Source organism: Neophocaena asiaeorientalis, unplaced genomic scaffold (genome assembly GCF_003031525.2).
Source record: "Neophocaena asiaeorientalis asiaeorientalis breed wild unplaced genomic scaffold, Neophocaena_asiaeorientalis_V1.1 scaffold51, whole genome shotgun sequence".
NCBI lineage: Eukaryota > Metazoa > Chordata > Mammalia > Artiodactyla > Phocoenidae > Neophocaena > Neophocaena asiaeorientalis.
Window position 1 is genome coordinate 2,563,115 of NW_020173335.1, and position 109,496 is coordinate 2,672,610.

Sequence of the window (109,496 nt, forward strand, 5' to 3'; positions counted from 1 at the left end):
AGATTTTGAGAAACATTGCTCTAGTCCTCCACCGTCCGATATGTGGCCACTAGCAGCTTATAGCTATTTAAATTTTGGGATTAAAAATTCAGTAGTTCACTTGTACTTTTCAAGTGCTCAGCAATCACTTGCAGATGATAGAACATCTCTATCCTGCAGAAAGGTCCATCCTAGACTGTCAGCCCTGGGGGTGCAGCTGTGACTTATGCAGAGTCCACCCTCATGAAGAATCCAGAATAGCGAGGGACACAGATATGAACACGTAGGTTCAGAAAGAGGAAGTGCTGTGTTCTGTCCTAAGAGCTCAAGGAAGGCCTCTCTGAGGAAGTGACATTGCACACGGAGTCATTTCAGTGGTTGGTAATGGTTGTGGAGTTACCACGAGAAAACATAAGGAAAATCCGAAGGCAGAGGAAATCCTGGAAGGAAGTCCTGCTTTAAATATTATTCACATTCATAAGCTATAGTGTATTTAAGCAGGTGGGAAGGTAAAGTGTCATGTCATTTAAAGAATTAAAGAAGCTAAGGCTTTTCACTCAAGGGAGAGGCTTAATTTAGCAGTTCAGAAAAATTGTAAAGATATAACTTCCTCTTTCACATATCCATACCCACAGACCCACAGATACACACATACACAAACTCTTTCTTCCAAAAATATGGAGCCTAAATACGGCCTAGCACTGCTTCATTTTGTGATTGCAAGAGACCTCGGTGAATGGTCATGTGGTTCTAGTTCTTGCTCCAGATTCATACTGAGAAACTGAGACTCCCACTGTTGTGAATTCCCTAAAATCTAAATGGGAGCTGGGGTCTGAGTCAGGCTTGAGGACATTTATTATGGAATATCCCAGGGCAGGGCTTTTTATATCAGGCCACAGAGCCAACTGAAATGTGGACGATCCTCTTTCACATGGAAGTTTTCCTTTTACACTGTTTCAGGTGCATTAATGATTGAACATACATGTCTGTGTTGGAGGAGTCTTGGCAGGGTCTAGAAAATGTGGGTTAGTTTCATCTACTGGCCCTTTGTCTTTGGGAAAGTTATTTAATCTCCTTCAGCCTCAGTTTTCTTGTAGGTTAAATGCCAGTAATAAGATCTGTGGGGCTTCCCTGGTGGCGCAGTGGTTGAGAGTCCGCCTGCCGATGCAGGGGACGCGGGTTCGTGCCCCGGTCCGGGAAGATCCCACATGCCGCGGAGCGGCTGGGCCCGTGAGCCATGGCCGCTGAGCCTGCGCGTCTGGAGCCTGTGCTCCGCAACCTTGTGAAATAAAAATTTGTATTTACTGGCAAGGCAAGAAAAATTTAAACATAAAGAAGCCTTCTCTGACCTTTGGCCCCCTCTCTCCCGGCACTATGCATCGTGTATCCGCATTATGCACCAGCCACACCTCCCCCATTTGTAGGAATACCTGCTCAACCACAACAAGCAACATTCTCCCAGCATTAACAAGACAGCTCCTTAAAAGACAACATGCCTTCCTGATCTTGTAGGGGATCACATGTCCCACCACGATGCCGATTAGATCTGGATCATCTAAACTGCCAGTAATATGTCACTTGACGTACAGCCCTCTGTCTGAAAACGCTTACAGAACTGTGCCTTGACTTCTAATGGGCACAATAGTTCTTAGAGCTTCCTGAGATGCTCTTCCTGAGTTATAATCCTCAAGACTGGCTTGAATAAAATTTTCCATTTCTTTCTTAGATCGACTAATTTTTCATTGGCACCCTTTCATGTCATCAAAAGATATAATGGATATAAAATATTATTATTAGGACTTCAGGTTTCCACTCTGATGCATGAAGATCTTGGAAACTGTCACTGCTGCCATCACAACAAGAAAAAAGCTGAACCAACTGAAAATCAACAATTCTTACATCTACCAGAGAATTCAGGACAAATCACCTCCCTGAAAACTGAAGAAATAGGTGAACGAAGACAATCCCAGCTGACTAGGAACAAGAGCCAGTAATGGGTGGAGACACTTAATCTGTGATCTGTGAATAGCTGGACACTGAGTGTGGACTTAATTGAGAATGGAAAACTCTGGGGGAGCAAGGACTCAGCCTTAGGGGAGCACCCACACTTTCCAGAGTTTTACCTTCAGTAGCCCCACAAGGCTGTCCTGTGAAGATCAGAGAAAAATTCTCTCTTGCCTCTGGCAAGGGGAGGGAGAAAGCAGTCATTCTGAAGTATACCCAAAGCTTCCTTTTCCTGAAACAAAGGCTAGCCCTCAAGGGAAACTTCAATATCAGAGCTCCATCTGACCTCCAGGGAGAACAATTAGATAACTTGTGCCTCTTCTACCCTGTCTCACATGAGGGAAAAAAAGAACTGCTGCTTCCCACTTGGACATTTGAAGGTCCTGGAAGTTTGTCATGCCTGTCATCACAACAAGAAAAAAGCCGAACAACTATTCTAAAGGTCATAGCCCGGGGATTCCTGCCGGATAAAAAGGGAGATTCAATCATAAGATTATAGAATGCCTCTCCTTCCCAATACCTTACGATCTATTAAAAGTTCTCCAGTACAATAACAGTGGATTACAACTGAGAGAGCTTCAGGACACAGACACCATTCAGAAAGGAGTTTCTAAGTAAACACAAGGACAGACAGCAGACAGAACAAAGGATGTTAAAGGAAAGTGGAACCTCTGATGCAGCAAACAGTAAACACAGCCCGACTCGTGGCCATGTTTACATAAAACCTCACACTAAAGACCTGCTTACCTCAGTTCCTATTATCTGATACATCATGTGTGGCTTGTAAATAATTAGAATGCTTGCTAAAAGGCAAGAAAAAAACACAGTCTGAAGAGATAAAACAAGCATCAGAACCAGACTCTGATATGGTAGAGGTTTTGGAATGATCAGACTGGGAATTTAAAGTACTTAAAATAATTAACATGATAAGATCTCTACTTGAGAAAGTTTACAACTTGCAACAACAGATGTGTAATATAAGCAGAGAGATGAAAACTCTAAGAATCAGAAGAAGCTGCTGGAAAACAAAAACAATACAAAATGAAGAATGCTTTTCACAGCTGAGAAATAACCTATGAGCTTGATGGTATGTCAATAGAAACATCTCAAATTTAAGTGTAAAGAGAAAAAAGATTTTTTTTGGAAAAAGGAACAATATTCGAGAACTATGAAAAAATTACAAAAAAGTGTAAAATATAAGTAATGGGAATACCAGACAGTAAAGAGAGGAAGGAGAAGATTTATTTGAAGTAATAGTGGCTGAGAATTTTCCAGAATAGATGGCAGACACCAAACCGAGACTCAAGAAGCTCAGAAAACACCAAACAGGATAAATACAAAAATATCTACATGTAGGTGTATCATATTCAAGTTGTAGAATATCAGACAAAAAAAATATTGAAAGAAGCTGGAAGAAAAAATATACCTTACCTATGGCAAGACAAGAATAGAATTACATCAGACTTCTGTCTTCAGAAACCATGCAAACAAGAAGAGTGGAATGAAGTATTTATAGTGCTGAAAGAAAAATCCACCAGTGTAGAATTCTGTATCCAGTGTAATTATCCTTTGAAAGTGAAGAGGAAATAGACTTTCTCAGACAACAAAAACAGGAAATTTTTCATGAGTAGACCTGCCTTGGAAGAAATGTTAAAGGAAGTTCTTCATAGAGAAGAAAAATGATATAGTTAGAAACTTGGATCTACATGAAGAAAGGAAGAATGTGAGAAAAGGAATAAATGAAAGTAAAAATAAGACCTTATTTTTTATTCTTAATTCATCTAATAGATCACTTCAAAATAATAATAGCAACAATAAGTTGGTTGATTATGGGTAAGTGAAATGAATGACAGAAATGTTATAAGGGACAGGAGGGAGGAACTGGGAATAGTTTATTATAAAGAACCTGCACTACCTGTGAAGAGGTATAGTGTTATATGAAAGCGGATTTAGAATAGTTATAAATGTTTACTGCATATTCTAGGGCAACCCTTAAAATCTTTTAAAAAGTATAATTAATATGCTAAGAGAGGAGAGAAAATAGAATCATATAAATCCCTGATTAAAACCAGAAAAAATGAGGGAAGACAAAAAAAGAAAACAAAGCAGAAGGGCAACAAATAGAAAAAAGTATATGGTACATATTAATCCACCACTATCAATAATCACTTTACATGTGAATTGTCTAAATACACCACTAAAAGATAAAGACTGACAGAGTGAGTAAAATATAGGACCCAATTACATGTTGTTTACAAGAAACCCACTTTAATTATAAAGACACAGATTAAAACCGGAGAAAGATACACAGTGCTAACACTAATTAGAAGAAAGCTGGAATGGCCAGTTTAATTTCAGACAAAGCAGACTTCAGAACAAGGAAATTTTCAGGGATACATAATGATAAAGGGTCAACTCACCAAGAAGGCACGACAATCCCGTGTCTGAACCTCACAAACGAGCATCAAAGTACATGAGGCAAAACCAGGTAAAACTGCAGGGAGAAAGAGACATAAATGCACTATTACACTTGCAGTGTCAGCACCCCTCTATTGGTAATGGACAGATCCAGCAGGCATGAAATCAGTGAGGATATAGTTGAATTGAATGGCGCCATTATCATCTGGATCTGAAAGACAGTTGTGTATTTCATCCAATCACAAGAGACAACACATAAAACACTAAGCTCACGTAGAAGCTCAGGAAGCTCAAACAACATGTTAACCAGAATAGGCTACATTCTAGGCTGTACAACACATCTTAACACATTTAAAAGAATATGTGTCACACAAAGTATGCTCTCAGACCACAATGAAATTAAACTAGAAATAAATAACAGAAAGATAGCTGGAAAATCCCCAAATATTGGAAATTACACAACACACCTCTAAATAACTAAGGCATCAAAGAAGAGTTTTCGAAATAAAATTTATATTGAGCTAAAATGAAAATGAAAATACTGCTTATCAAGCTTATGGGGTGCAGTGAAAGCAGTGCGCAGAAGGAAGTTTATAGTATTTAATACATATACTAGAAAAGAAAGATCTAAAACCAGTAATCTCTTTTCCCATAATAGGAGACTAGAAACAGAAGAGCAAATTAGACGCAAAGTAAGCAGAAGAAAGAAAAAGAGTAGAAATCGATGAAATTCAAAACAGCAGAACAATAGAGAAAATAAAGGAAACATCTGTTTATTTGAAAAGAGCAATAAAATGTCTAAATCTCTAGCTAGGCTAACTGAAGAAAAAAAGATACAAATTACTATTATTAGACATGAAAGGGAGGCCATCACTACTTATCCCACGGATGTTGAAAGGGTAATAAAGGAATATTGTGAACAGTGCTATGCTCACACACTTGATAACCTAGATGAACTGGACCAATACCTAAAAGGACACAATGTGACAAAACTCATCTAGAGAGGAGCACACGGTCTGCATAGGCTTATATTAAATAAATTGAATCAATAATTAATAAGCTTTCAAAACAGAAAGCACCAGGCCCAGAATAAGTTCACAGGTGAATTCTACCGACATTTAGGAAAGAAATGTATACCAATTATCGACACTCTTGCAGAAAAAAGAAACAAACAAAAAAAAACCACTTCTTAACTCATTCTATGAGGCTAGCACTATCCTAATAATATAACCAGATAAAGACATTACAAGAAAAGTGCAGACCAATATCTCTCACGAATATACATGCAAAAATCCACAACAAAATATTAGCAAATAAAGGCCAACAACATATAAAAAGAATTATACCTAATGACCAACTGAGATTTATCCCAGGTATGCAAGCCTCGTTCAACATTCAAAAGTCAATTAATATAATCCACCATATCAACAAGATAAAAAAGAAAAATCACATGATCATATCAATAGATATAGAAAACACATTTGACAAAACCCAATACCCACTTAGAATAAAAATGCTCAGTAAACTAGAAATTGAGGAAGGGGAACTTCCTCAGTTTGATAAAGAACATCTATTAAAAACCCACAGTTAGCATCGTACTTAATGGTGAGAGACTAAAAGCTTTCCCACTGAGATCAGGAATAAGATAAAGATAGCCCCTCTCACAGCTGCTTTTCAATACTCTACTAGAAGTCCTAGCTAAAACAATTAGACAAGGAAAAGAAGTAAAAGTTACAGAGATTGGGAAGGAAATAATAAAACTGTTTTTGTTCACAAATGATTTGACTGTATATATAGAAAATCCCAAAGGATTGCCAGAAAGAACTCCTGGAACTAGTAAGCAATTATAGCAAGGTTGCAAGGTACAAGGTTAATAGATATAAGTCAATTGTTTTCTATATACCAGCAAAGGACAGTAAAACTTGAAGTTAAAAACAAATTACTGTTTACATTAGCACTAAAAAAGTAAAACATTTAGTATAAATCTAACGAAATTTGTATAATATCCATGTGAGGAAAACTACAAAATTATTTTGAGCAAAATCAAAGAACTAAATAAATGGAGAAACATTCCAAGTTCATGGATAGAAGAAAGTATGGTTAAGATGTCACTTCTCCTCAACGTGATCTGTAGATTGAATGCAATCCCAATCAAAATCCTAGAAACTTACTTTGTGAATATTGATGAACTGATTCTAAAGTTTATACAGAAAGGCAAAAGACCCAGAATTACCAACACAATACTGAAGAACAATAAAGAGAAGCACTACCCAACTTGAAGGCTTACTGGAAAGTACAATAATCAAGACAATGTGGTATTGGTGAAAGAATACACACATAGATCCATGGAACAGAATGGAGAGCCCCAAATAGACCCACATGTATATAGTCAACTGCTTTTAGATAAAGAAACGAAGGCAGTTTAATGGAGAAAGGACAGCATTTTAACAAATAGTGCTGGAATAACTAGGCATCCATGTGCAAAACAAACTAAGCTAGATGCAGACCTTACACTTTTCACAAAATTTTAACACATATCATACACTTAAATGTAAAATACGAACCTTTAAAACTTGTAAAAGATAGGATAGGAGAAAATCTAAATGACTTTGGATCTGGTGATGAGCTTTAATATACAACACTAAGAGCACAATGAATGAAAGAAACAATTGATTAATTGAACTTACTAAAATTAAAAACTTCTCTGAGAAAGACATTAAAAGAATGAAAAGACAACCCTGATACAGGAGAAAACATTTGTAAAATACATATCAGATAAAGGACTCACATCCAAAAACATACAAAGGACTCTTAAAATTCAACAGTAAGAAAACCAACTACACAGCTTAAAAAGTGGACTCAAGATCTGAACAGGTAGCTCATAATAGTTTTAAAGATGGCCAATAATCATATGAAACGAGTCTCAGCATCATGTCACTAGGCAATTACAAGTTAAAACATTTGCAAATTAAATCACACTTCAAAACCTACTAGAATGGCTCCAGTTCAAAAATCTGACAATTCCAAATTATGGAAACACCTTGGAACAATAGGAACTCTCTTTCATTGCAGGTGGGATTGCAAAATTTTGTGGTTACTTTGGAAGACAGTTAGGTGGTTTCTTACAAAGATAAACGTAGTCTTACCATATAATCCAGCAATCATCCTTCCAGGTATTTACAAAAAATGAAGGGAAACTTATGTCTACACAAATGTTTCTAGCAGATTTATTCATAATTGCTAAAATCTGTAAGCAACCAAGATGTCCCTCAATAGGTGAGTAGATAAACAAACTGTAATATATCCATACAGTGGAATATTATTTATCAATAAAAGAAAGAATCAAACCACAAAAAGACATGAAGGAACTTTAAATGCATCTTTCTAAGTCAAAGAAGCCAATCTGAAAAGTCTCCATACTGTATGGTTACAACTACATGACATTCTGGACAAAACAAAACTATGAAGACGGTAAAAAGATAGGTAGTTGTGAGAAGTTCAAGTGGGGCAGGGGAGGAATGAAGGTGTGAAGCACAGGGGATTAAGGGCAGTGAAACTATCTGTATGATAATGTAATGGTGGGTACTTGACATTATACATTTGTCAGAACCCATAGAACGAACCTAAAGAGTGAACTCTAAACTACAGACTTTAGCTCATAAAAATGTTTCAGTATTGGTTTATCCATTGTATCAAAGATACCACACTAATGCAAGATATTATTAACAGGGGAACTGTGAGAGAGGAGAGACAGGGTATATGGGAACTCTGTCCTGTCTGCTTAATTTTTATGTAAATCTAGAGATGTTCTAAAAAATAAAGTTGGAGGGGAGAGGGATAAATTAGCAGCTTGGAATTAACAGATACACACTACTATATATAAAATAGATAAATGACAAGGACCTTCTGTAACACACAGGGAAATATATTAAGTATCTTGTAATACCCTATAATGGAAAAGAATCTGAAAAAGAATATATACAGATACGTGTGTGTATATATATATATATATATAACTGAATCACTGTTCTCTATACCTGAAACATTGTAAATCAACTATACTTCAATACATAAGTAAATTTTAAAAAATCTACAAAAATATTAAGTTTGTGATTATTTTATGGCAATTACACTATTTCCTCAGCCAGGTAAATATATCAATCACATAAATATCATAAGGTATATACCTATATATTTTTTTTTCATTTGATTGTATTTTTCAACCATTCACTAAATAAGAGAAGTACTTATAAAGTGAAACATATCCTGAGAAGTACTATTTTATTCTTTCCTTTAGAATCAAAACCAATTATTTCCCATTTTGATCATTGAACAGATGTTTATCATTTTATGACTCTTTGGGGGTAAGTATGGCTGTAAGGGCTTTCCAAAATCTAGGCTACTCTCCCTCCCTCCAGTAGTTGCTTAATGATCGTATAGGATCCTACTGGGTGTGCTCTCCTGCTTCCAAATTTGAGGATTCTATACATAATGAGAAATTATGAATTGTGTGAAGGCAGAAAAAACCTGTTTATTCACTAGACAGTGTAATCATTCACTGTAGTCTTTAAAATAATTCTCCCTGGGTTCTTTGGAAAAGAAGGAATCAGTTTATCACAAATAATTTTCAAGAAGAGTTTTATTATATCCAGAAAGCAAATGAAATTTTCCAAGATAACCTGACATTAGAAAAAATACACTGTGATACTGAGAATTGATGAGGCAAAATGTTAAAAATAAATGTTCCTGTCCTGATTCAAAGTTTATTTTTCATGTAAACTATTTCACAATGAAGTTTACCTCAATGAAAAATGAAACTATTACCTTTTGATGACTTTTAAAAATAGGGTTCACAAAAAATGAGATCTTTATTCCTTAAAAAGTTTACAATTCTCTCATGTACTGAACCAGTGATAGTTTTAATCACCTATTCTGAGTTTAGGAGAACACTAACATTATTTACTTACTTACTTTCATTTATTTATATTAATTTCATGAAGTCTTTGAAGCAGTGTAGAATGAGGACATAATAATAGGAATAAAAGTTAAAAAACTTAGAAGAAAATCAAGATGAAACAAAAGGTGCAGATTCTAAGGACCTGTATATTTGCTATATAAACTAGTGGTAAATTTTAGAGGCAGGTTTATAAAGTGGAGTCGTATCACAAAGGCCTATGTCAGGCATTTTTAAGGTACTATTAATTTTGCATCCTTGCATCCTTAACATTTATCCATTCATCCAAGACATCTTTATGGAGGATGTACAGTAAACTGGACAGTGTTATAGACACTGGGGACAGACAACAATCCCTATACCAGCTCAGCTCTCAGCTATGAGGGCAGCCAGATGATAAACAGTACATGTGGTCTATTAAATAGTAAGATGTATTAAGGAAAAAATAAAGGAGGGAGAAAGACAAATGTGTGTGGATGTGGGTGTGGGTGTATGTGGGGAGCTGTGTTTCTGGAAGGGTCATCAGGGAAGGCCTCCCAGAGAGGGAGACATTGAGGGATGGCTGGGGGGGGAGGGGAGAGGGAACAGTGAGGACAGAAGCCCTGAGGCCCATCTCAGTGCTCTGAGGAAGAGAAGGAGGTCACCGTGGGTGGACCTGGCGTGGTGAGAATGGGGTGAACAGGATGAGAGGGGCCTCGTAAGGCCTGCAGGGGACTCTGGATTTTCCTCTGGGAAAGATGGGGAGCAGCTCAAGTCCTGTGATCACAGGAGATGTATTAGTTATCTATTGCTGCATAACAAATTATCCCAAATGCAATGCCTTGGGGGACACTGGACATCTGTCCTCTCTCACAGTTTCTGTGGGTCAGGAATTTGGGAGCATCTTGGGTGAGGTTCTCACTCAGAGTCTCCCCCAAAACTGCATGGAGATGCTGGCCATGGTTCCAGGCATCTGAAGATGTGGACGGGCTGGAGGTGCCACCTCTGAGGAGGTTTGCTTATGGGCCAGGCATGTTGGCCCTCACTGCTTGGGGGAGACCTCAGTTTCCCGTCACAGGCCTCATCAGAGGACTGCATGAGTATCCCCATGTCATGGTGTGGCTTCCCCACAGTGAGAACTCCAAGAAGGCAGAGGTGCCATTGTCTTTTATGACCTGGCATCTGAAGTCACACACTGGGGCTTCTGCAGAATTCTGCTGGTTATACAGTCCATCCCTGACTCAGTGTGAGAGGGGACTGCATCACGGTGCAGGTACCAAGCATTGAGGATCATCCAGGGCTGTCTTGAAGGTGGACCACCAGGGAAAAGAAAGGAGAGATTTCCTGGAACAATGTCCTTGTGTTGGGTGCAAGCAGATGGGATCCTAGTGCAGAGCAGTGGGAGGCATCCTTGTTGGATGCACAGGAAGGTCATACACAGGAACGAGTATACATGTGCAGCTTCAGGAGGTTGGGAAGATGTGCTGGAGGCTTGTGTACATTCCCTTCTGATTTTTTCCTAATTCTCTGTGAAGTAGAAAATAAGGTCATATGTTAAGAATGAGGACCGGGAAAGAGGTTGTGGAAATTCTCCAGGATTCTAAGTTTTTCAGTATCTTTCAAGTGATGCTGGTTGTTGTCACTAAGCGTTGCTCAGTCATACAACTAAGGAGAAAAAGCACTTTACTGATCACTGTTGTATTATAAGAGGCACAGGCTGGGTTTTGGGAAAGCAAAAGAAAACCTAATATGTGTGCATTTCATTTTAAAAACACTGATTTTCTTCCTCTTTGATCTCAAGAACGTTCTATGTTTATACATGGAAGCGTTTAAGCTATAAACGTTTTTCTGTTTTGCAATTAGATTATTTCGTTACTTCTGCATATGGAAGAGGATATAATACAGATAATTAAGAGTAGACATTTAAAATATAAGAAATTAAAAAATAAATAAAATAAAATAAGATATAAGAAATTGTCTTTTCCTAGCTCAATCAGCCTAAGACCACCAGAGACAAACCTGTGTACCAACTAAGTCAGCTTTACTGACTCATTGCCATGTGGGAGACTGCACATCCAAGGAACTGTGGGGAGTTTCACCAAAGAAAGGAAAAAAAAAAGAGTTACTATGGGATTTTGCAAGAGTGGCCTTTAGGTGCATTGTAAATGAAGTGGTGTTTTGATGGGCTCCAAGCAAAGTCAGGCTGTGTGTAAAGGGGCCACCATCAATTCTGGCCTGTGAAGTGAACCCACAGTTACGTTTTTCTTGGAAACAAAGTTAACGTAGATGTCAAATGCTGTGTCCAAGACCTGCTTGCTGAAGCTCTGCACATGGACTGCAAATCAAGGCTGCTTCAGAGTATCACAATGATTAAACTCCTCCAGACCAGACTCTGGTGTTTTATCTTTATTGAAACAATGCCAGACAGAAATGTTTCTGATAGTCCATGATTTCAGAGAATAAGAATGCTCAGTATGAAATCCATGGTCACCCCAAGAATTGGGCTGTTACTGCCTTTTAGGGCTGCAGCTTGTATTTGGGAGAATTACTGTTTTCCAATAAATTCTCACCTGGCTTTACTTGCAGTTCTGATTCTGCATTGGCAAATGGTAAGGAAGATATTTACTCTCTAAATTCAAACCAATTTTTAGTTTTTTACTCTATATTATTATAACATACTATAGCTCAAAATCTTGATGCATACGTCCTTCTCCCTTCCTGGGTAATCTTGGTCAAGACACTTAAGGAGTTTGTACCTCATGTTTTTAATTCATAATATAAGGAGGTTGAAAGAAGTCCTCACCAGTCGGTTTATATAAAATTTGACCTCTTTTATTTTTAAAGCTGAAATTACAATGCCTCCTGCAGTATGTTTACAAGACCTCAGCATTCAAGTTCCCACAATTACGTCTGCCAGTCCCCAAAGGGGAAGCCTCCCAGGTGATCATGGGGCCCGTGTGACATTTTCCTCTTCTTCTTTTCCTGTCCTAGTTTCCCTAGGTTACCAGCTACCAGCATCACAGTCGTCAGAAGAAGACCTCTTGCTGCTGTGACTGATGGATGTGGCACCACCGCTGTGCTCACAACGCTGCAGCTCCTGAGGTGCAGGGCACCGTTAGTTCTAGAAGAAGCTCGGAGGAAGTCTCTCCTCACCATGATGTCCTCTGGGCCTTGAAGTGGTTCTGCTCCTGCTGGGTGTCTCAGCAGAGCAGCTTCTGCCTTCTGGGCTTCATCACCTGCACGTGATTCTCAATGCTTCAAACAAGCAAGCAAACAAAACAGAATCAAATAAACCAATCAACCAATAATAACAATAAACAAAGGATGTCAATATTCTCAGAGATGGAGCTCATTCTACCTTACACGGTGACTGATCAAACCACAACACCTGACTTCAGCCTACAGGTCACTGCAACTTTGTCACAGACAAAGGACTTGTCTTAAGTGTGTGTAGTCAAAGGGCTCATTTGCTGATTTTCTAAAAATGAGGTAATTTAAACTCTCCGTCTTTGGAGACCAAAAACTTCTCCTAGTATCACATTTAATTATACTTGCTTTTACTCATCAAAAATATAAAATCTCTTGAGTCCAGGGTTTAGCCGTGATACCTGTTGTGTACATAATCTTTACCGTGCCCGCCAGTGAACCTACATGGCCTCTCCACTTGCTTGTTGGTGTGAACGTGTGGTTTTTCTTCAACAGTGTTTCCAGTTGATGGATTCACGGGGTAAGAGGGAGGCAACGCAACACCTGTGGTGGAAGGACAGTGGGGCAAGGTCAGGGGGGTGCTGATGGGTACTCTGACGAGAGCCGGCAGGCGCTTGGGAGGGTAGAAACAAGTCAGGAGAGAAGGTCACTAGTAGGGCCCTAAAATGAAGACTTCTGGATGGAGGATAATGATACTAATGATAAATAATAACTATGGAGTGTTTACCATAGGCAGGGACTGCATGGAGACCCTTCTCTGCATTATTTTGTTCAGTTCTTAGACCAACTGTGTGCGTTACACGCTATTATTACCTCCATCTGATGGGTGACGAGGCTGAGCAAGGTTCAAGGGGTGATTTGCTCAGATCCACACGGCACATCAGTTCTTAAGTCAAAATGTCTCTGATTTCAGTGATTTGGTTATTCATTGTTAATATACTTTCTAAAGTATTATGAGATCCATGTCTCATTCTGACCTCTGTGAAGATACCTGAAATGTGCATTCAAGTACCTGAAGCAGGTAAAAAACTATAATGTATCTATACACTTTGACATGTATGTTCAAAAATTCTCTAGGCCTGCTTCATCCACTGCTGATCACCTACAACCTTACTTGTTTTGTTCCTAACCTCTGAGTCCTTCTAATTTGACTCTGTTCCCACTATCTTTATACTTTTCAGGTGGATTCCTATTTTCAAACTTAACTTATGAATTCTCCCTTTAGGATCTCACTTGGGGGTTACTCAGTTTGGGGGGTCAAAACCAACAGTAAGAGACAGCTTTACAGTTGCCACATAATCACAAGAAAAAGAGTAGGTATGTTTGAAAAGAATTGTCAACAATAAGCTATGGATCTAAAAATTCTGCTATCGAGAGATTAGCTCAAGATGGTGGAGTAAAAGGACGTGCACTCTTAGAGAACACCAAAATTACAACTGCTGAACAACAATAGACAAAAAAATGCTGGAACCTATCAAAAAAATACCTTACATCCAAAGACAAAGAGGAAGCCACAATGAGATGGGAGGAGGAGTGCAATCACAATAAAATAAAATCCCTTACCCACCGGGTGGGCAACCCACAAACTGGAAAAAAATTATACCACAGAAGTTCTCCCACTGGAGTGAAAGTTCTGAACCCCATGTCCAGCTTCCCAGCCTAGGATTCTGGCAACAGGAGGAGGAATGTTCAGAGAACCTGGCTTTGAAAGTCAGTGGGGTTTGATTGCAGGAATTACATAGGACTGGGGGAAACAGAACCACCACTCTTGGAGGACACGCACCAGGACCCAGGTGAAAAAAAACAATGACCCCATAAGAGACTGGGCCAGGCCTACCTGCTGGTATTAAAGAGTCTCCTGTGGAGGTGGGGGGTGGCTGTGGCTCACTGAGGGGACAAAGACACTGGCAGCAGCAGTTCTAAGAAGAGCTCATTGCAATGAGAACTCCTGGAGGCTGCTATTAGCCCCACCCAATGGCCTGTAGGTGCCAATGCTGGGCCTAACAATGAACCAAACAATGAACAGGGTGGGAATACAGTCCCACCCATCAGCAGATGAGTGGCTTAAAGTCTTATTGAGCATGGCCCTGCTCACCAGAGGGAAAAGACCAAGCTCCCCACACCAGTGGGCAGGAACCAGGCCCTCCCAACAGGAAGCAGGCACAAACCTCTTAGACAGCCTCATCCACCAGAGGGTAGACAGCAGAAGCAAGAAAAATTATAACCCTGTGGCCTGAGGAATGGAAACCACAATCACAGAAAGTTAGACAAGATGAGACAGCAGAGGAATATGTCCCAGATGAAGGAACAAGATAAAACCCCAGAATAACAACTAAGTGAAGTGGAGGTAGGCAAAATCCTGGAACAAGAATTCAGAATAATGATAGTGAAGGTGACCCAGGATCTAGGGAAAAGAATGAAGGCAAGTATCGAGAAGATGCAAGAAATGTTTAACAAAGACCTAGAAGAACTAAAGAACAAACAGAGATGAACAGTTCAATATCTGAAATGAAAAATACACTAGAAGGAATCAATGGCAGAATAACTGAGGTGGAAGAATGGATAAGTGACCTGGAAGACGGAATGATGGAAATCACTGCCATGGAACAGAATAAAGAAAAAAATGAAAAAAAATGAAGACAGTCTAAGAGACCTCTGGGACAACATTAAATGCACCAACATGTGCATTATAGGGGTCCCAGAAGGAGAATAGAGAGAGAAAGGACTTGAGAAAATATTTGAAGAGATAATAGCTGAAAACTTCCTTAACATGGGAAAGGAAACAGTCACCCAAGTCCAGAAGTCAGAATAAACAAAAGAAGGAACACACCAAGACACATAGTAATCAAATTGACAAAAATTAAAGACAAATAAAAAATATTAAAAGCAATAAGGGAAAAGCAACAAATAACATACAAAAGAACTCCCATAATGTTATCAGCAGATTTCTCAGCAGAAACTCTGCAGGCCAGAAGGGAGTGGCACGATATATTTAAAATGATGAAAGGGAAGAACCTACAACCAAGAATACTCTACCCAGCAAGGCTTTCATTCAGATTCGACAGAGAAATCAAAAGCTTTACAGAAAAACAAAAGCTAAGAGAATTCAGCACCACCAGACCAGCTTTTTGACAAATACTAAAGGAACTTCGGTAAGCGGAAATAAAGGCCACAACTAGAAACAAGAAAATTACGAATGGAAAAGCTCACCAATAAAGGCAAACACACAGTAAAGGTAGGAAATCATCCACACACAAATATGATATCAAAACCAGCAATTGTGAGAACACAAATGCTGGATATTGGTAATGCATTTGAAATTAAAAGACCAGCAACTTATGACAATCTTTTTTATATATAGACTGCTATATCAAATCCTCATGGTAACTGCAAAGTGAAAATCTACAGTACATACACACACACAAAAGAAAAAGGAATCAAAACACAACATTAAAGTTAGTTGTCAAATAACAAGAGAACAAAAGAGGAAGGGAAGAAAAAAGACCTACAAAAATAAATCCAAAACAATTAACAAAATAGCAACAAGAGGAAGACATATGGGATCATATGTATATGTATAGCTGATTCACTTTGTTATAAAGCAGAAGACTGAAAGTGAGGGGATTAGAAAAATTATTCCATGCAAATGGAAATGAAAAGAAAGCTGGAGTAGAAATACTCATATGAGACAAAAAGACTTTAAAATAAAGACTGTTATAAGAGACAAAGAAGGACACTACATAATGATCAAGGGATCAGTCCAAGAAGAACTATAACAATTGTAAATATATATGCACCCAACATAGGAGCACCTAATATATAAGGTAAATGCTAACAGCCATAAAAGGGGAAATTGACAGTAACACAATAATAGTGGAGGACTGTAACACCTCACTTTTATCAATAGACAGTTCATCCAGACAGAAAATCAATAAGGAAGTGTAAGCTTTAAGTGACACATTAGACCAGATGGACTTAACTGATATTTATAGAGCATTCCATCCAAAATCAGCAGAATACACATCCTTTGCAATGTGCACATAGAACATTCTCCAGGATTGACCACATGTTAGGCCACAAAGCATGCCTTAATAAATTTAAGAAAATTGAAATCATATCAAGTATCTTTTCTGATCACAACACCGTGAGATTAGAAATCAACTACAAGGAAAAAAACTCTAAAAAACACAAACATGTGGAGGCTAAACTATATGCTACTAAAGAACAAATGGATCACTGAAGATATCAAAGAGGAAATAAAAAATACCTAGAGACAAATGATAACAAGAGAACAATGATCCAAAACCTATGGGATGCAGCAAAAGCTGTTCTAAGAGGAAATTTTATAGCAATACAATCTTACCTCAGAAAACAAGAAAAATTACAAATAAACAACCTAACCTTACATCTAAAGCAACTAGAGAAAGAAGAAAAAACAAAACCGAAAGTTAGCAGAAGGAAAGAAATCATAAAGATCAGAACAGAAATAAATGAAATAGAGACAAAGAAGACAATAGAAATGATCAATGAAACTAAAAGCTGGTTCTTTGAAAAGATAAGCAAAATTGATAAACATTTAGCTAGACTCATCAAGAAAAAAAACGGAGAGAGCTCAAATCAATAAAATTAGAAATGAAAAAGAAGTTACAATGGACACCACAGAAATACAAAACATCATAACAGACTACTACAAGCAACTATATGTCAATAAAATGGACAACCTGGAATAAATGGACAAATTCTTACAAATGTACAATCTCCCAAGACTGAACCAGGAAGCAATAGAAAGTATGAACAGACCAATCACAAGGACTGAAATTGAAAGTGTGATTTAAAAATTCCCAACAAACAAAAATCCAGGATCAGATGGCTTCAAAGGCAAATTCTAACAATCATTTAGTGGACAGTTAATACCTATCCTTCTGAACTATTCCAAAAAATTGGAGAGGAAGGAATACTCCCAGATATATTCTATGAGGCCACCACCACCCTGATATTGAAAGATATCACACACACAAAAATTATAGGCCAATATCACTGAGGAACATAGACGTAAAAATCCTCAACAAAATACTAGCCATCCGAAATCAACTGCTTATTAAAAGTACCATACACTATGAACAAGCAGGATTTATCCGAGGGATGCAAGGCTTTTTCAATATCCAGAAATCAATTAGTGTGATACATCAACAAATTGTAGAATAAAATCCATATGATCATCGCAATAGATGCAGAAAAAAATTTGACATCATTCAACATCCATTTATGATTAAACACTCTCCAGAAAGTGGGCATACCTCAACATAATAAAGGCCATATACAACAAACCCACAACAAACATATTCTCAATGGTGAAAAATTGAAAGCTTTTCCTCTAAGATCAGGAACAAGACAAGGGTGTCCACTCTCACCACTTTTATTCAACAGAGTTTTGGAAGTCCTAGCCGTGGCAATCAGAGAAGAAAAAGAAATAAATGGAATCCAAATTGCAAAGGAAGAAGTAAAACTGTCACTGTTTGCAGATGACATGATACTATATAAAGAAAATCCTAAAGATGCTACCAGAAAGCTACTAGAGCTAATCAACGAATTTGGTAAAGTTGCAGGGTACAAAATTAATACACAGAAATCTGTTGCATTGCTATACAGTAACAATGAAAAATCAGAAGGAGAAATTAAGGAAACACTCCCACTTACCATTGCAACAAAAAAAATAAAATACCTAGGGATAAACCTACCTAAGGAGGCAAAAGACCTGTACTCTGAAAACTATAAGATGCTGATGAAAGGAATTGAAGACAACACAAACAGATGGAAATATATACCATGTTTTTGGATTGGCAGAATCAATATTGTGAAAATGACTATACTACCCAAAGCAATCTACAGATTCAATGCAATCCCCATCAAATTATCAATGGCATTTTTCACAGAACTAGAACAAAAAAATCTTAAAATTTGTATGGAGACACGTAAGACCCCAAATAGCCAAAGCAATCTTGAGAAAGAAAAATGGAGCTGGAGGAACCAGGCTCCCTGACTTCAGACTATACTACAAAGCTACAATCATCAAAAAAAATATGGTACTGGCACAAAAACAGACATATAGATCAGTGGAACAGGATAGAAAGCCCAGAAATGAACCCACACACCTATGGTCAGTTAATCTATGACAAAGGAGGCAAGATGATACAATGATGGAAAGACAGTCTCTTCAATACATGATGCTTGGAAAACTGTACAGGTACATGTAAATATATGAAATTTGAACACTCTTTAGCATCACACACAAAAATAAACTCAAAATGGATTAAAGACCTAAATGTAAGGCTGGATACTAAAAACTCTCAGAGAAAAACATAGGCAGAACATTCTCTGACATAAATCGCAGCAATATGTTTTTCAATCCGTTTCCCAGAGTAATGGAAATAGAAACAAAAATAAACAATTGGGACCTAATTAAACTCAAAAGCTTTTGCACAGTAAAGGAAACCATAAACATAATCAAAAGAACACACAGAATGGGAGAAAATTTTTGCAAATAATGTTACTGACAAAGGATTAGTAACCAAAATTTACAAACAGCTCATGCAGCTCAATACCATAAAAACAAGCAACCCAATCAAAATGTAGGCAGAAGACCTAAATAGACATCTCTCCAAAGAATACATACAGGTGGCCAAGAAGCACGTGAAAAGATGCTTGACATCACTAATTATTAGAGAAATGCAAATCAAAACAACATTGAGGTATCACCTCACACTGGTCAGAATGGCCATCAGAAAAAATCTACAAACAATAAATGCTGGAGAGGGTGTGGAGAAAAGGGAACCCTCCTGCGCTATTGTTGGGAATGTAAATTGGTGCAGCCACTATGGAGAACAGTATGGAGTTTCCTTAAAAAACTAACAGTAGAGCTACCATATGCTCCAGCAATCCGACTCCTGGTCATATACCCAGGGAACACCATAATTCAAAAAGATACATGCATCCCAGTGTTCACTGCAGCACTATTTACAATAGCCAGGACTTGGAAGCAACCTAAACGTCCATCAACAGATGAATGGATAAAGAAGATGTAGTACATATATATGTTGGAATATTACTCGGCCATTAAAAAGGATAAAATAATGACATTTGCAGCAACATGGATGGACCTAGAGATTGTCATGCTGAGTGAAGTAAGTCAGACAGAGAAAGAGAAATATCATACGATATCCCTTATATGTGGAATCTGAAAAAAAATGATACAAATTAATTTATTACAAAACAGAAACAGACTCACAGACTTAGAGAACGAACTTGTGGTTTCCAGGGGGGAAGGATGGGGGGAAGGGATAGTCAGGGAGTTTGGGCACAACATGTACACACTGTTACATTTTAAATGGATAACCAACAAGGACCTACTGTAGAGTACAGGGCACTCTGCTCAGTGTTATGTGGATGGGAGGGGAGTTGGGGAGACAATAGATACGTGTATATGGGTGGCTGAGTCCCTTTGCTGTGCACCTGAAACTACTACAATATTGTTAATCATCTATGCTCCAATATAAAATAAAAAGTTAAAAAAGAAAGAATGAAGTAAGGCCATTTGCAGCAACATGGATGGACCTGGAGATTATCATACCCAGTGAAGTAAGTTAAACAGAGAAAGACAAATATCATATATAACTTATATGTGGAATCTTTAAAAAATGGTACAAATGACCTTATGTACAAAACAGAAACAGAGTCACAGACTTAGAGAAAGAACTTATGGTTACCAGGGGGGAGGGTTGGAGGAGGGATAGACTGGGAATTTGGGATTGACATGTACACACTGCTATATTTAAAATGGATAACCAATAAGGACCTACTGTATAGAGGGAACTCTGCTCAATATTCTGTAATCACCTAAGTGGGAAAAGAATTTCAAAAAGAATAGATATATGTATATGTATAAAAATAAATAAATGAATAAAATTAACAAAATAAGCTATGGATCTGATATGGGAAGTTTATTAATGAAAATTCATAATGGATCTAGCAATCCAATTTCTAGTATATTTCCAAAGAAAATGAAATCAGTACCTCAAAGAGATACCTGACCTACCATGCTCATCGCGGCACAACCAAGATTCGGAGACAACCTAAGTGCCCATTGACTGATGAGTAGATAAAGAAAATGTGATATTTAATGAAATGTTACTATATATACATTATAATGGAATAGTATCATCCATAAAAAAGAAGGAAATCCTGAAATTCGAGACAACATGCATGAACCTGGAGGACATTATGCAAAGTTAGATAAGCCACAGTCGCAGCAAGAAATAAAGGCATGATCTCACTTATATGTGGAATCTAAGAGTCAAGCTCGTAGAAGCAGAGAGGAGAATGGTGTTTGCCCAGGGCTGGGGGTGGGTGGGGAGAGTGAGGGGATGCTGGTCAAAGGGCACAAACTTTCAGTTATGAGTAAGTTCTGGGCGTCTAATGTATAGCACTGTGACTATCCTTTATAATATTGTATATTTGAAATTTGCTGAAAGAGTAGATCTGATTCATTCTCACCACACACAAAGAGGTAACCATGGAAGGTGACGGATGTGTTAATTAGCTTGATTGTGGTGATAATTTCACAACGTATGTGTGTAATCAACTCATCACAATGCAAACTTTAAATATGCACAATTCTATTTATACCTCCATAAAGCTGAAAAAAATTATAATGAAACTTTAATCCAATTAGGGTCAAAAACTTATTAACACAGGTGACAAATCCAACACGAGGATAAATAACGTAGTTCTTTCAGTTTTTTTCTGGAGCTGCTTTGGTCCTTTTCCCCACCGGCTGGTAGGAAGGAAAAACATGAACTTTTATTTAAGGCTTAGTGTGATCTGCTCATTTAAGCAGACGTTTTATTTAACACTCAAATTCTCTTAATGAAATAGAAACAACACAAACATCGTTCAGTTATCAGGACCCTCCCAGCCCTGCTCATCTCCCTCAGGGGGTATCCCTGTGCGTGGGGGAGGAGTGTGGCTTACGAGGCGTTATGAACGTGGCTGAGTCAGAGCCCGAAGGTGCTGTGTTGTAGGAATCCTGGGTTTCCAGGACAGCGTCCCACTTAATCTCTGTCTACCCTGCTGGCGTTCATGCCTCCCGCGGAACTCTCGCCTTGCGCTCCCATCACTTCATGGAAACTGTCAAAATCACCGATGTCAGCCACATTGCTAAGTCCAATGGCTAATTCTTTGTCGTTATTTACGTGACCCTCCAGCGGCATCTGTCACAGTGATTTTCCCTTCTCTTTGATGTTTTTCACTGACATGGCTTCCAGAGCATCACATCCTTCTGGTTTTCCTCGCATACTCTGAAGGCTTCATCAATCTGCTTGGATGGCTCCTCATTTATTCCTGAACTCTCAATATCAGAGCCACTGGATAGCACAGAGAACTACACTCAATATTGTGCAACAACCTGTATGGGAAAAGAGTCTGAGGAGAATGGGGATAAATGTATATATAACCGAATCACTGTGCTGCACACCTGAAACTAACACAACGTTGTTAACCAACTACACGTCAAAAAAAAAAAAAAGACTAAAAGGGGGCATTCACCAAAATTTAAATAGAGTGTAGAAGTTGAAATCATGAAATCCACTCCCCAAAGTCAAATATGAAAAGCAGAGAAATCCCACAAAAAACCAATAATTCAATCAGAAATAGGAGACTGCCCAGATTGCTTTTCTGAAACCCAGTCCTATGTTTCTAATAGCTTCCTTGACCTCTCCACATAAACGTCTGAGAGAAAACTCAAACTTACCCAGCCCTGCCCTGCTCATAATCCTCCTCTCCTCTGTCAATGGCAACCCCATTTTTCTAATTGCTCAGACCAAAAACCTTGGAGTCTCGAGGGTCTGCTAGCTTGTGATCTTGTTTCCAAGAGGGGAGAAACACAGATCCGGATTTTTTGCTCATGAGGTCTTGCCTCTTTGTGACTCACACCCCTTTCTTCTCTCTTACTATACAATGTCCACTCTACTAAATCCCATAACCATTTGAGAGTGAGCAAAATTGTTTTGGAAACTAGAGTTCCAGGTAATCTTGGGGTAAAATTACACCCAGTTTACAGTTTAAATTTGAAGTTTAGTCTGAGACGACCTGTTTCATCAGAATCAATTACATGCATAAATTGTCTCCTACAGACATGAGTAATAACGTTGACCATCCATACTTTCTTGTCACCCTCCATGGGGCTTCAACGTATTTAAAACATTATCCTTTCGGTAAGGAACACCTACGGCTATGTTTGCCCTTCTTCCGGGAATTGTACTGCTGTTCTTCTTGGAATTATTCCTCTCCTTCCTTTAACTTTGTGGTTTCCACGAGCATGGCTGTTTTCTTACGTGAGTCTGCCCCACTGGCCTCATTTGATGGGTTCAGGGATATCATCCTGGCCCAACCTAAGCCAGCGATAGGATTGCAATATCCTTGTGGCGATTGCTTGATCTATGACATGACACGAGGCAAGTCAATCAGAATCCTCCCTTAAAAATTTTGAACTTGGAAGTAAAGAGAGTAGGCAGAGAGTAAAACTGCCTGCCTTTTACTCTCTGCAGGTTCAAGTTCAAATACAGAGATAGAACCAAGTTCAAAAATAGAGACAGAACCTATGAAGAATAAACCTAGGGAGATGTTTGGTGGCCACAGGGCCAATGATGTAAATGAAAGTAGTCTGTAGTGGGAGACAATGACACCAGCATCCAGAGAGAGGTGCCGATGAACGGTGGGCCAGATTCTGCAGACAGGTCAGTCCCCAAATAGAGTTTTTCCTGAGGCCCAGTTGTAGCTCTGGCCTTCCAGCAGGTATTCGTGGAGAACCTAATACTTTAGATTCCAGAGACCCTTTGCTAACTAGCCAAAGGGAGAAAAAGGAATTTATTTCCTCATATGATTGGGAAGGATATTGAAATAGCTAATATGATCAAAGAAATACTGCATTACCCCGGCCTCTACTTATGCCTGGAACTCACACTGTCCATCTTTCACCTCCTCTTCTCTCAGCTTTTGAGTTGGTCTCAACTGAACTTCACGCAGTTAGACTCTTTTCTAGGTTGCTGAGGAAGGGGGTTGCAGGCTGCTCCAATTATTCATCCTGCCTGAACATTACCCCAAAGACAACAGCTGCAGGAGAAAAGTCTCTGCGGGCTTTACTGGAGAAGCTTCATGAATTGAGACTGATTGGCAAGCTCAGGTCTTACGACCACCTCTGAGCTGGTCACTCTGGCCAAAAGTGTGGGGCACTCTGACCGGCCAGTCCTCGCTCATCCACTTCTCCTGTGTCTGTGAGTACATCAGATGTAGCTGTACTTGAAACCTGGAGACTGTGATTAGAAGGGATATGAAAATGCATTCTGAGAAGACAGCATAGTAGCTACCACAGTTCACGACATCGTTGCTGGTTCAAGCCTTTCTTTGATTCCATGCAACAAGAAAAGCCATTTTTTGTCTGAGCCAGTTGAGTTATTTTCTCTTATTTGCCACCGAGAGTCCTGATCTCATCTCTATTTTTCTTCTTAGGTGCTTATGTCCCTGCAGCATGCTGTTTCGCAGATCGCCCTAGCTGGAGGCATCGGGATCCTCTTCCATTTCTCCCTATTCCTCCTCTCCCTTTATCCAGAAATGTGAGAATTATCCTCCATTTCTCCCTATCCCCCCCTCTCCATATCCAATCAGATATCCTATGGCAGTTCTAACTCTGAAATGTCTCTAAAACCAACCTCACTCTTCCATTCCTATGGTCACAGCCATTGTTCACGCCTTCATCATCTTTTGTTTGATTTCCCCCTTGGTTAGTTTTCTTACTTCTAGTCTTGTTTCTTTGCACTCTGCCCACCATCCTTCTGTGAAAGTGAAATGATCATGTCACTTCCCTGAATACATTTTTCTCTTGGACCTATTGCCAAGAAGTTAAAAACTTCCTGGTGACGCGTTTGGGATCCTTGTGAACCCTTGCCGAGGGTGCCTCACATGGTCCTCGTGTCCAGGTCTCAGCATCAGCTCTTACCTACGTATCCTGCTACTTGGCTACTGTGTTATCTTGTTATCTGGGTCCTATTCCTTTCAGGCATTGCTGTCCTGGCCCTAAACTCTAATCTCATAATTAGGTGACTTTTATTGGCTCTTGGGATTCCTTGATATCCTGACTCCTTCTGTCTTTGGTACTTAACACGTTTCCAAGCCTGATATTATCTATAAATGACTTAGGAAGCTTTTACGAAGCACATAGTTCCTTGACTCAACCCAGATACACTGCATCAAAAATATTTTTTGAAATGAACTCCTGGAGATACAGAGGCAGACGGTTTGTAGAAGTGGTCATTTGGCAAACACCAAGCTTGAGTGTGTCTGCTGTTGCCTGCTCTCGGGGTCCTCTGATGCCTCTTCTCTATACTGACTGAGTTTCTTCCTTTACCTACTCCAGAGACTCCTGATTGGCCGACCTGCCTTCGAGTCCCCTCAGTTTACATCCTGGTCATCTCTGCTCTGGACCCTCATGCCATCAGCCAAGAATCAGTTATTTCAACCACTGAGCTCTCCTATAGTTATGTAGTCCCTTCATAATTCCACATCCTTGGATTTATTCTGTCTATTCTTGCTTTATCATCCATACTTCAACCTCTAGTTCAAGTCTAAATTACTTTTCCCATCTGCTTTGGCCATGTCTCCAACCATAAATTCTCCTCCTCATTTAGGGGCCCCAAATACTAGGTAGTTAGGTAGATAGATAGATAGATAGGTAGACAGATAGTCACTAGCACTTTAAAATTATCATAAAGGCTCCAGTTAGTGGTAAGGTGCAGCTGATGGGAGACTGTGTACATCTCTCTCAAACTCCATATTCAATAAAATTACATTGTTTGAAATTGAATTTGAATATTTACACAGAAATCAGCAAATACTCAGAAAATCCTACTCCCCCCTCCAAGGGACTGGGAAACATTTCCCATCATACCACTACTTCCAGAGTTAGACCAAGCTGTGGGAGCCCTGGTGCCAACCTGCAGTACCTAATACAACACTTGCAGGTAAGACATGTGTACCATGAAAGCACAGGCAGACTGAGCCTGGACAGGTGGGTGGTTAGTGTTCTCTAGATCTTGAAAAGTAGAAAAGCGAACTCCTTATATTGCTCCAATCTGTTCACCTCCTAGACGATCCCTCTCAGCTAATGGCAATTACATTCACATGTCATTTAAGCAATCTGTACATCAAGTTCCTCGTCCATAAATGGGGATGCTAATAACATTTATATCATAGGGTTGTTCCGACGATTACATGAGCTGTGATTGGCAAAGGGCTTAGAATAATGTCTGGAATAGTTGTGATTCCCTGAAATCGTATGTGAGTGTTTAAATAATTGCTCAGAGTAAAACCTGTGGAGTCAGGCTTGCTCCGTTCATTCTCTCATATCCTAGATTTGAAACTCCAGGAAATCCTTTTATTTTGCCTTTTAAAATGTACATCTGGATCTGACCTCATCTTACCACCTCTCCTGTGACTACCATGTATCAGGGCTCCATCGTCCCAATCAGAGCTATTTTGATTGTCTGCAGACCCCCCCCCCGCCACAATCTGTTCCTGAAACAACAATCAGAGCGATGATTTTCAGTCATTTTTAGACTGCATCCATTTCTCAACTGGAAACCCTCCAGGGCTCTCTACTTCCCTAGGGTAAAAGCCAGTGTCTTTACAATAGCCTTGGCTTTGCTCTGAGCTCTCCTGGGACACGATACCGTCTCAGTCTATCCAGTCTGGCCGTCCTAGCCATCCTAGAATGGAGGGGCAGTAGGGAGTACAGTAGGATTGTTAAAACAAGAACAGGGGAGAAGGAAGATGGACACAGTGAAGCAGTGGGGGCAGGCGTGAAGGGCGGGGTTTAAGTTGTACAGAGAAAACAAGTAAGAGATAGAGTAGGAGCAGGTCAGGAATTTTGTCCAAAGCAGATCAATTAAGAGCTTGATCTGTACCCAGTCCCTTGGAAATAGGCTTAGTATGAAGAAGGCAATATAGCAGCCACAACTAGTACCTGCAGAGAACCTGGCAACCCTGAATGCCCGTGAGTCCTGGGTAGACACGGGTCAAGTGTGGTCTGGCTTTGTTGTGCAGTATCGGAGCTGGGGACCCTGTGCAAGTCTGGACAAAAAAGATTTCCAAATCTGGTGGTATGTAGAATACACTCCGCTAAGAATATTGACCTCCTCCTCTCCTAGAAAAGTGATGGGAATTGAATGTTCCTTGGGAACACTGGGATGGGTTTAGGATGAGGGCAAAGGTTAACACAGCGAAGAACAAAACCGTGGCAACCAAGGCACTTGGGAGAATCAACCTTGATCCAGCTCATGGATAATCTTCCTTTTCCTTGAGACAGAGAAAACATAGACCAAGAACAAATATACTGTGTCATCTTTAAGGTCTCATCTTGATAAGGTCGGGATTATAAACCAAACAAGCAGATAATCAAAAAGAAAACAAATATAAAAACATTGCACTAAGGAAAAGATCCCGCAACAAAATCTACTGGGATTTCAGCACAGAATCAGGATGGGATCCTGTCTTTCTTACAGACCAGCCTCATCTTCTGCCTTTTCTCCTCTTCTGGTACCGATCTCTGTCTATTGATCCTGTTCTGGTCTGTACATGTACCTTTTAGGCTTTGTGTCTCATCCATGAGCTTGCTGTTAGCTGCCAGTATCTAAGAGTCAATACCCCTATGATGACTTGGCTGTGGCTTGTCCACTGGCTACTTGCTTTGCTTAGATCCCTATGCTTTAGGTCCCTGATGGTACAGTAGGCTCTAGTGTTGTAATCTCTCTGCTGCTGCCTCTTTGTCCCCTGCATCCACCCCGTCCTGGTTTTCTCCAGACCACATCCTTGGGTTAACCCAGGGTACCCTCAGAGATACACCCACGGAGGTAGACTCTGTGCAAACACCTCAGAACAGGATAGAAAATTCCATCAGAGCACAGCCAGGTACCAGATAAAAGATTCTGGAGTGCTGACAAGCTCAAGGCTTGGTCTTGGAAAATTTGTTCCAACTGAGGGTTTAGGACTTGGTGATCAATCATTTCTACTCAGCAGCTGAGGCTGCTGGCTCCCCACAGAGTTCCCGTAGCCAGCGTGCCCTCCCCCAGCGGCTCAGAGTAGAGGAGCTCAAGCTTAGAACTACTACAGCTTCCTCCAGAGAACTGCCCTCGCCTTTGGCGGAGAGGAGCTGCCCCTCCCAGAGAGGCTTGGGGCCTTACTCTCCCCTTCCCCATCAGCCCACCTAGATTAGATTTCAGATCTCACTTTTTGTGTAGGTGGAGCTGGGGGGAACGAGGTTTCCACCACATAATCACCAGGTAATGTGGTTATGAGTCTGTGACTTTGTGCTGATTGCGTGCTGTCAATTAAAATGATCCTGCTTCTGACCTAGAAATAAAATCTACCTTGTGACTTGGAGGTTTTTTTGTCAATTCAAGCATTAATAACTTTCTCTAACTCTGATTAGGGAATTATTTCCAGATGAGAGCTCTGATACATCTTCTTGGACAAGCTGTCAAACCCACACTTCATCAAAGGTGCCTCACCCCTGTGATGACTTGCATCTTTTGGAGGTAATAGATCTTTAGACTTATAAAAAAGAGGTAGGAGGTGGTGTGTGAGTTCCTCTCATCAAACTGCATTGATGTGAAGCTCTAGAGAGGGGTATTGGAATCTGTTTCCATGGCAACTGCTTCACTGCTCAAGGGGAAAAACAGGACAGCAATTGAAGTCTGTATTAATAGCAGCTCTAAATATAATCAGTAATGTGCTGAAATCAAGTGAAAAAACCACAAAAAAGCAATAGGTAAAACTTACAACCATGCAGCGTGGGGTTGAAAAATGAGGTGTTGTACAAATATTATTGCAACTACAATATGCTTTAAGAATTACAGGAATGGGGGCTTCCCTGGTGGCACAGTGGTTAAAGAATCCGCCTGCCGATGCAGGAGACACGGTTTTGAGCCCTGGTCTGGGACGATCCCACATGCCGCAGAGCAACTAAGCCTGTGCGCCACAACTACGGAGCCTGTGCTCTAGAGCCCACGAGCTGCAACTACTGAGCCCATGTGCCACAACTACTGAAACTACGTGCCACAACTACTGAAGCCCACATGCCTAGAGCCTGTGCTCCACAACAAGAGAAGCCACTGCAATGAGAAGCCCGCGCACGGCAAGGAAGAGTAGCCCCCACTCGCTGCAACTGGAGAAAGCACGCACGCAGCAACGAAGACCCAATGCAGCCAAAAATAAAATAAATTCAACAGACTAGACTTAAAAAAAAAAGAGAATTACAGGAATGGTGGGTGACAAATACAGTTTTGAGGAGAATCAACTATTATTTTATTTGCCCATTCATTCGGGTGAATGAATCTGAATCTGTAGAATCCTGATCGTATGTCAGCCACGAGTAGGATCTGAAGGCACAGAGGTATGTCAGGACTCTCTCTTTCTTACAGGCTCTCATGGTTTTATGCGGACAATAGAAAAAAACCTACTGTGATTATAACGATGCTTTATTCGTCTACCCAACACCATTCTAAGCATTTCCCACTGTGTAGCAGTCAGGAGGTTAGGGATTTGTATGGGATTAATATCACACGCAGCTCCAGGGATAATTCAAAGTCGTTTACTATAGTTATTGTTTCAGCAGTGAGCGGGTAACCAAGGTGTAAACCTATATGACATTCTTTCATCTACAGGGGTTGGCTTCTGCACGAAGCTCAGAAATCTTGTTTGGTGGCTGTGAGATGCTTCTAATTTGTTTTTCTCCTAGAGGTGAAAGAGGGGTCACGTAGAGTCTGTTGCTTCAGGAAGCCACCCACCTGGGGACCAGCCTGAGGAAGTCAGCCGTTGACAAGGGCACAGCCAAGAGAGTGACAGAGAATCATAGCCAGATGTGACCCAGCGACACTGAGGCCAGTTCTATCCCTGCCTGTTCCAGTGACACCAGCCAAGACCACTTTTTTTTGTGGATGCTTGAATTGGGTTTTTAGGTTTCCTGCTGTCTGGAAACAAAAAAAAGCATGGCACCAATGACAAATGACAATACCATGGAATAAGTAGAGTACTGGAAATAAGCAGAGGGGTTGACGTACAGAGGAAGAATAAATCAGGGAGAGAGGAGGGGACAACTGGCTCATCTGGCAGAAAGGAGTGCAGGAAAGATCAGAAAGGTCCTCTCCCGTGAGGGAGAGAATTCAGCGCTTCTGTCTGCGTAGCTCCCGACTATTGCTGGAGAAATGGGCCTCTCCCAACCCAGGCTCTATGCCTGGGGGGATGTGCCATGGACCCAGAGGGGCTTGAGCCCAAGTGCCCTTCACTTACACCGCCCTTTGCGGGGGCCGGGTGGATGTGCTAGCCCCAGCTGCACATCAGCACCTTGCCCCCGGATGGAGGTCACTCTCCAAAGCCTGGTGGTGTTTCTGGGCCGTGGGCAGGGGAGGGGTGCCAACAGCACTGCTTCTACTTTTCCTGACCTCCAGTTCACAGCCCCTGGTGGACCCCATGGAGCTACTGGCCCTTATCTTTGACCCCGACGATGGATGCTGCTTCCTGCCCTTCTTCAGGCCTGCTCTGCACACTCATGGCCCAAGGTTGCCCAGCCACGTGCCCAGCCATGTGAGGGAAAGGCGAATGCAGACTTGGGGTCACCGTCTGTGACGATCCTCTCTCCTCAAACCCAGCGCCTCTGGCTTCGCGGACCCCACATGTGTCTCGGCCCGTGATACCCCTGCCTTCTTCTTGGGCCCTTGTTGCCCTGGCCACAAGTTGGAAGATGCCCACGGGAGACTTCTGAGGTGACTCGAGTCCCCTGTGTGTATCCCTTTCTAGGGATTCCAGCTGCTGCAAACCATTTGTGCTGGCTCTCCAAGGCCTTCAAAGGATTGCTTATATGTGTTTACAACTTTTAAAGTTATTTTTGGTAGAAGATTTCATTCAGTATAAGCTACACCGTTGGGCCCAGGGCTCAAAATTGTATCCATTGAGTTTTAATTTCTATTATCGTTTCTAAATGTTACTTTAAAATTTCTTTTAAATATGTGCTCAATCATTTTTATTCCCTCTTATTGCATGCTCACTTTGTTGTCCCTTAAGCATTATTTATATAGTATATACTAAATTTATATTTGGTTTCTAATTCTAAAATTTCTCTTATTTTTGAATATTGGTGATTTCTGATAGTCATCTCATATAAACTGATATTCTTTTGTGGAAAATTTAAATTTGAGAATTGTTTCTTTTTAGAGAGCTTGCAGACAGTGGTTATATGTTTTTCCTTATTTGTCCTGAGTCTAGGTTTAAAGTACGAAGGTCTTTGAGAGTAATGGCCTCTGACACAATGCTGAAGCAGAAGTTACACACTTTATTCTTGAATTGTGTTCTCCGTGGAAAACTTAGAAAAGTGATAAAATGTTTAGTGATGAACTTAGATTCACTAAGCTTCTCACACAGTTAAAAGCTTCAGCTGTTGAAGTTCCATACTCATCTTTTAAATGTTTTAAAATTTATTTAAAAATTAATATATTTTACAGGGAAAGTTATTCACCTGTTAGCTAAAATTCGACTAATTTTAAAGGATTTTTTTTTTCTTAAAGAAAAGGACAATGTCTTGTTTTCCAAGGTCCAGTAAATGAATAAGTGAAAATAAGCTTTGGTTTGGTTTGAAACATACGACAGAGTGGTAGTTGAATTCTTCATCAAACTAAAATGAAAAATCTATAAAACTAATCAAGGCAGTCTAGTTCTGCCACTTGGCAGATGGCAAATTTGGCCTGATTAGAATTGTCATATTTGAGGCTGTGTGTAGGAGGGATCTGCTTAACTGTGCTGAGACCAGACAGGACGGGAAGAATTTGGGTCTGACACCAGACATTATATCTGGGAAGGTCCTAAGGTGGTGGCTGCGGAAGAGGGTGGAGAACAGACAGAGCTGAAAGCTCCTGGGGAGTCTGGCCTGGAAGATGGGATCCCAAATTCCCCTTGACGGCGAGATCCTAGAAGAAGGTCAACCCTCTTCTCCACAGCTACATCCAAAGGGACTCGACAGTGCCTGTCCCAAAGTACTTGCTGCAAGGATATTTTAAATGAAAAAAACAAAATGACTAATGTAGGAGTCTAAAGATATGGCAACAGACACCTCAGGCTCTGATAACCCCTTACAAGTGTCTGCATAGGAGGGAGAAACCTGCCTGGAGAAAGACCGTTTAAAACCATCCAACAACTTGGTGACCCCTCCGCTGAGTGTGAGCAAAAGGCAGTGGTCAACTCTGAATCTCTTTCTGGCCGTGATAAGTAAACATTTCTAAGGTCTATTTTTCCCCACCACAGTGTCCTGGTAATGACTGAGTTAACTTCTTTTTGGTATGCTAAGGGCTTTTATTTATTAATTGATATAATCCTCACACCAACCCTATGAGGTGTTATTATTAAGAAAACTAAAACTAAAATCAGTAATTATTGTTCTGGTAATATTGTTCTGGAGGTCTAACCAGCTGGAAGATGTCAAATCACCCGGGGGGAAGTCCTTCCCGGTGTGATCCACACGTAATACCTTGTATGACAAATGCCCCGTGATGTCAATTACATTGCTAAAGATCTCTTGACTGTAGCCTCCCAGCGGTTACCATAGACTAATTCTAAATAAAGGCAAAAATCACTGAAGGTTTGAATCCAAAGTAGCCAGGAAAATGTACCTGATTATCTTTTTTTTTTTTTTTTTTGCTGTACGCGGGCCTCTCACTGTTGTGGCCTCTCCCATTGCGGAGCACAGGCTCCGGACGCGCAGGCCCAGTGGCCATGGCTCACGGGCCCAGCCGCTCTGCGGCACGTGGGATCCCCCCGGACCAGGGCACGAACCCGCGTCCCCTGCATCGGCAGGCGGACTCTCAACCACTGCGCCACCAGGGAAGCCCACCTGATTATCTTTTAAGTCCTTTGCTAAGTATAGAAGGAAATAGTGAATCAAATTCTGGATAATTTGCTGGATTAGTAATTCAGTAAGATTGATGACTGTTTCTTGAACCTGAAACTAAGTGTTGATCACTGTTTTACCCACTGGTGTTTTCTTATGGTCTCCTTAGAGAATGCTCAGTCAGCCGCGTCATCCTTGCAAGAAAAAGAGAGCAGGTGAATAAGCCATGACTTCTGTGGATTGAGCACTGTGTAAGTGCTTTATGTACATATAACATAGAATTTAATTGTTAGAACAACACTTGAACTGGATACAATAACCCCAGTTTTTCAGATGAGGATATTGAGCAAAATGAACTTTCTTGGTCTCTTAGTCCAGGCTAATAAGTCTATGGTAATAAGAAATTACCATAGACTGGGTGGTTAAAACAACAAACATTTATTTCTCACGGTTCTGAAGGCTGGAAGGCTGAGATCGGGGTGCCAACGTGGCCAGGCTCTGGTCGAGAGCCCTCACCCTGGTTGGCAGGTGGCTGTCTTCTGGCTGTATCCTCACCCAGCCCAGAGCAGAGAGAGAAGAGGCATGCTCTTCTGTCTCTTCTTACAAGGGCACTAACTCCACCACAAGCGCATCACCTTCATGATCTCACAACCTCCCGAGGGCCTCATCTCAAAACACCATCGCATTGGCCACTAGAGTTTCAATATGTGAATTTTGAGGAGCAACAACATTCAGTCCACAGCACCCCCCGAAAGCACCTCGCTGAGGTAAGAGTATTTTGTTTACAAGTTCCTCAGCTCCACTGAATTTAAATGCAGATTTATTGTCATCAGCTCTATTGTCTGGTTGTTTCTATGTCCTAAGTAATTAGTGCAAAGGTAAAGCAAAGAGCATTGCCTTTGAGCTGGTGATGACCTCAATCAAGGTTGTCTTCATACCCCAGAGACCTGCAAAATAATGTGCCTTTTGAACCAAAGCATTGGTTATTTCCTGTAGGGAAATAATTGGGGTGTGTTTTATTTACAGAAGCAACATGTTCATTCTTATAAAAATAATTGATTTTCTTCTACGTGTACTTTGTATCTGTTCACCTTTTCAACTGCAGAACCCATTCCAAGCTTCTTACCAAAGTTCTTTGGCTTGTACTTTTTGGCTACGATACACATTACATGTGGGCATGGGAACCTGAGGACTGCCTTTCGGAAACCACTGTGATTTTACCGTAGAAGGTATCTTTATGGACGCAGAACTGGTGCTGGTCTGTGGAGGATCTGATTTCTTTCTGTGATTCTGTGATTCTCCTCCACACCCAGCCACGAGGGCTCCTGGTTTTCATTCCATGGATTGTGAATGGCAGAGTCTCTCTCAACTTTCTTCTTTTCCCAGTATTTACAGGTTATGACCTTGCTTTGAGCAAGGGCCTCGAATCATAGGGCTGGGTGGGGAAGGCGAGTGGCTGAGTATGTGATGTAACCTGTTCTCTGTGTGTTCTAAGCCAATGGATGCAATGTCTAGGAGGAAACAGAGCACTGTCCATGAAGGGAGAAAAGGTACAGAGCGGCCTCACATAATGTGGTTTTGAGTCTTCTGAACTTCTTACTTTATCCTTCCTCTTTTGGCATTTTCCTCTCTTCTTCCTGACCTGTCCCATTCTTTTTGGGGTTTGTCCACCAGGGCAATGGGTCTCAAGCATAGGCATGCATCAGATAACTGGAGGGCTCGTTACCATACAGATTACGTGGCTTCTCCAGATTTTCTAATTTAGCGGATCTGGAGTGAGGTTGAAGGCTTGCATTTCTGATAAATTCCCAGGTGGAGCTGATACTGCCGGTCCAAGGCCAGAGTTTGAAAACCACTGGTCTAGGGATTCTCAGCTGCCAACTGGCAAACTGCCAACGCCTGGAAGTGGGACAGGGAGGATGGGCTCTTCCCTGACCTTGCACCCCATTTCCTGCCTGGAAACCAGTGTGTACTGCTAGGGCCTCTGTGTCTCCGAATAAAACATGAAAATCCCTCCATCAGGGTTTGCCTGTAGTTCTTTCCTGGGGCTTGAATGCATAGGGTGGACGGGCCAGATACATGACACTAACACATTCTGTCTTTTCTAATCCAGTTTCTTTATCAGTTTATAACCGTGTGTGCGTGTGTCTCAGAGCCCAACAATTTATCAGATGTGCCACACATGTCTGAACCATCGTGGGGAACACAACTGAGTCTCAAAACAAGATACCAGTGTAAAAACGACCCCAGATTTCTCTCTGTCTTCTTTTCCTGTCCTTTTAAGATGTTTATTTATAGCTCCATTTCTAATGTGCCCAATTTAATCTAGGATTGCCAGGGGGCCTTCCTTCCTTTACTTGTACTTCACCAGCAGCTTATTTCTTTGACACCAACTTGCTTTCGGGGAGGAGAGGAGAGATCCTTCCTCTGCTCTGCACTAGTTTCCTGCAAGGAGCCTAAGGATTGAGAGTGCTTTATCCCATCTTCATCCCTCCACACAGGCTGAAAACCACTGCTGCTTGGGGCGTTCTGTCCTCAGACAAGAACGACCCAGGGCTAGTGTGTCTGTCCGTCCTGGCTTCCCTGGGAGTGTGGGTTGGAAACAGAGAATTGAGGCCTTCAGTATCCACGGCTGAAACAGAGAAGCTTAGCTGTCTAGACTGTCTGGGGCTTTTAGAAGGAACTTACCTCAGACTTAGCCCACTTTTTCTGTACTCCACAATGAGTCTGTGTGTTCTTGGGTTTTAGAATTATAAAACAGTTGCTTATTATTATCACATGCATAGATCATCTAATTATCTAGAAGCGAAATGACAACCTTACAAACATCTGTTGCTTCCAATATGTGTCAACTTGACTGTCATATATTTTACCTGTTTCCTATACTATGCTGTGTTTCTGGAAACATTGCTCAGTTTCTGGGCACGTGGTGGGACCATCCTAACACAAACACAACTTTAAATAAACGGAACCAACGTTCCTAGGGAGATGAGGCTAAAGGGATCATTGTGGGAGATTTCTACACCGGGAAAAGGCAAGGTTACTCTTCACCAGATATAACAGTAGACAGAGGGGAGGAGACCCAATGCAGTGAAAGGCCAGCCTGTGCATCCCCTGGAAATAGGCTTATTGGCGCTCTCTTGGTCGCACGTGAGAGATGGACCTAGGACACTCAGCATCGCTTCATAGATGGGTGAATCTAGCTTTTGTTTTTTTTTTTTTTTTTTTGCGGTACGCGGGCCTCTCACTGCTGTGGCCTCTCCCGTTGCGGAGCACAGGCTCTGGACGCACAGGCTCAGCGGCCATGGCTCACAGGCCCAGCTGCTCCGCGGCATGTGGGATCTTCCCGGACCGGGGCACGAACCCGCGTCCCCTGCATCGGCAGGCGGACTCTCAACCACTGCGCCACCAGGGAAGCCCGGGTAAGTCTAGCTTTGAGAAGACATGGGGTTTTCTTTGAAAGTACTTCTCCTATTGAGACTAGGTGTGGTGGCATGGGTCAATAGGAGAAATGTCCTTAGCAGTGTGTCATCAGTGTCAGATAAAAGTGCACGTATCTCTACAACACATAACACAAAACCTGTAACTTCTTTATGAGGTTTTAAAGACAGATCTAAGCATTAAACCCCTTTGTAACAAAATTTCAAAGCTTATCAGGCTAAGAGTGTTTCAGCAACAGGTCAGGCCAGCTTGGTCCCGCCCAGGCCTGCTGTTAGGATGGGTAGCAAGAGTACTAGCAAATTCCTCATGACAAGCAGGTCAGAGGTCAGACCCAAGAACTGAGGCTAAAGCCAGGATTATGATTCTAAGAGAGCTGTGGGTCCTACAGGTCAGGAGGGTGGTGGGCAAGTGTTAGGGACCCTGGGGGCGAGTCTGGACAGCACAGACCAGGGATAGAGTATCCATCTGTGGGTCTATAGCCTATGTAACAAGTCTGGGTCAACCACAGCAAGGAAAAGCTTAATACTTAGGTCTTCAGTGACTGGAGCCCTTACGTATCCCTCTGGTGGGTGAGCTTGTTCCCACGGTAGCAGCAAACAGCAAACAGTACACCTGACAGACGTGGGGAAAGGAGAGTCCTTCCTACTGTCGGCCCTGGTCCTGGACTTCTCCCAGGTTGAAGGAGAAACAGCCTTTCCACACGTGGATCTTTCCCTTGGAAGACCTGAAGGATTCAAAGATTATTTCCCTGACAGTAAAACCTAACGCGTATCACTTGACTGTGAAAAGCTGTTAATTTGCCTCTGAAACTAGCCATTTAACCTTTAGAAGAGTGAATTATACCCTGCACATTGGACATTTTTCAAACTATGGGTTTCTGGGCCCCTCCTCACAGCAATTCAAGGAGAATCTCTGGGGAGCTGGATGAGACCTAGGCGTCTATTTTTTAAATTTTCAGTGATTTCGTTGTTCTTCAAGTTTTTAATTTAATTCTTGAATGATGAAAGTATCAGGACCTCTTCATTGTAAATAAAAAAGATGTAAAACATTTTTACTCTCTTACTCCCTTTCTGTATGGGGGTATAATGGCTATATCCACAATATAAAGAATATAAATGAATATTTGTTTAACCACCACCTCTTTCAGTTTTATTAAAGGATAAGATATATACGGAAAAGTGCACAAATAGTAAATGGATGGCCAAGGAATTATTCCCAAATAAATATCATCTAGGTCAAGAAATAGAACATTAGGGAGTTCCCTGGTGGTCCAGTGGTTAAGACTCAGCTCTTTCACTGCAGGGGCCCAGGTTCAATCCCTGGTCAGGGAACTAAGATCCCGCAAGCTGCATGGCATGGCCAAAAAAAAAAAGAAATGGAACATTGCCACAAACCCATGTTACTTCTCCATAAGTATATAAAAAATGCCCGGGTTATTTTACTGGGCCACACCATTGTCTTATTGTCTACCTTTCCGCTTTGTTTTGCTCATAGATTTATTTTTTAATGGAGAGAGAATACTTTAGGTATGAGGTAATATTATCATATCAGTCTCTCTGAGCTAATAATATTCAGAGCAGTAACAAATATTTTGAGTGTTCTATGTGTCCTCACGTGGTGTATGTGAATGTTATATCGTGACAACAAATTTTCAAACCATGACTCACTCAAGGAATTCAGGCTTATTTTTCTAAAATTGAATGGAACTTCGCTCTGGAGCCCCATGACACCTGACGGGAGAAAATACCTTTCTGTTCAGTTTCAGCCGTGACCTTGAGCAACAGATGGGAATGGTTGCACATTCCAAAGTGTGGTGTGGGATCGCTGTGCCTGGGACGGCGGCTGCTGTCTTGGGGAGCCTGAGGTTGCTGAGGCAGAGGATGTGACTGTGTCTGTTGGACCATTTGTGGGAGATGCACACAGGCCTAAGTGAGAAAGCCAGCCTGCTGGTTATCTCAAATGCTTTCCAGGAGAAGGGCCTGAAGAAACAAGGTGATCTCCGCAGAATAGTGGGCTGCCAGATTCCAAGGGGCTGAGCAGACATCGACAGCCAGTCAGAGAGGCCACGATCTTCAAAGTGACTGCACCTTCCCCCCTAAAGCGGACACGCAGGCCCAGCGGCCATGGCTCACGGGCACAGCCGCTCCGCGGCACGTGGGATCCTCCCGGACCGGGGCACGAACCCGTGTCCCCTGCATCGGCAGGCGGACTCTCAACCACTGCGCCACCAGGGAAGCCCTTGGCCATACTTTTTTGAGGAACAGCAAGCTGCCCGAGAGGGGAAATGCTTAAACATAAAAGAAATGTGAACATCTCGACTACTACATAGAATCTAACTTTTGATTCGTTTATGTGTGTGTATGTGTGTGTCTGTGGCTCAAATGATGGAGAAATTTTTAAAAGTCGGACTACAGAAATTATGCCTGAATTTTTATCCAAAGGAGTTGAAAAGGGCTACTAGTGCCCAGAGTGGGTTTGAATAGGCAGTGGGAAGAATGATTCAAATTGTTTTCTGATTCTATCTGCTGAGCCCTGTTTATCCAGTGTATTTGTAATATCAGTATATTAGCGACACCCATGATTCCATGAGCTGCTTCCTAATTCTACCAGAGACCTTCCCCTTCGGCAGTGGTGACTCCCTGTCAGATGCCAGGGCTGGGAGAAGGGCCTCCAAGAAGTTCAATGAGGTGTCAGGGACAAACATTTTGGGGGCGAGAGGAGGAGTCTACCTAGTTTACTAAGTCAGACAACTCTTATCTACTTCCTAAGCATTTTGCTGCTAAAGAAACCTGCTTTGGAAACAGCTAGCAGAGTCTTCTGCTTAGTAGAACCCGGCCTCTGCCAAAGACTTACTTTTACTTTTTAAAGACTTCAGGTCAGTTATTCTTCTGAATACTGAAAATAACAAGATAGTTTTACAAACTGGCTTGGTTATAGTTTCCTTTCAAAAAGTTAATATTTACTATCTAGAAAATAATTCTGCACTCATGGAAGTATGCTTTAAGAGTATTGCTACCATATGATCCAGCAACCCCACTCCTGGGCGTATATCCGGAGGAAATCATGGTTTGAAAGGATACATGCACCCCAGTGTTCATTGCAGTGCTGTTTACAATAGCCAGGACATGGAAGCAACCTAAGTGTCCATCAACAGAGGAATGGATAAAGAAGATGTGGCACATATATACAATGGAATATTACTCAGGCATAAAAGAGAATGAAATGATGCCATTTGCAGCAACATGGATGGACCTAGAGATGATCACACTAAGTGAAGTAAGTCAGAAAGAGGAAGACAAATATCATATGATATCACTTATATGTGGAATCTAAAAAAAAAATGATACAAATGAACTTATTTGCAAAACGGACTCACAGACTTAGAGAATGAATTTATGGTTACCAGGGAGGAAGGTGGCAGGGAGGGATAGATTGGGAGTTTGGGATTAACATATACACACTACGATATATAAAGCAGACAACCGACAAGGACCTACTGCATAGCCCAGGGAACTCTCCTCAATATTCCGTAATAACCTAAATGGGAAAAGAATTTGAAAAAGAATAGATACATGCATATATATAACAATCACTTTGCTGTATACCTGAAACTAACACAACATTGTAAATCATCTATTCTCCAATATAAAATAAAATTAAAAAAAGAGTATTGGAGAACAAAGGAAATCAATTTGATGCTAAAGTTCTCATGCAGTTTAGCCAGAATCTATGGGTGCTTCTAAGAAGAATGGTCTGAGTTTGAGCGCTACAGGAACAGTTCTAGTATAATTTTTGGTATTTGATCACTTGGAAGTTTATCCTTTCCTTCTACACATATTCCAATGCCTTGATCTTTTCCGTATTGTTAAATATAGTCTTTTTACAATTACACACCATGTTCTAATTCCCACTCCTTGCCCCCACCCCCCATAACAACCTTCTTTTCCTGTGGGGAAAACATTCCCTGGCCCCTGCCTGCCTGCGTGCCTTCTAGACTCTATTTGCTGTAGAAGCAAAAACAATAAGTCTAAGTGAGACCCGGAGGTCATCAACCCCTGCCTTTGTGCCCGGACATGCAAGCCACCTAAAGCAATCACTAACCTGTTTTTAAAAGAAACCTCCGCTCAGGGAGAATCCACAACTTCTTTTTGTGAACTCTTGCATCGAGCAACGGCACACTATAAATGTCTCTTCCCACCGATGTGTACTCTCTCGGCCTGTTCTTTTTTCTCCCTCATTTGCATTAACCCTTTCTTGCCTTTTTACGAACTTCTGGGCCTTCTCTTCTCAGAAGCGGCGGGAGGCCAATGTTACTCTGGACACAGCCAGGATGGAAAGGTAAGTCCCTGGCAACGTTGCTGCTCTAATCCCCGGTGGCGGGGATGGACAGAGAGGAGAATGCATTCACCTCATGAGGTGTTTATTTCACTGCTGCTAAGCGAACACTCTCTAATGCTTTTTAGACTGACACTTCTGAGTCTGTTTCCATACAGGACACTAGAGGGCTCCCAGGAGTTAAAAATAAGTGGAAAAATACGGCATTTGCTTTTTTTTTTTTTTCCAGAATTTAAAATTAAAGTTTATTTTTTACAATATTAAAAAAAAAGAAACCCTTACACATCTTAAAAGTGGGTTGTCAGCAGCCAGTGAACAAGTACCCGTTTTGCTTTGCAATCAGGAGTTTTCAAGGGAGCTTTGAAAGCAGAGCTGAAATATTTGAAATGTGGAACACTCTTGACCATGAAATATGTTCTACTTACATGCCTCAGCCTTTAATAGTTCTTTGCATTAGAGTGAGGGATTGCATTCTTCCTGGGGCCAAGCACGGGGCCAGCTGTGTAAGTAAGGTTGCTTTTTACCAGTTCTTCTTTTTAATAATGTGAAAAAGTAGAGCTAGAGGGCTTTTGGTTCTCTTCTTTCAGCTGACTTTGGTGAAAAGAAGAGGAATAAAAAGCAGTTAGATGTCTGTTTTGTGTTTACGTGTGTGTGTGTTTCTGTGTGTGTGTGTGACTGAATACATGTAATCGCTTCCAAGATACATGGGCATGTATGCCTTTATATTACGATAACCCTTAAAGTAAGATAATGGAATATATTATGAAGAAAAGACTGTACCATACGATTAAGAGAATATGTTTCTGAATTTGAATGTTAATACTCGGTGCTTCTGTCCAATTAGTTAAAGCAGGACTTTTAAAAATAAATAGAAGACAGCTACAGATTTCTAAAACCTGTGGTTACTTTTCTTAAATTATTTCTGAATTTCAAAACGAAAAGCCTGGATTTGTCCAATTTTAATGCTTTTCCTTCGGGATCAAATTAAATGACTCTAGCTACAAGTTATAAAATAGTCTTGGATTTTGGTGGTTGGTTTTCACTAATTGAAACTGAATATCAAATCTATACATCTATCTTGTTTCTACTTTTTTTAAACCTCACTTAAAAAATCATTTCGTGGTGATAGTGATGAAAGGAAAAGGTTCCGCGTTTTTCTTTCCTCTTCTGGAGGAACTGACCGAGTTTGAGACTGTGACTCAGTTCGCTCTGTTTCCATTCATTCCCAGGAACTAGCCAGACTTCTCCTCGGGGAGGCTGTCGGGGTTTAGAAGGTTTGTTGTGGCCAGTGTCAGAAGCCTGCCCGGCTCCATCACCAGCCCTTAACTTCCTCCTCGACCCACTGGAGACCACGTAGACACCTGAGTGGAGGCGACAGCTGCGTTCAGCAAACCATGCATCATGCCAGAAGGAGCCAACAGCAGACTTTAAACTCTGTGCAGCATGCGGACGAAGCTCAGAAATGAGCTGTCCGGACAAGCCAGGGCAACTCATAAACTGGTTCCTCTCCTCCCTGTGCGTCCCGAGGGTGCGGAAACTCTGGAGCAGCCGGCGCCCCAGGACCAGGAGGAACCTCCTGCTGGGTACGGCCTGCGCCATCTACCTGGGCTTCCTGGTGAGCCAGGTGGGGCGCGCCTCTGCCCCGCACGGAGGGCGCGCGCGCAAGGGGCCGCACTGGAGCCGGGCCACCGCCGAGGCCCCCTTCCCTGAGATACCCCTGGACGGCACGCTGGCCCCTCCCGAGTCCCAGGGCAATGGGACCACGCTGCAGCCCAACGTGGTGTACATCACCTTGCGCTCCAAGCGCAGCAAGCCCGCCAGCATCCGTGGCACCGTGAAACCCAAGCGCAGGAAGAAGTATGCGGTGGCTTCTCAGGCCCCGGGACCCGGGGCTTTGGTCGGACCGTCCCTTCGGCCTCAGGAAGCTGCAAGGGCAGCTGATGCTGAAGTGCCCGGGCACGTCTGGGGAGGAAACCTGGCCAAGGCTGGGGAGCGACCCTGGGGGTGGATGCAGGGTGTGGGAGCGCAAGGTGGGGACGCAGATGTGCAGCTGCCCCGGGCCGAGGGAAGCAACATCAGGATCTACAGCGAGAGCGCCCCGTCGTGGCTGAGCGGAGAAGACATCGGCCGGATGCGCCTGCTGGCCGACGGCACGGTGGCGGGTCTCCAGCCGGCCTGGCCCAGGAGCAGAGCGCGCCTGCTGGTGTTGCAGGGGACCGGCCGGCCCGCGGGGCCCGCCTGCGGCCCCAGCCCCTGCGGGCTGCTCAAGCAGCCTCTGGACATGAGCGAGGTGTTTGCCTTCCACCTGGACAGGATCCTGGGACTCAACCGGACCCTGCCTTCTGTGAGCAGGAAATCCGAGTTCATCCAAGGTAACCGTTTCCCGGGCTTCTTGTTTGCAGCTGTTGGATTGGGCTTGATTTTCTCTTTTCCCTCAGCCTCTTTTTCTAAATGATTTTCTCCACCTGCCTTTCCCATTTGGACAGCAGCAGCGCGTCTTTCCATACGCTTGGCATCCTCGATTTTCTCAGCTTTGGGAGGACACGAGAGTGCCCGGGCGATGCCGCGCTGCACACGCGAGAGAAGCCCCCGCTGTGCAATCTGCGCTTTCCGTTTCCCTCGCCGCGCTTCCCGGAGGCTTATCACATCTGTTGAAAGCCAGTGGCAATTGTGTGATCAGGAGAGCGAGCCGGGGTGGGGGCAGAGGGCTTGCTGACAGTCAGGCATATTAGTAACTGGGTTTGTATGGAAGTACGTAGAATCCTGCGCACTGGAAGTTTTTAAAAATAAAGGCAAAGAGGGTTATCTTTCTTCGGCAGATGGAATCTTTTTAAGAGGCCCATGTTAGATTCGACCCCTTCATCTTTCACGATGGACATAACCGCTTTAGTTTAGAAAATGAGGCCAAAAGAGGTGATTTGTTCAGTGTACATACCGACCAGCCACGTGGTTTCTCCAAGTCCATGACTATGGTTTATTAAGCCTGAGTGCCGAGAGATGCCGTCAGGTGACAAACACTGTGGCAGGTTCTGGGGTGTGCAGCCTGCCGATTCAGCTGCAGGCATCAGGGCTGCTGTGTGACAGTGCTCACGCCACAGAAAGGATTTTCTCTGAATCCTAAGGCTATTCCAGCGTTCCAACACAAAGTTGGGTGGGTCCTTGGCTGTGTTTGAAAGCAGAGTGCTTCCAGAAGTTGCCACTCTGAACCCAGGCTGGTCCAAGAGGCTAAAATGGACCCCAAAGAGATTATAAGCTCAAAGCCTATTTCCTTACAAAATGTAGCATTTCAGCCCAGTTCCCATGGAGTCTGGACTGGAATGGATTAAAGCCTTGGGAGTGGCCAAAAGCCAAACTGCATTTCAGTGGCTTCAGGGGTATAATTTAGTCTTAGAATGGGTACTTCTTGAAGTACCACTGGTTTGTTTAGAAGGACTCGGCATTCCCTACTCATCCTGGTTCGTGGCTAAGTGCTGCAGAGTCACAGGTGTGTTTCGATGCCTCAGATTCACAAAGTCTTCCACCAGTATGATGCCGATGTGAGAAAGCCTCTCAGACATGCTATCAAATGGTGATACAAGTTCACTTCTAGAGGGTGCTCACTATTTGCTAAGCGCTTTGCTGCCTGAGACATAGAGTCTCTATACATCTTGACTCCTGTGTTTCTCACAGCAGTACTAGGAGGTGGGTGCGATTCTTCTCTCCACTTGGGAGATGAGAAAGCTGAGGCTTATTTAGGTAAAGTAACTGGCCTCATGTTAATGGTTAAGCTGGGTTTTGTGCCCAGGCCCAGCAAACTTCAAAATGTCAGCTCTTAGCCATTGGGCTTAGGTGACGCTACCACTTCTGTCCAGACAGGTGCACCCTGGAGAGAGGGAGTATGTGGGTGGGCATGGAGAAGCAGGCACACACGGAGCCTCTCCTGGACCAAGCAGGGCAGAGGGTCCCCCTGGAAGGCTCCCTTGCCGTTCATTCATGTCATAAAGGCCCTGAGAAGAGGTGATGTGTGCTTGAATGTATCTTGAGGCATGGTACTCTGATCTGTCCTTCCAGCTTCCCTGGGAGCTCCTGGACGGAAGTTGAGAGAGGAAAGTAGTGGTCAGGAGCCTGGGCTCTGGAGCTGGACCCCTGGGTTTGAATTTACCAACCTGTGACCCAGAAACACTCATGTTCTCAGCTCTAAGTGACAACAGTACCCACCTCATGAGTTTGTCGCTAGTTAATACAGGGAACACACGTAGACCTGGTGCTTGACACACAGTAAATCTTCAGTAAATACTGCTATTGGTGTTACTACACGAAGCACATGAGGTTCCATGTTCACTGAGTTACTCGTATAGCCTCCAAGCCTCACCTATCACTTCTTTTTTTTAATTGAAGTCTAGTTGATTTACAATGCTGTGCTGTTTCAGGTGTACAGCAAAGTGATTCAGTTATACATATATATATTCTTTTACAGATTCTTTTCCATTTTGGTTTATTACAAGATATTGAATATAGTTCCCTGTGCTACTCAGAAGGTCCTTGTTTTTTATCTATTTTATATATAGTAGTGTGTATCTGTTAATCCCAAATTCCTAATTCCTCCCCTTCCCCTTTGGTAACCAAGTTTGTTCTCTATGTCTGCGAGTCTGTTTCTGTTTTGTAAATAAGTTCATTTGTACCATTTTTTTAGATTCCACATATAAGTGACATCAAATGATATTTGTCTTTCTCTGTCTGACTTACTTCACTTAGTGTAATAATCTCTAGGTCCATCCATATTGCTGCAAATGGCATTATTTCATTCTTTTTTTGGCTGACTAATATTCCATTGTGTATATACCACATCTTCTTTATCCATTCATCTGTCAGTGGACATTCAGGTTGCTTCCATGTCTTGGCTATTGTAAATAATGCTGCAATTAACACTGGGGTGCATGTATCTTTTCGAATTAGAGTTTTCTCTGGATACATATCATTTCTTCATGTGACAGGGCTAGGACTAAAACCTAGCTCTCCTGCTGGCTTAAACGTTTTGGTGTCAGGGGACCTCTTAGGTATTTAATTCTGTTCTCTGAATATCCAGCATCTTTGGGAATGAAGAAGGCAGTTGCATTAAATTTGAAGGAGACATTTATAATTCCAATGTAGACTGGTGTTCCTCTCTCTTTGCAGAAGTAAGTGATGATAGAAAGAAACCAACAAGGTTGTATTGACATGACTCTCAATATGATGAGTTAAATACCTAAGACTGTATCTCAAGTAATACCAGAACTTTCTTTATTCTCTCTTTGATACTTTCTACTAGAATGTAGTTACTGAGAGTCATAAAATCAGACCAGTTTCCTCAGGAGGCTAGGACATGATTTATAGTTATGAGCACCCTACACAATAGAATTCTACTCATGGAGACATTGTACTGATGCAAAGTACATAAATAGATCAGTTCTGGTCACGGTAGGGGATTAACAGTCTTAGGTCCTCGGTATCTCTCTTCACTCACCTACCTCTAGTCTTTTCCTGACTTGTGTCTTTCTTCCCTTGATTTCCACAGATGTGTGGATCTTCCCTCTAGGGTCCTCCTAGTCTTCTCTTGGTCCAAGCTTAGCTTTATTTGAGCCTCCCTAGGTACCTAAGGGGGTGATAGATCTTATCTTGTTACCCAGCATCTGTTTCTGGCTCATTCTATATCATTGCTGTATAATTATAATTGCTTATTTAATCATCTCTTCTTTCCCACTACGCTCTAGATCTGTGAAGGCAGAGACGTTTCCTGTCGTGTTCATCATTGAATGTCCAGATCCCAGTGGAGAGTCTGGCACATAGTAGTTGCTCAATAAATATTTTTGAATGAATGCAAGAATGCATTTTTGGTCTGTTTCACTGACTCCAAACAGTAAATCTCTACTTGCTTCTGGCTTCAAAAACTCAGGACAAGTGCTACCATTTTAGTCCCAAATCCAGGCTGGGATTTCTCCTTGAGATTCTTATAAATAACTCATTGAAAAGGTAAAGAAAAATATCCTTGGCAGCCTCTGTATTATGCAAATAATAAGGTTTATGGAGCTTATTCTTGTGAGGACCATCAATATAATATGGTCTGTGGCTTCACTCTGTAATGTAATTTGATAATGAGTTTTCTATAGGAGGAAAAACGGAACTCAGCTTAGGTATGCATTTCTCTGATGATCTGGCTTGGTCTGGGAGGAGATCTTTTCATATCTGGGAGAGTGGGTAGTCAGCCAGTCCTGTAAATAATCTGCCTTAAGTGTTGTTTCTGTTCTCTGACTTTTGATGAATGTTTGTGAAAACAAATTCATGCGCAGTACCAAGAACATCGCTAGTCTCTTGTGAGTCGAATATAGATACTTGGCTTATCGCAGTTAATCTTTCAAAGAAACCTATGCAGGAGATACTTTCTTACCTCAATTTTGAGAAGAAAGAAAGATCAGAAGAAGGCAGCTCAAGGTCATACAATGAGTTAATTGTCCAGAAAGAATTCAAGCCCCCTTGTCTTGTAACTTCCAAGACTTTCCTCTTTATCAATCTGCTTTCCTCACCAAATCCTTTTGGGAGTCCTTAAGGCGTGTCTTCTTTCTCTATCACCGCGACCTATTTGTTACCTGATTATCTAACGCAACTAGACATTGATGACTTATGTACTGCTGCACAGATATGGGCTATGGGAACCTCTTATTTCTCAAGGAGACGACAACTGTAACCATAGCAAGAGTAATATTGAATGCTACCATGTACTGGCACTGTTTTAAGTACCATGCACCTATTATCTCAATAAATCTTCCTAAACTTTTATAAGGTGGGTACTCTACGAGAGGCCTTTTGTGGATGTGTAAGTAGAGGCCCAGTGTAATTAAATACCTTTGCTGAAAGTCATGTAAATTACCTGGCTGTAAAAAGGAGATATATGATGCCAAGGGAGATGTAAAAGAGTGTCAGAGGCTGTGACTGAATGATATGTCTGCCCCAGCCTCTCAGATGAACTTTCTGTTCATTCAGTCCAAAGACAAAAGGTCCCAATGATAAAGCTCATCTTCAGGTATTTATTTGTTTGTTTGTTTGTAAAACTGACACAGGTGATCCTATCGGCCCAGAGCCACTAGCTCAGGTTCCTCTGGGACAGGTTCTTGGTTGTATAACTTGAATTCTAGATGACTCCCCTTGAATCCAAAAAAATATATATGAAATTAGCAGGTTTACTGGCCCTGAACTGTATACTGGACCATTTTCTGACAGGTGTCACTCCAAAGATATCCCAGAAAATGGGAAGGTTGTACTTGGGGAAGGACAAGGCTGTAATTAGGTAGGGAGGGCCAGGAGGGTACCACCCTACAAAATCCAGCCATGACCACTAGACCAGAGTCTCATCCTATGCGTATCTGTGTGGGAAATACAAAAGTGAATTGAAATATAGCATCAAAGGCCCTGTAAAGAAATCCATGTTTGCAATAATGATGTATTTTTCAGTTGTAAACTTATAAAGAACCTAGTATTATGCCTCACAGCGTGTCTATGCTGCATTTGCTGTCATTTGACTATTGCATTACTTAACAATTCCACACAGCAGATAATATTGATACTTTATATATGGGACTTCTGGGGCTTGGTGAGGTGTGAAATTTGCTCAAGGGCGCATAGCTAGTGAGCAGTGAAGTGGAATCTGTACCCAGTTCTGTCTGATACTAAAGTATCCTCATGTTGCTTCTCTTAACCTACATTACCTCTCAAATATAACTTGACATAATCATGCGACAGTGAAAACAATGTGCAAATTTTATCATGGTGATTTCTGATTTACCATTATGCCGATCTTTCTATTTAACTTTTCTTTTTTCAACTCAACCACTTAACATTGTTAAAATTTTCACTCAAAGGAAGTGTGGCCATACTACCCTGAGCGCGGCTACAAGGGCTGTTGTTGTTGTTTAAATACAAGCCAACGCTTCCCAGATTTTCTTGTTTTACCGTAAACAATCGTGTATATGCAAATATGACTGAATGTATTAGTATGTTTTCTGCCAAACCGTCCTTGCAAAAATCGTCAATCATGATAGAGGTCACCAGATACTATGTGATACTGATACATTTAAATACTTTTTGAAACAAAATATTTAAAAATATGTATCTAAGACAAGACAAAGCAGACTCTGTCTATGTAGAGAGCAGAAGAACCCCAGCCCCCCTGTGATCTTCCACTGAGCACTTTGGCCAAGCTCCCCAGCAGTCTGCACAGAGATGCACATGAACCCCAAGGGCTACCATTTTGGTAGCACTTAAGCATCGGACTGTTTTTCATGCCCAGCGAGGGAGATGCATTATGTGTGCTTTATTTTTAGGATGCCACTTTACGGCCATAGAGCTGTCAAACTGCATCAGGTAGCCTCGTTCCAGGAACGCTGTGTGTCAGGGCTGCTTGGATGACAAACTGCAGGTCCCTCACCCACTTCCATTTAAATTCAGTGTAGATTCCAATGTGCTTACTGTTCTCTGACTTGTACTGCCTCGTCTCATCATAGAGCAGGAGAAATACAGTGGGTACTTTCCTCTCTCCTCTCGAGTCCATGCGAGCAGTGCTGTGAGCTGCACGCTGGTGGTATGGCTGCCAGAGCAGGGGAGTGGCAGCTGCACAATTCATGTTGTCCCAGGCTCTCAGGTAAGGAGTTACGAGAATAACCCAGATGCCCTCACAACTTGGAAACACACTGACTTCAAAATCCTAGAAGTCCTGGACATGGGTGCAAACTTTCTTAAAATATTGCCTCAGGAGTATAGGAGTCATGTCTTGTTTCTGAAAATTTGGATAAAGAGCACATTGTGTTCTTTATCAGAAAAGCCCCAAGGGTATTATTCTTTAGCGATCAAGTTGAGCTGGTCAACTAAATACATTCATAAGTGGACAAAAGTTTACTGAGCATGGGCTGCAAGCAGTGCTGGGCTTCACTGTTGTCTTGTTTGCTCACTACATACCTTCTTCGGTAAACTGGGGGAACTGGGGAACCTGCTCTGCTGTGTCTCTGGAAGGCGTCCCCAGATCTCACACGAGGCTGGGATAGAAGGGACAGTGGCTAGTAGTTGCCACGGTGCTCACAGCCTGAAAGATGCATGTTCCTCAGCTCCGTGCAATCTATTCCCTTCTACAGCATCATATTTACCTTTTCTTCTTTTAAGAAATAGTTGTTGAGCACCTGCTATGTGCCAGCCACTCTTCTAGTCATTAGGGGCTACATCAGTGGACAAAAGAGTCAAGAATCCCTGTCCCCCTTGGAGCTGGCACCATTGGACCGTGTGACAGCTCAGTGGCCTGGAGGGACTCTTCTTATAGCCACTGATTTCAAGATTCACTCAGCACCAGCCTGAGCCCAGGGTCATAACCTTTCCATTGGGACTGAATCTGTCGCCATCTCTGGGTGGGTTTAAGGACAACACAGGTGCTGACCTCAGTTAATGGGCAAATATTGACGTTTCGGTCGAATTTGGTTGTCACTGACAGCATTTAGTTTCTATGTGTGACTCTAAACATGGGGAAGGAGCTGTATAGTTTCTAATTCAAAGAGCTTTGCAGTTCAGATTGTGGACTGGCATATCTGCTTGCTAGGGCTACTATCACAAAATACCACAGATGGGCGGCTTAAACAGAAGACATTTATTTCTCACAGTTCTGGAGGCTGGAAGTCCAAGGTCAAGGTGTCGGCTGGTTTGGTTTCTTCCCAGGTCTCTCTCCTTGGCTTGACGATGGCCGTCTTCTCACTGTGTCCTCATAGGCTCCTTCCTCTGTGGCCCATCCCCCTCCTGTCTCTCAGTGTGTCCAAACTTCTTCTCATTAGGATACCAGTCAGATTGGATTAGGGCCACCATAACAGCCTCATTTTAACTTAGTTGCCTCTTCAAAGGCTCTTTCTCCAAATGCAGTCACGTTCTGAGGTGCTGGGCGTGGGGTTTCAACGTATAAATTTGGGGGAATATCGTTTAGCTTCACAATGACTGTCAGTCTAGACGCCCTGAATTAGAATCCTGGTTCTACTGTGTGACTTGGGTGAATTCACTTAATCTCTTTCTACCTTATTTCTTCGAGTATAACGGTATTGATAACAGTACTGACCTCATCGAGTTGTGAGAATGCAGTGAGCCGATACGGATAAAATATCTCTAACAGTGCCCCCCGCATAGGAACACGCAGTGATTGCTGTGTGTTATTTTCATTCAGTTTCTAAGCTGACTCAGCTCTTGGTGATCTATCACCTTAGATTTCCTTAGTTTGTTTCTCTAGATTGATGTTCACGTGAGCTAAATACACAGGCACCTCAAATTGTCATGTAAAGAAAGTGCCTGGAGTGGGTGGTGGAGGGTCCCAGTCTCTCCCGTTTGTGGAGGGCGAATCGCTCTACATTCAGCATCTCACCAAACCGCGCAACAGCCCCGCACATCAGCTGTTCTCGGACAGATTTCCTGTGGGGAAAGTGAGGCTCAGAGACTAGCATATGTCCAGGTCGTATGCAGTGGGGCTGGGATGCATACGTGGGTGGCAGGGCCCGCCAGGCTCCCCTCATCACTGTCTGCACCATCATCATTATTCTCTCACATCACCTGGACCCTCGGTGGATGTGGCGGCGTAATCATGCGTCCCCATGGAAACCCCCTGCCTCCGCAGCCTTTCAGTCTGATTCCCGAGTGCAGCCACGACGCCTTAAATGTCCGCCTTCTTATGACGGTGATTTGGCGTCAGGAGGAGTGAGGCAGTGGTGTCTCCACCACCCCTGTGTTCATCATTCCCGAGTCTCAGAGGATTATGGAGACATGGTGGTGGATGGTAGAAGGAGGGCCTGGAAACCCCCCCTGCCCCCACCTCTACCTCTCAAGTGTCTCAATCCTTCTTAACCCACTTAGAGTGAGGACAGTGGCATCACTGCTTATGAGGAGGTCACACCAACCAAACGTTTGTTCAGGGCCCATTGACCATTGCTTAGAACCTAAGGGCTGGAGGTGAAAACTGGGGGGTTCTGAAAAATTCACTCATTCATTCCTTAACATTGTTGAATGCTTGCTTTGATCGGGACTTATGGCAGGAGCTGGAGAACCAAAGATGATTGGGAACCAGTCCCTGCTCTCACAGGGCTCCCAGCTTAAGGGCAAGAGACAGCTAACCAAACCTGTCCTACAAGAAGGGTAGGATCTGAAAGAGAAATTAAGGACACACTCCCATTTACCATTGCAACAAAAAGAATAAAATACCTAGAATAAACGTACCTGAGGAGACAAAAGACCTGTATGCAGAAAACTATAAGACACGGATAAAAGAAATTAAAGATGATACAAACAGATGGAGAGATATACCATGTTCTTGGATTGCAAGAAGCAACCTTGTGAAAATGACTATACTACCCAAAGCAATCTACAGATTCAATGCAATCCCTATCAAACAATCAATGGCATTTTTCACAGAACTAGAACAAAAAATTTCACAATTTGTATGGAAACCCAAAAGACCCCGAATAGCCAAAGCAATCTTGAGAAAGAAAAACAGAGATGGAGGAATTAGGCTCCAGGACTTCAGACTATATTACAAAGCTACAGTAATCAAGACAGTATGGTACTGGCACAAAAATAGAAATATAGATCAATGGAACAGTATAGAAAGCCCAGACATAAACCCATGCACATATGGTCAGCTTATCTTTGGTAAAGGAGGCAAGAATATACAATGGAGAAAAGATAGGCTCTCCAATAAGTGGTGCTGGAAAAACTGGACAACTACATATAAAAGAATGAAATTAGAACACTCCCTAACACCACAGATGAAAATAAACTGAAAATGGTTTAAAGACCTAAATGTAAGGCCAGACACTATAAAACTCTTAGAGGAAAACGTAGGCAGAACACTCTTTGACATAAATCACAGTAAGATCTTTTTTGACCCATCTCCTAGGGTAATGAAAATAAAAACAAAAATAAACAAATGAGACCTAATTAAACTTAAAAGCTTTTGCACAGCAAAGGAAACCATAAATGAGACAAAAGCGCAGCCCTCAGAATGGGAGAAAATATTTGCAAATGAAGCAACTAACAAAGGATTAATCTCAAAAATATACAAAGAGCTCATGCAGCTCAGTATCAAATAGAACAAGCCACCCAATCAAAAAATGGGCAGAAGACCTAAATAGACATTTCTCCAAAGAAGACATACAGGTGGCCAAGAGTCACATGAAAAGATGCTTGACATCACTAATTATTTGAGAAATGCAAGTCAAAACTACAATGAGGTATCACCTCACACTGGTCAGAATGGCCATCAGAAAAATCTACAAACAGTAAATGCTGGAGAGGGTATGGAGAAAAGGGAACTCTGCTGCACTGTTGGTGGGAATGTAAACTGATACAGCCACTGTGGGGAACAGTATGGAGCTTCCTTAAAAAACTAAAAATAGAATTACCATATGACCCAGCAATCCCACTACTGGGCATATACCCTGAGAAAACTATAATTCAAAAAGAGTCATGTACCACAATGTTCACTGCAGCTCTATTTACAATAGTCAGGACATGGAAGCAAGCTAAGTGTCCATCGACAGATGAATGGATAAAGAAGATGTGGCACATATATACAATGGAATATTACTCAGCCATAAAAAGAAATGAAATTGAGTTATTTGTAGTGAGGTGGATGGACCTAGAGACTGTCAGACCTAGAGTGAAGTAAGTCAGAAAGAGAGAAACAAATACCATATGCTAAAACATATATATGGAATCTAAAACAGAAACCAAAAAAATGGTTCTGAAGAACCTAGGGGCAGGACAGGAATAAAGATACAGATGTAGAGAATGGACTTGAGGACACGGGGAGGGGGAAGGGTAAGCTGGGACGAAGTGAGAGAGTGGCATGGACATATATACAGTACCAAATGTAAAATAGATAGCTAGTGGGGAGCAGCCGCATAGCACAGGGAGATCAGCTTGGTGCTTTGTGACCACCTAGAGGGGTGGGATAGGGAGGGTGGGAAGGAGACGAAAGAGGGAGGGGATATGGGGATATGTGTATATGTATAGCTGATTCACTTTGTTATAAAGCAGAAACTCACACACCATTGTAAAGCAATTACACTCCAATAAAAATGTTAAAAAAAAAAAAACAAAGACGGGTAGGGTAAAGACCTCCAGGAGATATGTTTAGGGAAGCCTGCAGGCACAGAGAGTGATGTGTGTGTAAGGGGGGTGGGTAGGGGGACTGCAGAAGGTTCTAGAAGCAGTAGTGTCAGACTAGTTCTTCAAAGTCACTGTGGGTGGGTACAGAAGGGTGGAGAGAACCCATGTGTGAAAAGCTTGTGAAGGGAGTGTGTGCGTGGAAACTGCAAACCGTTTTGGAAAAAGGAGAATAGGGGCTGGCGGTGGTGAGTGGAGAGTGGGTGGGTTTATGTTATGGAAGGACATGGACTTCATCCCACAGATAATGAGAAATCATTGAAGGGTCTGAAGAAGAGAGGTGATGTGATGAGCTTTTGACTGTAGGAAGCTCACTCCAGTCAGGAATTCATGGCTTCTTCATCTACCTTAATCAACATTAAACGGCCCAGGACCAGGTCCCCCTGATGTAACCAAGACTTTACTGGCAAAATGTTTGTGGAGTTTGGCAGTGACTCCATCATCACGACCCTCTGAAGTCAAGGTCGGTTCCTGTTTTTCTAAAGGGAATATTGAGACAGGAAGTGTCTGGGAGCTCCCATTTTTATAGCGGAAGTCCAGGGCAGACCTAGAAAGCAGAAGTTCCCATCCATTAGTCAAAGGTTCAGAACAAAGAAGGACACTTTGTTTTTATTTATTTATTTTTAAATGTTTATTGGAGTATAATTGCTTTACAATGGTGTGTTAGTTTCTGCTTTATAACAAAGTGAATCAGCTATACATATACATATATCTCCATATCGCCTCCCTCTTGCACCTCCCCCCACCCTCCCTATCCCACCCTTCTAGATGGTCACAAAGCACTGAGCTGACCTCCCTGTGCTATGCGGCTGCTTCCCACTAGCTATCTATTTTACGTTTGATAGTGTATATATATGTCCATGCCACTTTCACTTCGTCCCAGCTTACCCTTCCGCCTCCCCTTGTCCTCAAGTCCATTCTCTACGTCTGCGTCTTTATTCCTGTCTTGCCCCTAGGTTCATTAGAACCTTTTTTTTTTAGATATCATATATATATGTTAGCATATAGAATTTGTTTTTCTCTTTCTGACTTATTTCACTCTGTATGACAGTCTCTAGGTCCATCCACCTCACTACAAATAACTCAATTTTGTTTCTTTTTATGGCTGAGTAATATTCCATTGTATATATGTACCACATCTTCTTTATCCATTCATCTGTCAATGGACACTTAGGTTGCTTCCATGTCCTGGCTATTGTAAATAGTGCTGCAGTGAACATTGTGGTACATGTCTCTTTCTGAATTATGGTTTTCTCATGGTGTAAGCCCAGTAGAGGGATTGCTGGGTCGTATGCTTTTAAAGTAGAGCTGATGGTTTGGGTTGTTTCAATCGTCTGTGACAGAGGGAAGTCACAAGTGCTTCATGCTTAGCTAACGCTTGAGGAAACGTGGAGATTATTTTAACTCAGTCCAACCTCGAGAAAACCAGTTAGTGAAACAGTTAGGAAAGTAACTAAATACATTTCTATTTTTGTTGGAAGAACGGTTTTCTAAATCACCCAGAAATTGGATTCCTAAGACAAGCCCTTGTATTGAGGATTTGGTTGGCTGCATGGAATCTACACGTGTAAAATCTATGGAATTCTGCTTCTCTGCCACCTTCCCCTTTTAAAACCTAATATAGGTTGATTCTTTTTAATATCTGACAGTGCCGTATTTTCAGTGTCTCTGGATCTCACACTTTTCACGCCTTGGGGAGCCCGTTGCCTCAGTCAGGGTGGCTGGAGGACTGGTCTTGAGTCCTGTGGAGACCAGAGATGCAGCGTCAAGTGTAGAATCAACACTCATGACTTGGTTTTCCACCCAGGCACTCAGCTCCTCTTCAGACATGGCTCTTCTTGTTCATGGCCATAGCTGCTCATTTTGCTATGCTGGGGCCCGGCAGTTCTTCATTGCTTGGCTTGGCTCTGAGAGCTCAGCCTTTATTTTAGTCCTTCCTTCACTTGGTCCCTTTAAAACACTCTTCAACTGGCAGACACACAACCTGATCGTCATTACACGCGTGCTTGTCCGTTTCCATTAAACTCCCAGCTGTGGCCCAGGCCTTGCCTGGGACTGGGATTTTGCAGGGCCTCTGTTTCTGGTATGCCTCACTCTGAATTCTTTCTATCCCAAACACAGGAACCAAATGCGTCCAGATATTGGGGGACAATGGTAAATATGTGCTTTGGGAAATGAATTAACAATGTTTGAAAGCCTGAGCATCTTATCCTCCACATTTCCTCCCCGGCCAGACTGTCACAGAATCCTATTTCACCCGCCCTCACATTGACTGACTTGTCCACGTTCGCCATCCCTAAGCCAAGAGATCTTACCTACTTTTTCCACTTTTAATCGCCAGAACCCTACTGTGAGAGGCACCGTAGAAAAATAGAGCAGATAGTACTTAAGGGATCATTAACAACCAGACACCTGCTACCTTCTCCGTGGAGGTACGCCCACATCAACACTTGCTTTTCGATTAGAGAGCTGCAGCATTCAAGTTTTCCTTCAATGCATTGGAAGTTGCAATGGAACATGACAATTTGTTTCCCATAACAAAGGTGAACCTCACTGTTTGGCCAGTCTTTGTTTTCTTTAGAGGGTTTGGGAGTTATTTTTAATGAAGGGCTCTGAGCTGAACTGTCACTTTCTTTTTTGTCTTGTTCACGAGAAGCTTGGAACTTGGCCCATGTGATAAAATAGGCTTGTGATTTCAGAGCTCAAGATGTTTCTACTTGGTTTTGCCCAGTGATAGATGCAGACATTCACTGATAACTCCCCCTGTAGTTCAACAAAACGGGTCACTGGTTCAAGGTGAAGGGCACCTGATAAACCAGAGCAGATTGTGTAGAGCATTCATTCTTAGTGGATTTTCACGTTCGTCTTCTCACAAGAATGTCTTCTTTGTGCTTTTGAATAAAGAACGACTTGGGAGAACATCAAAATTCAGGGGAGATATTCAGATTTTGGAAAAAATAAGTTTTACTGGCAAGTCTCAGTTTTTTAAAAGACAGTTATATAACCGTTAATTCACATGAACACCCACGTTTCTTTTAAAACCCCACTTCCTCCCCATTCTGACAGGTAGAATTTTCTCTCTTCACCGTTAAGATTTCTCTAGAGAGCCCAGTACTGCCTCATTCTGACAAATCCAAATGCGAAGAGATGAATGCCCTTCATCTCTGAAACACTTCAGGTAAGTTGCTTTAACCTGTTTGCTGCTTTCAAAGGGTATTTTTCTGTCATCCCTTCAGATCTATCAAGCTTCATTTGATTCTGTTATCGGCCGTATTTTATACAAAGTGGAATGCACCTCACAGTAGTTGCTCACAGCTCTGAGCTCTGGAACCAGCCTGGGCAATGTGTACAAATACTCTGCAAGACCTGCTGGCTGGAAGGAAGGGCATCCAGCCTGGCTCAGCCTGGGAACTGCCTCTTACCCTGCTCTCTGGAAGCCCCTTTCCCTGTGGTGACTGACGCCAGGCATGGCAGGACAGAATGTGTTTCTGTGGCAGTCAGAATATTTTGCTGAGGGGAGATGCATGTGGAGGAAAACAGAGGATGTTAACTGAAAACCAATTATTCCTATCCGTTGAAAGCTCCCTGTGGCAGTTTGAGAACCATTTAATAGAAAATGTATCATTCAAAAAAAATTTTAAGATTTAAAGGAGAGAAATGGTAAATGAAACACAATAAACCCATACACTAGATTAGGGATTGATTCACTACAGTCTGTGGGTGAGGGATAGCCCACAGCCTGTTTTGTGTGGTCCCTGACCTACCAATGGCTTCCACAATTTTAAATGGTTGAAAAAAATATCCAAATAATAATAATACTACTATGACACTTGAAAATTACAAAAAATGTAAATTTCAGGGTGTGTAATACAGTTTTATTGGAACATAGTCACCACCATTTGTTTATATACTGTTTTGACTGCTTTCGTATCACAATGGGGTTGAGCACTTGCTAGTTGACATTGTATGGCCCTCAAAGCCTGAAATACCATCTGCCCTTGACCAAGTTTGCTGATCACTGGGCTACGTTATTGTATCACAGTTAAAGTGACACTGTTTAAGAATATTTAAGTGTAAGAGAAATGTTTGCAATGTAACATTTAGTGAAACAATTATGATAAACTATATACATAAGGTGATTCCAAATAGTTTATTTCCCTTGTGTAATTTTTGCCTCTTTTCCCTGCTGGAAATGTAAACTCTATGAAAGCAAAAAATCCCACAGAACAACAAACAACTGAAAACCTTGCATGTATGTCTGTATGCTTTAGGCCTAGAATAGTGCTTGAGACATAGTAGATGTTCAATAAACAAATAAGGGCTAGAAGGCTGATGAATTATGTGATTGTATAATGCATGCATATAAAAATAGTCATAGCAGGGCTTCCTTGGTGGCGCAGTGGTTGAGAGTCCGCCTGCCGATGCTGGGGAAGCGGGTTCATGCCCTGGTCCGGGAGGGTCCCGCATGCCACGGAGTGGCTGGGCCCGGGAGCCATGGCCGCTGAGCCTGTGCGTCCGGAGCCTGTGCTCCACAGCAGGAGAGGCCCACGTACCGCCAAAAAAAAAAAAAAAAAAAAAAAAAAATAGTCATAGCAAAACCTTTCCAGGATATGCATATATGTTAGGCACCAGGCTGAGAACTTTAAACGTATGATCCTGTTTAACAAAGTTTGTTTTGGAAGGTACAGTATTGCCCACACTTTACAGAGGATGAAAGTGAGGTTTGAAAAGGTTATATAACTTGTCCAATGTTACAAAGCTAAGAAGTAGTAGGATCAGAATTCCAAAGGTCTGTTGGGTTCTAGAGTCTGAACTCTAACCGAAAGCTCTACTCCTTAAATTTCTAAAAACAGTTTACTTTTTCATGTGTGAAAGAAAGGGATGGGAAAATACCAAATGTAAATATACGAATAACAGAACCGGTTACTAGGGTAGGAGATTGTAGATGATTGCTGTTTTCTAGGCTAGACATTTTTTTATGTTTGTTTATTTGTTTTTTGTATTGAAGTAGAGTGGATTACAATATTTTATTAGCTTCAGGTACAACACAGTGATTCAATATTTCTGTAGTTTTACATTCCATTTAAAGTTATTAAAAATCACAGATATATTTTCCTGTACTGTATATCTTTGTTGTTTATTTGTTTTATACACAGTAGTTTGTGACTCTTAATCCTATAGCCTGTATCTCACCCCTCCCCACTTCCCTCTCCCCACTGGTAACCACTAGTTTTTTTTACCTGTATCTGTGAATCTGTTTCTGTTTTGTTATATACATTGGTTTGTTTTATATTTTTAGATTCCACATATAAGTGGTGTAACATAGAATATTTGTCTTTCTCTGTCTGCCTTATTTCACTAAGCATCATACTCTCTAGGTCCATCCATGTTGTTGCAAATGGCAAAATTTCCTTCTTTTTTATGGCTGAGTAATATTCCATTGTGTACATATACCACATCTTCTTTATCCATTCATCTGTTGATGAACACATAGATTGCTTCCATATCTTGGCTATTGTAAATAGTGCTACAATGAACATTGGGGTGCATGTATCTTTTAGAATTAGTGTTTTTGTTTTCTTTGGAATATACCCAGAAGTGGAGTTGCTGGGTCATATAGTAGCTCTGTTTTTAGCTTCTTAAGGAAACTCCGTACTGTTCTCCATAGTGGCTGCACTGATTTACAGTCCCACCAACTGTGGAGGAGGGTTCCCTTTTCTCTACAGCCTCACCAACATTTGTTATTTGTAGTCTTTTTGATGTTGGCCATTCTGACAGGTGTGAGTTGATATCTCACTGTGGTTTGATTTGCATTTCTCTGAAAATTAGCAAGGTTGAGCATCATTTCATGACCTGTTGGCTGTGTGTAAGTCTTCTTTTGAAAAATATCTATTCAGGCCTTCTGCCCATTTTTTAAGTGATCTTTGGTTTTTTTTTGATATTGAGTTGTATGAGCTATTTATATATGTTGGATATTTACCCCTTGTCAAACATATAATTGGCAAGTATTTTCTTCCATATAGTAGGTTGTCTTTCCATTTACTTTATGGTTTCCTTTGCTGTGTAAAATCTTTTAAGTTTAATTAGGTCCCATTTGTTTATTTTTGCTTTTATTTCTTTTGCCTTAGAAGACAGATTTAAAAAATATTGCTACAATTTATGTCAAAGAGTGTTCTGCCTTTGTCCTCTTCTAGGAGTTTTATGGTTTCAGGTCTTACATTTAGGTCTTTAATGCATTTTGAGTTTATTTTTGTGCATGATGTAAGGAAATGTCTAATCTCATTCTTATACATGTAGCTGTCTAGTTTTCCCAGCACCAGTTATTGAAGAGACTGTCTTTTCTCCATTGTATTTTCTTGCCTCCTTTGCTGTAGATTAATTGACCAAAGGTGTGTGGGTTTATTTCTGGGCTCTCTATTCTGTTCGCATTGATATATGTGTCTGTTTTTGTGCCAGTACCATGCTGTTTTGATCACTGTAGCTTTGCAGTATTGTCTGAAGTCAGGGGGTGTGATTCCTTCAGCTCCCTTCTTTTTTTCTCCGGATTGCTTTGGCAATTTGGGGTCTTTTGTGGTTTCATATAAATTTTAGGATTATTTGTTCTAGTTCGGTGAAAAGTGTCATGGGTATTTTGGTAGAGATTGCATTAACTCTGTAGATGACTTTGGGTAGTATGGCCATTTTAACAATATTAATTCTTCCAATCCAAGAGCATGGGATATCTTTCCATTTCTTTGTATAATTTCCAAATTCTTTCATCAATGTTTTATAGTTTTCAGCAAATAGGTCTTTTACCTCCTTTGTTAAGTTTATTCCTAGATATTTTATTCTTTTTTATATGATTGTAAATGTGATTGTTTCCTTAATTTCTCTTTCTGAGAGTTCATTTTCAGTGTATAGAAAAGCAACAGATATCTGTATATTAATCTTATATCCTGAAACTTTACTGAATTCATTTATTAGTTCCAATAGTTTTTTTGGTGGAGACTTTAGTGTTTCCTATATATATTATCATGTCATCTTTTAGCTATACATTTTAATGTTATATTTCCTAAAATGAGTAGATTTACTCTTAATTACTTTTAAAATATGAAACAAATGTTTCTAAAGGGAAGGAAAAACATCACAGAAGTTAACTGTTTCAATTGTTTATGTGCATAATTTCCTCATTTCTCTGAGGGCCTTGTGTACTGAGGAAACTGGTACTTTGTCTGTCTTGTGTATTGATTTGTGTTGTTGAATTTCAGTGTTTTTCAACTCCCTTTGAATACTTCCCAGCCCTGAGAATGCAAAGTGCTAGCTGTGTATCAGTTTGTTCCAAAGACACTGAGTGATAGAGCCTCTTGGTGTTGATATTTAGAAGTCTGAAGTGCCCATATCTTTGAAAGCTGTGTTGTGTCTCTTACATGTATTTCGTTACACTGGTTTATGTGTGTCTCCCACTACATGATGGCCTGTTTTTACCTAGAATTTATTATTATTATTTTTTAAATTGGCATCGTATTTGGAGCATATACATTTAACATTATATTTATCTAATACCTAAGAAGATAATTGGGTCCCAGCAGCCCCAAATCATTTAGTACAGTAAAAGGAAGTAAAAAGGAGAGAGATAACAATTAAGTTCTTTATATATGGTTCATGTTTCTTTGTCTATTTTTCTTTCAATTGTACATCAGTGACTGTGGCTTATTTTCTACAATCTAAATGACTTGCTACTGGCCCTGGCCTAAATTGCAAGGCTAAAAGGAGAAAGATTTTTCTTTTGAACAAAACTGGAATGTAGGTGATTAGAATGAGTAAGTGAATGTTATTAATATTATTAAGGTCATTGTAACACCACATTCAGGAGTGGTTAGAGGAGTGACTGTCCTTGCATTAAAGACCAGAGATTAGAGCTCTACATGAAGGCAAATAAGCAAGGTGGGAAAATAAAAGTCTTTAACAAAAAACAGTTACAGATTGAGAACCTCTCAGGTCATTTGAAAGAGCTTTAAAAATCCCTGTGATGTGTCTTGACATTCCAGCCATAGTTTCAGAGGATTCAAATGCCCAGGCCTGTTAAGAATGAGTTAAATGGGATTTTTCAGACCTTTGTGACTTAGTCATTTTTCTTTTTTTCCCCAAGAGATCATTCTGATTTTTAAGTTACAAGCAAAGCTGCTCTTCATCATCTTTCAGTGACTTTATTTGACAGACATGGGAGCTTGAGAGGGATGCTTTGGCTTTAAGCTTACAGTGTCATTTAATGTACAGTTGACCAATGAAATTTCTAAACTATCAAGAATGAGACAAAAACATTCGAGTGACAGACTTTTTTGGAAAAAATATTCTATGCACAGGAAGTTGAAGAAATGATATTTGCTTAAATACACTTTGTGAGGTTTTATGTGAATAAATGACCCATTACCAGAAGTGCTGTTGTTTCTATCAGAAAAACAAACAAAAAAAAACCCCTCTTGCTTCCTTTTTCTTTCTTTGGAGATTATAGTGACTGGTGCGAAACATACAATTTCACTTTTAAATTTGCAACTTCTAAAAATTCTTTTTCTTCCTGACATCATAATATGGCCTCAGAAAATCACACGGTTGTTATTACAAATAGAGAGCCACTCCACTCAGACACTGAATAGATAATTATAAATGTCTGGATTCTTTCTTTTTTCATGGTGACTGCTTTTAGATGTGGAATAAAACCACATTAACCAGAGCACGTAGTTATTGGTGGTTAGTGGCCTGTTCCTGCCACATCTATAAAGTATCTGTTTAAAAAAATCTTTTCTTTCCTTGTCTAACAATAACTTTCCATCTTATAAGACTGCTATCAGGAAGCATCACTGAGGTATAAAAATAGTAAATATTCAGAAGGGAAAGTGATCATAAATGTCATCTAATCAAACTCTCACATGTGACAGATGAGAGTGTGAAGCTGTGAAAGACTGAATGACATCCAAGAGTACACACTGAGTCAGTGACGTTCTAAAAGTGTTTTTTTTTTGTGTTTTTGGATTCTATAGATGGCCGCCCATGTCCTTTCATTCTCTGGGACTCATCCTTGTCTCCAACGAGTAATGAGACCCACTCTTCTGTTAAGCTCACCTGGGGAACTTATCAGCAGTTGCTGAAACAGAAGTGCTGGCAGAATGGCCGCGTACCCAAACCTGAATGGGGCTGTACTGAAATACATCACCACGAATGGTCCAAGATGGCTCTCTTTGATTTCTTGTTACAGGTAAGTTCAATCAAGTAAGTGGTTATCTGAGACTGACGCAGAGTTACAGAAGTCTGCCACTAAGGAATTTCCTGTACCTTGGGGTTTTATGAAGCCAGAGTTTAAGTTCTATAAAGCTGTATTTGGCAAGCCCGGTGTTCTATAAGGTTGTATTTGGCAAGCCTGGTACCACATCACGAGATGCTATATCTTTTTGGGAAATATTCAGAAATGTCCCTTGGCCCTCATATTAATTTCTGAATAAGTAATTCTTCAGTATTTTACTCATGGAATAGTCATACCCATCATAGATACAATTTACTGAGATAACCCATCAACAGCTCTTCAAGGTAGAGAATCTTACCCCACTTGGGAGGTAAGTAAACCAAAGTTTTTTGAGGTTAAGTAACTCACCCAAGTTCTCACAACTACTAAAATCTGGGACTTGGAATCCTGGGATCTGTTGACAGTAAAAGTGCCTTTTTATCTATTATTCCATACTGTTTCAATGGTCACTTGGCCACATACCTTACAGCCACCATTTCCCCTGTTTTTTTTTTCCAGTAATTCTTTGCAAATATGTCATTAAGATTAGACATTGGAGAATAATAAATATTGGCCATCTACATAACTGAGTGACTTGATGTTTTATAGGTTTTTTAATAACTCTTACCTCCTTGTGATGAAGATCTCATGACTCTCCCTACCCCCTCATTCCAGTTACTGCCTTCCCCTTCTTCCACCTTAGAAAAACTGGTTTTCTGTTTTTGTATTGTTAATTAGTATATTTGTGGCAATTTAGGACTGCCTTTCTACAAAAACATGGGAAGAAAACCAGTTTAGTGAAGGTTGAGATTTAGGAACTTTGAGAAGAAGAGATGATCTCTGGTGTCTGTGCCTCAGAGCCACCATTGAGAACTGAGCCGAGAGCAGGCCACTTGGTTTGGCAAGGAGTCGCCAAATACTGATGAAAAGGGCAGCTGTGAGACTCAGGCTGGGCTCTGTATATGTATAGCCTCATTATTCCATTTAATTAGCACACTATCTCTCTGAGGTAAGTGTCCTCTTCCATTGCACAGGTAGGGAAACTAAGGCATAAAGAAGTTCCTGTCAAGAACTGTGAAGGGTCTGAGGTCTTACCCTGCTTGCAAGTTAACAAGTTAGCCAGCCATAGATGCTATAGCAGAAGACAAGAGCCTCCTGGGTCAGCGACAAATGACTTCATCACTCACGTTCCTCTGCCCTCAGGTCCCACTGGGGCGATGTGAAGTCACCCCACTGAACGCTACACCCAGTGAGGTTTTGTACCTTATGAGGAAACCTCCAGTCTTATAAGAGGCTGCTGACACAATGGTCCAGCATTTGCCCCAGAAGGAGACATTATCGTTATTATCCTGGTCAGGAGACAAATCTGTCTTCCACCCCAGAGGGAGACACTCTTTGTATCTTCCAAGACTGTTTGCTATACTGACATCCTTGAAGAGATAGTGCAGTAGAAAACTTGATATAAGATGTGCAGAAATGCCATGGAGAGCTGTTTCTCAAGAGTTACCTCTCTTGTTTGCTGTTACTTAGCTAGTAAGTTCCCAAATAGAGATTTTAGCAGGTTTGGCTAACTGTATTTTTCATATTTTTAACTATTATTACATAACAACTACCAAGTTTTTCTTAGTTTAATGGAAGATGTTGGTATGATAACATGTAGCAACAATACAGTGGAGAATGGAAGAAGATAGCTAGGGTGAAGTAGGTAAGGGTATTTGCTATGGGGAGTGGTCAGCATAGATGTTGAAGGTCCTGAGGTTGATGACCATGGTAGGGCATGGGGGATGGAGAGGAGATTCATGGACCTTGTGGTGAAGTCTACGAGAAGGGATAGACCTTGAGGTTTGCAGCTGATGAACGGAAGAGCTAACCTATAATGATTAGATGGCAAACCCTGTTAGAAGTTGTCTCTGGTGACATTTGTTTTAATTTTGGAACCTTCAACTAAATCTCAACCTACCATCTGTCTTTATCATTCTCCTTTCTGTTAAGGGAAGCTCCAACTATCATTCAACCAATGAAGATATATTTGTGCGACATCTGCTGTGCATTAAACCATAGAAAACCACCGCAGGGGCAGCGAAGTAGTATGAGATGGCTATCCCAATGCTGCGCGCCAAGTTTCATTTTTAAAACGTTACTTAGGTAGGAAACTATACTGTATAAAACAAAAAGATAGATCCATGTAAGGATGGCTGGCCGAAAATAATATAAGTTCTTGCTGTTATGCAGTCAAAAGAAGAAGAACCTTTTGCCATAAAATAGTGAAGGAGAAAGTTCGAGTGGGATCGTAGGCTGGGAATGATAAAGAGGTTGGGAAACCATGAGAAAAAGAACATGGATTGGCAACGTTCCTATGATACTTAGTGCGCCCTAAATACAGGCATACTTCGGAGAGATTTCGGGTTTGGTGTCAGACCACTACAACAAAGCCAATGTCACACTAAAGTGAATCACACAAATGTTTAGGTCTCCCAGTGCATATAAAAATTATGTTTATAGTATATTATGGTATATTATAATCTCGTAAGGCTGCAATAGAGGGAGGAGTCTTTCTCATCCCCCATAATTCATGAGGATGAGACCTTTGCAAGACTTTAACCTGGAACCGTCCAAGGTAAGACACCAATATTGGAGTTCCCAGTTTTGGCTCTGGTTAAAGCACTGAATGTAGAAGTCAGAAGTTAGTCTGACTGTTAAGAGTTCATTTGGTCACTATTTACAAAGGTAGATCAAACTATATATACAAGGGTGGCATCTGTGAGAATGGATTTACATTTTTGACTCATCCAGCATTTATTTGTCCCAAAGTCACAGACAAAGGCTATTTTTCTCTAGATGTTGCAGTGTTTCACAATTCTACAAGTAATGTGCGAGAGTGTCTGCTTCCTTCTCTCTTTCCAACTTTGGGAAGTGGAAAACTAATAAATGTTTTTGCTGATTTTATGGAGGATGATGGGGTCTTGTATATATTTCCGGGTCCTTCATTACAAGTGAGGTTGAGGATAACATATTTTCATACATTGATTATTTGTGTTTTTTTCCTGTGAATTGCTTGTTCAAATCATTGATGTTTTTATTGCATTCCATAACTTTTTTCTTATTGATTTATAAAAACATTTTTATGTGATGAAAGTTAGCTATTATCCAACCCTAAACGTCTCGAATAATTTTTCTTACTTTGTTGTTTTTCTTTTGACTTTTTAAAAAATTTATCTATTTTTGGCCGCATTGGGTCTTCATTGCTGCGCATGGGCTTTCTCTCTAGTTGCGGAGAGCGGGGGCTACTCTACGTTGCAGTGCGTGGGATTCTCATTGCAGTGGCTTCTCTTGTTGCAGAGCATGGGCTCTAGGTGCACGGGATTCAGTAGTTGTGGCATGCAGGCTCAGTAGTCGTGGCTCGTGGGCTCTAGAGCGCAGGCTCAGTAGTTACGGCACATGGGCTTGGTTGCTCCGCGGCATGTGGGATCTTCCCGGACCAGGGCTCAAACCCGTGTCCCCTGCATTGGCAGGTGGATTCTTAACTACTGCGCCACCAGGGAAGTCCTCTTTTGACTTTTCTAATAGATTTTACTCCAGAGAAATTTTACATTTTTTGTAAGATCTTATTTTATTTATTTTTTGCTTCTTATATTTAGCATCATACAATGTTTATAGAGAGATGTTTATTGAAAATGTTTACTGAGCAAATAAATGAATAAATGAACAAGCTTAGGCCATTTTTCATGAGTACCATAATAAATGGTTATTTTTTATACAATAATGCTTCTCATCAATTACACTGAAATTTTTATTTTAAAGTCAAATATATGCCTTATTTAAATGGTGTTTGGGAATATATTGGATTATACTGGGTGGATTTTGTGAGCAGTCTTAGGAAAGTTATGCCTGAAGCAAACTGAAATCACTTGCTCTGATGCTATGGCAAGGGCAAGGGAATACAGAACACAGTTGTTAATTTTCTGTACACAACATTCTTTCTGTTTCGCTCAGTTAAAAAATCTACATTCCCAAAGGCTATGGCATTTTACTGGGTCTGTTAAATATGACAGAGGCACAAGTAACCTTTTATTCTTGAAGCGTGGGTATCTGAACTGAGTGGATAAAAATTCTCCCCCATTAGGATGACAAAGGGTAGTATTCTAGAGAGCATTTGAGTTTCCAAGATTTGGTCAAATTCCTTTCAAAAGATTAAATAAAATAACAGAAGAAGATTTAGGAGGTATAAAACTTGCTTTTTGACCTCAGATATAGTCTGTTTAACAGTTAGAAACTGAGATTCTGGAACCAGTCTGCTAAGTTTGAATTCCAATTGCCAATAACTAATTTCTGAACATTGAGAAGCTACTTAACCTCTCTTTGCCTTGGTTTCCTCATCTGAACTTAATGCGACAGATACCACATTAGTGCTTTTGGACTCTTTAACATTATATGAAAGACTATGTTTGGCTTCATAGGTGTTGTATTTAAATAATTTGCTTCACAACCATTTGTTCTATTTTTCCTATGAGCATATGTTAGTACTTTTCATTTTACTTTATAAACAAAACTAGGAATTATAAGCATACAGGATACTGCTTACAGGGTTCGATTAAATTCAACCAACTTGGACTGAGGGATTTCTGTGTTCTAGTAGATAATTCCCACCCAATCTGTGGGCCTCAGGTATCATTTCAGATCTTGTGTCTTGGCTCTCAAATCTGACACAATGTCATCTCCAGGCCTGGGAACTATTGTTATCTCATTTCTCAGTGTGATTCTTTCCCAGAAAAGATGACCCCTTGGTTGACTCACACACCCAGCTCCATCTAGGAAGTTGGTAAAGCCTTCTCCTGCAGAAATTGACCCGTTAGATCATCCCTCCTACTAAGAAGTTAGGCCAACTCAAAACCTCGTGGAGATTAGGAAACCAGCACTATTTCAAAAGGCGAATAGTTTCACGTTTTATGGCCCTTACATGGAATGTACTTCTGCTGCTAAAAGTTCTCTACAAGAACATGACAGGATGGAGAAAGTAAACACAAAGGCCCTGACCTTTGTCAGTCTGTCTTTTGGCTTCGACATCTTTTCTCCGGTGGAGACCTTTTAAAGACCACATTCTCTCACTCCACAGAATTTAAGCTATTTATTTGATTTTTCAAGGATGCAACTTTGAAGATAAAGAGCTGCCACACCAACCCTAGTCCGTGACAGAGGTGTAGCTTACTGGCAACCTGGCCTCTACAGCAGGAAGGTATTTCTCTGGATCCTGGCCCACTTCCTGTTAAGGGTTCTCTGTGTCTCAAAGCATCTCCTTCCTGTGAAGAAGCACAGAGTTGCTCAGACGTCTGCTTCCAACTTCAAAGCCTTTAGAATTTTATGTATCCTTTCCACCTACTGTCTAGCATTTATTCTCAGAGCTTTCTGGCATGGATTATGCTAAAGCCTCATTTGTGTAAAATGTGGGCGGGTTGACATAGGTCTTTGCTCTTGTATCTGTCGGAATCAAAGGAGAAATGTCTGGTCAAATACATTATATTCATAAACCTCATTGCCAAGTGACAACCAACTGAGCATTTCTGGGTCAATTCTAATGTAATTGTTAATCAAAGCACAGTCTATTTTCCTTAATTACAGGTCATCTTTGCTTATTTCAACCCTTGCCATGGAATTTTTAGGCTGTGCTGAAATTGATTAGTGCCTGGTCAGTACACATCAATCCTAAATCTTGTTGTATCCATCGCTGGGCTGGAGAGATCAGGGATTAGAGGAAGCCTGTGTAATTCCATAAATAATCTTTTGAGACTCAAAGATTGTTTAATGCACTGTTTGAGCTAGCTTTTGGGATTGGCTTTGCCACTGATCCTATGCCATGGAAACACAGACAGTTTGAAACCATCCTTGACTCTGCTGTTTTCCGGGAAAACAGGAGGTCTAAGCGTTGAATCTAGATAAATCTACCAGGAGGTAAATAAGGAAACCGTGGAAAAAGCAACCCAACAGTATTGCCATAGCAACAATGAGAGGACAAGCAACTATTTATCTGGCTCAATATATATATGTTTTGTATGTAATTATTTTTTAAAGATTCAAGGTTTGTTTTGCCCAAGGAAGTAGACTCAGAGAGATTTAAGGGAGAGCTGGTCCATAAGGATTCTATTAGTGACAGGCTCTTTCCAACCATATTCAAAATGTTTATGGACACAGATAACTAAGAGATAAACAGGACTTTTCACATTTGTTACTGACTATGGTCACATTGAATGGGACTGTTTGGGGTGATGGCTTTTCTGTGGCCCTTTCAGGGGAGTCTGTGAGGTCACAAAACTCAGAGTTTTTGCTTTTTTCTTTTTTTTACAATATTTACAAAATTTGCAATCATGGGTGAATCTGTTGGTGCCTTGGGATGAATCGAAGCTGGCACCAGACTCTACCAAGAGTTGTTCTCCTTTCGTGGCCAATGGACTCATGTGAAAAGACCCATGGAATGAAGGCCTGATGCGCTTAAGAAAATCCTTGATGAAGCAATAAAAACTGTTAATGTTCTTAAGTCTCTACCTGTAAGTGTACATCTTTTTAATATTTTGGGTGAGCAAGCGGAAAGTGTATATAAAGCACTTCTATTGCTTCCCACGGTGCAGTGGTTGTCTTGAGGAAAACCACTTATACAATTGTTTGAATCAGGAGCTCGACTCATTGCTGTTTTTTCCTTTAACACCATTTTAACTTGCAAGAACAATTCCATTTCTCTTATTATTTTTTTAGAGATACAGCAATTTCTTGTAAAAATATGTTATGTTAACATGTCATGGGTGTATCAGTGTTATTTTTAAATGAGTTAATATGTAACTATTCAAGTTTTTTCAGTTTTAATTTCGATATGATAAATAACCCACATAAAGGAGGATTTTGGGGGGCTTCAATACCTTTAAGAGTGCCAAAAGGTTCTGAAATAAAAAAGTTTGAGAACTATGGCTCTAGGGTAATTTTTCTGAAATAAACTCACTTTTGCCTGTATAGTCTCTGGTAACTTCAGCGTTATGACGTTTCTGTAATTCTAAGATTCTTTGATTTTGATTTTAACACTCTGAGCTTTTTACAAGATACTGGATCAGGAAAACGTGGAGGTCTGCCCTGATTAGAGAGAGGTCTCTTAGTAGTTAGCTATCTGCATTAGACAGATTTCAGTAGGAACTGGCGTTCATTCCTTCATTTTTTCCAACAGACATTTATTGAGTACTTGCATTGTGCAAATCGTGGTGTTGGTTGGTGTGGAGGATACACAGTGAATCCTACTTAGAGGCATTCGATTGGAATCTCTGTGAAAGCAAGAATCTTGTCTTCTCCATGTTGGGAGGCAGTGTGGAAAAGGCGGAAGTTGGTAGAAATCCACATCATTCTCTAGCTGTGTCTCCTTGGGCAGGTTACTTAGCCTCTCTGAGCCTTTTCTTTATTTGTAATGTGATACCTAACCTTTTGGTTTATTTTGATAATTAGTAACTGCATGATATAAAATGCTTTTGCAGTATCCTGGGATTTCATATCTAAGCTACATAAACGGCTTTACTTTATAGCTATTTGCCAACCCAGGGAGCATAGAAACAAATACATTTTCAAACAGGAAATTCTATACATATGTGTAAAAATAATCTTTGTTTTTAAAGTCTAATTTAGTAAAGCAGAATTTGTTTATTTATTTTCTCTTTTTTTTCCCTTCTAGTTTTATTGAGGTATAATTGACAAATACAATGCATATACTTAAAGTGTACAATGGGGTGATTTGAGTTACATATATGTTGTGAAATCTTTACTGCAGTCAAGCTAATTAAGACCTCCGTCACCTCACAAAGTTACCGTGTGTGTGTGTGTGTGTGTGGTGAGAATGTGTAAGATCTACTCTGTTAGCAAATTTCAAGTGTACAATACAGTATTATTAAATATAGTCTGATCCTCAGAACGTATTCATCTTCTAACTGAAAGTTTGTTCTCTTTGACCAGCATCTTCCATCTTCCCGACTCCCCAGCTCCTGGCAATCTCCATTCTACTCTCAAGCAGCATTTATTTTTAAAGAACCAGAAAATAATCAGTCTATCTTTCTTATAAAGAGAGCTGATTTCCATAAAAAATAAGTTTCAATAACTTTGGGGTATTTTTAATTAGGTTGTGTTAATCATTGTTAAAGAAAAACTATTCCATGGTGCTTGTTAACGATGGTAAGTCAGCCTTTGTTCAGGATCATCGAAATAGGTGTAGGGATCACTGCAGTGGGATTTTACAGTGGGGAGAGAGATGGGGCTGAACCCAGAATACAGCAGTGCAGGTGGGAACGTATAGCTGGGGGGGGGACAGAGTCGGGGTCATGGGGTGAAAAATGGCTAAGAGCAAACATCTGGGGGAAAGGGAGTTCCAGGTAAAGTGACCTAACCAGATTCTTGCTAAAGACAGGTGCTCAGACATCACCTTTGGGATGGTGGAAGCTGAGGACGCAGGTTAGGTATTAAGCGTGATCAGGTAGCTGTAAGGGTGAGGGCTCCTGGTTAAACTGACTTTGCAGGGTTCTTGCTAAAACTTGATTTTATAAGGAAGGGCGTGAAAAGCCTCGGAGCAAGTCCAGGAGCCTGACTTTGGTCAAACACAGAATCTTTGTCAGCAAAATCAGCATTGTGTTTTACTACAGTCATTTAGTTTATCTTTACTCATTTTTGTCACTATCCTTATAATAAAATACTACATAATAGAGGAAAATAAAACAGAAATTCCATAAGAATGCTAAAAATGAATACACGTCAAGTCACGCAAGGGGAAAGCTTTGAATGAACTGTTCCCTGAGATGTAAATGTACATCATTTAAAAATTATTGGCAACCCTGTTTAATGTTAAATCATTAAAATGCTGTTTCATTTCATTGAAAGTATTTTTAAGAAAGTGTACTTATATTAAGGTTATTTTATTGCTGTTTTAAATATTTGCTTCATGTAAATCCATTCTATAAATCAGAATTCCATAAAATATTTACTGTTTTTCTTAGTCAAGTGCTCTTTGTAAATCTTTACAGGAAGGTGGGTGTGCCTTTGACAGGCTTTTTTTTTTTTTTTTTAAAACATCTTAATTGGGGTATAATTGCTTTACAATGGTGTGTTAGTTTCTGCTTTATAACAAAATGAATCAGCTATACATATACATGTGTTCCCATATGTCTTCCCTCTTGCGTCTCCCTCCCTCCTACTCTCCCCATCCCGCCCCTCCAGGCTGTCACAAAGCACCGAGCTAATATCCCTGTGCCTTGCGGCTGCTTCCCCCCAGCTATCTACCTTACTACGTTTGTTAGTGTGTATATGTCCATGACTCTCTCTCGCCCTGTCAAAACTCACCCTTCCCCCTCCCCATATCCTCAAGTCCGTTCTCCAGTAGGTCTGCGTCTTTATTCCTGACAGGCTATTTTCACGCAGCTCTGCTTGTGCAAATTACAGAACGTGAATTTTCTTTCTCTAAAAATAGATTGTCACTTGCCTGGTGACAAGTGACTCTTTCCAGAGTCTTTCTGTGGCAGAATGATGTTTGACTTCTGGTATTTATTCAGAGGTACATGAATTCAAATACTGCATCTGTAGAACTAGATCCAAATGTATTGTAGCATTAAAAAGTTTTACTTATATATAAAAAAACACTGTTACTCTTTACTTATGATTCAGTAATGGGACAGAAACTGGAGAGTCTGCATGGAATTGGTATACACTGATAGTTATTTTTAAGTGTGGAATTCTGGAGGATAGGCGGTGTAGAGCCATGACTGCTGTTTACAGAGGCCGAGGCACAGGGGAACCGATGCCCATAGTTAGATATATGTACCGCAAACGATTTTTACTTTTCTCATCGTTCACCAGCTACTCTGCTGGTCACATTTGCATGCATACTCATCTAACAGGCTAGCTGCTGCCATGGTAGCACAGAAGAAAAATGAAGCCTATTATTTCATGAGATGAGAGTTCCCTAGCTCTACAGGTGCAGACTGGTGAGAAGGATGCTTTTACTTTTGCTTTGTTGAGCTCCCAAGGTATGGGCCTAGGTCTGTGATCACAAGTACCATAGGGGCCGGGGTGCTTGTCTGAGGTCGCCCTTCTCTGTGATCTAGTAGAGATCCACACACCACTAGACCACAGGGATCCAAATCTGGTTCCACTGATAACATGGCAACAGTGCGTTGATTTACATCAAGACAAATCCAAGTACGAGGATTTTCCAACGTGAGTTATTAGCTGGCAAATAAGTAAGTCCATATGCTTGTGTTTCTCTTCCTAGGGTGGGGCTGACAATTCTCACTGTTTTTTTGCCTTTTTGAGATAAAATATGTACTGAAAGTTTTCTCTCCGTGCATTTTCTAAAAACAAATGAGGTGTCAAGTGAGACCACTGGAATTCAAAGGAATCTTCCAGAAAACTGCAAATGACAATACTATTGTTATTTCTGTCACATGTGCGTGTTGTTTTTCAAATGCCTCTTGCATGCAGGGTGTTCCATGGACTCCCCGTGGGCTGTGAGACTCCGTGGTCCACAGTTAGTGAAACTGAACCACGTAAAGACGCCAGTCAGAAGCAAACGAGGAGGACAGGCAGCCCTGTTCTTTGTTCCCTGCCCATCTTTCCCACTCCATCCACTGGATGCTGTTCTAAAAAGACCCACGTCTTACTCTGCCGGAATCATTTTGTTTATTTGAGTCTTCCCAAAGAAGACAATGTTTTGGAGGAGCTTTGTAAATAGCCAAATGCAAAGTGGATGCTCTCGGGAGAATTCTGTCAATGGTACACGTAGGTCAAGTGCCTGCTCTGTACCAAGCGTTGGATGAGTTACTACAGTGAATTGTTCAATTCCACTCATTACATGTTTTATTGTGTAATTTCAACTTTCTTTATAAAACGCAGTTTTCTTTGTAAAGGGGCAGTTTTAATGTTTTAAATTTTATTTACATTTTTACATTTTCTTTATTTTTTATTTGAAGTATAGTTGATTTGCAATGACTCAGGTGTACAGCAAAGTGATTCAGTATTTTTTTTTAACATCTTTATTGGAGTGTAATTGCTTTACAATGGTGTATTAGTTTCTGCTTTACAACAAAGTGAATCAGTTATACATATACATCTGTTCCCATATCTCTTCCCTCTTGCGTCTCCCTCCCTCCCACCCTCCCTATCCCACCCCTCTAGGTGGTCACAAAGCACCGAGCTGATCTCCCTGTGCTATGCGGCTGCTTCCCACTAGCTATCTATTTTACTTTTGGTAGGGTGTATATGTCCATGCCACTCTCTCACTTTGTCCCAGCTTACCCCTCCCCCTCCCCATATCCTCAAGTCCATTCTCTAGTAGGGGTGTGTCTTTAATCCTGTCTTACCCCTAGGTTCTTCAGTTTTACATATATATGTTCTTTTTCAGGTTCTTTTCCCATTTAGGTTATTACAAAATATTGAGTATAGATCCTGGTGCTCTACAATAGGTTCTTGTTGTTTATCTATTTTATACATACTATACATAATAACATAATATATTTTAATCCCAAATTCCCAATGTATCCCTCCCTTCCTTTCCCCTTTGGTAACCATAAGATTGTCCTCTGTGTCTGTGAGTCTGTTTCTGTTTTGTAAATAAGTTCATTTGTATCGTTTTTTTAGATTCCACATATAAGTGATATCATATGATATTTGTTTTTCTCTGTCTTACTTCGCTTAATACGATAATCTCTATTTTATCATCTTTTAACAAAGCAACAGGCCACATGGAATATGGGGCCCGGGGAGAGAAAAGGCAAAACCACTAGGTTTTTCATGGCAGACCACTTGAGAAGCATTGGTCTAACGTACCCTCAGGTTCTCTAAAGATGCCTTTGGATTTGCTACCTTCACGCCTTTGCATGTTTTTTAGCTAATACTGCCTGTCTTTTAAAACCCAACTATAATATCCACTCCTTTATGAATTTTCCCTGAACTCTTGCACTGAAGTTCTTTGCGTTTCTGCTGAAACCTGTGACCAGTACTTAGTGAAGTGGGGTCAGTTAACATTCTGCACAAACGTACTCACGTCTCTGCAGCACCGTGTTGGAGGATGCCCCTGAGAAACACAGGGCGATGGACGTCTGGGTTGGAAGCCTGACTTTTGTCATGTGTCAGCTGAGGGACCTTGAGTCAGTTCTCATTCATCAAATGGGACTCTTGTTAGCACTTAGCTCTTGGGGTTACTATGAGGATCGAATAAGCCACGTAAGGAATTAAGTGGACAATTCCTGGCATACACCAAACACTCAGTAAATGACTGCTATTATGTTTTTCATTATTCGTATTACCAGCATGTTTAGAATATTTTTATTGCCTTTGTTCAGGCAATAAAATTAATCATTTAATTGTTTTGCTTTGAGGAAAAAGAGATAAGAAGAAACTCCCACAGATCCCCTTTTTGAAGACACAGGTAGAAAGGGTGGGGTGCAGAAGTGTGGAGAGTGATTGGATTTCTGCAGGTTTCTACTGGGCCTTAGAGAGCTAGTCAGGGCAGCTGAGACATCCTGGTCTGGGCTCTGTGCACATAACTTGAGTCGCTCTTATGATACTTTTTCTTACAGACAAAACTCACACTACCAAAAGGAAAATGGGGTTAAAAAAAGAAACTTGAGAAGAAGGCAAGATATCTAAAAATATCCCCAACAACAAAATATCTGGCAGGAACACCTGAATTTTCTGAGTATAATTTTAGTTAGGTAAACATTGAAAAGATAGATTTTCCTAAAAGAGGAAAGAGTCATTTTATAGAAACTCATCATTGGCAGGAATCTTCACGTTCGGAAGATCAATTTTGCAAAAGATTTTCCTTGTTTTAAAGAGTAAGAAGATGCGAATTTGAACAAGTTGCAATAACGGTGATCAACACCTAACTGCTTAGCTGACAAGATTTACCCTCAAGCAGTCTTCTCTGTAGGACTATTACCTAAGAACATAGACATGTAGATGGTAACTATGGGGTCTGATCATGCGACACTTAAATGAAATGATTGTTTTAATGTGTGGACTAAACAAGTACATATATCAAAACCATAATTATGGATATATAGATGTCTAGGATGTGCTTTATTGGGCCTGAAAAAGTGGGTAAACTCTGCTCAGTGTAAGTGGAAATATATTCAATATATAACTAAATTAAATGCCAAGCAAAACGGTGTTGAATTTAAGGGAGTGGATTATGGTTTTGTGGTCAAATTATTTTGGGTATATTGAATGTCAATTTGAAAGGGAGACTATAAACAGAATTCTGGGAAGGGCTAGGAACAAGATTTAAGAGCTGCTTAAGCCCTTGCTAGACAAGGTTATTAATACAAAGACATAATTTACTATAGTTGGATGCTAAGATAAACAAAGTAAAACTCAGAGTATTTAAAGCCTTGCAATCTGATTCTCTATCTGTAGGTGTACACGCACACACACCACACACACTCAACGTGTGTTAACATACCCACCGGGTACACGCATAGATCTGAAAAAAAGGAATGATAAACATTTTTGGAAGAGAAGTTAAGCTGAACGCACACACCCAGTTTCAATAACAAGGTCTGTGAGACTTGAAGAGCACAACAGTCTGACAGGGAAGTGGTGAAATCATCACAGACTGTTGAGTGATTCAAAATGAGATCAGACAAAACACTTTAAAAGTGCACTGTTCGAAACAGTCCAGTGTTAGAAGATAGTAAAAAGGTGCCCTAAGTCGGTCTGTCCCACTTTTAACTTTTAATGCTTTCTTTTAGCTTAAAAATAGAAAAGTATAATATTTGCAGAAGTTCTAAAAGTTAGGCCTGAACATTAACGTGCTTGTTATTTAGCAATAGCATGTATGATACTCGTGTCCTTGTTGTAGAAACAACAGAAATATTGCTATATGTCTTGGTCCTTTCCCGCTACTAGAAATCAAAAATGAAGAAAGAGCTTAGGGTTCAGAGCACCATTTAAGACCTGGCTGGTAGATCTGTCGTTAAAATTTAAGTTCTAAACACACATATCCAACACAACACGCCTTGATTTTGTAGCCAAAATGAAAGAGGATTAAGTTTTCCCCCCTGTATATAATGTCATTATAATTGGATAAAAACATATGAAGATGATGGGAAAAGGATTCTTTGAGAATTATTAGCTAATGTATATAAAAAAGAGACATTGGCAATATAATTTTATAGACAAGCCCTCAAAAATAGTCAGCCCACTCTCAAAAATCCTCTCGAGTCCAATAAGCAAATTTTAAAACCCCACCCCCAAAGGGGGGACATCGGGTGAGAAGCATTCTCTAGAAGAGTTAATTTTACCTTCTCCCTGACCCCCCAATGGTAACTCAAAAACTGGTGAGCATATACAATCTCTCTGTATCATTTGGTTTCTCTTATAGTCAAAGGCAGTCAGGGTGCTACATAAAATAAATCAAATTGAGAAGAAAGGGCTCAGTACATTTTTCTAATAGTTTCCAACTTATGCTTTTTTTCATTTAACCTGCAGTCCTGTGGTTGGGCATTCTTGCCCACCTTTGAGAAACTTTGAACCAGCCCCGGGAACTCACCATGCCCTGGAGTCAGCCGATGTGACGTTTTTGGATAAACCACTGGTTAGGTTCATGACCCTATGGATCGGCTGCCTGGAGCCAGTTCTGCCAGAGCCCTCCCTGATCTGTAGACTGTTTCTTGACCAGCACTGTACCCTCCGAACTGCCCAAGTGCTTGTGATTCATGGGCCGCCCCATCCCATGTAACTGCTTTTATATAAACCTCATAGAAAATTGGCCTATGCTAACTTCTCTTATAATTCCTGCTTCCCAAAGTGTGCTATTTGATACCAAGTCTACTTACCTGCAGAAAACAGAGAGGAGGGTCCTTTGTCCAGTTCTCAAAGTTTGCTGTGGTAGTGAGACAAGATTAAACCACTTCATTTTCCTCAGGAAGTAGTGCTGGTGGAGGGGTGCTGGCCATGGGTGACATTTGCCTTGGTGCCTGGCCCACTGCTAGAGGGTAGAAGATGTTACATAAACATCTGTTGCATGAATGAATGAAGAGTTGTTTCAAAGTAGGCTCAATTTTGGTACTACTCTTTCTGCATCCGTTCCTTAGCAAGTGGCCACAGCCCCACAGGATCTGCAAAAACCCAGGAAGAAGAGAAAGGATGGGAGTTTAGTGACAAAAGAATAAAAATGACACTCTGTGTTGAGCCATCTTTTGAATTTTGAGCGTATGTACAATCTTCGACTAGCCTTAAACTATTCAACGTGACGTATTGGGGGAAAATCGTGGCATTTTGAAGACAAACACAACTGTGTCTGAATCTTAAATTTGCTACTTACTAATATTTAAGTATCGGAGCAGATTATTTAAACTCTCTGAGGCTCAGTTTTCCTTCACTGAAATGGAGAAATTACCTTTTGCCTTGGAAGCTTTTTCTGAGGTAAATCACTTCATATCGTGTGTGTGTTGTGTCTCAACAATAGTAATGACAGTTTTCTTTTTTTTTTTTGAGTATCTTCTAGATGCCTGGGTCAGGGCTGGTGTGTATCCAGACACTTTCATTAATCTTCCCACTAAATGCGCAAGGTGAATAGTTTCATTCCCATTATGCAGATAATTAAACTGACAGTCAGTAACATAAAGGAATCTATACAAGGTCACGGAGCTGAAAAGTGTGAGAGAAGAGACTTGAGTTTAAATTTATCTAACTCCGAGCCTAGGCTTTTCTTTAACCTGACTAATAAATATTATTTCTTCCCTTGCCCCAAAGAAATGGAAGTAACCCAATTCTCCCTTTCCTAGTTAATCTGTTTGCCCTCTTCTAGAGGGCAGGAGCCCTATTACCCACAATAAACACCAGTAGGCCCAACTGTTCTGCTCACTCTGCTTACTTATTTAAAATCTAACTCTGGGCTCCATACATAGAGTGTTCTTGGCTATCATTACTGGATCGCGCATCTTTTCAATAGGTTTCTTCTCTGTTATTTCGCGTTAGACACTGCAATGCTGAAATCCAGAGAGGTTAGAGGATGCAGTAAACTTTTAGAGCCTCTGAGATCACTCAGGTTTTCTGGATGTGTCGAAGTACAATGGTTTCTATCTTCTGTCCCGAGTAGCATCAGAGCAGAGATTCTTCTGGCCACGCATCGGTGTATGATGTCAGTGGGAACTCTGAATATTAAGGGTGGAGATGCTTAGCTTGGATGACCTGCCTTTGGAGCTGTTAGCAGATCTGGCAATGCTTAGACCCATCGCTGAGTGAGAAGGATATGAACCTTGGACTTTAAGTGTTGCCTTTAATTAAATGAGCCTGGCCCCAATTAGATTCTGGCAAGTCAGCTATTTAGAAAGCGCTCATTCTTTGGAAATCTTCTGACTTTCCCAAGTTTTGTTTTTACTCAGCATCTCAGAATTGTTTTTGTTTTCCCTTTTAAGATTTATAATCGCTTGGATATAAACTGCTGTGGGTTCCGACCTCGGAAGGAAGATGCCTGTGTACAGAGTGGACGGAGGCCGAAGTGCGACAACCAGGATGCTGTGGCTCTAGCCCACATTGTCCAGCGAAAGCAGGACCCAAGGCACTTGGTCTTTATAGACAACAAGGGTTTCTTTGACAGAAGCGAAGATAACTTGAACTTCAAACTGTTAGAAGGCATCAAAGAGTAAGTTTCTTGAGGTAGTAACATCTGCAGGACATTACATTTCTCTTGAATAAGTAGTAAGGTCTGGAGAAGACCCACATCCTGTGTCTGATAATTTAGCCCTTAAAGAGAATCTGGGAATGGAAGCCCAGAGAAGGGAACCAAACCCAAGGGGAACAGAATAAGGGTGCCGCCAGGTTTTACCATCACTGACCCGTGCAACCTACAAAGGTCCTACTGAGTTTCACCTCCATCACGTGGCTTGACCCTCACTGTGAAAATCCACGTGGGTGGGGTTGGAGTCACGTGGAGGTCTGTGGAATAGGAAGCAGCACAGCAGGGGTGAGCAGGTGACAGGGGCTCCATTACCAGGGCACAGGACCGGAGAACTAACAGACGAGCTGATATTGACAAGGCAGGATGTCCAAAGGCAGAATAAACTCAGTGACTTTGATCAGCGCATGGGAAGTCAGAGCCAGTCGGCTGAGTAGGACATGGTAGCCAAAGACAATGGCTGTTTAATTCAAGTAGGAGGGTTTCGGAGCATTTGAAAATCCTTCCATAGACATAGATTATGGGGAAAAGTATCTTGAGCTTACACTCAAGAAGTATTTGGAAATATAGGAAACTAAGACACTCCATAGTGGCAGGAACCTCACTGCAGAGTCTGAGCTATTCGCCCCCAACCATGGAGGTTGAGGCTACATTTCAGTGCTTCCCCCCAAAAAGCACACTTCATAGTCTTTGTCCCTTAGTGAGAAATCAGGGTCACTAAGAAACTGGGGTGTGTGTCTGATCTTGAAGACAGAAGGGTGCTTCAGTGAAACAGTCAACCGGCCTTTTGTGAAACTGAGTGACTGCTGGGGACACAAGAGCGAGCCTAAAAGAAGCCAGGTCTTCCAAGTCCAAGTCCAGTATTTTTTCTGCAGTGACTCTTGGTGTTTCTGCTGTTCCTATTTCTCTTGTTAATAAAACTCTGAAGCATATTTCAACAATTCTTCCTAGCTCCATGAATTAGGTAATGTGGATTTTATGGTCTTTTGACACTAGAGACAATGAGAGTTTCAGGAGCCCCACTTTCTTGAGTTTTATGGTCTTTTGACACTAGAAACAATGAGAGTTTCAGGAGCCCCACTTTCTTGAGTTTTTGTTGTCTTTCCCTGTTAATATTCATTCTTCACATCTCTTTGTGGACTGAAGGTAGAATATGTGGATTCTCTTAGATTCTCTCTTCTAAGTGCCTAAGTTCAGGAAATTTTATGTGTAGGAAAATTTACATACTAGAGACATCACTCACTGAGTTGGTATTATGGGGTCTTCTTTAAATCCCTGCATTTCCTCTTAGAATTAAGTGTGTGCCTGGAGAATCCATCTATCCTATACCTTCATAAAAATATGAATAACGTTTTATTTATGCTTTCAAAGAGGATTTAACCTTAAATGCATTATGAGGAGTAATGAGTTTAAAGTTAAATCTTCTTTGAATATGTAATTTACCCATTCAACAGCAAAAATGAAGACTTTGCTAAGCCAGATTTATGCATAGAATATTTCTATTAATCAGTGTAATGCAAAGTCAGGTAATTTTTTGATTTTCCTTTATGAAAAGGATTAGTCGCTAAAGAGATCCATGGTTTTAGCAGTTTCATCTCGTACATTCTGCCACAGCTAAATTAGTTCAAGGGCCATAGAATTTATACATCGTGGATTATTAGCACTTCATAGAGCAAAAATTCTTACTTAATTAGTACTATGGTCACTAACTTATATAGGACATGTCTTCGGGAAGCTCCGAGCATCTGATTAGCATCCTTTAAGCACGTCCACCTCTGTGGCCTTTGGTCTCTCTGCAGCATCAGAAATGCTGGAGCACGTGGATTGCTGTATTCACGCTCCCTCAGTGCTATCCCCAGCTAGCTCCACTGACTTTTGGAGAAGGTGCTTAGAGGCCCGAAACTCCTGGCAGACTGTACTCTTGAAACAAGTATATGTTCTGTTTTAGTTTTTATATGTTCTGTTTTAGCTTTTAAGAAACAACCAAGTTTACTATTACACCCCAAAATTTGTACTGTGCTTTCATCAGCATTTTAATGAAAGCTTGGAGAGAGGCCAAATTGGAGATTCAGCAAAACATTGCAGGTAATTTTGAACCAGAAATTTTACTAAGTCCTTCAGATAATGTATATGCTAGACCCCTGGCTTTATTCTTCCTAAATGAAGAGCGGAAATCACAATGCACTCTCTTTAGGTAATTCAGCAAGGATCCTTCTAAATTGACCTCGGGTTTTCCAGAGAGATGCTTCATTGTGGAATGCCCTGGGTCTCAAACTTGAGTTTTGCTAAATTTATTTGAAAACAATTTAGTATTCCGGTTTAATAGAATGTTCCCAGATTCTTAGAAATCCTGAAGTATTACCTGAACCAAAGGCAGTTCTTTATTTAATTGGGCATTTTGGAATGATTTCTTTCTTTTTACTACATACATTTTGGATTATTTCTCATTAATTTCAGTCATGCGTCTTCTCCTCTAGAAGAGTACTCTACTGAAATTGTCAGCATTTTTCTTCTCATATTTCCTTGCATAAAACCCCATGTTGACACTTACAAGGTTACCATTCTACTTGACTGATTCAAGTAGTTTCTATGGGTGCAATGGAGCTTAAGATTGAGGAAAGTATTTTTCCGGGTTATCAGAATCCATTCTCATTCCATGCCTCTCTTTGCCTACATATTATAACCTTAAGTTAGACATTGGTATTTATGTCAAGTTCTCAATGGTATAGAAAATGCAGTTCCCTTGAAACCTATTCTCCTAGTATGTAATTATTAAGAGATGTGTCAGCTTGACAGTGACAAAAAACGTTTTGATTCTCAAGGTATTATCTGATAGTGTGATTTCTGCCAGATTAATGAAGGGCTGAGCCATTGGGTAAGGCATAATATTTCCAAGCAATTACGAAGAATGAAATATCATTTTCTCTTTTTAGGTTTCCTGAATCTGCAGTTTCTGTTTTGAAGAGCCAGCACTTACGGCAGAAACTCCTTCAGTCTCTGTTTCTTGATAAAGTTTACTGGGAGAGTCAGGGAGGTAGACAAGGAATTGAGAAGCTTATCGATGTAGTTGAACAGAGAGCCAAAGTCCTGCTCACCTACATCACTGCACATGGGGCCAAAGTGTTACCTATGAATGAGTAGCAAAAGGTCTTGTGGCTAGAGTTCTACATATATTTATGCATTTTTGTTTTGGGGTCAAGTACACAAACCTCAAGTCCTTTTAGGGATGAGGCAGTAGCGATGAATACACAAAATAAATGAATTTAATCAAGTATATATGATGAACCCGAACACTATAAGCAGACTCTAAAAGCTTTTACAGTTATACCGCTACAAAAGGTGTACATTTTCCTCCAACGCCATGACCTGTGAGTCGCAACATCTGGGCACAGAATGGTTGCAATTATCATCCCAGCTAGCCGTGTTAAAATATCTGTCGTGTCGGTTAGTGTGAATCAGACATAGTGACTCCTTTAACAATTTGCTGCTCTGATGGGAACGGTTCTGGATGTCCTTCTGTTGCTAATTGTTAGAACATAGAGCAGTCTCAACACTTTGCACAGGCAACTCTATGTTGGAAATTGGAGGCGTATGATCTGCAGAAACCTCAGAGCTTACAGTAATTCTTAGGAGAAATGGTGGTTTATTTGTAAAACCCCCAGTGTATATTCTATTGTACCTATAAATGATCAGCCAGCTCTGTGATCCTGAGCTCAAGAATCGCATTTTCCATTCCTTTTTAGAAAGGTATTTGTTGCCAGTATAGAAACCATCCATATCCGAAGATTTATACGTTAAGTAGTTTTGCTCTCTCAGTTTCGCTCCAACTTACGTCTAGTGGCTTAGACATTCAGCAGTTATAAGGTATTTACACATGTGAAACTATACTTATAGAGTATCTTTTTGTTAAGTGGATGCTCTTTTTACACTTTTTGCCATCTTTACTGAGGATATGCTATAATTTCTGTATATTTCATTAATAACAGTGGGTTTCTTCTAATTTGTTCTGTGTAATTATATTTAAGCTGAATTAATTGATATTGTCCAGATATTGACCATAGGACCGGACACTGAATGTGTTTAAATATATTGTTTGGCTTATTCTAATATGAAAAATATGAACAACATCAATTAAAACCCAACGCTGATCAATTCTCCTCAATGAAAGCACATGACTAGAACTGAAACAGCCAAAATTATTTAGGCTCAAATAATTCTCTCCAAACTCTACCAACTTTTTAATGAGGTAGAAGGACGTGAACACATAGTATTCCTGTGTTGAGTCCTCATGTCCTTGAAGGTGTCCACATAATGGTGTTTGATAGATGGTCACATACAGATTTCAAATCCTGAACAAATCATTATTACCCTGCCCCATCCCTTATTAAGAAGCTACTCTACTGACTTCTCCTTTCAGTTTAAAAATACAATTTAAGAATGTTTATAATGCATTCTATCCTCTGTTTTCTCAGTTCTGCGTGTTATTCCTAAAGTGCACCCCATTTTCTGTGTTCTGATCGAGGGTCACTCAATATCACTGTAAATTAGAACTATTGAAGACATTTTGATAAAGGCTAACGTATCTATAGATTATAATTTACACCAATGAATGGGGCAGAATGTCAAAATGGCATGTTGAACACAAGAGAAGACAGACCAAGGGAAAAGGAATCATTCAATCATCTAATTATAACTTTTCTAGGGTCACATTCAAGCCCTATTCTCAGCACCTTCCCTTGCTGGCTGACACTTGGAGAGCTGGTCTTCAGACGATCTTCTCTTCAGTGTCCCCTCTGTAGCCCTGAGCGCCTCCCCTGGTCCTACACATTCAGTGTACGCTTGGACGCTCATGAGTCCTTCTGCCTGCTGGATTTGGGCTTTTTAAGATCGCTTTATGTCTCAATAATCAGCACATTAATGAAAAATTGGCCTAACAGAAGTCTGGAGATCCAGACTCTACTTTAAAATAACTCTTTGTCAAGTTGCCTTATACCTTGTCTTATCCATGTGGCATATTTGCATTTTAAAATGCTTTTTATGGAATATACCATCTTATCCAAATTTGTGAAATCGATGCTGGGAATTCCATGGTCCTCAGAAGCGGCTTTAATTTTGCATCTCAAGCTACACCATTTCGGGGTAGCTTGGTCCTCCCACTAGTGGGTCTGATTGTAAGGTCCAGGAACACATGTTTATTTTAGTCACCTTTGCTTTTCAACAATGTAGTTTGTTTTGGAATCAGTGAATAATTCATGCTGTATTATTTTTGAATAACGGATGACTGAGGGCCAGGCTTTTCATTCTAATAAGTAATACTCTGCTCTTACTGGAACTAAGGGAACACTCTGTGCCTCTCAGGTGTACTCACTATGCTGTGGTTTGGTTCATGTCGCACATTATGGGGTTTATTTGTAACTTGACAAATTTGAAATAGAGCAGTTTACCTGGGCAGACATACAAAAGCTTATTCTTCTGTGATTATTTTTTTAGCTGATATTATGAAAATAAATATCTAAAAAATGTATAATAAAAATATTAGAGATGAAAGATGCGTGCTTTTTATTCTGTAGGTGGTTTTTTTGTTGTTGTTTTGTTTTGTTTTTGTTTTTGTTTTTTTGTAGATGGGCTGCTTTTCAGAAGTGAAGTCTAGGAGAATGTTTGCTGCCTTCATTCGTGATAAAAGAAACGACTGAATAGTCAAAAATTATACTGGATTGTGTTTGTGTACGCATGTATTTGATATCATTAACAGTGATTTCATGACTTCTTTTGGTGTACATTTAGCATTGTTTTAGGTGGTATGAAAATTAGGTAACAGGTATCATAAACTAGAAGAAAACATTAATTTAGGGTTTTCTTTGCTTTGGGTGAGTCTTACCATTATGTTTAAAGTTTTCTTTATAGTATTCATATTTATTAAGCTTATTATTATAAAGTGTTTTAGACTTATGCTCAAAATATTTATAATCCCTGAACTTGTGTAATAGCCTGTTTATACCATTGTACTTTTAAATATACATTAAATTACAGCTAATGACTGAAATAACTTAGTCGTAGATTCATCTACACACTGTCTTATGAAATTCTAATGTTTATCTTAGCACAGAACAACTAATGCCCATTTAGGGCACTAGTCTGAAAATATGATATGGGAATTGTACATGGGTCAAATAAAGATGATGAAGACCTTTCTCTAAACACTAAATAGTGCCATCAAGAATTAAGAACTTTCATGAATGAAAGGTGATTCGACTTGTCAGAGAAGTTTCCGGACACTTGGAAATAGCCAGAAGTGTTCTTTCAGTGCAAGGCTGGGCTTGATTTTTTATTGAAAGGACTATTTAACAGTGCTCTAAAGCAGAGGTTAACTTGTCAATTTTTATCCCAGGGAGATGCAAATCATTTCTGTCTGGTGGAAGAGACAACCCTAATGGTTTTACAGTTTATTACCCTGTTGGACATTAACCAGTTTTTATATCTAGTCCAACAATCTTATCTTAACATAGCCTGTAAATATTTAGCTTTGAAATACTCTTTAAAATGATCTTACCATCTTACTGGTTCCCTTGTTAGTTAATTATTTGAATAAAATCTTTGACATATGTTCATTTTACATTTGCATAGGAGTTGCAGTTCTACCTTTTTGAAAATTTTGCTTTAATAAATTTTTGACTGCAGAACCAAATATTTGTAGTTTCTTGAGAGTCATGATTTTAAAATTTTGAAACTTTAACCACTTTCAAAACAGAGTCACATAATTTTACGAACTGAACGCTACCATTTGATCAACAGCTTAAGTTTATTTTCATTTAATCCTTTAATTTATTAAAAGTTATTACTTGATCATCTACTTGAAAGGTCTGACTCAGTCGGGTTACTGGCACACTTTGTTTTGTAGCCTAAAAATTCACATGGTATGTGAATGAAGTCACAGAAATCCTTTCTTACATCAGCGTTTCATATGGTTAAATTGGTTCAACATTTTTTTTTCACCTTAGAAAGGTATCCTTTTACACTCATGTTTCCAAAGTGCATTTAATTTGTTGATAAAAATATGCACAATTTTGCACACATTCAGAAATCTCTATGCATCTTCTTTCTAAAAAAAGTAGTGTGTATTTCTTAGCAGCACTTGTCAAGATTTCTAAGGCTTTTGAGACAAAGAGCTAAAAACAAAACAAACAGAAAAACCCTCCCTTTTCACGGGCTTTTATCACATGCTGCAGAATAGCTAGCTGAGCTATATTTCAAAAGGCAAACTGGGCTGCAGGGAGTGGACCAGTAACTAAATGAGACTGAAACAGCTGTGATTTTGCAAAACGTGCCAACATTTTCTTTAGCTCCAGGACACGAGACACTATCTGGCTCATAAAGTACTCTATGTTATTGGCTCAACTTCTGTTTAGGAGAACAAGAGATCTTGTTCTGTATCCTCATTTCAGTTTCTCAGGAGTATTACAAATTGAGGTCAACATTATTATTTTGCCTTTTAGTACTTAAAAAATTAAACTGTGAGTCAGATATCTGCTCTAACTTAGTGAGAATACATTACAATGAAACTTGTGAGATTCAGGTCTTTCATAAGAGAATTTTGAAATAATTTATAGGATCTCCTAGGAGAGAGTCAATCTTCCTCTCTCTTCATCAGGTAACAAGTGACAGTTAAAATATAAGACTTTCCCAAGACTTCTGGTGACAATCGTGGCAGTACCATTTGTGTCATTTCCTTACTTTATTGTTAGTTGCAAGTAGAGATGAACTATGTTTAAAGAGGAGTGACATGGCAGCATCCAGAGCAGGTACTTCCTGATTAAGGACATAGATTCCTAATTAAATCTTGACTTTGTCCCGGGCTACCTACCAGTTGCCAGTAGTAACATGCCTTCAAGTCGTGACAACCAAAAATGTCTCCGAATATTGTCAACTATCCCCTGAAAGGCAAAATCATCCCCTGGTTCAAAACCACTGCTTTAGCCCGTTGCTAAAAGGCCCCCCATAGAAGGTAAACCTTTAATTTTCTTCTGTCTTCTTACGTTCAGTTCATGAAGATGTTATCTGTCAAATTCCTCACATTAGAATGGATTGCCATGTTGTATGACATCAATCAGAGCCCCAAGAGGTTTGATGGTTTGGGGGAAGGGATCTTGAAATAAGCCACAGGAGAGTCAGGAGGAAGAGATATCTTGGGCTATGAAATACAGACTTTAGGTGAGGAATAAATCTAGGAGCACACGACAAATTAAACGTCAGCGCAAACATTTTGGAATGAGTGGTGGTAAAATTGCTTTACCTTCCTCTGCCCCCGAGGCCAGTATCTGTATCCTTTGAGAAGAAGACAGGTCTGTAAAGAAGACATGCTCTCATCAGGACTCTAACAGCCCAGGGGACCAACCCTCCCCCCCCCACCCCCGACAGAAAGTCAAATATTGCGGAGGGTGTTTCCTTACAGCAGGAGGGAAGAGTAATGAAGTGCCTTAGAGGGAATTGTTGGACCAGCATGCAGTTAGCAGCCAATGGGCAGAGCAGAATCACATGGGAAATCCGAGAAAAGGATGGAATATCAATAAAATAGACTAAGTAATGTCACAGAAACAAAGTGCCATCGAATCTCCGTGGCTTGAAACCACAAATGTCGATTTCTCCTTCAAATGCCCATCCCGGCTTGGCAGGAAGGCTTTGTGTTTCCTAAACCCTGGGACCCAAGCCGATGAGCAGGCTGGATGTATCCATCGCTGTGCCCGAATGAAGGGACGTTCTGAAGGGCTGGTATATGCAGTTACAAGTCATTGGACAAAAGCAGTCTGAAAAGTGATAACTTGAACTATTTGGTGAATGGTACAAGTGGTGGCTCAGATTATATTTGAGGCAAATACAACCTATGTCTACTATTGTCCATTCAATAACCCTCTTCTGCTGGGGACCCCTCCCATCCCCATTTCACTTCCCCTCTGCCTGGGCCCCCAGGCCATAGTCGAGAGGTTAAGGGATGTATGTGTGACTTCCACTGGGCAAACACAGTCTCTTTATTCAGCTCTCTTTGCTATCATCATTGATTGGTTCAGAATTGAACACCTGACCGACTGGGTCAATCAGAAAACGTGCCTCAGAATTTTAGACCTGAAAAGGAGGAAGACCAGGACTAAAGTGATAATGGGCAATATTCTGGAGATCTTACTCAGACTTTACATGAGCCGGAGAAAGCTGATTACAGAGAAAGGAGGAAAGATGGAAGGGAACCCGCAGAGGATCTGACAGCTGACAGGAGGGGCGGCTGGTGCCTGTGGTCCTGTTGCTGCCGTTGCCTTAGTTGCCATGGAGATGCTTTCCAGTTCTTGGTCTCCTTGAAATAGCTCAGTGTCCTTTATTAATTCACCTTTTTGCTTCAACTTAATCTGGGTTGGTTGTTTTTCTGATACTTGCAACCAACAGAAAACCTCTGATTGGTTTCTAAGGTAGTTAGGTCTTCTTCTAATACAAAGTTTAGAAAGCACGTCGTGATTTCTTCCTATGACAGATGAAGATGTCCGTGCTCTCAAGTGTTCTTCCCCCACTTCTTTCCTTCCCAAACCAACTTCTGAAATATGTATCATCGTGCTCACATTGTTGATCTTCTTACTATTTACCTTCCGGCTTCCACCTGTCACAGGTGCTTTATTGCTTTGTGTGCATGGATTCCCTGTCCACCATCAGTTACAGCTTCCTCATTCCTGACGTCTTTGTTTTTCCTGCTTCATCTCTTTGCTGACAGGTTTCTTCATCAGATGATGTTTACAGACTTACTCATGAGTTCTATATTCACAGAGACCTGCTCATTTGTGAATAACACTCTGTTTTATTGATGTGTTTAAACAACAGCCTGGTGTTAGGAAATTTGGATTTCATATATTTTTTTTCAAAACAAAATGTCGCTGGAGGTCTGTAGACATTGCAACCCTATCATTTGGCATTGAACATTACAGATAAGATTTCAGAGGCCAGCCTGCAGTTTTGTTTTTTTTTTCAGTCTGACTTGTAGGTGATTTGCATTTCCAGTTTTGATGCACACTGAATTCTTTCTTTATTCTTTAATTTTAATAAATTCTCAGGACATGTCTTAAAGTTGGTCATTCTATATCAAATTTTCCTGGAACACAACAAGAAATCCACATATTTATATGTTTCCTCATTTCAGAAATACTTTTACAATATATATTTGAATATTCTTTTAGTTCTATTTGTTCTGTTTTCAGGTACGGAGATATTTATGATGTGTATATGGAATCTGCCTCTGAATCAATTGTATTTTCCTTATTTGTTTACTTTTCTATATTTTTTTCCTTCACAAAAGATACTATTTTCTCAAGGGTTTTCTTTACGTCTCTGACTTTATTTCAGGGGCATCTATTCTACTTCTTACTACTTCTCAGTGTTAATTCCACTAACGAATTTATCTTCAAATTTCCTTTTTAGAAAGCTCAGCTTTCATCTTTTGCTGCTTTTATTAATTCTTTATTGATTATTAATTTTTTCATTCTTTTTAGTCGAACTAGTTTTTCAAAGGGTTTTAAAAATATCCTTCAAGACTGTAGGAAATAGTTTCTGTAACTATTCAAATTAAATTCAAATGAAATAAAGTTAAAAGCTTATTTCCTCGTCACACTAGCAACATTTCAAATGCTCTGTAGTCACAGGTGTTTAATGGATACTCTATTATCATATCAGCTCAGATGGAGTGCATTTCCATCATTGTGGAAGGTCTGTTGGCCAGTGTTGCTGTAGAGCACAGGCCGCCTCTGTGTATTTTCATGTGCCGTCCTCAGCAGCGGCTGCTGTTTCCCTATTTCTCCCCCTCTACCTCATCTGTCGGGCAGCACATCTAGGTTAGGGTTTTGGTCTCTGTCTTAGTCAGGTTGGGCTGCTGTAACAAAACGTCACAGACTAGGTGGCTTCAACAACAGGAATTTACCTTTTACAGTACTGGAGATGGGAAGTTCAAGACCAAGGTGCCAGCAGGGCCAGTGTCTGGGGAGGGCTCTCTTCTTGGGTTCCAGACAGCTACCTCCTTACTGTGTCTTCACATGGCCTTTTTGGGGTGTGCAGGTGGAGAGAAAGGAAGCAAGCTCTCGGATGTGTCTTATAAGGGCACTAATCCCACCATGAGGGCTCCACCCTCACGACCTTGTCTAAACCTCCCAAAGACCCCATCTCCAAATACCATCACATTGAGGTTAGGGCTTCAACATATGAATTTTGGGGTGACACAATTCAGCCTATAGCACTAGCCCTTCAAAGTTCACATCCTTTTTGCATATAAAATACATAAATTCCATGCAAACAGCCCCAAAAGTCTTAAACTGTTTCAGCATCATCTCTAAAGTTCAAAGTCTCACTTAAATACCATCTAAGTCACATATGCAGGAGACTTGAGGTATGATTCATCCTGAAACAAGATTCCTCTCCAATTCTGAACCTGGGAAACCACACAAGTTGTGGGCTTCCAATATACTGTGATGGGGCAGGTCAAGGATAAGCAGTCCCATTCAGAAAGGGAAAAATAGGAAAGAAAGGAAGGGAGACAAGGTCCCAAGTAAGTCCAAAACCTAGAAAGGCAACTCTCATTGGCTCTAAAGTCTTGAGAATAATCCTCTCTGGCTCAGTGTCCCACCTTTCAGGGTCATAACAGTGGCAGCGTCATCCCCACAGCTCTGCCCCTGCGGCTCTCTGAAAGGTCCTGCCCACATGACGTCTGGGATGGCAGCAGGTTTGGGGTATCCTGGCCAAGTGAGAACTGAAGGAACTAGTTCTGTCCCTTGGGACTGTGGTGAGAGTATCAGCCCTGATGATCTCTGAATCACCCTCAGCATCATCCTTCTGTTTTCTTGAGGAGTAGTGCACATTCATAACTGAAGAGATCTATGGTCCTGTCTTGTAGAATCATGCAGGCTGAGAAATCCCATGATCTGCAGTTAGTGAGTTTGACAGCATTTCTTCATTCTGTCCTGCTTTCTCTGTCTCTTTCATTTCAAAACAGCAGTGTCTTTGCTGGCATAAACCCATCTTCTCCTTCTTAGGTTTCTTAGAGCCCTATTGTTTATTTTCAAAGACATCAACACACTGCTTTCTGCTTTTGGTGATGGTCATCTTATAGCTTTATACTAGAGACATCATTCTTTCTCATTTGCCATCTTCTTTATTCATTTTAGTGGTTTCCAAAGAATAATTGTATGCCTTTCTCCCATTTCTCGTTCTTCAGAAGGAGAACCATGTGAGAAAAGAGACTGTTGGGGCAGACTGGCAAGTGTGTCAGGGAGGACGTGGAGAAGTGATCTAAAAGCTCTGGAAGTTACTTAGGCACAAGGGAATCAAGGAGTGAGGCAGGATGTGTCTAATTTTGAAGTGTTTTTCATACATAATTGTGGGTCATTATATATTTTAAGGTTCAAAGTGTATTGACTAACCATTCTGAGAAAACTCATGACTATGGGAGATAACTTGAAAAGATATTCCAGAAACAGTATGTAAAACAGGCTGCTGTGGGCTTAGATGCGTTTTCTGCACCTGTAGTCATCACACCAGTAGTAGTCTTTAAAGGGAACTATGTCAACCAGAGAAGGTTACCTGTGTTTGTATCACTGAGAAAGGTTCAGAGCAATTGACAGTCCCACACACACACACACACACACACCACACCACACACGTGGGACAATAAATCCAGTTAAAGAGCTAGATTGTTTTCTTTCTTTTGTTTCTTAATGAACAGGTTGATTTCTTTTCACAGTTGATTATAAACTGAGTGATTTACTATTATCAGAATTGAGACTTTGAACTCAGGTTGGGATGCCCCAAACCATGAGATTAAACCCACATCTCAGAACTTTCTGGACCAATTATCTCTGAGCTGGTGGTGACTACAGAATTTATTTTAACTTGATTTCTTTAAAGTTTTATTGTTTTATTCATGTAATAAATATTTCTTGAGTGCCAACTGTGTGTCAGGCACTGCCTTAGATCTTGGGATCCAGCAGAGGAAAATAAGGGAACACACTTTTCTTCAGCAGCTTCCATTTTCAAATCTTTGATCATGAAACTGTAAAAGTTAATATGTGTCTATATGTGGTATAATGGAAATCAGAGGCATTAGCTAATTTTTTTCATACATAAGAAAAACTAATTTTATAGAGAGTTTTTTAAGGCTTTCCTTTCTGTTCTTCAAATGTTCCTACTAAAAAAAGAAATATTATTTTTTCAGATATATTTATGAATCAGAATCTCTTACATAATTTCTCAAATATCCTTCATGATAGCTCCAGCCAATGCATTTTATTATCAGGAATTGTGTTTTGTGCACTTAACGCTCTGTTCTTCTTCAATTTTATCTTTGGTAGAAAAACACTCCTCCTATAAATCCTGACAAGGACTCCAGGAAGAAAGAGCTTGGATTTTTGCCAATCTTGGTAGTGTGCTTTCAGATCAAGGAAATGTTCTAAAATCAGTATTTAAATAGCATACTTGGCAAAATGTTCTGCCCTGAAAGGAATGGATAACTTTTTTTTTTGGAAGAGGAAGCATAATGGGAACCAGACAGTGAAGTTCAAGAAGCCAGTCCCGTAAGCCTACTTCCCTTTGTTGCAGCATAATCCCCTTCAACTCCCTTCAACATCTCAGATCTCTTTCTCCACTATCAGCCGTCTTCTTCTCTTTCTATTTTGTTTTCAGTGAATTGCAACCTTCTATTTTATTTTGTCTAAAAGCCTCTTCAGTGCAATATCTGACTATCAGAATACTTTTCTGCCATATACCACCATTTCATCTTTGTAAAATCTCCATTGGTTCTTCCCCTTTCTCACTAACATTGATTTATCCTCCTTCTCTGAGATGGAGAGACACAGCCTTTGATATTCTGTCCTATTCTCCTGCTTCCCTCAAAGCTGTATCCTTTTTCCCCCTACGTTGTTGCTCTTAAGAAATTTAATAACTTTGTTTCTACTGCCTGGGCTGATGACAGCTAAATCAGCTTTGCCTTATGAATACTTCCACAAACCGTTTGTTTGTCTTATCTTTCAGCTCTTTAAAAGTTTCTTGAATAAGTACTGGACACCATTTAAATCAACTGAAAAGAGCATGAGATAAAGCAAAAGACAAATAATGGGAGAATGATACAGTTGGAGATCTGGTCATCATGTAGGCTCATTTGGTACAAATTTTTCATTTATATTTTGTGAGTTCTAGAGGGTTGTGGCATGAAACAGTATGGTAGATCTCCTAATTTAATCACAATAGCTACCCACCATAGCCATCATTAAAAAGTCTACAAACAGTAAATGCTCGAAAGGGTGTGGAGAAAAGGGAACCCTCCTACACTGTTGGTGGGAATGTAAATCAGTGCAGCCACTATGGAGAACAGTATGGAGGTTCCTTAAAAAACTAAAAATAGAGCTACCATATGATCTAGGAATCCCATACCTGGGCATATACCCAGACAAAACTATAATTCAAAAAGATACATGCACCCTAATGTTCACAGTAGTACTATTTACAATAGCCAAGATGTGGAAGCAACCTAAGTGTCCATTGACAGATGAATGGGTAAAGAAGATGTGGTACATATATACAATGGAATATTACTCATCCATAAAATAGAATGAAATAATGCCATTTGTGGCAACATGGATGGACCTAGAGATTATCATACTAAGTGAAGTAAGTCAGACAGAGAAAGATAAATATCATAATATATCACTTATATGTGGAATCTAAAAAATGATACAAATAAACTTATTTACAAAACAGAAACAAACTCACAGACATAGAAAACAAACTCATGATTACCAAAGGGAAAATGGAGGTGGGGGGATAAATTAGGAGTTTGGGATTAACATAGACACATTACTATATATAAAACAGGTAACTAACAAGAACCTACTGTATAGCACAGGGAACTCTACTCAATATTCTGTAATAACCTATATGGAAAAGAACCTGAAAAAGAATGGATATATGTATATGTATAACTGAGTCACTTTGCTGTACACCTGAAACTAACACAACATTGTAAATAAACTATACTCCAGTATAAAATAAAAAATAAAAAAAAGATAGCTACCCATATCAGGTTCACACTGTGAGGATGGCATGGTGTGATACGCTTCAAAAATAGTAAATACTTTAGTCCTCTAGACTCTGTCACATGAGATAAAGAAAGAATGGAGAAGTTAATAATTTGTCTAAGAACAACCAGGAAGTGACAACCTAGTATTCATATCCAAATCCACCCAACTTCACAGCTTGTGCTTATGACAGACAATCGGGCCACACAGCCTTCCCAAGTTCATCCAAGGCCTCTCACCACTCTGTCTCAGTGACTCACTTCCTTGAGAGAATTCGTATCTCTTATACACACCGAGATAAATTGCAGAAACCATGGCCAGGTGTTTAAGTGGAAACATTGACTAAGAGCCATCTAATCGAGAAGAGCGTCAGCCGCTCAAGTTTGCAATAGCCCTCACACGTCTGGTTCTACTCATGTGTGTGAAATGGTCATTGTCAGTGTTCCCCAAGATGGCTACCTACTCTTTAAAAGTGTTATCATCTGGGGCCATGTGTTTGGGCTTCCTGATTCATAGGAGACAAAGAGAATTTCAACTCAGAACTGCAATCTCAATCTATTTGCCATGATGCTGAGTTACACAGAACTCGGACACATGTAAAATAAATACCTCTTTCTGTTCCAAGCCTTGATGAACATTTTTCTTGATGCATTTGGATTCCTCGGGTAAGAAAATCACAATGTAAAGCCATTCTTTACATTCGATGTTGTGAGCTTGAACAAAGGGCTGTGAGACCGCTATGGCGTGAAAGCTGCTGAAGTTCACAGAACAAAGGAGGATTAAGCCCCCTTAAAATCACAGCCTTCCACTTCATTTTACTTTGTGTTGTTATGTCGAAAATTGAATTTGCTAGTTTGCAAGTACATATAATAGCCAGTTAGGGCTTTGTTCAACTGATTAGTTAGTGTGTTTTGAAGCAAGAGATTGAAAAAACAATGAACAGATTTGAACTCATATAAAATCAGCTCTGTGCTGGGAAAGAATTTTTACTTTCACTGAGAGTCATATAAAAAAGTTTATTTTCATGACCAAAAAGTGATCCTCTGTAAAATTTTTGTTACCATTGCTTTGATTGAAACATTTTTTTTGCATTCCTGTTGCCAGTTGTATGAGTGACAACACTCTTAAAAATGGTGTTAAGTCCCCAATATATACTCAACAATCCAGTATCTATCTGGTTGGCTTATATGAAGTCATTGAGGATTGTGGAAGATTGAGAGGTAAAAATAGACATCTTTCCCTTTAGATTGTGGAAGATTGAGAGGTAAACATAGATGTCTCTCCCTTTATCATCGTGAACAGTGTTTTAAGAACCTGGACTCTCCAGGCAGCCATGTATGTCATTGTGACCATGAAACAACATCAAAGCTCATGGCCAGTGAGATATCTGAGCGCACGATGCACAGAGTATTATGAAATTCATGGCTCAGTCCAGTGTTTCAGGGGGAGATGAGGTGCTTTTTTAGAATACCACATTCTTTCTTATGAAGCTGATAGACTATCAAATCTGTTCCATCACCATATGTAAAAATGAGAAGCCATTCCCAAAGAACTGGTTAGTACAGGACCCATTTTACAAGAAGCTACTGTTGAAAAGTAAAGCTCCTTAAATTCCTTCTATCAAGACTGCTGCATCGCACAGGGAGATCAGCTCGGTGCTTTGTGACCACCTAGAGGGGTGGAATAGGGAGGGTGGGAGGGAGACACAAGAGGGAGGAGATATGGGGATATATGTATACGTATTGCTGATTAACTTTGTTATACAGCAGAAACTAACACAATATTGTAAAGCAATTAGACTCCAATAAAGATGTTTAAAAAAAAAAGACATGCATTTGTACAGCATTGAGTTATTTTTCCCTGTGTCTTTCCCTATGACATTCCAAAAAGGACTTGAAGCACCTGGTTTCACTTGCTCCCAGTTGAAGCTAGGAGCAGCAAAATGCTACTCCTGTATTTCAAGATATAAAAATGCAAATGATGAACTCTTGGAAGCTGAATTTTGATCCACAGAAAACAAGAGACTAAGAAATAAGGTGATTCTTCTGAAAGTTTGGTATTGGATATAGGACCTCATGAAACAGAAAAAAATCAGTGAGCTATTCAGAACCAAGACAGTCGAAGTGTAAGGGGATGGATGAATGTGTGAGAGAGAAATGTCTTCAATGTCACAGCTACACAAAATCTTCACCAATGTTAATATTAGCTTTGGAGATTAAAACCAAATTATAAAATATATTTACCTTGTATCACATACAGATTTAATGCATTATATATGGTTATACATACATATAACGTATATTTTCTGTCTACATATATTACATACATAGATATGTATATATTTAATACACATGTGCATAAAATATATACATTATAAAAATATATGTGCATACACATAAATATTTATATAAGGTATACACACATGCATGTATAATGTATAGTATGCATACAGGTATTTACATTACATAATGCATTAACCATTTAGTAACTGTGTATAACTTGTTTCATAGTATATGTTCAGTCACATACACCTAAAGCTTGAAGTCCTTCGAAATTCAAGATCTGCAGAAGCCCTTCAGTCAGTGTTAGTGAGCGATCACTCCTGGTAATTTCTGTTACATATTAACTAATTCCTTTAATAAATGTTTCCTGAATACCTGCCATATCCCAGGCCCAATAAGAAGTAGTGAACTAAACAGACACCGTTCTTGATTTTCTGAAGCTTATATTTAGGGCAGAATATATACAATAACAATGACAACTGCAGTGAAAGTTGTGAGAGGGGAGCTATGTTACAGATTAGGGCAGAAACGAGGGCCCCCATAGGAGGGATGTGGGTGGGATCAGAGGACTAAGGGGCACTTACCCTGCGAACTGGAGAAAGAGCGTCTCAGGCAGAAGCATCCGCACGTGGAGTGCAGCATTCCCACTCGGAGCTGGAGAAGTGCGCAGCGTCCTCCAGGAAACCAGGGAAAGCTAATTTGTCTAGAATGTAGTGAATGAGGGGGAGGTACAGAAGGTGATTGGTGAGACCACCACACCGGACCTAAGGCCTGCTAGGGAGTTTGGATTTCATCACACATGCAGTGAGGTCGCCCTGTGGTCCGTGTGGAATACAAGCAGGAGACAGGCAGTTTGGAGGGAGGGGGATAGGACAGAAGGCCACCGAGTAGCTCCAGTGAGAGGTGACGGATGTGATGGGGTGAGTGGATACGGCAATTCAAGTGTATTTAGAGGGTGAAATACACCTAATTGACTGTAAAGATTTCAGGCATGACCACAGGGTTTCTAAGTTGAGCCATCAGGCTAATTATGGTGCCCTTAACTCAAATGGGAAAGATAAAGTGAGAAACAACTTTGATGAATGAAGACAAAAAGAATATTCTGTTTGACAGAAGTCACTGTGCATTCAGGTGGAGACGTCAAACGCAGATGAGAGGTGTGAGATGGGCAAGGTCCTTCAACACTGGTGCCTTTGACATTTTGGACCAAGGTAATGTCCTGGAGACTGTAGAATGTCTAGCAGCATCTTTGGCCTCTGCCCACCAGATGCCAGTGACACTCTTTCTTGCTGTGACAATCAACCTGTCTCCAGACATTGCCAAATGTCCTCGGTGGTAAAACCGCCACTGATTGAGAACAACAGGCTTAGAAATTTAATTCGGGAATTGTTGAAGTGTAGATGAAATTCAAAATCGAAGAAAGCAGAAGAAATCACCTAGGGGCTTTCAGTTCCTGCAAATTGAAAAAAAATTTTTTTTAATTATCAAAAAAATGCAGAAACTCTCCCGCTATGTTTGAAATGCTTGATAAGATCTAACTATCAAAATGTGTCACTGAGAACATAAAAAAAAGAAAATGCCCAGGCAACAGTATTATATTATAATAATAAAATTCATTATATTATTAGGATATAATAGGACTATTATATGATAATGAAAATAAGAAGGGATGGAACTTAGTAAACATGGAGCCGCTGATGCTGTGGCCTTGACCCTGGAGGTGGAGGGGTTAGTTACTACATGAAGAGAACATGGAACTTGAATTTTAACAAATATGTAGGTGCTGTACAAGGAAAAGATTCAGAACTCTGCGTGAAAAACATTCTTTCATAAAGTCTGGGCTGTAGAAACCTGAAGTTTTAGTGAAAGGTGGACATGAAATATCTACCCATCATCCAGCATTTGACAAGGAAGCTCTTATGTCTGGTGTCAGGAAAAAGTCTCCCTTTAGCAATCTGAAGCTTGAACCTACGTCCCCTTCTGGTTTGGAGGCTAACTTTGCAGCATCGGAGAAGGCCAGAATTGCCAAGCTGAGAAATTAATATAAATGGTGGTCCTTGGGGTACTCTTAGGATGTACAGAAGAAGTAATGCAAAACTTCCTTGGAGGGTCATTCTCAGAACAAGTCAGCACATGAGACCCTGGGCAAAACCAAGCCCCTCTCAAAGAAGTGCAAAATTTTAAATTAAAATATGAAGAACTTATTTACCATGAAAGAAAAGTTTACAGGAATAACAAATAGGAGAATCATTGCTTTAATCAGTTGAAACAATAAATAACCTGAAGCCAACTATATAGCCAAACTATATAATAACCTGAAGCCAACTTTAATCAGTTGAAACAATAAATAACCTGAAGCCAATTAATAATGTGGAAAATGATTAAAAATATTAAATATATACATATATGTATGTAAGAAGAACAAGAGGTCAGGGGAAAAAAAGGACAGGGTGGAATTCTTGAAATGACTGTTATAATAAGTGACTGCAAACGCAATGGAAATCAGACAGTAAGCTCTTGCTCTACAGAAACTGAAGAAACTGGAAGATAGAGCTGAGGAAATATCACAGATTACAGCTGAAAGATGACTTCTTTATGGAAGATAGTACAGAAAGGACCCACACGTATCTGTGAGGCATTCCAAAAAGACAGGACAGAGAGAAGAGAGAAGTGGCAATAACTGAAGAAGCAATGCTCACAAATTTCCAAAATTGATTCAAGACACAAATTCTCAAAGTGGAGAAAAACCGAAACATAAATCTCAAGCAAGATAAATAATACATTCAGCACAGGCACAGTGTAGGGCAACTGCAGAACACTGAAATGAAACAAAGTATCTTAAAAAGAGATATCATCTAGTAAAGGGAAGAGGGACAGATGGCAAGAGGCAGTAAGACCCGTCCTGGGTGAGTGCCAACAGTGAGAGAAGGCGGATCAAGGGCATCAGAACAGCCAAGGCACGGGAGCACCCCAGTGCCCAGTAACAGAAAATGGGCTTCAGAAGGTGTGAGATATACAAGCACAATGGAATACTACTCAGCCATAAAGAAGAGTGAAATAATGCCATTTGCAGCAACATGGATGCACCTAGAGATTATCGTACTAAGTGAAGTAACTCAGAGAAAGACAAATTCCATATGATATCACTGATATGTGGAATCTAAAGTATGGCACAAATTAATGTATATAGCAAAACAGACTGACAGACACAGAAAACAAATTTATGGCTACCAAAGGGGAGAGGGAGGGGGAGGTACAAATTAGGAGTTTGGGATTAACAGATTCAAACTGCAGTCCATAAAATAGATAAGCAACAGGGCACAGGGAATTATACCCAATATCTTGTAATAACGTTTAATGAAATATAATCTGCAAAAAACCGAATCACTAGGATGTACCCCTGAAACTAGCACAATATTGTAAATCAATTATACTTCAATAAAAAAGAATATTTTGGAGATTAATATCTGAATAAGTTTGTTCCTGTGTGGTTTTGCTATTTACCACCTGCAAGTGGAAAGAGGAAAAGCAACCCACCTAAATATAACATTTTTCTTCTGGGCGCATAGAGCACCTAACACCAGGACTAAAGCTCTTCTGCTTCCATATATATAATTTGATCTTGGGGCCTTCTCTCTATTTCAAATCAAATCAAATCAAAGATCCTCAGCCTCCACCCAAGATCTTTCACTTGGTGTTAAGACACGTAACTTGTCTGACTTTTTAAGTTCCCTTTTATTTTATTGATAAGGCATCAACTCTGTTGCATGAAAACATTTTTTTTCAGATTTTATCAAATTATGACAATCGAACATAGCCTTTACATTTATTTTTTATTTGAAATGTTCTTTGTATCCCAAACTATTTGTTAAATATTGCATGAGTAGTTGAAATGGGTATATTCTCTGAATCCTAGAAAATTTCATATGTGTCTCTTAATGTCACCTTTTAAAGTTAAAAAAAAAACTCCCAAAGACTTTCAGAATTTTGTTTTGTTTCCCACCATCAGCTAATAGTGTTTTGTTAGAAATTGCCTCTTCATATTATTATTGATTTTTCCTTTAGTCTCACAAAGACTTAATTTTGTATACTTTTTATTATGCCCTGGTGTTTGTAACATAAATATCATTGTTCCATTTTACTATATACTTATTTTTAACATTTCTATATTATATGACTTTAGATGAATCTCTCTAAGTAGCAAATAACTATGGTTTTATAATTCAGTTTGAGAGCCTTTATTTTCAAGTAAGTCGATGTAGGTCATTTAATTTTATTGTCAAGATCACTGCTCTTGAGGGGTGGAGTCAAGATGAGGGTTTAGGATGACACAGAATTTGTGTCTCTGCACAACTAGAGCACCAACCAGGCACTGGTGGGTGACCACGGACTCCTAAGGGGACGGGAGGAACCCCCAGCAACTGGGTAGGATGTGGGGCATGGGGCGTGGTGGGAAGTGGGGGGTAGGAGAAGTGGAGATGGGATGGGACTGGCATTCCTGAGGGGTGGCTGGGGAAGGAGAGAAGTTCTTACACCCAGAGGGACCCACCATTGTTAGGGGTCCAGTGGGGACAGGGGAGATGGGGAAGACAGTGGAGGAGGGTTTCAAAGAAATGGAAGGGAACAGGGCCAGCACTTTCCCTGTCCACTTGGGCACTGGTGAGCCTGTTGGGCTCCCAGCCTAATCCTCTGCTCTTGGAGCCTCCCTCCTGCTGTGCAGAGCCCAAGCTCTGCCCCTACACCCTACCAAGGGCCCCACCTCTACACTCAGAGACCTGCTCGGAGACACCCTTCAATGTGCTGGGCCCAAACCCCACCCACACTTAATAAAGGCCATATATAACAAATCCACATCATTCTCAATGCTGAAAAATTGAAACCATTTCCACTAAGATCAGGAACAAGACAAGGATGTCCACTCTCACCACTATTATTCAACATAGTTTTGGAAGCTTTAGCTACAGCAATCAGAGAAGAAAAAGAAATAAAAAGAATGCAAATTGGAAAAGAGAAGTAAGGCTGTCATTGTTTGCAGATGACATGATACTATAAATAGAGAATCCTAAAGATGCTACCAGAAACTACTAGAGCTAATCAATAAATTTGGTAAAGTAGCAGGATATAAAATTAATGCACAGAAATCTCTTGCATTCCGATACACTAATGATGAAAAATCTGAAAGAGAAATTAAGGAAACACTCCCATTCACCATTGCAACAAAAAGAATAAAATACCTAGGAATAAACCTACCTAAGGAGACAAAAGACCTGTATGCAGAAAACTATAAGACATTGATGAAATAAATTAAAGATGATACAAACAGATGGAGAGACATACCATGTTCTTGGATTGGAAGAATCAACATTGTGAAAATGACTCTACTACCCAAAGCAATCTACAGATTCAATGCAATCCCTATCAAACTTCCAATGGCATTTTTCACAGAGCTAGAACAAAAAATTTCACAATTTGTATGGAATCACAAAAGACCCCAAATAGCCAAAGCAATCTTGAGAAAGAAAAATGGAGCTGGAGGAATCAGGCTCCCTGACTTCAGACTATACTACAAAGCTACATTAATCAAGACAGTATGGTACTGGCAAAAAAGCAGAAAGATAGATCAATGGAACAGGATAGAAAGCCGAGAGGTAAACCCATGCAAATATGGTCACCTTATCTTTGATAAAGGAGGCAAGAATATACAATGGAGAAAAGACAACCTCTTCAATAAGTGGTACTGGGACAAGTGGACAGCTACATGTAAAAGAATGAAATTAGAACACTCCCTAACACCATACACAACAATAACCTCAAACTGGATTAGAGAAATAAATGTAAGGCCAGACACGATAAAACTCTTAGAGGAAAACATAGGCAGAACACTCTATGACATACATCACAGGAAGATACTTTTTGACCCACCTCCTAGAGAAATGGAAATAAAATAAAAATAAACAAATGGGACCTAATGAAACTTAAAAGCTCTTGCACAGTAAAGGAAACTATAAACAAAATGAAAAGAAAACCCTCAGAATGGAAGAAAATATTTGCAAATGAAGCAACTGACAAAGGATTAATCTCCAAAATATACAAGCAACTCATGCAGCTCAATATCAAAAAAACAAACAACGCGATCCAAAAATGAGATCTAAATCGACATTTCTCCTAAGAAAGTATACAGATTGCTAACAAACACATTAAAAGGTGCTCAGCATCACTAATCATTAGAGAAGTGCAAATCAAAACTACAATGAGGTATCACCTCACACCGGTCAGAATGGTTATTGTCAAAAAATCTACAAACAATAAATGCTGGAGAGGGTGTGGAGAAAAGGGAACCCTCCTGCACTCTTGGTGGGAATGTAAATTGATACAGTCACTATGGAGAACAGCATGGAGGTTTCTTAAAAACTTAAAAATAGAACTGCCATATGACCCAGCAATCCCACTACTGGGCATATACCCTGAGAAAACCATAATTCAAAAAGAGTCATGTACCACAATGTTCATTGCAGCACTATTTCCAATAGCCAGGACATGGAAGCAACCTAAGTGTCCTTTGACACATGAATGGATAGAGAAGATGTAGCACATATATACAATGGAATATTACTCAGCCATAAAAAGAAATGAAATTGAGTTATTTGTAGTGAGGTGGATAGACTTAGAGACTGTCATACAGAGTGAAGTAAGTCAGAAAGAGAAAAACAAATACCGTATGCTAATACATATATATGGAATCAAAAAAAAAATTGGTTCTGAAGAACCTATGGATGGGACAGGAGTAAAGGCGCAGATGTAGAAAATGGACTTGAGGACACGGGGAGGAGGAAGGGTAAGCTGGGATGAACTGAGAGAGTGGCATGGACGTATATACACTACCAATTGTAAAATGGATAGCTAGCGGGAAGCAGCCGCATAGCACAGGGAGATCAGCTCGCTGCTTGTGACCACCTTAAGGGATGGGATAGGGAGGGTGGGAGGGAGACACAAGAGGGAGGGGATATGAGGATATATGTATACGTGTAGCTGATTCACTTTGTTATAAAGCAGAAACTAACACACCATTGTAAAGCAATTATACTCTAATAAAGATGTTAAAAAATGAAAATTAAAAAAAATTTTAATTAAGAAATATAAAAAAACAGGACATTGCAAATGGGTGAGAAATTGTGTCTGAGAACTGAGAAATGACCACTTATTAATGACCTTCAAGCAAAGTGTCACTGGAGTAGTGGGGGTAAAAGTCCAATTGGAGTGGTTTTAAAAAAATGTGTGGAGATAACTTAGAGATGGCAAGTATATACTGAAACATGGTCTAAGATAATGAATTCATTTTGAAATTTACCTAGAAAATCTAATTTTCTTACCTTATCTTTTGGATTTTTTTTCCCTCTTTTTCTCCCCACCCCAGCCCTGGGGTAAGATCTATACATGACAAGGAAGAATAACTAATACGTTTGGACTTGTTTGAGCAGTATATGACCAAACCAATAGGGAAGTCGAGTGCCTTGAATTCTTCTCCTATCGTAGTTAATGGAATGATCCATTAGGTAAGTTATGCATTTTCAGATGATACCTATCACCATGGTACAGATTTTAATGTTGTGAAGTTGTATTTAACAACTCAAATATAAACAATATCGATTTGCAATTTTCCTAATGACCCTTCCTAGCTGGAATTTGACTGAAGATTTCATGAACCTCAGAGCCTCACATACCAATCTTCCAGTGTATTCTATGAAAGAATATCCTTATTTGGCAAAGAGAAGAGTCAAACTTGAAAAATAATTTTCTTTTTTATTTCTGGCCTTAAAAACAGAAACTCCTGGGGTTTTAATGAGAAAGCTCCTTTAACGTTAGTGGGGATATTTTAGAGAAGTTCCCAGCAGAAAGCCTCAGGCTGTGCTCTGCTCTCTAACTAGTGCCTGTAAATATCTCACATGATGGTAGGTTTCTGGCCCTCAGAAAAATAAAGACCAAACTGTACAGTAAGTTTTAGATTTTTGTGTTTCATATTAGGGGTTCTTGTTCTGTGTTTAGTGGATGATCAAACACCCCTGAGGCACCACTTTGGTTTATGTTCTATATGCCATACCTTCCTTGACTTTTCTTGTTCTGCCACCTCTGATGACTTTCAATCAACCCAAAGACATGTATTTATTGCTGCCCTTCATGCTGCATCTTCTCTGTTACCCACCTAATCACTCAATGGCAGTAGAATTGACAAAAACCACAAAAAACATAACCGGAAAAGAATTGGGCTGGAGAAGATGGATGGAGGTGGGGACTAAAAGAAAATAAGTAAATCCTGCACAGGGAGCCTTGGAATAGACTATGTCTTCTTGATGTATATGGGATCTGCTTTCCATATTATAAGAGGTGAGGAAATGTCAGTGTAGTATGGTGCTGAGAGCTGAGGACAGGAACGGGCCTTGTTTATGTCCCTGTTCTGGATGGACACTGCAGAGATTACAGCAATGGATAAAGTCAAGTCTCCACCACTGAGAAGTCTAGGATTTGGTGCTAGGTGGTCTCTCTAAAAACTAGAGCTAAAATATCAAGTGACTCCCTAATAAATATAATTAGGGACTAGGTATTACATACGAGCCAAAATATTAGTTACATTTGGGTCAAAATTTTACTTTATGAAATGCCTCCTTGTTAAATATTTTATTTTCTTTAAGTTTTTAGGAATATCTCCAGTCATTTCTCAGCCAAACTGGAGAAAATGAGGTTCCCCTTCAGTCCAGGGAGGAGGAGGTAGGGGTATGAAGAAGTAAAGCAATCACCCCTCCCACCTCAGCTGCTGGGCATGTGCTCACAGCGGCCTCAATCCCCACACCCTGGAGCAGAGGTGAAGGGACAAGACCACCTGTGCAAACTAGAACTTCTCCTTGCCTGGGGGACCAGTGGTGACAGCCACCTCCTAGAACTCTTAAATCTGGGTCAGGATATTTGCCTGCCTGAGCTTACTAGCAGGAAATACAAGTTGTGCTTCTGTCGTGGCTCATCCACATGTTCACTTGTCTCTGTGTGGGCTTTTCTCTCCCCATCTCCAAACACAGAGGCTGCGTCTGCAACCTGGAACTTCACAGCCAAGCTGACATGAGCAATACCAGATCAGCATAAGGGATCATTAGTAAAGTGCTAAAATCACAGTTAAATCCCATGCCACAGTTGGTCGGGAAGCATTTATTTACCACTTTTATAGACCATTGGATTTCCAAATGCTTCTGCAGAATTACTTTTCATTAGAACAAATTAATCACTTGGTAATTTTAGCTTTGATCCTCCATAACTTTGACACATGTTCATGTTTTTTCTTTTGCTAAGGATTAACCCACTGCCTGAATCCAAGTCCTTTGAAGACATACCTAAACAAACTTGCAAAAAAGCAGCATTTGTGTGACATTTCCTTTGATGTGTGCGGCCAGAGGAAACACAAGTCACCTTTTCCTTTCAGGGATACCTTTTGTAACAGCAAAGGTCTCTCATTTAATTCCAGCCATTTGATATTGGATGAATTTCTATTGTTGCTTGTTACTCAAGGTGAATAGTCTGTTTTGCAGATTAGAGTTTGGATCTACTCATAGTAAAAAAAAATATTTTATCTCAACGAATAGTGGGAAAACTTCTGCAACATTTCACGAAGCTGGAATTAAGTGGGGTGATTTTGCCCTAATTAGAGATCAGTTTGCTAGAATTTTACAATTCCAGGTGAGGAACTCATGGTAAAACGAACCCTAATAAACACTGTGGGCTGCCTTTCCTTCTCCACTGAGGTCAATGTAACCCAGCAACAGAATCATTGGTTCCTGCCGTTCTTGTATGTCTCCCATTTTCTGTAATTTTCTTCATCTGTCATGACTGGATTTTTTCAGATAGCTCTGACCTTGGTGTGCTTTTTTATTCTTTTTGGACAGCAGGGTGGACAGGCAGCTGCTTCTGCAGTTGCTAACATCAAAGTTATTTGCCAAGAACAGAAGACAGGTTTCTCAACATTCTGCAAATAAATCCTTAAAAAAGAAAAGGGCTTCATGGGAATGAGAATATTTTGCAGTTAAATACCATATGATATCACTTATATGTGGAATCTTAAAAAATGATACAAATGAACTTATTTACAAAACAGGCTTAGACTCATAGACATAGAAAACAATCTTATGGTTACCAAAGGGGAAAGGGGGGAGGAGGGATAAATTGAGAATTTGGGATTAACAGATACAGACAACTATGTATAAAATAGATAAACAACAAGGACCTGCAGTATAGCACAGGGAACTATATTCAGTATCTTGTAATAACTATAATGGGAAAGAATCTTAAAAAGAATATATATGTGTGTGTGTAAACATATAAAATTGGATCACTTGGCCGTACACCTAAAACTAACACAACTTTGTAAACCAACTATACTTCAATAAAAAAAGAAAGTATCCCTTAAAAAATTAATGGAAAACTTGTTCAGTATTTTTGGAGGTGAAAAATATTCATGAATCATACATTTGCTTCTTGGATGGGCATAAATCTCTACTGTCTCACCTTCCCTACTCAGAGGTATCTGCATTAGATCTCGTAAAAATTTCAGAATGATGGCCAAAACAATAACAGTTCAAGAATGCTTCTTCATTTAGTTTGCTATCACCAATCTCTGCAGGAAGTGAAGAGCACTTTATTTTTTTTTTAATTTTAATTTTATTTTATTTTTAACATCTTTATTGTAGTATAATTGCTTTACAATCGTGTGTTAGTTTCTGCTTTATAACAAAGTGAATCAGTTATACATATACATATATCCCCATATCCCCTCCCTCTTGCTTCTCCCTCCCACCCTCCCTATCCCACCCCTCCAGGAGGTCACAAAGCACCGAGCTGATCTCCCTGTGCTATGTGGCTGCTTCCCACTAGCTGTCTATTTTACGTTTGGTAGTGTATATATGTCCACGCCACTCTCTCGCTTCGTCCCAGCTTACCCTTCCCCCTCCCCATGTCCTCAAGTCCATTCTCTAGTAGGTCTGCGTCTTTATTCCTGTCCTGCCCCTAGGTTCTTCATGACCTTTTTTTTTTAATCTTAGATTCCATATATATGTGTTAGCGTACGGTTATTTGTTTTTCTCTTTCTGACTTACTTCACTCTGTATGACTAATGCACCTCTTGAGTACACATGCCTTCAGGGTTACTCACACTTTGTACTCATGTGGTCCTGTTGGGAGTTTCAGGAAGATAGATAAGGAGGTGGCTCCTGTTTGTAGGTGAAAAAAAAAAAGACGTCATGTGCAGCCAATGCTTAAAACTCCGCTTACATTTTCAAGAGGTGTCTGTGGCCAAGCCTTCTTCTCACAGATTGTGAAAGATTGAAGAGGCTTGGGGCAAAGTCTCAGCAGGTTGTTCGATTTCTTTTATGTCTTATTTGTCGCTTCATGACATTGTGGATGCTTATTTTTACCTCGTTTCACCTCTAGAGAATGTTGCCGGGGACACACTGAATGCTTGCTAGCATCCTCTGTGTCTTCTCTGTTTACCCATCTCCAGAGAAGCTTATGCAAACAACATGCTGATGTTTCATGATTTTAAATTCCAGGGGAGCAAATAAGCCCCTTTCTTAGAATGCTACCAGGAGAAAAAAAAAAGAAAATAAACCCAAATTAAATTTCACCAGTCATGGCCAAATTCTCATCTTTTGTAACTTTATTAGGAAATTTTATGAAAAGCCTCTTAGCCACTTTTATGTATAACTTTTTCCCCTTTTTAACAAAATATTGCTTCAAAGTTCACAAAGGATAAGAAATCAAATGACTGGCTTTGACATATTAAAGATGTATGGCTTTTACGCACTTTTAAAATGAACTATTCATAAATCCACTAACTGTAAGTTATAAATTGACTTTCCAAACAAGTTTCTCTTAAGTGGACATAGTTGCTGTACTAAATGTATTTCTACAAGCTGCCATAAATTATTTCTGAATTACTTATTGCTAAAAAATAAACGAGCAGATTTCCCCCCTTTCTCTCCACCTAAAACCACGTATTCTTTAGTTAGACTTCAAAATATTGAACTTGACATGAATAATCTTGACACTGAAAAAGCTAACCCCAACTTAAATATTTATTTTCTCAATTCCTTAATGCAATATTCAATCAGTAGCAGTTAATTTTAGTAAAATCACATTTGGACAATATATTGCAAGGAAATGGTTAATGTAAATCCAGAATTTTGATATGATAACATCAATATGTATTTTATACAAATGAATCAGCTCTATTTTTCTTGAGTTCTGAAGAACATGAGTTTCTAATTCTAGAGATGTTTTAAAGCTGAACTCAGTGGTAAAGGGCTGCTGAATCAATGCCATGCTGTGAGTTCTCTGCATGTGCCCTGTGGGGTGTAGACTTTGGTAAAGCCTCATCTTGGGGTGAGAAGTGTGTGTTGCACGGGCTTGGGGGTAAGGAAGATTCTGGTTTCTAGAGACTGAAAGTTTCCATAGAAAAAATATTAAGAATAACTTAGGGCTTCCCTGGCGGCGCAGTGGTTGAGAGTCCACCTGCCGATGCCGGGGACGCAGGTTCGTGCCCCGGTCCGGGAAGATCCCACATGCCATGGAGCGGCTGGGCCCGTGAGCCATGGCCGCTGAGCCTGCGCGTCCGGAGCCTGTGCTCCGCAACGGGAGAGGCCACAACAGTGAGAGGCCCGT

The 109,496-nt window shown here is 40.4% G+C and overlaps 1 protein-coding gene across 1 annotated transcript; it reads left to right on the forward strand.

Moving 5' to 3' along the window:
* The first annotated feature begins 41,711 nt into the window (after positions 1-41,711).
* On the forward strand, positions 41,712-86,041 carry GASK1B (golgi associated kinase 1B). Its single transcript, XM_024746145.1, has 4 exons — positions 41,712-42,670; positions 62,507-62,721; positions 79,173-79,399; positions 82,366-86,041. The coding sequence occupies exons 1-4, from the start codon at positions 41,761-41,763 to the stop codon at positions 82,571-82,573; spliced, it is 1,560 nt and encodes a 519-aa protein (XP_024601913.1). The 5' UTR covers positions 41,712-41,760; the 3' UTR covers positions 82,574-86,041.
* Positions 86,042-109,496: the final 23,455 nt, after the last annotated feature.

Excerpts from the sequence above, each read along its gene's own strand:
- GASK1B (XM_024746145.1), top strand. The coding sequence starts at position 41,761 with ATGAGCTGTCCGGACAAGCCAGGGCAACTCATAAACTGGTTCCTCTCC. Across the intron at positions 62,722-79,172 it reads TCTTTGATTTCTTGTTACAG|ATTTATAATCGCTTGGATAT; the intron begins GTAAGTTCAATC and ends TTCCCTTTTAAG. Across the intron at positions 79,400-82,365 it reads CTGTTAGAAGGCATCAAAGA|GTTTCCTGAATCTGCAGTTT; the intron begins GTAAGTTTCTTG and ends TTCTCTTTTTAG.